Source organism: Spermophilus citellus (genome assembly GCF_964194105.1).
Source record: "Spermophilus citellus genome assembly, chromosome: 13".
NCBI lineage: Eukaryota > Metazoa > Chordata > Mammalia > Rodentia > Sciuridae > Spermophilus > Spermophilus citellus.
In genome coordinates this window covers 14366969-14508436 of record NC_138193.1, presented here as the reverse complement: position 1 = coordinate 14508436, position 141468 = coordinate 14366969, and the positions used below count along the sequence as shown (strand labels likewise).

General features: G+C 53.2%; 2 long non-coding RNA genes across 2 annotated transcripts; one reads left to right on the top strand and one right to left on the bottom strand.

The window, feature by feature from the left end:
• Positions 1 to 40415: 40415 nt before the first annotated feature.
• LOC308632337 lies at positions 40416 to 51445 on the bottom strand. Its single transcript, XR_014018520.1, has 3 exons — positions 50878 to 51445; positions 50655 to 50731; positions 40416 to 40529 (listed from the first exon to the last, which is right to left on the bottom strand). It is a non-coding gene; the product is annotated as an uncharacterized lncRNA (long non-coding RNA).
• A 40695-nt stretch (positions 51446 to 92140) lies between these two features.
• LOC308632317 lies at positions 92141 to 140859 on the top strand. The gene is made up of 2 exons (XR_014018510.1): positions 92141 to 92552; positions 140559 to 140859. It is a non-coding gene; the product is annotated as an uncharacterized lncRNA (long non-coding RNA).
• Positions 140860 to 141468: the final 609 nt, after the last annotated feature.

Sequence of the window (141468 nt, the reverse complement as noted above, 5' to 3'; positions counted from 1 at the left end):
GGACCACCCCTAGGCAGGGATGCAGACAGCTAAGGTCTCTCCTTTCCTTCCTCCTCCTTCAGCCTCTCCCTGTGCCTTCTGCTCTCCTGTGCTAGGACTAAGCCGGCCATAGCTCTGGGTCCCTCTCCCCTGGTCTTTGCAGGCCCTAAGAACCTTTGTATGGCTGGCATCTGCATGACGAGGGCCTGGAGCAGCATGTCTGTGTGCTCCTTGGGACCCAGTGGCCTTTCCCACAGCACTCTTCCTCGGTGTGGGAGAACCCTTGGGACCAAACTCTTCTTAAAGTGACCTTTATTGCAGCAAGGGCCTGGCGTTCTTTGCCAGATGACAGGTATGTTCAGTCACTTGTTGTACATTTGTTGAGTGTCGTAAGTGCAGGTACTGTGGGGGCTGGGAAAGCTGGGCATACAAAGATGATTTTCAGAGTTACTGCCCTACAGTACCTTTTCCTCCATTGTGAGAGACCTTCATATAGGAATTGTAGTGCTTACAAAATAGAATATGAAGTGTTGCTTCTGCTTGCCTGTGTGGGGAGAGGGATGGAGAGGTTTTACAGAGGAGATGAGTCTCACCGAGTCTTGAAAAGGTGAATGGGCATTTTTCATGCAATGTCAAAGGAAAAGAGACTGAGGAAAATGAGACTTTTGGGGAGATGATGAGTACAGACCTCCATGCCAGGCAGTGAGGCAGTGAGTTCTGAGGCATGGAGAAGTGACTCTCATTTTGGGGAGTTTCAGAAGATCTGTATGATAGGTGTATTAGTCAGCTTTCCCTTACTATAACAAAAAACCTGAAGCTGCATATTTATATAAAGAAAAAAAGTTTTATTTAACTCACAGTTCTAGAGGTTCAAAGGCTTAGCATTGGTCAGTTCAGCTGACAGCAAGGTGGAAGGGAAGCCACTCCACCACCTGACATCCAGGGTTAATGAACGAGTGCATTGGAGGAGATGCTGGGTCATCTAAATGACTGTTTTCGTTGAGCTTCAGAGCAAGACAGAAGCAAGAAGACAACAGGTGCTCTGTTTCGTCCTTCCTCACGTGTGTACATTTTTAATCAAGATTGGCAGAGGCCATTAGGAAATCAGAAATTTGGTTGCTTCAGGGACTCATTTGGATTCCAAGCAAGTGAGTTTAGAGGTATTTGAGTCATTTATTATTTCTGGTTAAGTGGCACACGTCTATTTACCAGTGAGATCTAACCCCAGGGCCAGGGTGTGGCCTTCTAGACTTGCTTCTCAGTGAGGGAGGGTCCCTGGCACTGGGCCTCATAGTTAAGATCCGAGTCTAGGACAGGGTGCTCCACATTTTGGAAATGCATTATCCAGTACACAGTTATTGTGAATTACTACCGGATTTAATATCCAACAAGGCTCCACGGACACACCCCTTGGCCTCCACATCTCTTGTAGCAGAGCTGTAATTAAGTTAACTTTGCATCGTCAGATTTCATTTGGGGTTGAAATGTCTCATGCTCGATTTTGGCACAGGAACAATTTCTTTTGGAAAGAGTTGTAAAATATCCTTTCAGTTACTTTCTTATACTAGAAGAGTAGAAAAGCGTATTTTCACTTTTGTTTATTCTACCTCAAAATGATTTGCGTCTGTTTCATGAGCTTAAAACTGTTAGCTTTTTTTTTTTTTTAAGGGATGTCTACAAAGTAAATACAAAAATGCTTCATTTATTCAGAGGCCATTTAAAACAAAAACAGCCTCAATGATCTGGGACATAGCCAACATCAGGAATATAATTTTTAAAAAGTCATCTAACTATCAAAATATTGTCAAAACTCCAAGTACCCCAGTTCTGGCCCCCCCAATCCCTGATTTCTTAGGTGTCCCTTCGCAGCTGATTTATTCTTAATTTAGGTACCAGACAGTAATCCTGGGTACAGGGTTTCCTCTGCCCTTGGCCAGTGAGAAGTGAGGATTGAGATGACAGCACCCTGCCATCAGAGGTGTGGCTGGTGGGATGACAGTAGGCTGGGGGACAGAGACCCAAAGGTCAGGTGAAGAGAGACCCACTCACTGGGCTGGACCAGGGCAGGAGATGGAAGCTCAGCCCGGGACAAAGCCATCAGGAGGAGTTCAGATCTTGATGGATTCAGCAGCTATGCGACACACAGAGAAAGCTTTTCATTCTATAATTGACATAGAAACAACTTTCAACTTTGGGTTGAAGAAATACTCACTGTTGTGGAATTTCCCTCAAAGGCTGCTGCTGAGAAGCCGGTGGCCTCACAGCAGAGGGAAGCCGTCACACTGAGGGTCTCAAGTGTTGCTTTGGATGTGCCTGGGCACGGAGGGCAGTGCCCTGCGCAGTAGCTTTTCCAGAGCAGGCTGGCCTACATTCAATTTCCTCCCTGTAAAAATAACCAGATACCCTGGAAATTATTCAACAGACAAGTCTGGGAGGATCCTGACAACTGCACAGAGGTCTAGGTGGGGCTCTCAGGGCCGGAGGAACGGCCATGCAGAGAGTCTTTGGGGTTTTTGTTTCTAGCTCTCAGGTTGAGTGCAGGAGAGGCCTTCTCCCCAGGACGGGTACATGCATAGATTAGCACAAAGAAGCAAACTCAGAAAATCCTGCTCTCCCGGGCCAGAGGGCCAGGAAAGGGAAGCCCAGCAGAGCCCGGGTGGGAAACCCAGCCTCAGCCTGGGGACCAGGCTCTCTGCACTGTTTGCAGCAGGAGAGGTGAAGCCCTGGCCATTCCAGGCCCGGCCCGTAAGGACATCAGTGTGCGCTTCTGTCTGCCCAGAGTGGCAGCAACAGTGGCACCCTGTGTTGGCGTGGGACTGAAGAGGGTGCTGAAGACTCCCCAAGTTTCACAAAGACATAGGTGTTCAGATTCCTAAAGTCAAGAAAACCCCAAATAGGATCAACCTAAGAAACCTGCACCAAGACACGTCATGGCCAAGCCTGTGCAGAGTACGGATGAGGACATCTTAAAAACAGCCCAAGAGAGGTGACATATGACTTGTAACAGAACATCTGAAACCCTGCAGGTCAGAAGGAAGTGGCGCGGCACATTCCCAGTGCTGAAGGAGAAGGACTGACCAACCCAGGTGGTATATCCAGTGACACCGTCCTTCAGGGTCAGCAGAGAAAGGAAAGCGCTCGTGGGTGAGATGCTATGGCAAGCCAGTGCTACCGTGCATCTGGAATGTCCCACAAAGGCCTTGTTAAAGGCTGTCGCCAGCTCGGTGCTCCTGGGGGCGGTGGGACCTTAAGAGGTGGCCTGGCGGGAGATCTTCAGGTCACTGAGGGTTGCCTCCAAGGCAACTGTGGGGCCCCTGTCTCCCCCTCTTCCTGCTTTTCCAGGCAGGAGGTGCATGTTCCTGTCCCTCATGTCCTCCACCGTGATGCGCAGGCCCCCACAGGCCCCAGAGCAAGGGGCTGCCTGACCATGCATGGATTGACATCTCCAATATGGCCCCAGTAAATCTTCTCTTTATAACGTGATGATCCCAGGCATTTTCATAGCCAGGAAAGCTGACTACAACACCAGCCTTAAAAACGCCTAAGAAACCTCCAGACAGAAAGAAAACCATGGCAGAAAAAGGCCGGAACTTCCACAGTGGAATGGACAGAAAGAAACACAGTGGCCTCTTCCTTCACCACCTGTAGGTCTCTTTAATTCTGTTCTGTAGTTTTGTGGTGGAAACCAGAATGATAACACCATGTGAGGTCACTCTGTATGGACCTGGAGGGTACCTGGAGGATGATTATTTAGTAAGTGGAGATGAGAAAGGCATCTAGGAAAGGAAGATCTCTACGCTTCACCTGCAGCGGCCCAAGGTCAGTGTAAGTTGGTGACCATCAGTTGGTGTGTGTGAGGCTAACCAGAGGAAGCACTAACCAGAGGAAGCACAATCCTTAAACACAAACTAGTTCAAGTCACCCACAGGGAGAAAGAAGCAGGGGACAAGAAACAGAGGAACAGACAGAGATCAGTGAGATCGACAGGGCAACATGCGTCTCAGCTACTCGGCAGATCGTCCTTATCTGCTGCTCAGTGTGCCCTTTACTTCAGTCTTGAAGATTCACACCGGCGGGAACTCCCAGTGCTGTGCCCAGTGCGGCTGGGGCAGACAGTCCTGTCGTGTCCTGGGTGCCGGCTTCTGGAAGCCAGCTTGCCATCCTTAGGTATAAAGACAGCTGTGGATGCGGATCCTTTTGGGGACACTCTCTATCCCTAAAATATTTTAAGGAAGGCCACATTTATTTCTTTTCTTTTCTTTTTCTTTCTTCCCTCCCTCCCTCCCTCCCTCCCTCCCTCCCTCCCTCCCTTCCTTCCTTCCTTCCTTCCTTCCTTCTTTCTTTCTTTTGAGAGAATTTTAATATTTATTTTTTAGTTTTCAGCAGACACAACATCTTTGTTTGTACGTGGTGCTGAGGATCGAACCCGGGCCACACGCATGCCATGCGAGCACGCTACCGCTTGAACCACATCCCCAGCCCCACATTTATTTCTAATTGTGTTTTTATTATGATCGAGTGTTTCAACTTTATCAAATGCTTTTCCTGACTGTGTTGATAGGGTTATTTCATTTTTCACTGCTGACAGGGTAGACCTATGTTGATAAATTAAAAAATATTTAACAAGACTGAATTCTTGGAGTGAATCCTACAGAGTCATGGTGTTTGATTCCTTTTACATATTGATGAATTCTATTTGCAAAAGTTTTGTGAAGGACTTTTGCATTTATATTTGTGAGTAATATTGGTTTGTAATGCTTTTTTTTTTTTTTAAAGAGAGAGTGAGAGAGAGAGAGAGAGAGAGAGAGAATTTTTAATATTTATTTTTTAGTTATCGGCGGACACAACACCTTTGTTTGTATGTGGTGCTGAGGATCGAACCCGGGCCGCACGCATGCCAGGCGAGCGCGCTACCGCTTGAGCCACATCCCCAGCCCCGGTTTGTAGTGCTTTTAATACTGCATTTGTCTGGGTTTGGTGTTAGGGTAATGCTAGCTTCATAAATAGAAGTGTTCCTTTCTATTTTCTGGATGAACTTTATGTAAAATTTCTATGAAAACTTCCTTTAATAAGTTTTCTCTCCAGTGAACCATCTAGGCTTGGAGATTTCTTTCTTTCAGGGGAGAAAGGGAGCTTTTAAATTACTCATTCAGTTTCCTAAGCAGTTGCTCTGTGTCATCTGAGTTGCTAAATGTCTACAGGGGTTGTTGGTTTTAATCTTTTGGCCTTTTGATGTCAGTGCAATCTAATAGTGATGACCCTTATTTAATTCTGGATCCTAGAGATTTGTGTCTTATATATTTTTTCCTTATCAGAATTTCTAGAAGTTTGTCAGTTTTACTGATCTTTTAGAGAATCCTCCCTTCGTTTCATTAATTTTATCTTTTGCTTTTTTGTTTTAATTTCATTTATTTCTGCTCCATTTGTTTTGTGTATATTTTGCTCTTTTTCTCCCAGGCTTTTGGGAGAGAAGCTTAGATTGATTTGAGATTTTTCTTTCTTCTATCGATGCATTTATTGCTACCATTTTCCCTCAGTTTATTGCTTTGACTTCATCTCCCAGCTGTTGATATGTTGTATTACAATTTTCATTCAGTTGGATGTATTTTTTGAAAAATCCCTTGTGTCTTCCTCTTTGACTTATTAGAAGTGTGTTCTTTAGTTTCTGAGCATTTTGGGATTTTCATCATGGGTTTCTAGTTAGATTCCACTTGAGCTGGAGGCCACTCTCTGTGACTTCGATCCTTTTAGGTTTGGTGCAGTTGTTTCATGGCTTGGGATGTGGTCTGTCCTGGGGCAGGTATGTAGGCAGTTGAGTGGAGAGGACTATGAACGCTGTGTTGGTTGATGGTGTTCAGTTCTTCTACTTTCTTGTTTATTTTCTAGTTGTTCTAGAGGATTAGGAAGTAGAGTGTTTTCAGCTGTACTCAGGATAGTTGCATCGTGCTAAGCAGAACGAATCTCTAGAAACCCTTTAAAGTATTACCTTGGCTGTTTCTAGAGTAAAAAAGCATGTGAGTTTGAGGGGACGAGGTGGGGAAGATCTACCCTCCGGGTGGGCAGGAACCGCCCAATGGCTCAGGACCCCAGAGGGAAGAATACAGAAGGGGAGTTGGTCTCTCTCAGAGCTGGGCCCATTTTCTTCTACTGCATAGACATCAGAACTCCAGGTCACTGGTCTTTGGACTCTAGGACTTACACCTATTGTCCCTGAGTCCTCAGGCTTTTGGCCTCTGAGAGTTGCACCATAGCATCCCTGGCTCAGACTTTGGGACTTGGCCTGAGGTGTCCCAGGGTCTCCAGCTTCCAGATAACCCCAGTCGTCAAGCTGGTGCCCACAGTTGCCACCGGGAGTGACATCTGTTTCTACCCTCCGCAGTTTGGCCTGTTTCCTTATGAATATGATCCATTGCTCTCAACTGTTACACCTGTAACTGCCATGAGTATACCTGAGTGCTTAGGCTTACAAAAACCTGCTGTTTATTTTATTATGTAAAGTAACATATGTGTTCTGTTGTGCTTTTATGTTTTTTTGAATTTCCTTTAAAAATGTAAACAAATATCTTTTAAAGGATAAATTTTTTTCCCCCCAAATTTCTTTTTTTCTTTTAAAGTAGGACTTTGGTGTTTTGGGATTTCAGCATCTAGGACGATGGCATTCTGGATTGTGTCTTTCAGAATTGTGGCCCAATCCTCTTTCAAAATCATCTTTCTTTGCTGAGACTCTTTTTTTTTTTTTTCATTCTGATGCTGGGATTCGAACCCTGTACCTCACACACCCCCAGCGAGGGCTGTTATTCTGAGCTGCATCCCTTTGCTGGGAGTTTTTCATTGGCTTCTACTGTGTTTGCAATTGTTTGTTAAAGTATTTTTATGGTGGCCGTTTTAGAATCTTTGTCAGACAATTCCAGGCTCTGTCATATTAGTGTTGGCATCTGCTGTCTCCCTGGCTGAGAGGGTGAATAGTGACTCATTATCCTCCCTGTGTGGCCTCAACTGACACCGCTGGTAGGGAGTGGCCTCCTTGCTGCAGGGTTGTGGTGAGAGTCTTAACTCCACTCTTCTTTGAGGCTCCCTGAGCAGAGTCGGGGAGGCCGTGTTACTGTGGATTGGGGTGGAGGCCCAGGCTCCACAGGTCTGCAGTGGCGCCCTTCAGGGAATGGGGAGCATCAAACCGCTTGTGGGGATGAAGTCCCAGCCCCCACACCACCTTCTCTGACTGCACCTGAGGGGGGCTGAGCCCCCTTGCAGCCTGGGAGGGGAAATCCAGGCTGGTGTGGGTGGTGACTGGGCCACAGTGTCGTCTGTGGCATTGGGCTGGAGTGGGGTGGTTATTGTCTGAAAGTTCTGTCTTGCTAGACTGTCTTTTCCTGGCCCTTTGACTGTGGAGGGTGGACTTTTGTTGAGGCTGATTTTGTCGGTGCCCTTTGGTGTTTCCAGCCTGTGAGCTTGTTGAACTCCAAACCTGGGACATACGGAGCAAAAAGTCACCTCCTCATCATTTTGTGACTTGGGTCCTGAAGTCCCTGACTTGTCTACAGCCTTCTCACCACCTCAGAATCTTCTTATATCTGAATTAATTTTATCCATAATGTCCAGGGTTTTTTGTTCTTAGTAGAAGGAATGGGGGGACGTGCCTCTCCTTCCTCTTTCCCTCTGTGCAACTTCTTTTTTTTTTTTTTTTTTTTTAGAGTTTCAGCTGCTTTTATTTTATTTTATTTTTTTAGTTCTTTTTTTTATTGGTTGTTCACAACACTACAAAGCTCTTGACATATATTTCATACATTAGATTGAAGTGGGTTATGAACTCCCAATTTTACCCCAAATGCAGATTGCAGAATCACGTCGGTTACACATCCACAATTTTACATAATGCCCTATTAGTAATTGTTGTATTCTGCTACCTTTCCTATCCCCTACTATCCCCCTCCCCTCCCCTCCCATCTTCCCTCTCTACCCCATCTACTGTAATTCATTTCTCTCCTTGTTTATTTTCCCATTCCCCTCACAACCTCTTATATGTAATTTTGTATAGCAATGAGGGTCTCCCTTCATTTCCATGCAATTTCCCTTTTCTCTCCCTTTCCCTCCCATCTCATGTCTCTGTTTAATGTTAATCTTTTCTTCCTGCTCTTCCTCCCTGCTCTGTTCATAGTTGCTCTCATTATATCAAAGAAGACATTTGGTATTTGTTTTTTAGGGATTGGCTAGCTTCATTAAGCATAATCTGCTCTAGTGCCATCCATTTCCCTGCAAATTCTATGATTTTGTCATTTTTTATTGCTGCATAGTACTCCATTGTGTATAGATGCCACATTTTTTTTATCCATTCATCTATTGAAGGGCATCTGGGTTGGTTCCACAGTCTAGCTATTGTGAATTGTGCTGCTATGAACATCGATGTGGCAGTATCCCTGTAGCATGCTCTTTTAAGGTCTTCAGGGAATAGTCCGAGAAGGGCAATAGCAGGGTCAAATGGTGGTTCCATTCCCATCTTTCCCAGGAATCTCCAAAATGCTTTCCAAATTGGCCGCACCAATTTGCAGTCCCACCAGCAATGTACAAGTGTACCCTTTTCTCCACATCCTCGCCAGCACTTGTTGTTGTTTGAATTCATAGTGGCTGCCAATCTTACTGGAGTGAGATGGTATCTTAGGGTGGTTTTGATTTGCATTTCTCTGACTGCTAGAGATGGTGAGCATTTTTTCATGTACTTGTTGATTGATTGTATGTCCTCCTCTGAGAAGTGTCTGTTCAGGTCCTTGGCCCATTTGTTGATTGGGTTATTTGTTATCTTATTGTCTAATTTTTTGAGTTCTTTGTATACTCTGGATATTAGGGCTCTATCTGAAGTGTGAGGAGTAAAAAATTGTTCCCAGGATGTAGGCTCCCTATTTACCTCTCTTATTGTTTCTCTTGCTGAGAAAAAACTTTTTAGTTTAAGTAAGTCCCATTTGTTGATTCTTGTTATTAACTCTTGTGCTATGGGTGTCCTATTAAGGAATTTGGAGCCCGACCCCACAATATGTAGATCGGAGCCAACTTTTTCTTCTATCAGACGCAGAGTCTCTGATTTGATATCAAGCTCCTTGATCCATTTTGAGTTAACTTTTGTGCATGGCGAGAGAAAGGGATTCAGTTTCATTTTGTTGCATATGGATTTCCAGTTTTCCCAACACCATTTGTTGAAGATGCTATCCTTCCTCCATTGCATGCTTTTAGCCCCTTTATCAAATATAAGATAGTTGTAACTTTGTGGATTAGTCTCTGTGTCCTCTATTCTATACCATTGGTCCACCCGCCTGTTTTGGTACCAGTACCATGCTGTTTTTGTCACTATTGCTCTGTAATATAGTTTGAAATCTGGTATTGCTATACCGCCTGATTCACACTTCCTGTTTAGAATTGCTTTTGCTATTCTGGGTCTTTTATTTTTCCATATGAATTTCATGATTGCTTTATCTATTTCTACAAGAAATGCCGTTGGGATTTTGATTGGCATTGCATTAAACCTATAGAGAACTTTTGGTAATATCGCCATTTTGATGGTGTTAGTTCTGCCTATCCATGAACAGGGTATATTTTTCCATCTTCTAAGATCTTCTTCTACTTCTCTCTTTAGGGTTCTGTAGTTTTCATTGTATAAATCTTTCACCTCTTTTGTTAGGTTGATTCCCAAGTATTTTATTTTTTTTGAGGATATTGTGAATGGAGTGTTTTTCCTCATTTCTGTTTCAGAAGTTTTGTCGCTGATATACAGAAATGCCTTTGATTTATGCGTGTTGATTTTATATCCTGCCACTTTGCTGAATTCACTTATTAGTTCTAGTAGTTTCTTTGTAGACCCTTTTGGGTCTTCTACATATAGAATCATGTCATCTGCAAATAGTGATAATTTAAGTTCTTCTTTTCCTATTTTTATGCCTTTAATTTCTTTCGTCTGTCTAATTGCTCTGGCCAGTGTTTCGAGAACTATATTGAATAGAAGTGGTGATAGAGGGCATCCCTTTCTTGTTCCAGATTTTAGAGGGAATGCCTTCAACTTTTGTCCATTCAGAATGATGCTAGCCTGAGGCTTAGCATAGATAGCTTTTACAATGTCAAGGTAAGTTCCTGTTATCCCTAGTTTTTCTAATGTTTTGAACATAAAGGGATGCTGTACTTTGTCGAATGCTTTCTCTGCGTCTATCGAGATGATCATATGGTCCTTATCTTTAAGTCTATTGATGTGGTGAATAACATTTATTGATTTCCGTATATTGAACCATCCTTGCATCCCAGGGATGAATCCTACTTGATCATGGTGCACAATTTTTTTGATGTGTTTTTGTATTCGATTCACCAGAATTTTATTGAGGATTTTTGCATCTAGGTTCATTAGAGATATTGGTCTGTAGTTTTCTTTCTTTGAGGTGTCTTTGTCTGGTTTCGGAATCAGGGTGATGTTGGCCTCATAGAATGAATTTGGAAGAGCTCCCTCCTTTTCTATTTCCTGAAATAACTTGAAAAGTATTGGTATTAATTCTTCTTTAAAGGTTTTGTAAAACTCCGCTGTATACCCATCTGGTCCTGGGCTTTTCTTGGTTGGTAGTCTTTTGATGGCTTCTTCAATTTCATCCATTGATATTGGTCTGTTCAAATTGTGTGTATCCTCCTGACTCAGTCTGGGCAAATCATATGACTTAAGAAATTTATCGATGTCTTCACTATCTTCTATTTTATTGGAATATAGGTTTTCAAAATAATTTCTAATTGTCTTCTGTATTTCTGTAGCATCTGTTGTGATATTGCCTTTTTCATCCCGTATGTTAGTAATTTGAGTTCTCTCTCTTCTTCTCTTCGTTAGCATGGCTAAAGGTCTGTCGATCTTATTTATTTTTTCGAAGAACCAACTTTTAGTTTTGTTAATTTTTTCAATAGTTTCTTTTGTTTCAATTTCATTGATTTCTGCTCTGATTTTAATTATTTTTTGCCTTCTGCTACATTTGCTGTTGTTTTGCTCTTCCTTTTCTAGGGCTTTGAGATGAAGTGTGAGCTCATTTATTTGTTGTTTTTTTCTTTTTTTGAGGAATGACCACCAGGCGATGAATTTTCCTCTTAAAACTGCTTTCATTGTGTCCCATAGATTCCGATATGTTGTGTCTGTATTTTCATTTATCTCTAAGAATTTTTTGATTTCCTCCTTTATGTCTTCTGTAACCCATTGATCATTCAGTAACATATTGTTCATTTTCCATGTGATGTAGGATTTTTCCTTCCTTCTTTTATCATTGATTTCCAGTTTCATTCCATTATGATCAGATAAAATGCAAGGTATTATCTCCACCCATTTATATTTACTGAGGGTTGCCCTATGGCATAATATATGGTCTATTTTTGAGAAGGATCCATGTGCTGCTGAGAAAAAAGTATATCCATTTGATGATGGTTGATATATTCTATATATGTCAGTTAAGTCTAGGTTATTGATTGTGATATTGAGTTCTATAGTTTCTTTATTCAACTTTTGTTTGGAGGATCTGTCCAATGGTGAGAGAGGTGTGTTGAAGTCACCCATAATTATTGTGTTGTGGTCTATTTGATTCTTGAACTTGAGGAGAATTTGTTTTATGAATGTCGCAGCACCATTATTTGGTGCATAAATATTGATAATTGTTATGTCTTGTTGGTGAATGGTTCCTTTTAACAGTATATAATGTCCTTCTTTATCCCTTTTGATTAACTTAGTCTTGAAGTCGATTTTATTCGATACGAGGATGGCCACCCCTGCTTGCTTACGAGGACCGTGTGCATGGTATATTTTTTCCCATCCTTTCACCTTCAGCCTGTGTATGTCTTTTCCAATCAGATGTGTCTCCTGGAGGCAGCATATTGTTGGATTTGTTTTTTTAATCCATGATACCAGCCTATGTCGCTTTATTGGAGAGTTTAAGCCATTAACATTCAGAGTTACTATTGATATATGGTTTGTACTTTCATCCATGTTTGATTATTTATCCTTTTTTAAAAAAAATTAGTTTGTTTCTCCATGATTATCTTTCCCCTCGCCCTCTGTCTTTACCGAGGCACTTCCTACTGATGGTTTTGGTTATTGTTTTTCATTTCTTCCTCGTGTAGTGTTTTGCTCAAAATGCTTTGCAATGCTGGTTTTCTGGCTGCAAATTCTTTTAACTTTTGTTTATCATGAAAGATTTTTATTTCGTTGTCATACCTGAAGCTTAATTTTGCTGGATACAGAATTCTTGGTTGGCATCCATTGTCTTTCAGTGTTTGAAATACATTGTTCCATGACCTTCTTGCTTTCAGTGTCTGTGATGAAAAATCCATTGTTAACCTTATTGGTTTACCCCTGAATGTAATCTGTCTCCTTTCTCTTGTAGCTTTTAATATTTTCTCTTTGTTCTGTATATTGGATATCTTCATAACAATGTGTCTTGGCATTGGTCTACTGTGATTTTGTGTGCTCGGTGTCCTGTATGCATCTTCAATTTGTATATCTGTTTCCTTTTTTATTTCTGGAAAGTTTTCTGTAATTAGTTCATTCAGCAGGTTACTCATTCCCTTGGTTTGAATCTCTGTACCTTCTTCTATCCCGATGACTCGTAAGTTTGGTTTTTTTATGTTATCCCATAACTCTTGGATGTTTTTCTCATGATTTTTTACCAGCCTTTCTGAGTTGGCTAGACTCTTTTCAAGATGATATATTTTGTCTTCATTATCTGACGTTCTGGCTTCTACTTGCTCCACTCTGTTAGTGATACTCTCAATTGAGTTTTTAATTTGGTTTATCGTTTCCTTCATTTCTAGAATTATTGTTTGATTATTTTTTATAATCTCTATCTCCTGATAGAGATGCTTAACTTCTTCTTTTATCTGTTTATGTAATTCATTCTCAATGTGTTCTTTTGCTGCTTGAATTTGCTGTCTTGTATCCTCTTTAAGGTTCCATTCCATCTGTCTAAGGTGTTCCTTGAGTTCTTTATATGACCATTTTTCTGATGACTCTTGGTCCTCCTGAATATTTAGGCTGTCCTGCATTGTTTGTACTCCTTTTCTTCCTTGCTTTTTGAAGCTGCTCATGTTACTTCTTGTTCTGTTTGACTGATGAATTACTGTTTACTCCTATAAATTTATTAGATGCTTGGGAGGAAAGGTATTAGAAGGGAAGGGAAGAAGTTACTAAAGAGAATGAGAGTAAGCAGGTAGAATTCAAGGAAGGGGGATAAGATAATTGAAAAGAAATGAAAAGACAAAAGAAGAAAAAAATAGGAAATAAAAAAAGAAAAAAAATTTAAAAAAAATAATTAAAAAAATTAAAATTAAAATTAGAAGAAAAAAAATTAAAAAAAATTGTAAAAAAATCTAAAAAAACAACAAGAAAGAAAAATGAAAATGAAAGAAAAACCCAAATCAAAAAAAAAAAGAGAAAAGAAAAAAAGAAAAAAAAAACTAATAAATGCAGTCTTAGAGTTTGATTAACTTCTCTTCCAGTAGGTGGCGCTGTGCCCACCAGGCCAAGTTTCTCCTGTCAATAGGCGGGAACCAATCACTGTGCAGCAGCTCCTCCTCCCAGACTGGGCGAGTCTCCAATCCTGAGTGCTTAGGGCCTCCTCTTGTGTCTAGTCACTTCCCACTTTTCCTCTAGCCATGCCCCTCTCACGGGTGCCGCTCACCACAATACTGGCTACACGCCAGGTCTGCTGCTTCCGGGAGTCCTGTTTTCATGGACAATTGGGCACACTTTCCCAGTTTGCCTTTCCCTCAGACCCTAAGTTTGTAGAGCTTGGGGCTGAGAATCCTCAGCGAATTTTACTTGCCCTCCGGTAGCCACGCCCCCGGTAGCTAGTGCAAGAGACCTCAGCTGTCAGCCCTGGTGGGAGCGGTAGTTCCGCGCCGCGGGTCCCGCGCCACGTCTGATTCCCTCGGTCTGGCTATCGTGCTCATGGGAGAGCTGGGAGGGGCCCTTAAGGTTTCCCCTATGTGTGGAGAGGGAAGGCTAGGGAATTACACACCTGTAGCCGCAGGTTTCAATGAAGTTATCTCCTCTGCCGCAGTGTGATGACGTCAGTTCTCTGCCATGTTGGTGTCTCTTGGAAATGGCGACAGTTCGTTTCCCTTTGCTGGGTGACCAATGCAACGGGTGGGTCCTTACTGTCTCTCCCAAGCCCCGTTTCAAACCTGTGGCCACTACCTATGAAGGCTCGGTAGGCATTTACCTCCATAGGATCAGAAGGGCTGACCAGTTGTTTCAGCCGGATGGATTAGTGCTGAGTCACAGCTGTTTGTCTGTAGGAAGCAGGCGAACGGGAGCTTGAATTCAGCCGATCTGGGCTCAGTGTGTGTTCTGAGAGGCCCAGACTGTTCGCCCCAGATCCACGTCAGCTCAGCATTGCCTAGTGATCCTGAGCAAACAGATTTAGGTTGTTTATGACTCCCTATGCCTGCACAGCTGAAGAGGTCAGAGACTTGATCTCTCTGCGCCCACCGCCACGTTGGAATCTCTCTGTGCAACTTCTGATATCACATTTCCATGAGAGACTTGCTCCTCTTAACAAACTCGCAACACATCCCAATCTATTGTATTATTAATTTTGCAAACATGATCAGGATCCAAAGACAATAAAAGCATCCCTGAAGGGGCGGTGTTCTGAACACGGCATGCGAGCGCACTGAGCTTGCAACCGACTTGCTCCTGGCTGGTCACTGGAATATATCTGCCCCGCCCCCACTTTCTTCTTAGAGATCCACACTGGGGGACGTGCTACTTCCCCGGGCTTCAGTGAGATTAGCATCTGAACATGTTGCTGAACAGAGCTACTATTTCTACACCAACTGATTTATATCAGGAAACCTACCCTTGACAGTTCTTAAAGGAGCACAGCCAGCCGATTCATGCACACACAACCTGGCAGCCTTGAGTTACTGGAGAGGCAAGTCATCCTGTAAAAAAGGTTACTGTGATAGGTGTGGGGACACGGAGGTGCTGGAAGATGGAAAAGAAGTGTCTCCACCTAAGGATTCAGTGTCTAGCCAGAGGGAGAGGATGCAAGGGCTGGTTGCAGGGCAGTGGGAAAGGAGGAAAGAAAGACCCAGAGGTGCCCGAGGGAGATGCCAGCTGGCAGTGCAGGATGAAGGGGACAGACGGGCGCTGGCAAGGTGTTATGGAGAGGTGAGGAGCACCGGGGCTGCAGTGTGGGAGCCTTGATGGGGCGAGGGACCAGCAGGTGCAGGAGCTGTGGAGGAGGGTCCCTGACCCAAGGAGGAGGGAGTGCCTGTGGGCGGAGGCAACAGACGTGGCTGGAAGGTCGGTGGATTTTGCCAACTTTGAGGGTAATTGTTCTTTGGGCTTTGTTTTGTAGCTTTTAAATAGTAATAAACATGCAAAGGCAGGTGTTCGTCAGTTTTCCTGCTGCTGTGACTAAAAGACCCAACCAGAACAACGTAGAGAAGTTTACTTGAGGGGTCACAGTTATAGGGGTCTCAGCCCATTGGCTCCTTTCCCCAGGCTCCAGGGGAGGCAGAACAGTAAGGCAGGAGAGTGTGGCCAAGGAAAGCCGCTCACATGATCAGGAAGCAGAGAGACTCCACTGGCCAGATACAAATGTACACCCCCAAGGCACGTCCCCAATGCCACCTCCCCAGCTACACCCCACCCAGTTAATCCTGTCAGGGAACAATTCACTGATTGGATCAGGACTCTCACGGCCCAGTCATTTTTCCTCTGAACCTCTTGCATTGTCTCACACATGAGCTTTTGGGGGACACTTCACATCCAAACCATAGTAGCAAGGCTAGGAAGATGAGCCGGAGGGGAAACCTGTGATCCACAGAAGGTGGTGAACCTCCAGAGGCACTGCCAAGCCCGAGCATGGGAGCTTTGAGGGTGGAAGGTGTCTGCCCACCGGAGAAGTGTCCCACCCAAGATGTCCTGGCATAAATCCAGGCTCAGTGCAGAGTCACAGTCGGTCTGATATTCCTAACTGTGGTACAGTAGCCACAGAGCTGTGACCAGGCACCGTGGCAGCCTCCTGAAGGATGGGCTCTCTCTTGTGGAAGGGTAGGGCATGTTGGCTGGACACCCACTGGGCTAGTCAGGTTGTTTGAGGATCTGAGCATTCAGTTGGTGATTGGTGGAGATGGTCTCCTAGGTCCCTTTTAGTCCCAAGAATCTATGATTCATATTTACTAATAGACCAGTGTTGGCATCAGACACTGGTCTCTCCTGGCCGGCCCTGAGGGACGTGGAAATGGCAGTTTTTATTATTATTTTCACTGCGTGTCTTTTCCAGTGCAGGGTGCTTCTATAAGCCCTGCCAGGAATCTTCAGCCTCTCCAAGACTGTGGTCCTCCCTTCAGCAGTGACCTGGAGACCTGCTGGGGCTCAGCGGGGTATATGGGCCTTCCCCAGGAACCCAGGAGGGGCCACGTGCCGCCATGCACCCCACGCACGTCCAGGTGGACCCTGGGCCATTCTCTCCTACTGCAGACTCACTCAGGGACTTCAGAGCAGGTAGGCGTTCAGGCCTCCAGGGGAGAGGACAGAGGCAGGTGCCCACCAGGCCGAACCCAAGGGCTCCCTGGCTATTTTCTTAAATATGCCTTCTCTCTCCTCTCCCGCCCTCCTCTGGGGCTGAGTGAAAGTGATAACAGTAATAAACAGCAGCCGATATGTTGGGGTTTGGGAGTATTTCAGATGATGTGGTGCAGGCGCCAGGCAGGTTTCCTGGTCTGTGTGTAACCGGGAAAGCTCAGCGCAGAGTGATAGATGCTTGCCCTGTGCAGAGTGGACGGAGCCTCTGTGCTCCTCCAGGGCCTCGCTCCAAGCCACCTCTGTCTCTTCTCAAGGTGCAAGCCACCATGCCTTTTGGTTTTTTCCCCTCAAAAGTGAGGAGAAGGTCCCTATTTTCCTTCCTCATGGAGCTGTGTCTGCAACACATGTCCATCATAAATATGGAGCTAGTGAGCTCTCACACTGGACTTGCCCAGGTCATGAGTACCAAGATCAAGACCAGGACACAGCAGGCTCCCTGTCCCATCGCCCAGCCCCCCACCTCCTCCCATCCCCAGGGTTGGCTTTGCTTGCTCTTGAGCTCCCTAGGGAGGGCCAGGCCATGCCTTCTGGGTGACTCACTCCGAGATCCATCCCCTGGGGTGCTGGCCAAATGGCTCTCAGCAGCCACCAAAACAAAGCCTCCTTTTCCAACATTGACCAACGCCTGCCATGGCTGATTTCCAGCCACCAGTGATTGAAGAACCAGCTCACAGACTGCCAGCCTGTTTCCCCATCCGCTCTCGTGAGTTGCACGCCTGGGTTAATTCAGCCTGAGCCAAGCCCTGCTGTCTTCCCCTGGGACATCTGGTGACCAGACGTGGAGGTAAGTGGGTTCTTTTCATTGTGGCCCTTTGGCTAGTCACTGGTTTTTAGAAATAGCCTCTTTGGGGGTTTTATTTTTGAAGCTCACTGATGCCAGAGCAGGGGCTTGAGTTCTAGTCCTGGAATCTCTACTTCGGGTCCTGTCCCCCCACCTCTTGACTCCCACTCTCCACCTGTCTGTGCAGAGGGGAAGCACCACACCTGCCTCTCAGGCTGGGAGCACCCATAGGTGCCTGACCAAAGGTGCCTCCAAGCTGTTTTTCCCCTGTCTCCCGCCCGGGGGCTGGAGGGTAGCTGTACCTTGGGTGGATCTGGGGAGGCAGGGATCCGTGTCCCTGTACAGGCCTCTGGGTATTTGGCTCTGCGCAGAGCACCTGCAGGATTCCTCAGCTTCATCACGGTTTGGTTTCTGTAAAGAAGACGAGGAGAATAAAGAAGGGAAGGAAGGATGGAGGAAGAGAGAGGGGAGAGAGAGAGAGAGAATGGAAGTAAGGAGAGAGGAGGGATGGCAGGCGGGTCTGTCAGCTCTGTCCCTGTGGCCTGGCTTGGCAGGAGACTGCTGGTGGCTCACACATGAAGACGCTCGTGTTGTCCCAGAGCCACCAGCCTGCCTCTGGGAGACCACCTGGCGACGGCCTTTTCTGGGGGAATGTGGAAGGAAACCTGGAGGAGAGTGATGGAAGGTGAGGTGGTCCATGCAGACCTGTCTTCGGGGCCGAAGGGCAAGTGGGGGACCTGCCGAGTGCAGCAGCGACTCCAGCTCTGAGCTGGCAGGCTGCGTCCTCTCCCGTGCTCACTTCTCCCGGAGTTGCACAGGGCCTTTCCTCTCTGTCACAGGCTGGAGTCGTCTCTGCATCCTCCATTGTGAGCAGACTGATGGCTGCCAAGGAAAACACCCCCTGGCCTGGCCTGCGAGCTGCGTCTGTGTCCCTCAACAGCCAGCCATGCTGGGGATCGGCGTCTCCTCCCATCCCATGCCTGTTTTCTTTGGATCTCCCTCAGAACCCCAGTTCCAGGCCTTGGGCCTCCCCTCGAAAGCCCCTAATTTCCATGGCCTCTTGGATGGACCTCTTGTGTCCCAAGACACATTCAGCAAAGACCACATTCAGCTTCTTGGCCGCCTGTCTGTGGTCCATGCCATGGCCGCCTCGTGGGGCGCCATTAGGACAGTCTAGGAAGAGGCAGCTGGTGTGGAGGGAGCAGAGGGTACAATTTTGGAATTGGCAGGACCTAATTTCAAACCCTGGCTCTATGTTACACTGGGGGTGACCTTGGGCAAAGGCTGGCTCCCAGATGTCAGGCTCAGCGCAATTCCCGGGGGACCCCTGCAGGCGCAGACTCACCCCTGCTGTCCAGGGGCCCAGATGAAGCACTGCTGAGGTGCCGCCGGAGCAGGACCAAGTTGGGGCTTGAACCTGCTGGCCGTGCCTGGTCCCTGCTCCAGGCTGGAAGCGCTGGGGAGCTGGAGCCCCAGCCCCTGCAGCCCCGCGCATGGTGTTGGAGAGGTAGGTCTCTTCCTGCCCCGTATGTGTGAGGGGTGAGTGCTGTGTGTGGCGTGGCCCGGACAGGTGGTCACTGCTTGTTAGTTAGACACTGAGTGCAGGGAGGGTGTGCGTTGGTTTTGTGTGAATACCACGCCATTTTATGTGCAGGACCCGAGCGAGCATTCCTGAGTTTTGGTATCTGTGGGGGGGTTTTGGAACCAATCCTGTCAATGCCAAGGGACAACTCACATAGTTCTTGATGGTTTTCGGTTGGCTTTTTAATGCTTAGATAGCCTCCCGTGTTGAATATTTGTGACCCAAATTATTTGGCCGAGAATCTAGAGCTGCAGCCAAGCAGGAAGCAGAGAGCTGGCATCTTTGGAAAGCCTGCTCCTCTTGTTGGACATCCCCTCCTGCCAAGGACCTGCCCTGCTGACAGCCCGCTGGCTCTTGTCCAGAACATGGCCTCTGCCTGGCTTCTGCTTCTCCCTGGGTTCATGCGTGGGGCTCCTCTTACTTTTCCATGTCTTGTCACAGTGTCACTTGCAGCCCTGGTTCTGTTGGGGATGCCCTCACTGACCAGGAGTGAGGAGTCGATGCTGAGGTCCCCTGGAGATGTGTTTCCCAGTAAAGTAGAAAAGCTCAGAACTGGGGGATACAGGCCACTGTGAAGAACCCACAGCCCAAAGGGCCACTCACGGGCTGGTGTGCCCTACCTGTGCCATGTGGGGTTTGCCTTCGACGCTCAGATGTGTGTTGAACATCAGTCTTGGGACTCTGCAGGACTCACGCAGTGCTCCAGACGCCTTCTGTGTGACCTTCTCATGTGATGTGCCGGTCAACTGTTCCACCCACGGCCCAGTCCTTCCTGGGTGGTCTGAGTGTGTTTGGGGTCTCTTGTGACCCAGCCCCATCTGGTCATCGACATTCCCTAGAGATGCGATAACGGAGATGGTTTCTGAAACCAGGAAACATTGATGTCTCACCCCCTTGCATGGCCACGCTCTGGTTAGAGACAGGGCTTTCCTCTGTAGGAATGAGATTTCCCACCAAGCAGCTAGAGTTTGCTTAGGCTGCAAATAACCGAAAATTCAAATTGTAGAGGTTTAAAAGGAATGGGGTTTGCCTCCTCCATCTGTGGGAGGTCTGAACCAGAGGCCCTGGGGCGGGTCAGAGGTCAGGAATGCCAGGGCCGAGGCCGGGCGCTTTCTTTGGCCTTTTCCCTAGAGTCACCCAGAGGAGGCTGGGGGAGGATGGGGCTTGGGGGAGCAGTGGGCTGTGAGGCCAGCGTCCCCTCCTGCTGGCCTGGAGTTAGTTCCAAGGGGCACTTTTCCACACTGGTTGCCCATGCCAAGAAGCCAGACTGGAGCTCCCAGTAGGGAGGGTAAGTCCCAAGGCAGGGGCCTGGGTGGGACTCACACACCCTGTCCTCCGTGAGTTCCTGTCACTTAGTTTTAAAAGTCTGGCATTGCCCTGGAGACTTCGTCACCATCTGGTCAACACCCATCTGTGCCGAGAGCTGAGCCCTGGACCCCGTGCAGCTCACTGTCTTGCAAACCGCACAGCTTTTGAGATGGTGCACAGGAGGACACAGAGTCCCCAGCAGGCGGGAGCCAGCTACGGGAAGATGGTGGACAGTCCCAGACCCTGGCTTCCCTGCTTCCCTGGTTTCTTTGTCTTCCTTGGTGAGGCCAGGCTGGGTTACCTGTCTCTGGGCACCCCAGGCACCCCTCTACCTGGGCGCCTAAGGAGAACCCACAGTTCCACAGGGCAGGCAAGCACTCGGACCTGGACGCCAGGCAGGCCAGACCTGCACCTCGGCTTTCCCTTGATATCACCTGATTCCTCAGTTCCTGCGGTCACTGGGGCTGTGTCCATGCTGGACTGGGCCGGCCCTGCCACTCAGGTGCTTCAGTTGCCGCCACCCTCTCTTGTTCTTGTGGTTCCCTAGTTGTGCTCAGGACTCCTGGGTCCAGGCCGCGCCCCCCACTTGGAGTCCCAGGAAGCTCTCAGGAGTGCCCACCATCCTGGGAAGAAACCATCTGGCTCGTGGATTTGGATATCTGGTCTGTCTGCTTCTCCAGGGTCCCAAGGGTTTTGACCCACCGGGGCTTGGCCTCGGGGTCTGAAGGTGTCCCTTCCTGAGTCTTCGTGAAGTGGGTGGGGCAGCTTTGGGGCCCTGGCTTTTCTCAGGACCCTGCAGTCTCTGCACACCCTCTGTCCCACTCATCCTCTCTGCAGCTGGGGCCCGAGACTTGGCTTTGCGAGGCTGCACGTGCCCCTGGAGCTGGCCTTACCTGGGGCCTCAGCTTGGCACTCGGAGGTGAAGGTGGTGAAGGTGAGGATGTGTGTTCATCGGTGCCTCGACTAAGTCACCCCGGCTGGGACAGGACTAGGGGATGAAGGAGCCATCACAACCTGGAATCGACCTTCAGGGATAGAGAGGCAACATCTCAAGCCACCCACTGTCTGCTTAAGAGGAAAGAAGAGAGAGGAGGCGGAAGACAAGTGTTTTTTTTTTCCTTTCAATATAATGCTGATTAAATTTCAGGTTAGTGTTTTTTTAAAGTTGGGTCCATTAGTGCCAGAAAGTTCCCAAATACATTAGTAGGGATAAACTTGCTTTTCAACGCTCTTGGGGTTCCTTTGAAATAACCAGCCTTAAGAAAAGGAGTTATGTTATTTTACTTATCTTTTCTTACCCTTTAAAGTGACCTGCTAGCCCAGGGAGGAGTTTTCACACTCTGACCTGGAACCTGAGATCCCCGTTTGGAAACCTGCGTTCCCACTTCCACTTCCCTCAGTCCCTGCTCGGGGACAAGAAGCTGCCACAAGGTGCGAAGTCGAGGTTCAGGGAGACATGCCTGGGGCCTCTTGTCCCCAAGTGTCCCTGGCTGCTCTTTCTGTCTGGGAGTGTCCCATCCTGCAACCCTGTCACATAGCTGCCCCTTTTGGGGACAGCCCAGTGCAGGTCCACTTTCTCTGGCTGCTTTCTTCCTCCTGGGGCAGGAGCAGCTGTCTCACCTGTGGCCGGCCTGCTTCCGCCTCCTGCACCGGGGTGGGACCTGGTCACCCGAGGCTTCTTCCTCCTGTGCTGCTGGAGTCTGGTTCTCAGGTCGCCTACCCCAGAGGCACAGGCAGGTCCTGTGGGCCCCAGGCATCTGCACCTGAACTGGTCTCGTGACTGTGGTGACTAGGGTAACAGGTGGATGAGTGGTGATGGTCCCCCTGGGTGGTGAGCGGCTTCATTCCTGGCACCATATTTTAGTGATTTCTTTATCCCCAGGGCTGGTGCTTGACACACAGTGTCAGGGTTGAACTGTGTGCCCCCAAGTCCTTATGTTGAAGTTTTAGCCCCCAAGTACCCTAGAATGAGACATTACTGGGAGACAAGGTCTTTACAGAGGAAACCAGTTGAAAAGGAGGTCTCGAGTGGGGTGTGGTGGTGCTCATCTGGAATCCTAGCTGCTTGGGGGGCTGAGGCCCTTGGTGTCCAGAAGGAATTGGTTCCAGAACTCTCCACAGTTCTTATATAAAATGGTATAGCTTTGCATGAAACCTACACACATCCTCCAGATCACCTGTGAAACCTAGTAAAATGTAAATCACATGTAAATAACGGTCATACTGTGCTGTTTTGGGGAATAACGGTGAGGAAAACATCTGAACACGTTCAGTACAGATGCATTTTTTTAATGCTTTGCAACTGCAGATGCAGAGGCGGGATGGAGGGCCAAGTGTATTTGTTTTAAATAGTATCTTTTCTTTTATGATTTCCTTCCCTTCTCTTCTGGCCTCCCTGGAATGTCCCTCATTCTCTCTATCGAGCAGACAGCTTGCTCTTCAGGATGACAAGAAGCGTGTAAGGTTTTGGGATGCTAAAGAATTATGTGAAGCACCATGAGGCTGAGCCTCCAGCTTGGGCTATGGAGCCTGGAGCAGGTGAAGTGGGGCCTGCGAACCTGTGCTGATCTGCAGGAATCCAGGGGAGGGCTGCCTCCTCCAGGGAGGCTGAGGGTCCTCTAGATCTTGGCAGGTGGATGCTTTAGCAAGGCTGGGGACATTCTGGCTGTGAGGATGTTACAAGCCAAGTCTGAGGGCAGCTGTGTGTCTGGGCTCCTGCTGGGGATGATGGGGTGATGGTGGGAGACACAGAGACAGAGACGAGGTACCCCGAGGGTCACCACACAGGCGGTGAGAAACAATCAGGTGTCAGCCTGGAGGTGATGCCGGGAACCCTCTAGAAGGTGGACTGGGTGGTAGTGTCCACTGGGTCAAGAGGCAGGAGAAAGAAGGTAGAGATGCACAAAAGAGGGACCCAGACCCCAGGAGCTGGCTAGACACACAGGCCTGAAGGAGGGGAAGGGCAAAGGGACCCTACCAGGCCCCCAGCATTCCATCTGTTTGCTTGGTACTGGGGACCAAACCCAGGGGCGCTTTACCACTAAGCTATAGCCCCAGCCTTTTTTGTGTTTTTGTTTTGAGGCAGGGTCTCACTAAATGCTGAGGCTGGCCTGGAACTTGAGAGCCTCCTACCTCTGCCTCTGGAGTCCCTGGGATTACAGCTGCGCACCACCGCACCTGGCTAAGGCCCTGCACTCTTGACCAAGCCTGACGTGGACTGCACGTCGACTCACAAGAGTTTGAGGCCCGTAGGCACTAGTGACGGCATTTTAAAAGCCACCTCCTGGTTTTATAATGAACAGAGGCGATGTTCCATGCACAGTGACGACTATTTTGGTAAGCCACATTAAAGAACATTTTAAAAAAATACAATTTCCATTTCCATTTACTAGCAATGTCTATTTCTCTAGCAAATGAGAAACAGTTGAATACTGTTTTCTTAAACCTCTCTGACGGAGCTGGGAAGATGTGGAGGAGCATGCACACTTACTGCTCTTTGGCAAAGGAATCTTCTCTTCTCCCATGTGGAAAGACATAAATTTGGGGACCCCTGCCCCTTCCCTAGGTTTCTGTGGCCCACGGTTAGCAAACTCCTCAAATGAATTTCAAAGTCACTTTCCAATCAGCTGCAAAACTACTTAAGCCGCTTATTTGTTCTGGTCCTGAAGTCAGAGCAACCCTGTAAACTCCCCAAGCGTCCCGACCATGAGAAGTCTGAGGTAAAATGACATGTTTGGAAGTCGCTGCGAACGCTGGCAGCTGGACGTGACGATAAATCTGAGCCATTTCACATGGTCACTTGGGTCAGTAATAAAAAACATGAACTTAAAATATATTTCCTCTTGCCTTTCATGGCTATAAAGATCAATAAATTTTATAAAGTTTCAAGATAAACTGTGAGACATTTTGAATTTTATACGAGGGACTTGCACAGTTCAGGAACTAAATCCTGGCCCTGGAGTGGAGGTGATTTACCGTTGATGGTTTCTTGGCGTACTATATGCATATTCGGGGGGTAATATTTTAAAATCAGCCAGCACATGGTCTCTGATAAGATGCATAATTCAGGTACTTTTTATAGGAAGAAAGATGTCTGCCCCCTGTGCAGTTACGATTTGGGCACGTTCCTCCTCTTGGTCCTCTCCCGGGAATCACCAGGGATGGAAACCTGGCCCCTGATGGGAAGGATAAAGCATGCCCGTGAGAAATGCATCCTGGGCCTGCGCTCAGGGCCCGAGTGCTCCAGAATCCAGGGATCTCCCAGGACTCTGTCCACATTCGTTTCCATCGCAGCCAGGGACTGCTGGTACTGCTGGGTAGCCAGAGAAGGGTGGGCTGCCTTCTGGAAACAGGGCTCTGTGGGATGTGACTTTCCCTGGGGCCAGGGGCTCCTTTCCTCTCCTGGACTCTAGCCAAGCTCCAAGACTCCCTGTGGTGCTGGGTGCAAAAGCTACCTGGTCCTGGTACAGGGGCTGGGGGAGCCTGGAAACCGCCTGCAGTGCACAGTGGGGAGAATGGCCTCATGACATCTGCACCTTCCACTCACAAATGGCCAGCTCTACTCGCAGGCCAGGCGGGGAGCCAGGACCCAGAGCGCAAGCCTCTGCTCAGGAACTGCCTCCTGATGGAGAAACAACCGTCCCCTTAGCCATTCAGACCACCATTTAATCTCAATGGCAAAGGTAGACAGAGGGAGCTTTGAACGTTAGCAACAAGGAGATTCTTGATGTCCTCAGATGGTGGGGTGGATGACAGTCAGGAACCTGGCATGTGAGACCCAGAGGGTGCTGCGGGAGTGTAGGAGTTCCAGGCAGAGCTGATGGTGCCCAAGATGGCTCTGAGGAAGGAAGAGAGCTGGGTGGGCAGGGATGGGCATGGGGTGAGAGGGCGGAGGACATGGGACAAGTGTGCTAGGGAAGGCTGGGCCAGGCTCAGGAGCACTGAGTGTCCAGCAGGGACACAGCACAATCAGGCCTGTGTTTTAAATAGATCACTTTGTACAGAAGATTCTTAGGGTAATGAAAGTACCCCTTCTGACAGGTTATGGTGTTTGGCTGCAGCCACGGGTCTTTTTATCTCAACAGCTTAGCTGACCAATCCCTGGCTACAGCGTTCTGTCCAACAGGGGGCGCTCTGCTCCCTGCAGCCTGGGCTCAGGGCAGTCCGGCTCCCTAGGCTGTGTAGGACAATTGGCTTCCTTGGCTTCTTTGGTGGGGAAGGGAGGCTGCAGAGTCCCCCGGGAGCTCCTCTGTCTGGAGTCACTGTCAATGTGCTTCTCTGGTCAGAGCTCATCAAGGTGACCTTGACTGAGTGCCAGGAAGCCAGGTAGTGCAGGAGAGCCCCAGGGGCATGGTGGTGGAGTGGAATGCTGGGTGAGGGATTCCATCTCGGCCACAGCCCAAAGGCAGGTACCCAGAGAGCCACAGTGAAGAGGTCTCACGGCTGATGGCACAGGAAGGCTGCTCTCACACAGAGGTGCCCGCTCCCGCAGCTGGAGGGAGACACCTCGGGCTCCAGAGGAGACCGTTGCCCCTCTTCTTCCTGCTCCCCTATTTGGTCAGCTCCCCGTGTTTGGCAATAGCTGAGTTTACTTAAGACAGTGTATAAATTCCCCCTGGGTCAGTCCCATGCCCTGTGAGTGGCAACAGGCCTCTGGGCCCAGGGTCTCCCGTGCTCCCAGCCTCCCTTTCCAATCCTGGGGAGGCCTGGCTCTGCACCGTGCTCTCCATCCCACTGCCGTGGTGCCCTCCAAAGGCACAGTGGTCCTTGTCTTCCAGGCTGATGCGTGTGGCTCAGATCACTGAAGGGCAGTGTGCCGAGTGACTCAGAGGAGACGCTACCTCTTTGACCATGTTTCTCATGGACAATCTGCTGGGAGGGGAGCAGCTGCCATCTCTTGAGGACACTCCAGCTGCCCGCGTGGAGAGGTCCACCTGTGAAGAACTGGAGCCCCTGCCCACAGTCAGGACGAGCCAGGCTGGAGGGGTTTCTCCTGGCCCAGCCAGCCTTCAGGGGATTGCTGTGACCCCAGGAGACACCTGGGTCTAGAAACACCCAGCAAAGTCCCTCCCGCAGTCCTAACTCCGTGAGACAAACCTTTATTGTTGTTGAGGCTTCCTAGCTTTGGAGTAATCTGATACAGCAATGGACAGAAAATACTCCCCGCCGTCTCCTTATGCCACTCCTCCTTGGTGCGTGCCAGGATTCCCGTGACTGTGGTCTTCTCCTGAGGTCCCTTCACTGACTTGTATGAGGCTGTTTCTTCTCTTGTCAGTCTCTTTTGGGTAAGGATGAGCTCCTGAGGCCAACGTCGTCTGGCTTGTCCTTGGGACCCTCCTGTTTATTCAGGGGCGTGGTTGATAGTAGCAGCCAGCACTGACGTGGTTCCGGCCCAGGCCAGGCATGTTCTCAGACTTTACACACTTCTTCCCACACATCTGTGAGGTGGGCCCTGTCATCTAGGAAACTGAGGCACAGAGAAGTTCAATCACGTGTCTCAGGACACACAGTGAGCAAGGAGTAGGGCTGGTGACCTCCAACAGCTGGGCTCTGGAGTACCTGCTGTGGTCACCCTCTGCTGACTGATCCTATTTCTTGTTAAGGGAATAAAAGATGCCAGGCAGGTGAGGGGCTCAAGAGCTAAGAAAAAAGATTTATCAGAAGAAAAAAAGTAAGGGAAGGGACACATGGACAAGCTGGACACACGGACAAGCTGCAGTCTCAGAGAAATAGGGGCTTCATCCTGCCTAGAAGAATAATTTCAGCATCAGCTTTATCTTACTGTAACAAAAACCTGAGGCAACCAACTTATCAAGAAAAAAGGTTTATTTTGGGCTTATGGTTTTGGAGGCTTTAGTCCATGAATGGCTGGTCCTGAGGCTTTGGGCCTGCGGTGGTACCTCAAGGCAGAGCAAAACCATTCACCTCACAGTGGGAAGCAAAAAAAAGGAAGTCCCCTTCAAAGGCACACCCTCAATGACCTGAAGACCTCTCTCTAGGTCCTGCCTCTTAAAGGCTCCACCTCCTCCCAACAGTGCCTCTCTGGGGAAAAGACTTTAGCACGTGGGCCCTTATAGAACCTTCCAGATCCAAATAATAGCATTTTCCAAATCAGTTGGGATTTTATCTCTAGGAAATACAGATAAGGTAGATCTTTGGATTGGGAAGTCAGGAAAGTATGAGATAAAATAGAAATGGCCTGAAGGAAATCTTTCTGTCCACCTAAGTCTGGCCACAAAGCTGTTGGTGGGTCAGCCTGCCCAGCACTCCCTTACGGGGCTTTCACCTCTGTGTGTCCATCAACTTGGAGATGGCCAAGTGTGTGTGTGTGTGTGTGTGTGTGTGTGTGTGTGTGTGTGTGTCTCAGGGCGCCCCCTGGTGCTCGCTGAGGACATCTCAGGACGACGTTCTGCCGTGGTCCTGGTAATGGGCAGCAGGGGCGGCGCCCAGGGCACAGGGTGAACCTCAGATCTGCAGTGTCAGCAGAGGAGGTCACCAGGAGGACAGAAGAGCCACCGCGGGCTCAGTAAGGTCAGAGACAGCCAGCTGTTTGCAGAGTCTGACTTCTTCTGGGATTTGGTGGCTTTATAGTTACCTCTTAGAACGTTTGGGAGGGGCATCTGAGTAAAGAGACGCCTCACCACTGTGGCAGGCACCGTCCATCTGAGGAGGCCCAAACAGGACAGAGGACAGAGGGGGAGCAAACGCTCCCTCTGCTTCAGCTGTGACAGTGGCCTTTTACCCAAAGGCCTCGGGGCTTGACCCGAGTCACATCACCAGCCTTCCTGGTCTCAGCTCGCAGACTACAGCTGGTGACATCTCTGTCCCCATAACCGTGTGGGCCAGTTCCCATAATAAATCCCTTCTGGTCCATGGAGTCTGTTGACTGTTTCCAGGGGAGCCTGATGTACGGGTGTGAGGGGCTGGCTGTCCTCCAGTAGCACCTCCCTCCAGGTGTTCTGCAGCCTCGACCCCTCCCCAGGGAGACCTTCCCCTGCCCTTCCACCTGCGAGCCTCGAAGACACCTCTGCCTCACCCACAGAACCAGCGCTGGCTTCCTGACGGAGTAGGCAGCTCTGTTGTGGGCCAGCCTTGCCCCTGAGCCCTGTCCTCCACAGTTTCTCTGGGAGAGGCCACTGTGAGACAGGTGCCTTTGCCACTGGAGAAGGGGAGGCGGGTGGCTCCAGGAGCCTGGGTGCACCTGGTGGGCAGGACCAGGGCAAGCGCTTGGAGGGGGAGGGCCCAGCCTGCACCACCACCAAGAGGCACCTGGGCAGGGCAGGGGCTGACCACAAGGAGCAGGACACCAGGAGGGCAGGTGGGGACACAGGAAGGAGACCACGAGTGGGTTGAAAGCCCCAGAGGAGGTGGGAAGGAGGGCCCTGCCATGGGCCCTGTGGCCCTGGAAAGGCCGAGCGCTCTTCCCCCTGACACACTGAGTCCCCAGGGAGCACGTGGACAGAGGGTTTCAGGATGCAGGTTTGGTATGCAAAGGCCCAAGTGGACGGGGCTTGCAGTGCAAGAGTGTTGAATCCCTCGTCACTTCAGTTTTGTGGGGTGGGAAGGACATGGACTCAGACTCCAGAGGGTGGGGTGTTGTGGCTCTGGACCTTGGGGAGGAGCTGGACTTTGTCAACCTGTCCTTCCCCAGGTCTATCACCTGCAGGCTAAGGAGGCCAGGGGGCGGCTACAGCAGGAAAGGAAGGTCTGGAAGTTCAAAGCCAAGCCAGGGCTGTGTGGAAACCCGGATGGAGGCTTTTCCCCAAGTAGCTCCCAAGGTGGGAACCAATCCAGACTTCATGGAAACATTCCCTTCACGTTTAAGCCGCCAAATTGACAGCAAGACATTGAGATACCACCTTTAATTTGACCAACTGACCTCGGGAGGGAAAGGGAAACTGGCCTCGTGGGCCCTGGTATCGCTACGGAGAAGTTAAATCATCAACAGGGGTTCTGATGGTGCCAGTGGGGGGCTCCATGTGCTGGGATGCTATGGCTTTGAAAGCCCTGGTCATACCACCGTGTGAGAAGGAATAAGTTCTCATTACTTATTGCAATGAGTTTTGACTTTAACTATGAGGCACAGGCTGTGACATCCAGATGTCCCGGGGGTCTCACTGCCAACCCTGCCAGTGTGACCCTGGGCAGCCCCGTGTCTCTCTAGCAGTCTCTGAGGTCCTGCCGGCAGAGTGCATGTAATTGCTTCAAGAACTAAGCTCACATGGAAGCATTCAGATTAGTAGAATATCTCTTCTTAGTTTTATTTTTGGTTGATTCTGTCTCATCTAAATTGCCCAGGCCCAAATTTTGCTTGGCTAATGGAAAAAAGGAGACACAGTCCCCAGCTCTACTTTGCATACGGATCTGTTCCTCCTCATTTGGCTGTGGCCAGTCTGGGCACTGAGGACGGGGAGATGAGATTTAGGCTGGAGGGGACTGGGAGGGGCACGCTGGGCGGGCGCCAGGGCTGCAAGAGGGCCCGCGGGACTGGTGCCACTTCATTCCCAGTTGCCCTTGCAGCTGGCGCCATGGTGAGGGTGAGGGTGAGGAGAGGTGGGTGGGGTTCTGAAGATGTGGCTTAGCAGGGTGATGGGTCCCCTTAGCCTCCCTCCTTCCCTCTGCGAGGAATGTGGTTGTGATGGTGGGACACAGAACTTGAACGAGGTCACGTGCTGAGGATGGCGGAGTCAGAAGATGATGGGTCTCAGTCCCTGTGACCATGGTGGAGGCGGCTTTCTGTCTTATGTGTGAGGGCGTGAACCTCCTCTCCTGCGAGTTGCCTGGAGTTTTGCTTTGGATCCGTGTACTGTGGGCTGAACTGATTTCCTAAGGAACGTCTCTGCCCTGGCTCACGGGGAGACAGCCCTGTCCCCACCCTCTGCGAGCCCCACCCTGTCTGAGGTGTTGTGCTGCTTCTCTGCTGTTATAGGGAGATGCTACCTGGTCCTCTGTGGCCAAAGTCCCACGAGCACCTTTGTGCCAACTGGGAAAGGGACCCCTTTCCTGAGGTGCCTCGTCTGCCAGATGCCGTTGACCGTGTGTGATGTCCTTCAGAAGTGGCCCCTGGAGCATTCTATGATGTCCCCTTGGGTCAGTGGGTGCTGTGACCCCTTGGGGCTCTGCTCAGGCCACCCCTGACCTCGAGCTTCTTAGGCCTTCCCTCTCTACCCAGAACTGGCTTAGAGCAGCCCGGATGGGAAGCGGGAAGGGGACATGTGAGACTGTGAGAGGGGATGGGGGGCAGCCCACAGCCAGTTGCTGGCTACTAATTCCTTTTTATTTGAGTGATTCATTTCTGTCCCAGTTGTGTGGACTAGTACACTGGCCAGGGCCCTGTCTGTACTCACAGTGTGGCCCTCTCTGCAAGGCCACCTGGCAGCTGTGCAGGGGGGTGCTGACCCTGCCTGTGGCCCTCTCTCCAGAGCTGTCTGGGGGACGTAGGGTCCCCTGTGACCTGTATCGCTTTTGTGTCGATGAGGTGGGGGGGGGGTCACAGGCAAAGGTGGCTCATGTCAGATGTCATGTCCTGACAGGAAGGGTCACTCAGGCCTTGGTTCCGTACTCCTCACACTGCCTTCAGGCCAGCTTGCAGCACAGGCTGGAGCGTGGGTCCCGGCCGTGGTTAGCAGTCCGCCCACACCTGCCCGATGCCCAAGCCCTGAGGGATGGTGTCAGAGCTAGACATGGCTGCCCTGGGCTTTGTAAGGTGCCAGCACTGGTCTCGAGAAGCAAGACCTGACACAGAGGCTCCTGGGACTTTGGAAATCGCCACATTTGTTGTGAGAGGATCACTTGCTCTAAAAAGAAATGAGGCTCCTAGTCTAAGTTTTGTTCTAGTTTTCTTCTCTCTCTTTTTTTTCCCCTGGAGCTTTAACTTGTCCTGCCAACACAGCCTGTGACAGGAAGCCACCTGCTCCTTGAAATGGCGTCAGTGTTGGTAGCAAGTGGCTCCTTGGAAGGCCGCTGCATGTGCCTGTCTGAGCTTCATGGGACTGTCCCCTGGTGGCTGTGTTCAGATCAGTCCTCTTGCACCAGTTCCATTGTGCTGGTGGCTTATTTGAAAGCTGTAGCTTCTCAGTAGGAAGTTTTTAAAAAAGGCAGCAGCCTGCAGGCCAAAGCCCATCTTCATTACCATGGGATGCACCGGAGATATTATTACGCAGCAAGGAGATTGAGCACATTAGAATGCATCACCGATCCCAATGCTGTTATCTTCAAAGTCGCCCCTGGGACGTGCAGACTTGTTGTGACCAAGTTCCCACTGCTGGGCCCAGCACAGATCTGGAACTTTCTTCCTACGTTCTCTAGGAGTCTAGGCCCTCGCTAAATGCCTGCAAGAACCCAGGGTGTCTGAGGCCAGAGACACACCTTATTTCTCGTGCCCTTGGGGTTCCCCATTGGACTTAAAAGGCTATTTCCAGAAAGCTACCCTTGGAGAATGACATGCCGCCGTCCAGGGTGCCCGTGAGCAGGGCCACGGTTGAGATCTCTCTGAAGTGCAGTTCAGATGTCGCATGCGCAGTGGAGTCGTCGTGTGACTGAGCACAGAGCCCAGCTGGGAGGCCAATCCGGATCCAGATGTGCTTTCAAAGGCAGCTTCAAAGTGTGTCCATCAGAGCGTAAGCGTGGTCTGCACTTGGCTCCAACTTGGGGAGCGGCACTGGCTGGCCCTCATCACAGCCTGAGGCGGTGAGACAGGAAGGCCTGTTCCCAGAGTTCCTCCTGGATGGAGCTTGTCTCTTTGGCCGAGGACCCCAGGCTGCTGTCAGTGTAAAGCCTCCTTATGAAGCAGGTGCTTGGCAAACCTTTTGACTGGTGGAGGGAAGCTGAAGCCCAGATGGGAGGACTGCATTTTCATTAAAATGCATGTGTGCAAAATTAAAGAAGGCCAGCGGGGGAGGAAGCGTTCAGCCCAAGACTCTGTGTTTGATTGAATCAAAATGCAGGGTTGGTTGGAGGCGTTTCTGGCCATCGGTTTGGGCTGTGATGGCTCAGCCTATGCTGGATCCCTGGTTTAGGGTTCTGATATTTGTCAGAGTCAACAAAGGCAAGACCTTGGGAATCAGGAGAACCGTGGACCTCCAGAGACCGAAGTGGGCAGGATGGTGCCCTGGCAGGTCCCCATACCCACCATCCTCCTGTCTGGCGATCAGACACGGGCACAGCCTCGTGGGTGTGGAGGCCTTGGGGAGCGGCTTGGTCCAGTGCCCCGGCTCACTGTCCTGTTATTCTTGATAGGTTTTGAACGAGGAGCCCCACTTTCCATCTGCCCTGGGACCCACTAATTATGTAGCCGAGCCTGATTGTCAGTCACCCCCAAAACATCAACATGGGTGTCTGCTTGGTCTGAAAGAGATCCTGGGGCCTCCAGGAAAGACTGGATTTATTCTGAGACAGTCCTTACTCTCAAAGGAAAAATCAAACGGAACAAAAGAACACAGAGCAGAGAACAAAAGGAAGGGCTCCCCTCCTGTCGTGGCTCGAGATCAAAGTGCTGGCGACAGCAGGTTCTCCGCCACAGGCTCCTCTGGAGATGAGCCTGGGAGATGGGTGTTAGGACATTGGTGAATGTGAGGCCACTCTGGGCCACCCTGAGGTGACAGTGAGTAGGAGGGGGATGCAAAGAGGGACGTTCTTTTTATCAAAGGAGCTCATTGCAAGACTGGAAGCCACCAGGCCTCAGGTAGTGACTCCAGACCTGGTCTAATCTGAAAGTCGGCAAGCCTCCCTCACCCCAGGGGCCCGTCAGTGATCCTGAGATGTCCCTGAGCCAACATCTGGGTCCAGAGCAGCCCTGTGTGGTGGCTCTGGCCATGCGCAGGCTGCTTTGTGGGGTCAGCACTGAGGCTATGGGTTGTACCCCTGCCTTTGAAAAAGTAGGGTGTGCCACTCCAGGTGACAGGGATGCCTTGCTCAGGTGCAGCACTAGCCACAGTTGAAGGCAGGTGAGGTTACACAAGGGCTGGACCTGGAAGGCTGAGCTCCAGGGAGATCCCTTCCGACTTCCTCCTCACTGCACCTCAGCTTCCTGGGGCCACCCAGGCCTGCCCACTGACTGCGACGGTGACCAGCACAGCCCAGGCTTTCCCGGGTATCTCTCATTCATTTAGACTCTGTAGGCCCATCCTCCACCCCCCAGCCCACCATTCTGCAAATATTTATGGAAGACCCACTCACTATGTGCACAGAAGTCACGGAGCCATAGGGAGAGGGATTTAGGGACAGAGGCGGATGAAAAGACCAACAGAACCAGCTCTCAAACTGTGGCGTGTGCAAGTGGTGATTTCCAGAGTCGCCCAGAACGTGTTGCTCAAGGAAAGTATTCTAGAGCTAACATGAAACCTTGGTTTCCACAAACTTAAACCAATTACACTGCTTTATCTGCATGACTTCTCAAAGCTTTTAATATGCTAATGTGTCACATAAATCCCCACAAGGAGAAGTGTTACATGTGGACCGCCAGGACTTATTCCATTCTGATTATTTTCCCTTCATTGAATCCAGATGGAATTAGCCCAGAAGAATAGAAATGAGTTCTTTTGTTTTATTAGAATCAAAACATAAAAATGGTATGTATTCATGGTGTGCAGCATGACATTTTAAAACCTGTGTGTGGGTAAGGACTGAATGGAGTTCACACCGTGGCAGCACCTCATGCACCCCTTTGTCTCTGGCATTGGGAGTTGAGCTCAGGTGCTTACCACTGAGCCACGACCCCAGCCCTCCTTATTTTTTACTCTGAGACAGAATCTTGCCCAGTTCCCTATCTGGCCTCAAGCTCCCTCCTCCTGCCTTGGTTCCTGCGTGGCGGGGGCTCTAGGTGGGTGCCGCTGCACCAGGTCCATGCACTCTGTGTGCCTGGGGAGGGCACTTAATCTTGAGCCACCCTCCAGCAGTTTTCAAAATGGAGACGTTGTGATTCAGCCACCTGCTGCTCCGTGGGCCTCTCCTTTTTCTAACTGAAGTTTCACAGCCTCTGACCAGTGCTGTTCCCACCCCTGCCCCAGCCCTCTGGCCTCTGGGGACCTCCCCTCTGCTCTCTGTCTTTACACCTCAGGGTGGTCACATGGAGGTCCCCTTTCTGTGTCTGGCTTACCTCACTGGGCATGGTGTCTGCTAGGGGCTGCCCCTCTTTCTGCCTCTATGGTGGCCCCAGGTGGGGATCCCTGCTTACTCTTCCTGGATAGAGAGTGGGTGGAGTCAGAGGTCCACCTGATGGTCCTCATTCCAGGCCTCACTATTGACCACTGTCCTTGGTTCTCCAAGGGGAAATGAGGCCTCAGTCTCTGCAGCAGCCCAAATAGTTAGCTCTGGGCCCAGCATTGGGCCTTGATACCCAGCAGCTGGAGCCAAGAGGCCGCTGGGTGGACCTGCATGCCTGCTGCCTGGCCACGCCCAGCCAGAGCTTGCATAGACTCCTGTGGAGTGAGGAGGTGAGGTCTGGGTCCTTTGCAGCAGTCTGCAGTGGGCAGAGGGCAGCAGAGGGTGAGGCTCTGGGCTTGGCATTGACAGAATACGTAACTAGATAATGATAATACTCTCAACTTCCGGGCTTATGAAGAAATAGATTTTTGAAGAAACCTGATTTTGCTGTTTCCCAATTTATATGCCAACTGTTCTTTCAGGCTTTTTGTTGCTGTGGTCAATGATGACTACTAATGACAAAGGGTGTTTGCTGGGTGCTGACAGAGCTCTAGGCGCGGGCCAGGTACTCTGCACGTGTTTTCTCATTGGACCATCTCTGGACCTTTGTGGTCAGTAGATCAATGCATTATGTATTAAAGTACTAAAATAATCCAAATTTCACTTAGTAGATATCAGTCCAACTATGTTCTGAATGATGAACCCCAGACCATGTCCCAAGCACAACATAATTGTGTGGAGGTACACGCCCTGACCTGTGTGAGCTGGACCGTCTGCGCCCCATCCCCACTGGACCTTGGAGGAGATGAGCTCATTGCCAGGCTGCCCCTGGCTCCAGGCCCCTGGCCCCGGAGGCTCAGCAACCTGTGTCCCACCACTTAGGTGAGTATATTAGTGATTCCATTAACAGAGGCTGTTGACGCAGGTGATTTCTCAGGTGTAGCTCTCTCAAGAAGGGGATATTTTTTCCAAAAACTATTTATGTGTTTACAAAAATGTCTCCTAATTGGAGGGAGTTTCAATCAAGAGCTTGTATTTCCTGTGCTGAAGGCCTCCGCACACTTCCCAGGCAGGCTCCAGGCTGGGCTGCACTGTGCCTGGGCCAGCCCCACATCCCTCCCCCTGCACCCTCACCCTCTCCCTGAAGGGCTGGCCTGGCCGCCCCACAGTGTCGCCTGGTTCAACAGCTGCGCCTGCTTAGCTGCAGGCTGAAGAAAATGGGGTGGCCCAGATTCACCCCAACTCACCTGGCTTGTCACCTGGGGAGCTTCTGTCCAGGCCTGAGAACCTGCTCTCAGCATAGGGAGGAGGTGGAGAAGGTGCTCCCCTTACACCCTTGGTCTACTGTGTCCCTGGGGCTGGAGCACCCCCCCCACCGCCCCCTCCACCGTCCTCAGGGCACCAGGACCCCTGCTCCTGCCCCACGGTACCGGACCGGAGGCTGCCTTTGCATTTCTGATTTATGATAGGAGGTGGCCGCTCACTTCTGCTTTCTCTGCCTGCACTAGTCTTCCCGATTCTGATTCTGCCCTTGTCCTCCAGTTCCCCAGTCCTGGGGCCACCTGCAGTGGAGGCAGCCTTGGGTCCCGTGAGAGAGACAATGGGCTGCCTACTCGTGTCTGGGTTCCAGTCTCGACTGTGTAAGTGGGACTCTGTAGCAGAGCTCTGGTGCTTGGTGGCCTGAGTGCTGCGTGACATTTAAAAATATGCCCACGGGGCTAGGGATGTGGCTCAAGCAGTAGCGTGCTCGCCTGGCATGCATGCAGCCCGAGTTCGATCCTCAGCACCACATATAAACAAAGATGTTGTGTCCGCCGAGAACTAAAAAATAAATATTAAAAAAATTCTCTCTCTCTCTCTCTTTAAAAGAAAATAAAAAATAAAAATATGCCCACAAGGGAAAAAGGTGCATTCATGCATCACGGATGGGGCTGCAAATGGGGACAACCTCTCTGAAACGCAGGATGGAGATATCTCAGAAAACTAGGAAGGGAGTCACCATCTGACCTGGCTGCCCCACTCCTTAGTGTTTATCCAAAAGACACAGTCACATCAGTGTTCACAGCAGTGAAATTCACAATAGCCAGCCCACATGCCCATCAACAGATGAATTAATAAAGAAAATGTGTGTATAAACACGATGGAGTATTACCCAGCCATAAAAAGAATGAAATTATGGCATTTGCTGGTAAATGGATGGAAATGGAGAATATCGTGCTGGGTGAAATAAGGCAGACTCAGAAAGACAATGGTTGAATGTTTTTCTCTCAAAAGTGAAAGCTAGCAAAAGAAGGGATAGAAGCCGGGTGCAGTGGTGCACACCTGTAATTTCAGCAGCTCAGGAGGCTGAACCAGGAGGATTCCAAGTTCAAAGCCAGCCTCAGCAAGGTATCGAGGTCCTAAGCAACTCAGCGAGACTCTGTCTCTAAATAAAATACACAAAAGGGGCTGGGGCTGGGGCTGAGTGGTTGAGTGCCCCTGGGTTCAATCCCCAATACTAAAATGGAAACAAAAACAAAGTACAAATTAAGCAACTAAGAGAAAACTTTATAATATGCCTGTTTGTGTCAGAGTCTATTCTTTCCAGATGAGGGTAGAATAGTAAAGAAAATCAGGTCAAAATTCTTGCCCTGCTGGTGGCTATGGACAAGATAGATGATGAACAAAGTGAACCAGTGTAGAATATTCTAGAAGATGAAAAATGCCATGGAGAAAGATACAACAGGGAAGAAGCAGGGAGCACTGTTGCAGGAATACTTGAAAGAGTAAGTGAGCTGACTGAAAAAAGGTTCACAAGAAAGTGACATTTGAGGACAGACTTGAAGGAAACAAGAGCATGGCCTTTGCGTGGGGGTGAATATTGAAGGTGATGGAATGTCTCTGGAAAGGCCCTGTGGCCACAGTGTGCCTCACCTAAGAAACTCAGAGAGGGCAGGGTGACCTGAGTGAGCCAGTGAGGGGGAGTTATTGGAGCTGAGGTCAGAGGGGGCCTCGTAGGCCATGGTGAGTGAGATGGGAAATCAGGGAGGGTTTGGAACAGGGGAGCCACATTGTCTGGATTGTGTTTTAACAGGGTCCTTCTGGATTCCTGAAGGACCACAGATAATGGACAAGGACAGAAGCAGGAAAACGCAAGGGACTTTGCCACAATCAGAGTGTGATTTAGGTGGTGACGTGGACCATAGTGACGGCACTCCCCACGGTGGGAAGTGGTCCTGCTGAGGTTCGGATCTGAAAGTGGAACCAGAGTATTCGTTTGGGGGTCAGATGCGGGGTGTGCAGAAGAGGCCACCCTGACCTCAAGGACAGAGAAGTTGCTATTTGCTGGAGCAAGGAAGGGGACGGGGGACTGTGGTGTCGGGGGAGGGCCAGAAGCTCAGTGTGAGATGCTTTACTCTGAGAAATGCCCAATGAGGGCACCCGCAGGCCACTGGTCATCCGGGTGCGGGCTCAGAGGGAGTGTCGGCCTGGAGACACGGTCCTTAGTTCGCAGGGTACCCAGCGATGGGGGGCAAGCCCAGGCGTGCTGCAGGCAGGACTGGGCTGTCATGGCTGCTCCTGGGTCAGGGGATGCAGGGACTCAGCAATGTGGAGAAGGTCACCTGAGTGCCCGAGCAGGGAGGACTCCAGGAGAACTGGAGACAGTGACCATGGACAACTGGGCATGGCAGGGAGAGGGAGGTGGTCAGGAGGGGTCTTGTCTTAATTCTCTCAAATTTCCAACATTTGCGGATGTAGAAGGTACAAGCTGTGTCCCCGTCACCCAGCATCAGCACAGAACATGACACAGTCATGCCGGCGGGTCACAGCTCTCTGGCTCCCGAGTTGATATCTGCTGGAGGAAGGCGCTGTTTCTCTGTGGGGGCCAGATTCCGCCGTCTTTCCTGGCTGGGAGTCTGGGGACAGTCAAGTTGGGACCTGGTGGGTCATTTCCAGTCCTCCCTGTGTGTTGTGGCGAGGACAGGGTGGCATTTAGTGCAGGGCTAATGCAGCCCTGGGGCTGAGCTAGGGCCTGTCTCTCTGGGGACACTTCTCCGTGCCTGTGTAGCCTGGGCTGCTGGGCCTGGGGGCACACCGACCACCTCTCTCAGCTTTGAGGACAGTCAGCTGCACGTGACTTGGTGGCTCTGTCCCTGGCCTCGCAGACTTCTTTTTAATGAGTGCATCATATTACATGTAACAGCCAGGTTCATTTTGACAAAACCACACATACATGGAATCTGACCTTGCCCTGGGTCCCCAGGGACCTTCCCCCCATTCTCCTTCCTCTGCTGTCCCCGTCACTCATTTATTTACTCATCTTGGGGGTGCCCGTGGGTGTGCATACGCTGGTGCTCCCTGTGGCCTACTCATATGTGCACATGGCAAGGACTGGTCAGATCCAGACCTCCTCCCCTCCCTCCCCGCCCTGCCCCCTCAGTCTCCTACTCCACCTCCCTGTGTCATGGTAGTTGACCCCCCACCCCCTTTTCCTTCTTGTTTCCCCCCCGGCTTCTACATATAAGGGAAAACACTTGGCTCTTAATTTTCTGAGTCGGGCTTAATTCACTCAGTGGATTTTGCCCATTTCTCTCAATTTTCCAGCCAATACCTTCATTTCCTTCTTCTTTTTGCTGAGTAAATGTCCACTGTGTGTGTGTGCACCGCCTTTTCTACGTCCATTCACCTACTGCCCAGCGTCTTGGTGGTTCCTTACTTGGCTCTTGTGAGTCGAGGTGCTGTGAACGTTGACGGGCTGTGTCAGGGGAGGTGCTGAGCTCAGATCTTTGGACACATGCCACGGAGTGGGGTAGCTGAATCACACTGGGGTTCCATTTCAGGTCTTTGGAGGAATTTCATACGCTTTCCAGAGCGGTTGTACGAACGTGCAGTCCCACCAGCGATATACTAGTGTACTTTCCCCACATCCTCACCAACCTTTTTTATTATTATTTGTATTCTTGATTAATTGCCATTCTGACTGGAGAGAAGTGAAATCCTGGGGTTTTGATTTGCACTTCCCTGGTTGCTAGAGATGCTGGACATTTTTTCATGTATATGTGGGCCACTTGCATTTCTTCTTTGAAGAAATGTCTGTTTCGTTCTTTTGCCCATTTATTGATGGGGCTATAGTGTTTTCTGTGTTCAGTTTTTTGAGTTCTTTGTATGTTCTGGATTTTAGTCCCCTGTCGAGGAGCAGCTGGCAGGGCTGTCCTCCTACTCCTGGGCTCTGTCTTCCTGCTCCTGTCTTTGTTCTGCAGAAGCTTTTAATTTGTGGCCATCCCACTTAGTGATTCTTGCTTTTACTCCTTGAGCTTTCGGGGTCTCGTTGAGGAAGCTGGGTCTGCACCATGTGGTGGAGGGCCGACCCTCTGTTTTCTTCTAGCATTGCAAGGTCGCTGGTCTAATTCTTAATCCTTGATCATTTGGGGTTGACATTGGTGCAGGGCGACGTTGGGGGTCTAATTTCCTTCTTCTGTATAGGGGTATCCAGTTTTCTCAGCACCATTTGTTAACAAGGCTGCATTTTCTCCAACCTATATTTTTGGCATCTTTGTCAGTATTGGATGGCTCTAGGTGTGTGGGTTTGTCTCTGTGTCCTCTGTTCCATTGCTCTTCGTGTCTGTCTTGATGCAATTTCGTGCATTTATTACTGTGACCCTGTAGCATATTTGAGATGAGGCATGGGGACGCCCCCTGCATTATTCCTATGGATCAGGATTCCTTGGCTATTCCCGTCTCTCATAGTTCCAAGCAGAATTTTATCTCAAGTACGTAAGCATCAGAGTTCAGCCAAAGCTTTAGGTCAACTGCCTGCAGATCTCAGGGCCTGGATTTCTATATACGAACCTCCTGTCTTTTATCCTTCCCGATAAGTTCCAGATGCCCTGGACCCTAATCTCTTCCCTTATCGAAGGATGACCCCTGGGCTCAGGGGGTGCTTCTCCCCAGTTGGCAAGCTGGGTGGACTGCGGGACTCTGCAGGCATGTGTCTCTTCTCTCGGGATCACAGACCTGACCCATGGGTTGGCCAGTGTCAGAAATTACTGGTGTCTCATGTTTTGTGCAAGTTGTTTAAACTGGGAGCAGGGAGCAGTTCTGGTAGCTGTTGAGAGTACTGAGTTCTTCATGATTGAGAGAAGTCTCATGCTATAAACAAAAATCAACTGTAAAAGAATTAAAGACTTAAATATGCAAAAAAATCCAGAAATTTTCTAAAACAGCATTGGTTATAAAAGAAAAGGTTAAATTCAGCTATATTAAACGTAAAAGCTTTTGCTTATCTACAGATGCCTTTAAGAAAGTAAAGACCAGTTATGGTTGAAGGAAAATGTTTTCACCTAACAAGAGTCTTTGCATATATCAAGAATATGTAGAAAACGGCAGATTCATAGGAAAAGCACAAAACAAGTCCATAGAAAACTGTGCAAAGGAAATGAATAAACTTTTCATAGGGGAGGAGATACACATGTCCAATATGAGCAGAAAATCGCCACCGTTGGTTGATCAGGAACATGCAAATCAGGACCGCGGTGAAACACCATTTTACTAAAAAACAATAACAAAGAAAGAAATGCCACTTTATGTCCATTTGATTGTCAAAATTAAGCAGTTTGGAAATACTAAGAACACACTGAAGTCATAGGTGGGAGTTTCTTTGGAAAAAGGACTCTTCTCACCTCCTAAGGTTACATGCTCACCTATTCAACACTAAGGGCTCCTTTCCTGGCCCCCGTAGGAGCAGACACGTGCAGGGATGTTCCTGCCACACTGCTGCTAAAGTGAAGCTCTGGACCAACTCCAGTGTTCATGGTAGATGATAGAATCCGTGGCGTCCTCACGTGACAGTAATACAAAGCGCAAACCAAACACATGTGCCTTTAAAGACAAGGGGCAGATACATCAGAGCCAGGAGCAAAGGCCATGAGTGAAATAAACGCCAGGAGGCCACGCAGAGCGCTGCCAGTGTGTGTCGTGGGTCCAGAGGTTCCCCCACCCTCAGGAGGACTTTCTAGAGGAGCAAGCGTAGGAGGTGAGGCAGTGGCTGTAGAGGAGGAGCTTCCCGCCTCAGCTGTGTAGAGTGGCAGCCAGTGTCCCCACCCAGGCCACAGCACGGGGGCAGGGAGGGTGGCCTGCTGGAGTGAGGAGCAGCCCAGGGCTGACCCTCTGTGACTGCCAGTCCCTGGGTTCCTCCTCCTTCCCCTTCAGGAAAGAGACGAAGTAATTCCACCCATGAGCCCAGATATTATTGAGACAGTTGATGAAATTTAAATTCAAACTATATATTAAAGCATGCAATGTATACATGTTAAATTTCCTGAATTCAATCATCATTATAGTCCTCTAGTGTGCTGCTAAGGAAGCAGGATTGGCGTTTCACGTGGGAAACCCACAAGTCCCGCAGAGACAGGCAACGGCTGAAGGCAGCCTGTTGCACTTCATGTGAAGGGAGTACACCCAGAGGCCGTGGCACACTTACCAAGCCCTGGACCACGAGCTCTGGGAGGCCACCCACCTCATCTCTCCGGCTTCCTACATGGGAGTTTCTTCACTGACATTTGACTCTGGGGCGTCTCCATCAGCCCCCAGGGCCCAAGGCTCCAAGTACAGTCCTAGTGTGGTTTGTGCTCAAGAAACAGAGTTGGACTGGAACGCAGTCTGGAGATTCCTCAGAAAAGCAGGCATGGAACCACCATTTGACCCAGCTACCCTCTCCTCCGTGGCCGGTGGAGTCGCTGGGACTGGTCTGGTCCCTGGGACTGGAAGGCCTCATTCCCCCCAACATCTGCATGAGGAAAACTTGTGGTGAGTATACCCAGACTTAAATATATCCAAAGGACTTAAAATCAGCATACGATAGTGACTCAGCCACATCAATGTTTATAGCAGCTCAACTTTCAATAGTCAAACTGTGGAACCAACCTAGGTGCCCTTCAGCAGATGAATGGATAAAGAAATGGGGTACATATACACAATGGAATAGTACTCAACCATAGAAAAAGAATGAAAGGATAGCATTTGCCAGTAAATGGATGGAACTGGAGAGCACCGTGCTAAGTGAAAACAAGCCAATCCCTAAAAGCCAAGGGCCGAATGTTCTCTCTGATATGTGAACGTTGACTCACAGTAAGCGGGGAGGGAAGAACAGAAGTTCAGTGGATTAGTCAAAGGTGATGAGGGAAGAGAGGGGGATGGGAACAGGAAAGACAGTAATAGATGGGACATCAATTTCCTGTGTTCATGTATGAATGCACCACCAGTGTGACTCCAGGTCATGTACAACCACGAGGATGACAAGTCCCACTCCATGTATGTATAACATGTCAAAACGCACCTCTACTGCATGTACATCTGGAAAGAACAACTGAAAACATAAAATAAAACAGAGTTGAAACACCAGCTTCAAAGCTGTGGACAGGTTTCACTTGCCCTCCCCTGTGTGAACTCCTGCTCAGTACCACAGAGTTCCAGGGTCACCTGAGAAGCTGCACATAGGGTCCGTGTGATGTGGCCTTGGAGTGCATCCTGTGGAAGTCTACTGCAGGGTGGCCGAGCGTCAGCCCAGTGTCACACGTAGCCACAGAGGCGGGGACTATTCGTGCCAGGCCTGTGCTCACATGAGGTTGCCCTGGGACTGGGAGGTCTCATTCTCCCAACATCTGCATTAGGAAAACCTGTGGTGAGTATAGCAGTGGCCACAAATAGAGGCTGGTAGGTCCCAGGGCGTGTCCACCGGCCAGATATTGACCAAGCTCTGTGTTCCCGCCTCACTCAACCCTGCTTGATGATTTTATCGTTACCGTCCTCTCACGGAGAAGGAAACTGAGGCCAGGGAGGTGGCCGGCTAGCCCGCACTGGACAGGGCAGTGGTGGAGCAGGTGGAGGCGGAGGTCCGTCTGCAGCCTGCTTCCTGGTGCTCACAGCGGGACACCACAGACTGGTGGGTCATGGGGAAAAGAGCTCCGTGTGGGCACTGGGTTCTGAGGTCAAGGGAGCCTCTGGTGGTGGCCTGATGCTGGCAGCACCACAGTCCCCTCTGTGTACCTCAGGGAGGGAACTCCAGCATGTGTTTCAGAGGGGACGAGCCTCAGAGTGTGTAATGACCCCAGGTCCCTGGTCTGGACTCTTTTGACACCTGGTGGTTTGCAGTCCTGGGACAGGGTCCTCACTGGACTGGAGGCCACAGTCCTCTGTGTGTAGGCCAGGCCCTGCAATGACTAGGGGAGCTGCTCTCCCGCCATGGCTGTCCCTGCTCCCTCCCTGTCACTTTGAGGGAGACAATCAGAGCCGCCTCTGCAGAGGAGGGAGAGGGGTTTGTTTTGCACTTTTGCACCATGATTCATTTTATTTGGGGAGGCATTGTTGCCTTGAGAAAGGATTGTTAGATGCTGGGAGAAATAAATGGACCTCCGAGTGAGCTGGCTGCTCCGGACTTCCCCAGTGTGACCACTGGCTTCCTGGCCAGCCGCTGGCGGGCCCTGGGCTTGGGGACAGATGCTGGCTGGAGGCCAGTGTCTGAGCTGAATGGTGAGGGCGGATGGTGCTGTCCCCAGCCAGCGCAGCTGTGTGACCACTCTGGAGCAGGCAACGGTTTGGGAAAACACGCCGGGCATCAGACCCTGGCCTTGGCAGCTGAGGCCCAGGCTCCGCTGCACACCTTCTGGAAGGACTGGCTTGGCTGTTAGCTGCCGGACGTTCTCAGGAGGACCGGCCCAGCTTAGGAAATTTCTCCTGCCCAAGAGGAAACCCGATGTTTCACAGCTGACATAATAGGAGACTGATTAAAGCAAACCCATGTGGAGTGAAGGCCGGGAGAGGACCCAAAGAGCTCCCTTTTCCATTAAAATGCCCTCTTCCTGCTCCTCTCCATTAGGAAGGCCTTGCATGACATCCAAAGAAAAAAGTAGATCAAACGCGCTCGCAATCCTCCCGCCAAGAAAGTGAACGGGCCTGTTTTTGAAGACCATCCAGCCCGTCATTTTCTTTGGTGAGTCACACCTGAGCACGTGGACGGCTGGTGACCCTGATTCAGGTGGCTGCACCGTGGGCAGTGTTCTCTCAGGTGTCTCTGTGTTGTTTTTGATAACGAGCGTTTCCAGGCAGGGTTTTGGTAACTCACCGAGGTTCCCCCTCCAGGTACATCTCCCATGCCGAGCCGCCTCTGCCCACCTCTCGGGGCTTCGGGGGTGGGCTTTACCACCTGGTGGTCTCCTTGCCCTTGGGATCTCAGGGCCGACTGCCCGTTGAGCTCTTTCTGCGAGGGGGTGGCCAGGGTTAGGAGAGACACCTGTCCACACCCCTCACCTATCTCTGGGACTTTAGCAAAGTCACCCCCCAATCACACACACATGGGTGTAGGGCCAGCCATCCTCGAGGGGCTCTGGAAGAGGGGAGTCCGCTGCAGCCTCCAGGAACCACTGTGGTCAGGAGTGAGTCTGGCCATCTGCACCAGCACCGCTGGGCCAAGGGGATCCACTTGTGCCCTAACGATCTGGAAGGGGCAGCATGCCCTCACACTGTTGAAACACTTCTTGTTGCATTCGCCTTTCTCTGGTGGCTCTTGTCACTGGGCCCCTCCTCTGCCACAGTCTTGGCTGGGCACAAGATCACGAGCCACTCACAGCTTTGTAGATTCAAACAGCAATTCTTTATTCCCGAACTCACACTGGCCTCTACACACACGTTCTGGGGAAATCCAAGTTCTGCCGCACAATTCACCTACTCCACGAGGCTTTTTTCCAAATACTTTTTGAATCTCATGAGAACGCAACGGGAGCTCAGGCAGCAGGAACGCCCTATTCCCAGCAGCAATAATCTTCAACCTCCAACTTCCCTAAAACCCATATTGTCTTAAACTGGGAACGCCTTAAACTTGTCTTAAACCGGAACGCCCTAAACCCAAGGAGAGGGATACTTCCTCAAACCTGCAGGATACACCCTAATCCTGGATCCACCCTCGTCCTTGAGCAGGGTCACCTTTCTCAAACACACATGCAATGTCAACAGCGAAATTCCAAGGCAAGTCCATTTAACATGGGGTACGCTGGCAAGGAAATTTCGATGCGTCATTCCTACTTGGCAATGGCCCTCAGCACTTCTCGACTGTCTTTTTGAGACACTCTTTTCAGACCAGGACTTGGGACGCTCACACCCCAGACCTCTCCAGGGGGATCCAGAGGTGTGCAGAGGGGAAGGGGGGCCCTGCCCTTCCTCCCCGCTCCATGCCTGGCCAGCTTGTCTGCGACCTCCAGTGCCTCTCTGTCCAGTCTGGAGTTTGCAGGGAGGACCGTCCAAGCACGATGGCTCCCGTGCCTTATCTAGGGAAGGTCTTGTCTGGATGCCAAGAGCTGCGTGATAAAAGTTAGTGTGTGGACTATTTTGGATGCTCATTTGAGATTGGAGAGCAAGAAAATGGTTCCAGGTCACAGGATCACCACAAATGAGTGGTTTTAAGAACAAGATAAAACCTACCGAAGCAAAAACAAACAAAATAACCCTTTTCAATTGGGATCAGTATTTTTGCAGCACTCATCTGGGGTTTCGAATCTCAGACACTGGTGTGAGGTGGCAGGGGCTCAGCTTTGTCCCCCCTTGTGCCCTCCTGTCCCCATCTTCCTACGGGTGCTGTCCTCACAGGAAACGAGTCCAGACTTGGCACAGTCAGGAGGTCCAGGCTGGGCACAGAGGCAGGGCCATGTGGGAGGCCCCCTGAGGACCTGTGGGCTCTAAGCTTCCAGAGGGAACCCCTGAGCTTGGCCCCCACGACCACGTACAGCTTTGTGACCTCGGAAAAGTCAACCAGCTGTCGAAACACCCCCCCCCCCGTGCCAAAGGGGTGAGGAGAGGCTCTCCGTGCCTTCAGGTTCTCGTGATGGGTTCCATGAGACCAGGTACGGGGGGACACGCCACCACAGCAACTGGAAATCGGTGACCATTCTTATTCATACCTCCATCACCACCAGGGGCATCGGCTGGCTCCTCTGGGGCCAAGAGTCACCTCGCACTTGGGCAAGCCACCCACCCATCTGGATGCTGGCGTCCTGGTCTGCTCCCGACTGCTGCTGGCCTGTACTTCTGGCCCTGCTCTGACTTCCCTGTACCTTCCTTCCGAGGTTGCCTGCTGACCCACCGGTAGCACTCTTGGCTGCCTGCCCAGTGCCCCTGCACGGCATGATCTCTGGGGACCCCAGGTGCTTGCTTCTGCTTCTGCTGGGAAGGTCTTAGAGGCAGGAGCACCATGCCCCACCATTCTCTGCCTCCTGGAAGGCGGCTGGTGGCTGGTCAGTGCTGGTCAGCCAAGGGCACGAGCACCACAGTGTGTATGGAAGGGACGAGACTCCCTTTGCTGAGTCCAGCTTTAGCAGGACACTGAGCACCTGGCCAGGAAACGTGTAGGATAAGTTCATTTGGATAAGAACAACTGCTGTGACCACAAAAGAGCCAGCGGAATAATGGGCTTTGCCTGATGGGTGTGCGTGTGCACGTCCGTATGTGTCTGGCAGGGGCTGCGGCCTGAGGGTGGTGGACAGCTGCCCTGTGGAGAGTTGAGGAAGAGCTTCCTAGTAGACACAGGTAAGTGGCAAAGGCCCTGGGGTGGTGGCAGAGTCCCTGTATTTCAGGGGCAGAAAGGAGGCCAAGGTGCCCGAGCAGCGGCGTCTCCAGGGCATGGTGCGGGGCATCCTCTCTGCACCAGCAGGAGCCCTGACAGCTGCCCTGACTCTGGGAGCCATTAGCACCCACAGAAGAGGGCATTTCTTGAGGTGTCTTAGAGCACTGCTCCAAAAAAAGCCACCACCTCTGAAATGTGTGGAACGAGCAGAAAACACAGAAACTAGCACTCAGGGGAGGCAGGGCTCCTCTCTGGCTCCGGTCACTATATCTGAAAACCCCCAAAGGACTGGAAAGCTCTGGAGGGAGAGTTGAAAACTTCTTAGATAAGACAGTTATCTGATGTCAAGCCAAAGGGAAGAAAAAGTGGCACAAACCTGGGGCCAAATTTCTCCTGTGCCAAGTCCAGAATTGGCTGTGACGCCCTGTACCTCCCGCCCTGTACCTCATCCCAGGTGCACCCGGTGCTCCTGATGTTTGGGGCTTCACAGGTGCAACATAGGGACCTGTTTCTGAGAAGTCCCCAGGCAGAGGGTCAGACGCTACCTTGAACAACGACGGTGACAACTACGAGGGCCAGGTGTACTGAAGCCAGGCCCTTGTGGGGAACCGTGAGTTGGACACTCAGACACCTTTGGGGGAGGGACGCTGGGTAGCTTATCCACACCGTAAAAGCATGGTGCCCCAGCGTCCAAAGCAAGCTCATCTTCCACCAAGAAATCCAACAATGGTAATCAAGATGGCAGAATCCCATCCAACCCCATTGAAAGAAATGAACAAAAGGGATTGCTGGTGTTGCCCACAGAGCAGGCAGGTTTTAAACTGTTCTTCCAATCTGGCAACACCAGGAGCTGGCTGTCACAGATGGCCACCTCACTTTGTGGACTAAGAAGGATCGTATCTGGCCAGGCGCGGTGGTGCACCCCTGTAATCCCAGCAGCTGAGGCTGAAGGCAGGAGGATGGAGAGTGACTCTGTCTCTAAGTAAAATACAAAATAGGGCTGGGCATGTGGCTCAGTGGTACCAAAAAAAAAAAAAAAAAAAAAAAAGATCATATCTGAACAAACAGAATAAAATCCGGTGTTGGATCTTTTCTGCATGTTACTGGGAAAGAGTGTCTCAGAGGAACTCAAGGAGATGGAGCCAGACCTTCAGCCTCTGGAAGCAATGAGGAGCCAAGCAAAAGTACCAGCAAGCCCACGGCCTCCGGTGGGTACTGCACCTGCCTCCAATTGAAACATGGCGTAGGCAAAATCTGCCCCAAGCCTGCCCTTGCTCACTCCTCTTGCGCGCACAGGAGCATTCCTGATAGTTCTGATATGAAGTCATCGTCAGTGAAAACACAGAAAACTGCAGATACTGATGCAAGTTTCTAATTTAAACCTAACATTAAACAAAAAGCAAGTATCATGCTTTCTCCAGAAAAGAAACCACAGATAAATGGCCTTGATTCCAACTCTCTGCAGTTCTGTCCTATTAGCAAAACCAAGAATCCAAGCAAATACCTTGCCTAGTGCCATGGAGTGTGTCCCATAAAGGTTTATGGGCTGGAAACCTGGTCTCTCAATTCATAAGTTAATGGCCTGGGAGTGGGGTGTTCTGGAGGTCACCAGGGTCACATGAGGCCGAGAGGGTGGGACTCCCATGCTGGGAGTGGCCTTGTAAGAAGAGATCTGAGCTGGCGTGCCTGCTCTGACCCACCACGTGCTGCTCTCTGCCATGTTACCATTCAGCACGAGGCCCTCCGCAGGGGCAGAGCAGGTGCCCGTGCCATGCCGTGCGCTGTTCTGTCTCCAGAACTGTGAGCTGAATAACCTTGATTGCTTTATAAATTACCTGGCCTTAGGTATTTTGTTAGAGCAACAGAAAGTAGACCAAGAAGCCAGTATTCCCCCTGAGGTGCCCAGTGAAAGTGACTCCAAGAGGGTGGACGGTGTGCTTCCCCTGAGCTTGCAGTAAGGGTAAAGCAGCAGGTGAAGAGGACATCTCCGGTGGGCTGAGTGTGGGCACTGGAAATAATCAGCACACTTACGTTTAAGAAGGAGGGCGAGGAAAGAGCCCAATGACAGGAAGTGTTTCAGTCAGTTTTTTCCCTGCTGTGACTAATGACCAGAACAATGTAGAGGAGGAACAACTTATTTGGGGCTCGAAGTTTCAGAGGTTTCAGTCCATGGACGGCTGGCTGCACTCCTCAAGGCTCCAGGTGAGGCAAAACATCATGGCAGAAGATGTACAGAGGAAGGCAGCTTGCGTGACGATCAGAGGGCGCAGAGACTCCACTCGCCTTGAGGCGCCAGTTAATCCCACCAGGAGATTGACTTACTGGTTGGGAACACCTCATATCCAAAGCCGAACAGCAAGTTCGGAGGACAGAAGTGCTGACACAGTTGGCCATGAGACACTGGGTGTGGTGGATCGTGGAGCAGCAACCAATGAAAACCATGCAGAGATGTGCTAACAACAGCCGCATGTGTACACAAGTGCACATACACAGATGTCCTTGCTCGGTCACCTGGGAGGGCCAGAGATAGTGACACCTCACAGCAACAAGCACACATAGCACACAGATGATGGCCTCTGACACCACCCTCAGAAGAACACATGAGCACCTCTTGGAGAGATGGCTGACTCCAGAGCTGGGGCAGGAGACAGGCTGGGTGAGCTGAGCATCTGTGTGCCGGGATGTTAAGGAGTGTGCGTGTGTGCGCGTGCGCAGCCAATGAGAAGAGCACTCATGCCCTAAGCTAGAATAAGTTCTGGAAGAAAATAAAGTAGTATCGGATTATGACCCAAAGTACCCTGGGGGCTCAAAACAGGATACCTTACACTGTGGCACCTTGGTATACTGGCTATGTTACTGTCACTGGGAGACAGCAGACCCTTCCCTGAGGTTGCCCTGTCTGTTCAAAGGCCAGGTCCACAAAAGGGGAACACTATGGCCTTCCGTCTTCCTATGGACTGTCATTAACTGAGGAAGAGGAGACACCCCATCACGGAAGACAGAAAATCCTACCACACATGGGCCAGGAAGTGTGCTGCAGGCACTGTCTGTCCTTCAGGCCATTCACCACCCTCTTCCTCTAAAACTGCCTACAGCCTCCGTCCCTCTCCCCTCGGAGAAGGGGCGGAAAAGCTTCCCAATCTCACTGGTGCTCCGAATCTTGGTACTCCGCCTCCTGCCAGGCCCCTGGGACCAGGCCTGGTGCTTTCCTCTCCTCCATCTCGTGGCTTAATTTCAGCAGACAGAGGTGCAAACTTCAGAGAGGGAAGTGAGGAACTCTTTACCCCTACAGTATAAAGTAAATATCCAGATAAATCATCGGGTAAATAAATAAGTGGGGCAAAGAGACAAATCTCCCTGATGAAGAATTCCACGTGGTTTATACATATACAGTTACCGCACCTTCAAGGCAAGAGTGCAGATCCCCAGTAGCCCTGCAGCGGAGACGTAGTGAATGTCCACACCACTGTGTATGTAGTATGTACATAGTGAACAAATATAGGCTTTTGCTAAGAATAGTGTATCAATATTGGCTCATTAATTACTATAATTGTACTATATTAACATAGAATGTTAACAATGGGGGCACTAGTGGGAAGGTATATAGGAATTTGATATAAGACAAACAATGAATAATGATTTTTAGTATAAATACAGCCTGCCTTGGTTCAGTGGTACATACCTGTAATCCCAGCAGTTTGAGAGGCTGAGGCAGGAGGATTGCAAGTTGAGGCCAGCCTGGGCAACTTAGGTGAGATTCTGTCAAAATAAAAAGGGTTGGGGATAAAGCTCAGTGGTAAAGCACCTTGGGGTTAATCCCCAGTACTAAATAAAAACATCCCATGTAATATTGGGGACATGTTTGTACTATGCATTATTGTTGTTTATCAAGAACTCAAACTCACCTGGGTACCCCGTGCTTCTCCTGGTGGCCCTCCTGGGTCTCAGTGCTATCATATACTGTCCCAGCCTCTGCTGTCACCTTCTCTGCTGACTGTGGCTAGGTGAGGGTGTGAGGTGTTCAGAGATAACCTATGCCCTCCGGTGTCCATGAGTCTCCCTGGGGGCCACAGGCAAGGCCCGGCAGGTCCGGCAGGCCAGAGTCCACCCTGGTCCTGCTCAGACCCTCTTTCCCAGACCCTGACAACTCTGTCCCTTCTGGTTGTCACTGCCCCAGATCTGCACAGATCAAAAGCTGGGCTTGTGCAAAGAAGAGGAGAGAAGCTGGCTCTTACACAGATGAGGACTTGGGGTCTCCCGGGCGCCACTCAGTGTCCCGCCTCATAGGCCTGTTAGGGACACCTACAGCTATGCCGTGGGGAGCGGGAGCCCTCTTCCCTTGCCCTCCAGCCGCAACTCAGCTCTTTCTGCCCCAGAGGTCACAGTCATTCCCCTGCTGGGCTGGGAACGCAGGGGGCGCCCTCTGGCCCTCCAGGCGGTCTGGCTGCTCCCTCTCCTGCGTTTCCCACACCCAGATTCTCTCAGGGCCTCCTGTAGCAGCACCCCCAGGTCCCATGGGTCCCTCCGGCCAGCGCTTCCTTTCCTCAAGCGCACGTGGGAACGGGAGCAGGCTGCTGGGAGCCGCCGTACACAGCATTTCCCAGACGCTCCGCTCTGCTCCCGCTTCCTGTCGGGAGCTCTGAGCAAGCGGCGTCCACGTGCTGCTGTGGGCGTGGCCGCCGTGCCTAAGTTGTGGGCGTGGCCACGGTGTTAGGGCTGTGGGCGTGGCCGCCGTGCCTGCTTGTGGGCGTGGCCGTAGTCCTGAGCGGGGGCGGGGCCTCCTCCCTCCTGCGGACACCCCAGTGCAGAGGGACTATGACGGCCAGCACTGGCCTGTCAGACATGACTCTAAGATCTCTAGGAATTTTTGCAAACTCCTTGTTAAACACAGCCATTATTTAAAATGACAGAACCTTCTGGTAGACAAATAAAAAACGAAGGTAAAGGACACTCAACACGCATCATTTCCTATTTTAGCACATTTTACTACTTCCTGTGCCGGTGTCTGTGGGGTCCATGAGATGCATGCCCCCCCACCCCGAATCCCTTCAGGAGCTAGGCCAGTGGGAGGTTTACCCAGGAAAACAGCCAGCGCTCTGAAGGACTGGTTAGGACCTGGAGAGCCGGCTGTTACGTTTCCTAGCACAGCACTGCCCAGGCGGTCCTTCTGAACTAGAGACAAACCCCGGGCCACCTTGTCCTAGCGGGGCACATGATGCCAGCCCAGCACCTCCCCCTCGCGGTCCTCCACTGCTGTGGGCACCGGCACCTCCACTCAGCTGGGCAAGTCTGTCCTTCTCCCTGTCACTGCCCCCCAGTGCTCATCTGCCACCTCCTGCGCCCTCACCTAAGCGCCTCAGCTTTTCTCACCACTGCTGGTGCCCCACAGAGTTCCCTCCCATTGTCCTGATTCCTCACCCCCAAATTCCTCGGCCACGTTTTTTTTTTTTTTTTTTTTTTTTGAGAGAGTGAGAGAGGAGAGAGAGAGAGAAGAGAATTTTTAATATTTATTTTTTAGTTCTCCGCGGACACAACATCTTTGTTGGTATGTGGTGCTGAGGATCGAACCCGGGCCGCACGCATGCCAGGCGAGCGCGCTACCGCTTGAGCCACATCCCCAGCCCTTGGCCACGTTTTAAATAAGCTCATCCGAACTTTCCAGGAGGAGCTCACAGCACCGCTACCAAAACCGCCCCTGGAGACGGTGCCATGTCTCCGCGCAGGGCACCTGTGCCCTCTGCATGCGCCTGCACCACTCTGGAACCCCACCCCTCCCTATATAAGTCACCCCCACCCCTCCCTGTGCAGGTACCCCTTCCTCTCTGTGCAGGTCCCGGCGGAGTCCTGATACCCCCACGAGAAACCAGCACAAGGGACAGGGGTGCATTTTAGGGATGGGAGAGAACTCTCCAGATGACCTCAAGCCACCTGTGAGACCTTGAGGATTTTGTGGCTGTGCCTTGGGACTCTGAGTAGGGTCGGGGAAGAAAGGACTTCACCCCAACATGGGTTTCCAAGGAATTGAGTGTCCTCTAAGGGTCGATTGGCTGAAGTTTACCACTGGGAGGTTGTGAGAGGATGGAGATTGATCCAAATCTAGGTTCAGAGGTGGGGCCTTTGGGAGGGACAGGGTGAGATGACATTGTTAGTATGGCCTTAAGCACTGTAGTGAGACCCTGTCTCTAACTACAGAGGGCTGGGAGGTGGCTCAGTGGTTAAGTGCCCCTGGGTTCAGTCCCTGGTACCAAAAAAAAAAAAAAAAAATAGAAGCGCTGTCTGGTTCAGAGGCTGCCCTGAGTTCCTCTCCACGCCTCCTGCAATGACCTTGAATACCCAAATGGAGGCCTTGAGGACGTGCTGAGGTCATAGACAAAAATCTCCCCAGCACAGTGACCGACCCAAGGCAGGTGGTGAACCCATGTCAGCTCCTGGTGCCTCTTAAACGTGCTGAACCATGTCAGCTCCTAGTACCTCTTAAACGCATCTCTCACTGTGCACCAGAACAGCTGGGAGCAGGAGGGAGACAGGGTTATGTGTCCCCGTCCATGTCTTCGTCTTTCTCGAGCTTTGCCTGCTGTGCGGCAGGAGGTGGGGTGGGGGTGCTGAGTGGAGCTGCCACTGGAAAGTCAGGGTGCAGGGGGCACATGGGGATGGGGAAGAGAGGCCAGAGTGGCCAACAGGTATCTTGAAGGAAGAGTAGTGGCACCTCGTGCGGGTCTCTGTGCAGCTCTGGGGGCACCCTGCCTACCCTGCCGCACCCCCAGAATCCTTAAGCAGAGCTACATCGCCCCTTAAGAGCTGGGCCTGAGTCCCACTCAGCCTCTTCCTGGCTGCAGGAGTCTCTGGGCTGTGTGGGGTGTAGCATGGGGCAAAGGTCACCCAGGACACAGGGGCTTGGGGGTCAGATGAGCACTAGGGTGGGGTGATGGCGCTGGTCCCCAGCGCTGCCTTGGTTTCCATGACGATGGCGATGTTGGTGGCAATTCCTAACACCTGCTGTGCGGGGCGTCCATCTGTGTGAGTGTGCGGGCTCTGTCCTCATGGAACTTAGATTCTATAGGGGACAGGGACAATCAATGAGCAATCACGATGGTGTATAAGGTGGCAATAGGAATATAAGAGCAATCGCACCTGAGCCAGGGCTGGGGGCTGCAGTGGTGGGGCCCGGCATCTCTGAGGAGCCCCTCTCTTTGGGTCTTCCCCACTGCCGGCCACCTGGAGGGGACTGGAGACTGGCTGCCGTGGGCAGATCCCTTGCCATTGTTCTCCCTCCTCTGAAGCTTCTCCCTCACTACTCCCTTAGCCCCCTCTTTCCCTGGCCAGCCCCTGTCCATTTTCTCCTGGCCTAGGAGTATTTTATTCTGTTCTGCTCAGGGTACTTTCCCAGGCAGGAAGTTGAATGTCCTTGGGAGGTGCCAGCCCCCAGGCCCTGGTCAGTTCTTCCTTTTATGTGGGTCCCTCCAGCTGCACACCACAGGCTGGGGGTGTTTCCTGGGGGGGGTGCCGGGTTTCTGTTCTCACGACTAAAAGGCTCAGGGGTCACTCCAGTTAAACTGGGCTAAATGGGCTGCACGAAATAACCACACAAGAGACACAAATACCTTTTTCTTTGGGGTCACTGTGACAGCTCCTCTGACCTTAAGGGTCCACAGAAAGAGAGAGAGCGAGAGCACTTGCTGACCCCTTTTATTGAGGAGAAGTTATTTAAATGAGGCAAGGGGTCAGGTTTCAGGGGGCTGAGTCTATCTTCTTGATGTCCACTGTCAGCAGGTTGACTGACACCTGGGTAGGCCACACCCAAGGGCACAGTAAGAGAAGGGGACACACACAAGGCACTTCCATGGAAGATTCTTTTCTAAACAGGGCAAGGGGTTATATTACAAAGGAACGGTTCAGCGTAGCTTCACTCATGGAACTGTAGCAAGACACACCCATGCACCAGATACCGACCCTCGAACCCAAGAAGGGTGGGGAAAGCTCTGCCACATTTCTGTGACTGAGCGTCTCAGCACCCAGCCGGGGAGTGTGACTCAGTCACGTGCAAGGTTGGTCTCCCACAAGGGTGTTTCTCCCTGGGATCAGGATGATCCAGTCCTTCTGAATGATGTGATCATCTGCAACTACATCTTTAAGGTCCCGTAACATTGCTTTTAAAGGAGGTGCTGATTTATGGCATTTCTTGCCACACATTCATCAGAGCTGAACGATCTGTGTGATACTGTGAAATATAATATGGCAGAGAACAGGGTAGGTCTTGCAAGTCAGGGAGTGGGTGGTGATATGTTTTCCTGTACCACATTAGCCATGCTGCCTCCCCCACCCCACCATGCTGACACCATGGTGAGAGCCACTTCTGTCCAAATCATTACAACACGGCATGTTCGGGCTGCTGGGGTCTAAGTTCGAACAGCCAGGGTGACAGGTCCTGCTGGCTCTGCTTTCTTGCCTGCCTCCAGGGTTGAATGGCAGGATGTGCATAGCTTTTCCAAGGCTCAGAGCAGCTGTGCAGTGGCTGGTGCCCAGTGTCCGTCTTACCAGCTGATCCCTGGACACACTGCAGGCTCCAGTTCCCAAGTGCTTTCTTTGGAAACCCCCTACCCCTGGACTTGGGTTTCTGCCTGTACATTCCTTCCTCCTCCCTACCCCCAGCTGCTCCTCCCTGCCCACCCCCACTGAATGCCCCACCTCCCGCCTGCCCTCACCCCTCCACCTGACTCCAGGCTCCTGCATTCCAAACCACTTTGCCAGTTCTTCCAGCTGTCTGCCCACCTGGAGTTGTCAACTCTCAGCTCAGGGTTTCGTGAAGTTCCAGAGCCCCACACAGGATGGAGCCCCGAGGGCTGCTGCTAGGTGCTCAAGTGTCCTGCGGCTCTCAGTCCCAGTGAGTCTGGCTTGGTGAAGCATGGAGGGCCACCTCCTGAATGGCAGGTGCCATTTGCACCACAGAATTTCTAATGGTTTAACTGCAGTGATTTGCAGAGAGCTTTAGTGGTAAGATGCAAAGGAAGACGAGAAAATAAAACAAGGAGACAAAATTCAGCCCCCTCCAGTGGAGGTTCCCATTTCAAGGGACTCAAATTGGAGGATGTTGTTGGAGAGTCCAGGGTGGGGGTGCTGCAGGCAGGGCCAGCCTCAAGCTATTGTCCGGCAGGTAAAGACTGGATCTGGGGACAGCTAGGACAACTGTGGGACCTGGGGCAGAGGAAGGAGGAAGGCGGTCTCTACACTAACTGACCCTGGCGCCCACAGCTAAGTCAGGCTGGTGCATGAGCAATCAGGAGGCGGCAGGCACCTGACACACTGGACAGACAGGGAAGGTGTGTCGGGCCTTCAGATTCACAGGGTTTTGCAACTGCAGACAGGAAGCGCTCAGAGCTGACATGCTCAGGAGCAGTCCCTCACCATCTGATGGTGACCTTGGCCACAGGAGAGAGGCTGCCCTCCCACCCAATGAGGGCAGGTGGATTTTACATGAATCAGAATAATGGGGGTTTGAAACTTGACATAATGCAAAAATTTCTTAGTAGAAAACCACCTCCAACAAAAATGCATAAAATTTCAAAGCTGTGTAAGGGGGTGAGGTAGGGGGCCTGTAGCGTGTCTCATTTCAGAGAGTGAGCAAGTGACAGAAGTGTCACTGTCCTTTGTCCAGCTGGAGTGACCTGCTGTTGATGTGCTTCCTGAGTCAGGTTTTTGGCGATCGTCCTGTGATCATTTGAACCCTCATGCTGAGTTGTAATCTTCCAAACAAGCAGAGCATCCGGCTGCCACTCGGGTGCTTGCTCAGAGGCGAAGAGCACACCAGCATTGGCAGCTTTGGCGTGACAGTTGGGGGAGGTGGACTGTCATGAAGGTCTGAAGACTCGGGACCTGCCAGCCTGCTGGTTGTAGGACAAGCACTCCTAAGAAATATCGGTGATGCTGCTGAGAAAGGCTTAGTGTTAACGATCCAAAAGTGGCCAGACCCCCTTTCTTTTCAGTTGACCCCAGGGAGAATCAGCCTTGACCTGAGGGCTTCTGCAGTGACGGTCTCATCTAGAACGTTCTACCCTGCATCCTCAGAGTAGGAGCTCCCAGGGTGGAGCTTCCCCGGCAGCAGAGGCTGGATCAATACCATGTAGGACGTCACCCCCAAGATGCACCACATCAGCTCTGTCAGGAGAGGGGTGGGGAGTCTGGACAGACCCACTCCTGTGCCTCTGGCTTCAACTGCATCCATGAATGTGCATGGAGCAGGACCTGGAGGTGACATCCTCACTTGCAGACTGTGGGTGCTTCTAGGCCCCAACTGTTTTTCCAGAACGTCTCTGTTCTGAAAACTGGGCTTTATTTAGAAAGCAAGAAAGAGGTGCCCAGGCACACCATCCTGGGGGACAGGGACTAGGGAACAGGTCCTCAGTCCCTGTTCCAGCTGTCCTGGTGCAGTGTGGCAGTGACCATCGAAGGGGGCACAGAACCCCCTTCTGTTTTCCTGCCCTGAGCTCACAGCACCTCCGGGGGGGGGTCTGTAAATGGGGGGCTTAGTCAACAGACGCCTGTTTCTCACGGTTTGGAGGCTGAGGTCTAAGATGGGGTGCTGGCAGAGGTGGTGTCTGGGGAGGACCCTCTTCCACACCTCCTGATGGCCACCTTCTCTTGTGTCTGCAGATGGCAGAGATAGGAGAACTGGTCTCTTCCTTTGTGTGTGTGTGTGTGTGTGTGTGTGTGTGTGTGTGTGTGTGGTGCTGGGGATTGAACCCAGGGGAGTGACCTGCTGTTGATGTGCTTCCTGAGTCAGGTGGGAGGCGAGCACTCTACCGCTGAGCCACAACCCCAGCCCCTCTCTGCCACTTCTTACAAGGGCACTACCCCATCCCAAGAGCCCCACCCTGTAACCTCTTGTAAACACAGTTATCTCCCAAAGTTGGCCAGGGCTCCCACTGGGGCTCGGGACTGCAACATACTAATATCGGGGAGACCCAAACACTCAGTCCATCCCAGCACAGCAGGGCTCAGGACCTTCCAATGTGGTAAAGGCCCTTTAGGTAAATCCCTCTGCAGGAGGCTGCTCTGGACTCTGTGTGCTCCCCACGTCACTGCCACTGCCACAGCTGCCACCCCATTGTGGCTCCAGAAGTAGCTCAGGCGGAAAGGACAGCCAGGGTCTAAAGGAGGAAGGCAAAGGGTGGGGTTGGGCCTTCCTGCTCCATTCTGAGGAAACTCCCCCGAGAGAGCTCGGGACCAGCCTGGCCACTGGGCCACAGACTGGGAGGTGGCTGTCAGCTGGGAGTCGGACCTGTGCCCTGGATCCAGGGGCCCAAGAGAGAGGTGGATGCTGAGGTTATTGCAATGTGGCTTGGCCGGGAGGGTCCGTCCTCAACCAGAAAAGGTGACCGCAGCCACTTGCTGGACATGACCCAGTGAAGAGCCAGTGGAGTGCAGACCCTGCCCCATCATTGCCAGAAGCCCAGGCACGCTATCTTGGGGGACAGGGACTGGGGTACATGTCCCAAGGCCCAGGGAGCGCTTGCTTGGATGGGGAGGGGAGAGAGTTAGCCCAAGGCCAGCACAGCTACCCCAGCCTGTCCCCGGAAGCTCTGTACTGTCCCATGCCATGGGCTCGGCTCTGCTGGGTGCTGCCCTCTAGATGCCATGTTTCCTCAGTGACAGTGACAAGACCATGTGTTCTCTGGGGACAGAGAACACTTCCCCACTCAGTGGGATACATACAGTCGGTCATCAGACCAATGCTTGTGCCGAATCTCGGAAGTGATCTTGAACGTGGAAGTGAGCATCTCAGAGCTGTGCAAAGCACCAGGGCCTCAGTTTGGACTTGCCAGCCTCCTCCGTCCCCCACCCCCTCCAGCACCTCCTCTGCACGAGCTTTCCCAGGACAGATGTGATCCTGGGAAACCAGCCATCTGTATAAGGGGTCCACACATTTCCACTTATCTGTCAGCAGTCATTTATTTAAGAGCTGCACGTTTAAAAAAAAAAAAAAAGATTGTTCATTCCCTTTTTTTTTTTTTTTTTTTTTGCAAAAGATATCGCAAAACAGAACTCACCCTGAAACCGAGAGGAGTGATTTTGCGTTACCATGCTCTGGAAGGTTTTAGCTCCCATCCGGGAGCAGTTTGCAAACCACCCCCCACACCCCCCCCCCTTGCACCCCCGCCTTCATTTATAAAGAAACCTCCTACATGGTGCTATTAAAATAAAAACTTACTCATCTGCTTAGTCAATGCTGAGCAGAATTTCTTTCATAGGTTTCCTATGAATGAGTTCTGAACTCACAGGTCTAGAAAATGAAACTGCTCAAAAAGAATATGAAAATGATTTGAAAAGGTGCCAGAAAATACTCTGTGCATGTGTGATATGGGTGGGGAGAGGACCGGCTCGTGGGAGGGGAGTGTCCCAAGGCTTCAGGTGACGATGATTAGAGGATAAACCCCGGAGTTGCCGTGGGAAGATGCCGTCTAGGCTACGACATCCCCACTCCAGACCTCTGGGCTGCTCAGTGCATGGCCTCTGCTTCCCCGCTGTGTCTGAGGTCTTGGTGTGGGGTCTCGGCTGTCCTCAGTGCTGGCTGCGTGTTGGGCTAGTTGCTGGACCAGCCTCAGCCCCATCTCTTTCCTGGACTTTGGGTATCAACTACACTCCATGGGATGTGGGCTGACCTCGTCCCTGATTCCTCTGAGTTCAGGATTCAGAGTAATCCCAATCCCTGGTCATAACAGGTTTATGAGTGGCTCTCTGGGTCAGTTTTTGGTGATGTAATCGGTTACTTCCAATAATATAATAAGCACCCAGGAATTCACCTTCCAAAACCAAAGCTAGGTCTGGAGCCACAGCCTCCATCTCACCGTGGAGGCCCCAGAGTCAGCATTGAGGGCCTGGGCGTGTACCACCACCCTGGGTCCTGTGTTCTGACATCCTGGCTTCTTCTTGTCTGTCTTGACACTTCTGTAGGGTTCCTAGAAAGTGTGTGTAGTTTTATCCTGATGGTTTTGAACGTTATAAAAATGGCACACTGTATGCAACTTTGGGGGGTTTCCTGTGTCCTATCAATGCTAGGCACTAGGGCCATCCACTGCACTATGTCCCTGTGGTGGGTGATGGTGTCTGAGTGCATTGAGGTGTGGTCTCTGTCCAGGCTGCAACCCAAGGTCCCTGAAAGGGAGGAAGGAACTTGCTAGTTAGTCCAGTGCTGTAAGAATCCTCCTTGTGCTCATCCCGTGGAAGCCTAAGTGGGCATGGACCTCAAAGGAGATCATGTCAGAGAACACGGGAAAGTTCAACTTGAGAAGCTTCATCCAATGTGCTGTTTCCTTAAGAGACTGCACAGATCTGCAGCCCCCGGGCTTCGTCCCACACCTCTTGCCCACTGAATGGGGGGACCGTGCTATTTCCCTGTGATCTTGATTTGCAGGTTTTTTTTTTTTTTTGTACCAGGGATTAAACCCAGGGGTGCTTGACCACTGAGCCATATCCCAGCCCTTTTTTATTTTTTATTTAAAGACGGAGTCTTGCTAAGTTGCTGAGGCTGGCTTTGAACTTGAGATCCTCCTGCCTCAGCCTCCCAAGCTGCTGGGAGTACAGGCATGGGCCACTGTGCCTGGCAGTTCTATGCACACTTTTAAAACTAAACCTCTGAGGCTGACATTATGAACATCCTGTTCTAGGTTCCCCTTTATCCACTCTCTTTTCAGAGACATGACCAGGTGGATGGCAGTTCTTGGTTTTGATACAAGTTAAATGTATCATTTTATAGTCAACAATTTTTGTGCTTAAGAAAGTCTATAGCGATCCTAACCTTTTTATCCTATGGAAGATTGGCTACTATGAATACATGGTATTATCTACTATAGATTTTAAGTTTGCTTTTGTCAAATTTTGCCTTAATTTCTTTGGCACTGCTTTTCAGACACTCTTGGGAGAGGCCTCCATTTCTTTTCCTCACAGGGTGACCATTTTCTTCAGTTCCATTTATTGGTCCTTGAACACATGGTATTTCCAGGCTTGTTTATTCTCTGTCATATACTAAACTTCATTCTATGCATGACCTTTTTTCTGGGATCTCATTCGTATTCCATGGTCATTTTTTCTGCCCACGGACCAGTTCTGTAGGATTTTAATTACTCCAGCATCATAGAAGTCCCACTAGCTAGTAAAGCAAGTTGCTGATCACTTCTTCTTCAGAAATATCCTGGCTGTTATTTGCCCTTTACTTTTTCAGATAAATGGGGCTGGAGGTGTAGCTTGGTGGCAGAGTGCTTGCCCAGCATGCAAGTACCCCCAGCAATCCCCAGGCCTGCACACATACACACGTGCATGCATACACACACATACACACACACACACACACACACACACAAGAATTTGGTAGGAATTGCCCTGAATGTGTGGATCAAATTATAATATTTAGTCATTTTGTCCTTGAGCATGATATCTCTCTCCATTTGTTTAGGCCGTCTTTAATATCTGTTAGTAAAGTCTTATGCTCTCTTTTTAGAAGCTTTGGACATCTATTATCAGATTTATTCTCAGGAAGTTGGCATTTTTCTAGCATTTTCTTTCTTTTTTTTTTTTAAAGAGAGAGTGAGAGAGGAGAGAGAGAGAGAGAGAATTTTTAATATTTATTTTCTAGTTCTCGGCAGACACAACATCTTCGTGTGTATGTGGTGCTGACGATCGAGCCCGGGCGGCACGCATGCCAGGCGAGCGCGCTACCGCTTGAGCCACATCCCCAGCCCTTTCTAGCATTTTCTAGTGCTGTTGCAAATAGTATCAGGTCTTCAATTGAACTTCCTAGCTATTGGATGCATGCAAATCTGTATTACCTTTCTGCTACTGTAACAGATGTCTGGATAATCAACTTATACAGCAAAAAGGTTTGTTTGGTCTCACAGTTGTGGAGGTGCCAGCTCTGTTGCTTTGGGCCTGTGGTGAGGCAGTGCCTCATGGCAGGAGCGTGTGGTGGAGCAGACACTTACTTATGGCTGGTGTGTGAAAAGGAGGAAGAGGAAGAGACCAGAGTCCCACAATCCTCTTCGAGGGCATGCCCCCAGTGACCTCCCATGAGGCCTGACCTCATCTCCTGATGGTGCCACGCTGGAGACCCGCCTTTAACACGGGGCCTCCTGGGAGACATTCCAGGTCCAAATTATAGCACATTTTTATATCTTCATCCAATTTTACTATTTCACTAGACATTTGTAGATTTGGGGGAGTTTTCTATATGAGCAATTATGTCTCATGCAGACCATAACAGTTTTACTTCCTTTGTAAGATTATTTTAAGGATGAACTAGGGTTATGCAAACAGAGAAGCTGCATCGGTTGGCAGCTGGTTCACGCCGTGGCTGCCGGGCCCATCCCTCCTCAGTGAAACAAGACTTCTAGAAATTGCTGCAACCAATTGCCTCATGTTAAAGAAGCGGGAGCTCAGATCCATCTCACGATTGCCCCGGGGGTCCCACGGAGGCTCAGTGCCCGGGCTAGACCTGGAAAACTTGGGTTCCTGGGCTGGAAGATGAGCGTCCTTCCTCCCAATCCCCGGTCCTGCTCTGTGTGACATAAACATCTGCCAAGGGTGTCTTCCTGTGAGCAGAGGTCTCTGGTGCCCGAGACCAGCAGCCTGAGCACCCGTCCTGCTGAGTCCCAGGATTCCCACCTGCACACGCTTCCAACAGAGGAAAAAGCTACGCACTGCCACTCAGAGGTGCAGAAAATAGTCATGCCTCTCATTTAAAAATTCTTGACACTGATCACATCGTTTCCTGTAGGAGGGAGGGGAGGAAGACAAGCCTTCAAATTACCCACAGAAAGCAGCGTGGACTCTCTGGGTCTAATTCACTTTCTTTTGGGTAAATACACAACTTAAAATTCAGATTTACCTCTCAAAGGGTGCCTTTTCACCCTCCTCTGTCCCTGGTTGGCAGCTGGAGGAGGGAGAGGCCCCAGGCTCTCATGATGTGTGTGGAGGCCTCTGAGCAGGACTGGTGGGCTGGGGGTGGGGCCTGGGCTGGACTTCAGCCATAAGCCTCCAGCCTCCAGCTCTGGGCCCCTGGCTCTGGCTGGCCCTGGGACCTCAGGGTCTCCACTGCTCAGACCTTCCTGCTCCTGCAGACTCTCTAACCCCCAGCTGTGCCTGTATTCCGTGCCCAGGCTTTGAAGTGGTGACCTGCCGACAGGCTGACACACACGCTCTGGGAGCACACAGGACACCAGGGCCCTTTTCAGGCCTCCATGAGATGGATGGAGAGGCAGGCCAGGCTTCCGTCCCTGGGGTGGACGTTCTTGGACAGTGGCTCGGTGTCCACTTCTCTCAACTCCTCTTCTCTCTGAACACCTGTCGGCCACCTGCTTACCCTCCCTGTGGGCGGGGCTTCCCTGACCTTATTCCTCTGCTTTCTCTTGATTCCTAGGCTGGCCAGGCCCAGCTCTTTGTCAGCGAAGGGGGTTTTGAGACCTGGAATATTGTATGTCCTTTCTCAGCAAAGCCTGACTTTCAGGGCCTGTTTCTCCAGGGACCCTTAAAAGGTCACTTTTGATATGCAAATGTCCTCCACATGTTGTCCCTGTTCCCCACGGGAGTGGTTGGCTTCTGGGTTATGACTAAGACTGCAGAGGGACAGAACATGTCCTCCTGCCCACTCTCTGCTCAGTGGGGGGCAGCTGTGTGGGAGGGTACAAGCATCCCCTTCTCCTCCTCCCTTAGAGGACAGGAACGAATGGAGGCTGCATCTGTCCTCAGCAGCCGTCCCTGCTTAGCCACTGCACAGTTCGCTGCTCAGAGATCAGCCTCCAGTTCCACCCTGCAGACCCCTGTGAGATCCTTCACTGGAGAAGTTACCTGAACCAATTCCCTGGTGTTCAAGAAGGAATGGAAACAGATCAGCCATGCTTCATGGGAGCCTTCAGCTGCTCGGGTCTTGGGCTGCTGAGATACGTGCCCTTGCCTTATCCCCCGCTCTGTGTGCCCTCCTGTCTGGCACAGATGTCCAGTAATGTGACTGTTACCAGGAGCAGAGCATTCTGGCACCTCCATGACCAATATTCATTAAGTGAGCCCCGTGAATTAAGCTGCTCAGAGTTGCAGAGCGGATATGAGGCCAAGGCAGGACTTGGACCCAACAGGGTGGCCCCCGGGTCTGTTTCCTGACCTCTCACCTTTGTTGAGGCTGCAAGAAGTGGACAGGTGTCATGGCGCACTTCATATCACGCCTCTTTCTACCCGATTTCCCTGGAGTCCAGGACAATTAGCGAGGGGGCATTCCAGTGATCTCTCCTTGGAGTTCTAAAGAGAGGGACTATTTCTGGGGGGTTTTGTGGGTCCTCCTGGCCAGCCGGCCTTGCCTGCTACCTGCTCTCAAGGGGGGTCCTTTACCTCCGGCAGCCGGGGATCCACAGGAAGCCCTCACAGAAGCCTCGTCGGGTGTGTGTGTGTGAGGGGGTGCAGGGCAGCTCTGCAGGGGGGTCATCTTCAAGGCAATGTCTTTGCTGCTCTGCCTCAGCATGCCGGGTGCCAGCCAGGCCAGACAGGAGTTGGGACATGGCAGCTGGAGATGTGCAGTCCCCATGTGCACCTGTGTGTCCCAGGAGGATCCTGGGCTGGCAGGGTCCTGGGCTGCTTACCCTCTCCCTGTCCTACCACCATGAAAGCCACGTGCACCAGGCATTCACAGAACCACAGGGGGAAGGGTGCATGCCAACCCTATCCTGGGGTCCCCTCAAACAGTTCCAGTTTCCATGCAACCTGTCCGCTCACCAGAACCCCCAACCCACCAGTGTCTAAGTGACAACCCGTAGCCTACGAGAGGAGGACACCAGGCAACTCGGCTTGTGCTGGTGTGGGCCTGTGCTGATGTGGCCCTGTGCTGGTGTGGCCCTGTGCTGGTGTGGGCCTGTGCTGGCGTGGCCCTGTGCTGGTGTGGCCCTGTGCTGGTGTGGCCCTGTGCTGGTGTGGCCCTGTGCTGGTGTGGCCCTGTGCTGGTGTGGGCCTGTGCTGGTGTGGGCCTGTGCTGGTGTGGCCCTGTGCTGGTGTGGGCCTGTGCTGGCGTGGCCCTGTGCTGGCGTGGCCCTGTGCTGGCGTGGCCCTGTGCTGGCGTGGGCCTGTGCTGGCGTGGCCCTGTGCTGGCGTGGCCCTGTGCTGGCGTGGGCCTGTGCTGGCGTGGCCCTGTGCTGGCGTGGGCCTGTGCTGGCGTGGGCCTGTGCTGGCGTGGGCCTGTGCTGGCGTGGCCCTGTGCTGGCGTGGGCCTGTGCTGGCGTGGCCCTGTGCTGGCGTGGGCCTGTGCTGGCGTGGCCCTGTGCTGGCGTGGGCCTGTGCTGGCGTGGCCCTGTGCTGGCGTGGGCCTGTGCTGGCGTGGCCCTGTGCTGGCGTGGGCCTGTGCTGGCGTGGGCCTGTGCTGGCGTGGCCCTGTGCTGGTGTGGGCCTGTGCTGGTGTGGGCCTGTGCTGGTGTGGGCCTGTGCTGGTGTGGCCCTGTGCTGGTGTGGGCCTGTGCTGGTGTGGCCCTGTGCTGGTGTGGGCCTGTGCTGGTGTGGGCCTGTGCTGGTGTGGGCCTGTGCTGGTGTGGCCCTGTGCTGGTGTGGGCCTGTGCTGGTGTGGCCCTGTGCTGGTGTGGCCCTGTGCTGGCGTGGCCCTGTGCTGGTGTGGGCCTGCTGCTCCCAGAGGAATGGGCATTGCCCCTCTCCTGGGCACGGATACCCTTATGTGGCATGGCCTGGGTCAGGTAAGCAGAAAACCCAGAGTGACCGGTTCTCTCTCTGGATCCAGTCAGGAGAGGCCTCGGCTTCCACAGCTTTCTGGAAATGGAAGGGAAGGACGCTAGGGAAAAGCCTTTGGTCCCAGACTGGCGTGACATCCCACCATGTTGTGCCTCCTGCCAGCTCTGAAGGAGCTCTGGGCAAGGTGGCTGTATCAAGCTGGCGGTGAGGCCTCCTCAGTGAGCAGCCCGTGAGCCATGCATGCACCCTGAGTCACATGTGCACTGGTCACACCTACAGCGTGAGCCACGTGGGCACCACTGGTCAGCTGGTGAGCCTGGGCAGCTGTTTCCAGGGCCTCTGCTTAATTCACATGCTCCAGAGGACTTTCAGGCAGGACTTGGCCATGCTGGGGACTGAGGGGCCTGGTGGCTTCAGAGCAGGGCTCTCCCAGAGCAGGGCTCTCCCAGAGCAGGGGACATGCAGCAACCCCATGTCAGTGCTATTGGTTGCTACTTTGTGAGGCAGCTGGTGACACTGGGCAGGGGAAGGACACAGGCCCTTGAATGGAAGTGGCCACAGTGTCAGCCTGACAAAGCCTGAAAGGGCATGTACACCACATCCCTCAAATGTCACCGTCACCAGAACCAACCCTTCTGAGACACTCTGGTTGACCCTCTGAGGCAGGTGTGGTGGGCACTGCCTGCCACCCTCCCTGTGTCAGGTGTGGGGAAGTGAAAGGTGAAGAAGTCAGGTAGCTGGCTGAGACCCTGCAGGGGACTCTGGGGGTCCCGAGGGCACTCCTAGACGTCCCCACACTCATTCCACCAGATGTTCAGATCTCCCAGGTCTCCTAACCTCCTCAGACGCCAGCAGCGGGAACCACGCAGCTGTGTGGAGAGTACACGCTGGATGCGGCTGCAGGCCTGGAGCGTGGACCCTGGCCACCCCTGCTTCCACGCCACTGGTCTCACCCTTGGCCCTCTTTCCCAGCCAACCACCCTTCCCTCCTGTCACTCAGGGGCAGCCAGAGTCCCCCTCTAGTCTCTTCCTTCAAGACTGCTCCAATGGGGACAAGCAACCTTGTCACATCACGCACGTCCTTGTCTCCGGCAGGTGGGGACTTCTTTCTGCAGACTGATCATCTGGGAATGCTGTCGGTGGTGGCTTCATGAATCACTTAAGGGTGCCTTGCAGCTGGGCCTGTTTCTCTCAGGGAGCTGCCCTGGCCTCTGGGAAGGACTGAAGGACCCTGGAACAAAGAGTCCCCCTGAGAACCCCCAAAGCTCAGTGGGCTGCACTGCGTGCTCAGACCCTGTGGTCCTGTGGGGACGGGGGCGCAGAGACACCCAAATCCTGTGGGCCTCTCAGTAGCACCCTGTTTCTTTCCTCCTCATTCAAGAAACTGAGTAAAAGATTTCTCAAAAGTGAAGGTTGGCCAGTGTCCCTCTAAAGGGTCTCTTCAGAGCCAGGTCCTGCTCCTCTTGAGGCAATGTGACCTCAGACCCCCTGAGCAGCCCGTGCTGAGTGGCGGGGGTGAGGGGGCTGGATGGTGAGTCTAGGGCCTGTCGCTTGGACTCCTTGGGTGGAAAGCAAAACACAGAAGGTAAGAAGGTGGTCTGGGTTGAAGGCCGTGGTTTCCCTTCTGCAAGACAAAACCCATACGATTGAGGTCTATGCAAAGGAATCTTTAGAGTTAAAAGGAAACTGAATTTCAAAATTAGGAGATACCCCGAGAAAGATGTTCATATGTTTTTATCATATTTAATTAAACCTTGTTGTCGAAGAACCTCTCAGATATATGCTGACACAGAACATGACCATGAGCTCTGCCGTCTCTGCCCCTGGGCTTCAGCAATGACCTGCTCGGGAACAACCACCTCGCTGTGGTCTGCAAGGTTTTCAAAAGCAGAGCCTAAGCCTCATATGGTTTCGTCTGTAAATATTTCAGTATGTATCTGTAAAATATAAGAACTCTATTTTTCTTAGGTGTAAGGAGAACCAAATCTGATTCATGAGGTTAAGCACGATCCCCTCCATCACACCCTTCTTGTCACTCTTGGTTTTCAATGACTCTTCATGATGTTCGAAAGCTGCCTTGCAGTCCACTTCTGACCCTTCCAGAAGTAGCTCCTAGATGTGTTCGAGGTGCCCCTGGAGGTGAGCCATCTAGACCGGAGCCTCTGGCTCTGGAAGAGGTGAGCCTGCCCGCTATCGAGAGCGCCTGAGTGTGGCTGTGAGTGCACCCGCCCTCTGGCTTCAGACACGGGCACTGTCCCCTGCTTGGCTGCAGAAGATCCTCAAGGGCAGTGAAGGCGGGACTGAGAACAGAGCCACCGTCCAAGACAGCAGCCAGTCCAAGGACAAGTGTCTGCTGACAGGGTCTCTTTCAAAGAGAAATAAAGAGCTGTCAAAGCACCAGGCACCCCAGACATCCAGACTGTACGGGGACGGCTGCTTCCCAGATGGCTCTTGGCTGGCCACAGAGACACCCCGGGTAGTTGACACAAATCACAGACACACCCTGACCCTGACTCAGTGAGTGTGTAAGAGAAGCCAGGTAGCCCTCTACTGGGCACACCTGGCTCCACAGCTAGTTGGGTTTTTGTGGGTGATGGAATGTGGGATGACTGTATGCTGTTCCTGGGGCCACAGAGGCCACCGTGAGTGCCATCATCAGTGGGCCTGTGATGGAGGCCAAGGGAGGCCCATGGGGTCAGGTATCTCTGAGCAGCTTCTGTCTGGAGGCTCAAGGTCAGATTCAGAGGTGACTGTTTGAGAGGCTCAGAAAGGTCCCCTGTAGTAGTCTCCCCCAGAGTCGTGCCCCTGCTTGATGTCCACTAAAGCCGAAGTCTGCAGCGGGACAGGACCCACTGGCTGTCACCCCCGGGAGTGTTTTGCTCAGGTTCAGAAGCCTGACCGAGTGGTTCTCCTCCTGAGGGAGCGCCGTGGGTTTCGCGCCCTGTATTTCATTAGCATTCTTCTAGCAAAACACGGTTCTGAGTCATTTCTGAAATACCTGCTCTGTCTGCAGGTTGTTTCTGTTTTGACAAAAGTTGCCTTTTCTACTTACTGGCAGAAGGGTTTACTGCCACAGGAGCCTAAAATGGGCCTGCTGAGAAAAACACAGAGAGCTGCCCGACGGCCCTTGGCCCCGGCCCAGTCCCTTTGCACAGGGCCGGCCGCGAGGGTGAGCACCGTGGGAAACGCCCCGTGGGGATGTGGCCACCTCGGCCTTCTCAGGTCTGAGCCGGACTGAGCGGTCAGAGGAGGTTGAATGAAGGGAAAAGGAAAATGGGGACTAATGTGTAAAGGGTGGTTGGTGAGTCATGGTCAGAGAGCAGTGCTGGTCCGGCCTGGCCTTTGTCCCTGGCGGGGGCCACTTTGTCCAGGAAGGGTGAGAAAAGGTGTTCCCTCCTCCGAGTGAGTTATTAGTGTGGTTCTTCCAACCAGAGGAGTCGGAGGCTCCCACGCCATCTGGGTGTTGTAGGACTTGCCCGGTTTGCCCTTCAGGGCCAGCTGCATGGATCCCACGGGTGCCATCCATGGGTGGTGCCGCCCACCCTTGCTGCTGGCCTCCACAGCAGAGAAGTGGTGCTGGCCTCTGAAAAGGCCGTCTGAGTTGTTTCAATCTCTTGCTTTTCAAGGACACCAGGGACAGACCCTGGTCCATGACCTCTGCCCTCACTCCATGGGGTCCTTCACACCCTCTGAGGCCCTGCTGCGTGCCTTTGGGACAGGCTCTCTGGGCTTCACTCCACCTCTGTAGGTGGGGCCTTGACATGCAGATCAGTCCACACCCACAAAAGACCCCCAAGAACTTCCAGAATCTCTGGCTCATGGAGGTCCCTGGAGCACATGAAGGAGCTGCTCTGTCCCTGACGGGAGGCCCGGTCTTCGAGGCCGAGCCCGGGGCAGGACCAGGACCATCTCCAATTCCTTCCTGGACTATAGAGAGAAGCCGTGGGTGTGGCCGCTTACAGGCACCTGGGCCGCTCTCCTGGCTCCTGGCCACTCACGCCTGTGGGAACTCACAGGGACCCCAAGGCCTGCAGAGCTGAGCAGAGAGCCCTGCTCTGTCACTCTGCGGGACACAGAATGAGCTGGAAGCTCAAAGGTGTGATGCTGGGATGCTGTCTTAGGTGAGGCCCAGAAGCCCCAAGACAGCTCTGCCCAGGAAGTGGACCCAGGCCCTTGCCCTCTGTGGTGGCCAGGGCCTCACCTGAGGAGGGACGGCTCTGTGGGGAGGGCCACCGGCCACTCACAGACACATTTAGGGGAAATGACCTGGGCTCCCTGAGTGGAGCCTGGGATGCACCAGTCAGCACCAGGTGAGGGCCACAGCCCAGGGCCAGCAGCATGGCAGGGACCAGCCAGGCTCCAGGACCAGGAGCAGATGGCCGCGGGCAGAGGTGGCTGGAGCAGCACTTGCTTCTGGAAAAGATACATCTGGGGTCACTTAGGCACCTGGCTCCCAGGTCTCCTTCCCGGACCCAGGTCCTCCCCTGGCCGTGGTGCACCACGAGGAGGCAACAGCCCCTGGTCCTGAGTCTGTGGAATGTCAAACAGTCCACCATCAGCACAGCCCAGTGACACCTGGCGGGGGGGGGGGGCATTTATTGTTGTGAAGCTGTATGCAGAATGCTGTGGGGGACACGATATGACAAATGACACCCTCCCTCCCCCACAGGATATGATGGTCCAGAGGGAGAGGCGGGCCCCGTCTGACCAGGGCTAAGTCATTTAACACGTGGGCACCTGCAGCACAGACCACTGAACTGCCTGGTGTTCTGTGCTGGCCTGGGGGGAGCAGGGACAGCCACCTGTGCAGATCAGAAGGAACCACGGGCTGTTCCTGGGGACCGTCTGATGAGCTTCACCCAGGGGACACCACAACCCAGGTGACCGGTCTCTGAAAGTTGGAATTTGTTGAGCAATTCCACAGGTGACTTCTCCTCCGGTGTTTTTGATCTCCCATTCCCAGAGCTCACAGGGACGCCCTGATGACAGCTGATGCATGGATACTTCACTAGGCACATGCAGGCTGTCCGTGTGGTGATGTCCACGATGTCCCTGGGCAGTCCTGCACATGGGAGATCGTAGGGCAGTCACCTGGGGACAGATATTGAGGGGGCCTCATTGATACCTTGCAGGCTCAGCAAATGCATCTTTCCAAGGCACGCTGTCCACTGCCCAAGCCGGGGTTTCCTGAGCAGGCCCAGCACCACGCGGCTTCCCTTCCCACATCTTTAAAGCAAACTACCCTGTCTTCGGCACGTTCGAGAAGCACTTGATTTCCCTGGCTGCCCAAGTGCCCTTACTTTCAAGTTCAAACCCCAAAGAAGCAGTGTGATTATTCTTCAAGTTGATCCAGTGCAGAGTAACCGCAAATGCCAGCCCGGGTGACGGTTTCTAATTGAATGTGACTTTCTTCGTTAACGCCTGTCCTTGCCCCCAGCAGCAAACTGACAAGCAGGGCCTGCCTTGTGAGCCAATATGATGTGGCTGATAACCAACAGCTTGTACTAATTTTTCCTGATAATCTCACGGTCCTTTTAATGAGCTCGGTGGCAAACAGGCTACTTCTGGGGCAAATTAATTTGCCCTTGCAAAACAGGGTGTCAGCAATTTTTATTTCCTTTGTGTCTGATGTGTAATGGGCTGTGTTTTCAGTGGAGGTTGATACAACCTAGTGTTTTCAGCTACACTGCAGGGAGGACAAGATTTTGCCAAGAGCAATAAAATCAGCACAACCAGAATTAAAGCAGATGATTGACATTTGGAAGATGGCTTGCTGATGGGTCTCCCATTCTTTTCCACATCAAAGTGCGCTGTAACTGAGAAAGGTCCCAAAGATTGAGTGAGGCAGTCAGAGGCTCGGCCTCTGTGTGACCTGGCCATGGAGAAGCTTAGTGGACAGGGAATGAGACCCCTGCCCCTTTCATGTGCACCTGCCCTCTGTGGTCAGTGACCAGGCTCTTACCTCATGGGCAGGTGTGATGCTGGGGACCTGCCTCAGGCCATTTGCATTGCTGAAGTGATGAGGTGAAGTTCTGGAACACGCGTTGGAAGGAAATATTCTGACTCTTCCATTCTCTTGTTTCCAAAGTATTGTTCCTTCCCAGCCATCAAAGAAATCAAATCCACATTGCCACCAGGTTTGGAAGGGTTTGACCACAGTCTCAGTCATGGCAGATTTCGTCTTTTTTGCTAAACTTTTTTTACTTGCCTTTCTTTAATCAAAGCATGGGATGGAGTTTGGAGCTGGGGGATTCATGGAACCATACTCACAATGGACCCAGCTGGGTGGAAAGGAATTTGTATGGGAAATCACTAGGTTTCAAAGTGTAGCATCCCTAGAATTTTAACTAGGAAATCGCCTGCTTTTAAGTGTTTGGTGAGAGAAGATACAGGATGGCAATGGGTTTCATGAGCAGCAGGTGCTTAGAAGGACCTGGAGGTGCAGCCTGCCATCTCAGTGACATGGGAGGCTGGGGCAGGAGGAGACCATGATTCAAATAAAAAAAATGAAAAGGGCTGGGGGTGGGTGTGGCTCATAGGAGAGTGCCCGGCCCCGCGCTCAATCCCAGGGTTATAAAAGGAAAATAAAAAGACTGACTTTCGTGGTAGAAGGAGGTCTTTCCGCAGACACCAGCAGAAAGCGCAGGTGGGGTTCTACCTGCTGTTTAATTTCATCGGAACCAGTTGAGGACGGGGAGCTTCCTCCGCAGCCGCTCTGTGCTGTGCTGGGTGAACCCCTCTGGCGTGGCTGGCGGTGTCTGGACCATGGCTTCTACAGGGCAGCAGGGAAGGGTGGCCTGGGAGCTGAAGGGCCACGTGTCAGGGGCGTGGGCCAACTCTTTTTGGCTCATGATTGGCAACTTGGGGCACCCAGCGTTGGACAACTTGCACAGGAAGTGCCTGTCCTGTCTGAGCCAAAGTCGGCTTCATTGCTCTTAGCTTGGATTTAAAAGCAGCAAACCACATAGGTACCGTACTCTCAGGCAGAGAGGCTTGGGATTCCTTATAATTAAGGGAAAGCTGGGTTTTTAGTAGATGTTTTCAAAATCAGCCTAGACAGTAGGATAAATGTTGCTTTTTGGCCCCAATGACGCAGACTGTTCCAGGGACACGCAGCCTGCACGCCCCATTCTGTTGGGAGGTGGAATTCCAGCTCTCCAGGTCACCCCATTCAAGGCCAGCATGTGGGCCAGCCCTCTGGGTCCTGAGTCTTCCCCAGGGGCTTTGGTCAAAGGGATTTTGAGAAAAATATGGCCCCTCTCAGCTGCCCTCGGGGTGTGTGGATGTGGTGTTCAGTCTTTATGTGGGCAAGAATAAAGCAGTCTTTGAACATTTTCAGAGTGTCCCCAGCTCTGCCTGTCTCAAGAACCCGGGGCCAGAGTTCAGGCTCAACAGGAAACAGAGGTCAGGTTCCTTGTGCTGTCTCTCGGCTCTGCTGTTCCTCAGAACACAGGGACCTAATTCCCGCTTGGATGACTGTGACGATGCCCAGATCCTCTTGAGAGCAGCATCCCCAGGTTGGGATAAACAGCAGTTTGTGATGCTATAAATAGAACAAGATGAAACTTTTGATCTAAGGTTTTCAGGTCGCTTCACAATGTCATTTACCTACCCTTGCCTTTCTCTCGCTATCATTTTTTGGAAGGATGGATATAAATAAACTGCTCTCTTTGCTTCGTGGCTTGGTCACCTGAAAACCCAGAATCTGAAGTCAATTCCCAGCAAGAGAAATTGTGCCTTGCCACATACAGTAGGTCTAGAATGAGTCTCTGTGTTCCGGTCTGACTCAGGATGTGGCCGTGGCTGCGCGGTGCCTGCCAGGGTCTCTCACTCAACTGAGACGAGCATCTCTTCTGGTGCACATGAGTCGCGCCTGTGCCCTAAAGACACTGCTGTAAAATAAGGACGGGGCTCAGAGACAAGGGATGAAGGTGGATGATTGTCACACACCAAAGGGTGGCCTCGATGCGTCTCCTCTGTGGCTTTGCTGAGCAATGCAGCAATCTCCCTGGTTTCACACGACTTCACGACACACAGTGATCAGTGTGTGTCACACCAGGAGTGTTAACGAGCACCCAGATGTGCACAGATAAATAAGGTAACTAAGTGTGCCTTTGTATTTTGTGGACATATATTTATAAATTTATAACACAAATGTCAATATGATGTTGGTGAATGAATGCATCTTTCTTTTTCTCTTTCCTGGTGCTGGGGATGGAGCCCAGAGCCTTGCACACATCTTTGGACGGCCCAATGTCTTCAATGGCCTTTTGACTGGCCACCTAGCACAAGCACTCTCCATGTCTACAGTGACATACAGTGATGTAGAATGACTACCATTGACAAGTGGATTTTCACTTAGCCTCGTGAAATGAGAAATGATTTTCTGGCATTTTGACCATTCTCAGGTTAAAGCAGAACAATGTTATAATTTTAGGGCATATGTATTTTTTTTTTCCAAAAAGTAAACCCCCAATTAGTACTTTCAAAATTTCTGGTTTCTCATTGAAAAACAAGAAAGACAAAAAAAAAAAATCAGGGCAAATACTACTGAATTAATATTTGCTTTTGTTAGCTTCTTTTTGCTGCTGTCACCAAAAGACCTGGCAAGAACAATTAGAGAGGGAAAAGTTTATTTGGGGGGCTCACAGATTCAGAGGTCCCTGTCCATAGGTGGCCGGCTCCATTCCTTGGGCTCCAAAGACATGGCTGAAGCGTGTGACTCAGGAAAGCAGCTATGGCCCTGGCACCAGGAAGCAGAGAGCTCAGCTAAACCAAGACAAAGTGAACCCCAAAGGCAAGCCCCCCGGGAACTCCCTCCCTCTGGCCACACCTGCCTGCTTACAGTTTTAATCCCTATCAGGGCATTAACACACCCTCAGGTGAAGACTCATAACCCAGCCATTTCGCCTCTAAGCTCTCTTGCATTGTCCCACACATGAGCTTTTGCGGGGACACCTCACATCTAAACCAGGGCAATAATTTTTTCCATGTTTTTCATAGGTGCATTATGGTCGTGCATGGCGGTGGGGTTTGTTGTCACATATTTGTAGGTGCACACGATATGACGCTATAATGTGGCCAATATCCCTCTCCAGCACTTCCCGCCAATCAAAATCTAAATAATGTTTAAATACCAGATTAATTTTTAAAAGAATGTTGCCAAAGAAGTTCCTTGCAGATGAGTGGCAGGCTTCAATGGGAAAGGTTTTTTTAATTTTTTTTTTAGTTTTTTATTTTTTATTTTTTTTAGAAGAAAACATTGGATAACTTCATGATCCCGGCAGTAATTTGGACCCAGAAAAACACCATAAAACTAAGTAACAGGAAAGAAGCCACTGAACTAAGATTTGGTCCATGTTTATTCCTCCATCCGAGTGAAAAACCAGAACAGAAACCAACAGGATGGCATGTTTCCCCGTGTTGGAGGGACGGGCCTCAGAGGCCAGGTCATTGCCAGCTTGCTCCCGGAGGTAGGGAGTCCGTGGTCCCTGCCAGGGCTCCCCCTTCACCCACTGTCCCCTAGGGAGGGGTCGCCATGTGGGACTCTTGCCCCCGGAACACCGCATTCCATCTAGACAGGACCCAGAAGTAGATACAAGGAATCCGAGGCCAAGTGTGGTCCGGTGATTTGCCCCAAACCAGGCCCCCGTCCAATGGTGGGGGGCGTGAGCCCTGTGGACCCTGCAGGGGCCCAGTTGTGCTCTGGATGCAGGCCTCAGGCCACGCCCCGACCACGCCCTTGACCATGCCCTTGACCACGCCCCGCCTGAGTTCCTGTGGGCCCCTTCCCTGCCTTTCCTGGGTGAGGGCTCCCGAGTGGCCACGTGATCTGTTTTGTTGAATTCGGAGCCTGCACCCACCGATTGAACACAGTTCTGAACAAAACCCACCCCATTCGTTTGTTTTCCTCCCTGCAAACCATCTTCCCAGTGGGTTCCATTCGGTTTGAAGAGCCTTGATTCAACTGGAGGACGGAGGAGAACAGAGCCCCCTCTTCAAGTTCAAGGTCAATCAGGGTGTCAGTTCCCTGTTGAGCCATCAGAGAAAGGCGTCCTGGGACCGGGCTGCAACCCAATATCCTCGACATCCCCCTCCTCCAGTGCCTCGGACGTTCTTGTCGCCTCCAGTCAGCAGCTGTCAGATGTGTGAAGAATGACAGAATCGCACTCATTTTGGGGTCTCAGGCTAGGAGCACTTGAGCATGTTAATATCAATTAAAAAATCCAACACCCATCTGCTGAGGTGACATTCAAAGAGTCAGGTGTAAATGCTTGCTTGGTTATCTGGATGTATTTTAGACACTTGCTTTGAAAAGTTACCCCTGTGACTGGGACTCAAAAAGAAACTTCCAGAATGAATGTATCACCCATGTGATGTAGGCTATGGAGAAAAATCTGTAGCACGATTTTTAAAACTGGCTCATAATAATTGCACGGGTATTTATGGGGTAGAGTGTGATATTTCAATACCTGTATACAATGTGTAATGATCAGATCGGGGTAATCAGCATATCTGTCACCTCAAATATGTATCATTTCTTTGAGTTGTGGCAACATTCAAAGTCCTCTCCACTAGCTCTTTTGAATTATGCAATGAATTGTTGTTAACCAGAGTTACCCTACTGTGCTTCAGAATATTAGAAGGTATTCCTCCTGCCAGGCACAGCGGCACATGCCTGTAATCCCAGCAGTTTGGGAGGCTGAGGCAGGAAGATCGCAAGTTCAAAGCCAGCCTCAGCTACTTAGTGAGGCCCTAAGAAATTTAGTGAGAGCCTGTCTCAAAGAATAAAAAAGAGCTTGAGGTGTGGCTCAGTGGTTAAGTACCCCAGGATTTAATCCCTTGTACAAAAAAAAAAAAAAAAAGAAGAAGACCTTATTCCTCCTGGCCACCTGCATCCCCATACCTGTTAAGCATCCTCCCTGTCCCCTCCCCTCCCCCACCCTCCTTGGCATTTGGTAACTACTGCTCTACTCTCTGCTTCCGTGAGATTGACTTTTCCAGCTTCCACATGTGAGTGGGGTCTTATTTGTCTTTCTGAGCGGTATAAGTTCTGAGTAATTCCCCTCACGTACGTGAGCTCACCTGTGTGTGTTCAAACCTTGACAGTCTCAGGTGTGTGAGCAAAGTCCTGTGGATGCAGCATGGCTGTGCTGACCCCAGCCTCCGATCAGAGGCTGTGCCTCCAATACCTGTAGCTCCCCTAGCCCCTGAATCCATTGCTCTCGAGGCCTGCTCCTCCACGTGTGGTCCTTGGGCCAGCAACAGGGCATCCCCAGGAAGTGTGTTGAAGATGCTGAATCCCAGGCTGGACCCAGGCCTACCACGGAACCTGCATTTGTCAGAGAGGCTGGGGATCTGGCTGTCCATGGGTACTCAGGAGCCTCATGCTGCTTTGGGGCCTGGGCAGGGATAATGTCCTCTCCCATTCCCTGGGCAGCACCTGTCTATGGCTCCCCACATCACTCGGGTGACTTAGTGATGAACATGGCCAGGGCTGAGTACTTTAAGACTTCTTGGACTTCCTGAGGTTAGTTAGCATGGTCTCTGTGCTATCTTTTTGCTTTCTTTCTTTCTTCAGTACCTGGGCCCATGCATACTGGGCAGTCACTCTTCCACCGAGCCACACCCTGGACCTTGGGTGCTGCTTCTATGGTATGGCATCCTTGGTTGGTGGCCTTACCACTTTGTTTACTAAGATCTTCTTTGGAAAGAAGGAAAATTTCAGATGGATCGGGTTTCAGCAGCTGAGAAGCAGGGAAGCTTTCCTGATCCAGCCCTATGTGAGGCAGAGTCCGTAGGCCTCTGAGGATTCTCTCTGGGCACAAGATGGCCCTGTCCAGTCTGTCCTCATCCCTAACAGGGAATTTTAGCAGAATATTTGGAACTGAACTATAATTGTACCTTCAATTCCAGCGGTAGCAAGCTTGCAAACATATTCTGTGTGATAAGACAAGCAAATTTCCCCCAAGAAAATCTGGATGAAAAATATTTTAAAAACATGTCAGAATTTGGTTGATTTCTCTGATTTAAGGATGCTGATCCATAGTATCTTGTGTGGGGTGGGGATGGGAGGATTAAATGAACTCTAGATAGGGCAGAGGGGAAAGGGGGAGGGGGAGGAGGGGTCATGGGGGCAGGAAAGACGGTGGAATGCGATGGTCATCATTACCCTAAATACATGTAAGAAGACACCAAGGATGTGACTCTACTTTGTGTACAACCAGAGATGTGGAAAATTGTGCTCTGGGTGTGCAATAGGAATTGTAATACATTCTGTTGTCACATAAAACAAATCAAAATTAAAACGATAAATAAAATCATGTCAGGATGAGGAGAGCATGGAGGGGCGGAGATGAGGAAAGAAGGATTTATTATAAAAGAAATTATAAAAGAACAGGCCAAAACTCCCCCGTGGAATTGCCAGCTCCAGCCCTTCTCTTGGAGAAGTCCACCTCAACATGTCCTTCTCTTTTGAAATAAACCTGCTGCTTGCTACTGCTCCTTCTACGCTCTGTTCTTCAATTCTTTTTTTTTTTTTTAATTGGTTGTTCAAAACATTACAAAGCTCATGACATATCATCTTCCATACATTTGATTCAAGTGGGTTATGAACTCCCCTTTTTTACCCCAAATACAAGTTGCAGAATCACATCGGTTACACATCCACATTTTTACATAATACCATATTAATGACTGTTGTATTCTGCTACTTGCTGAACGAGGAGACAGTGAAGCCAGCCCCCCTAGGCTGTAACAAGGTCACCTTGACTTTTTATCTCCCTGACTAATGGATTTAGAGGCCAGGTGGGTTTTAGGATCCATTGTGCTCTTGGATTTACCTCCTGCTCTCAGCTGGATCCCCTGGGGTTTTCTTAAAGCCTGCTCTTGGCAGCTTAGTGTGGGTTCACAGCCACTCAGACCTTTCCTCTTCCCACCTGCCCAGCGGCCAGCCGCCTGGCCCTCTCCTGTCCCCTCTCACAGGCTCTCTGCTTCCTCTCAGTTTTGAGTCCAGACTCTCCATCTATCAATGGTGGATGGAGCCTCGTGACTGGGAATCTGTTCATCCGCATCGGCTCGAAGCAGGAGTAGAGAGAATAGGGAAGTTTCAGGAAAATCAACCTTGCACTGCTAGTTAAAATGGTTAGTGGGGGTGGGTGCCCACGTGGACCAAGGCTAACTGAGGAGAGGCCACGCCCCCATGGAGACAGATCCCTTGGGCCCAGATGCTCTTCTTGGCCCTCCCTCTCCTGTCCTGGAAGAAAAATCCTGGAAAAAAAAAATCCTCAACTCCACTGTTACCACCCCAAAACCTGAGCCCACTACAGCCCAAATCTAGGCTCTGCAGATTTTATGTGCTGCTGGTAAGAGCGTCCAGCAGTAGAGAGCCCCAGAGGGGAACTCGCAGGGGCTGCAGAGCTGCAGGTCATACTGTGTTGCAGGACATGAGTCCCCAGGGAGGAAAGCTGCTCAGCCTTTTCCACTGGGAGGCAGGGGGACAGAGGGACTCCAGGAATTCCGGCGTGATCCTGAGCCCACCCTGTCCCTTGTGTGGACCAGCAAACACACTCGTGGGCAGCATGTCTCAAGCTGTGTAGAAGTCACCTTTTTGCATGTGGAACAAGTTTTCTATTGCAGAGAGGTTCTCTAAGTGAACAGCTCGTGCAATGAGGGACCCCCCAAATGCAGCTAACTGAGCCAACGTCTGCATTTGGCTCTCAGAAGCAATGCACGCGCCCTACGTAGATGTCAGTGCATTTTTACACTAAAAGATCCATGGGACAGAGTGACACCAGCAGCTGTGCAGATACGGCCCAGCATGCAGGTGACTTATTGCTCCCTGACAACCCAGCAGGGTCCCCTTGCTTCTGGGAGGCCTGGTGCCTTCTGTCTTGTGGCTCCCCTCGGTTCCCTGGGACATGGGACACCTCTGCACCCAGCCAGCAGACAGGCGAAGAATGGAGAAACCTGTGTCTCTGTGTCTCTGGTCCAGGTGTGGCTCACGTCACTTCCCTCACTGCCCACCGGGACACTAGGCCCAGGGCAGCAGCCCTCCGTGGGGAGCCGGTGGCAGAGAGTGGCTTCAACTCCACCATGAGAAGACAGTGCACTGCATTTTGGTCACGGAGGCCATTTCCATCACGCCATAGGTGCTTCTGCGCCGGCTGATAGCGGACTCCTCAGAGGTGTCAAACTCTGAAGCGTGACTGACTGGGTCTTCATGGAGGGTGAATTAGTCCTTGCATTGGGGCAGGCTCGGGAGCAGGACCAAAGACCCCGGGACGGGCTTTGTTCTGCAAAGCCTGCCTCCAGTGTCACTATGGTCTCAAAGGCAAGTTTTAAGAGGGCAAAAGTCAGCCCGGACTGAGCTGCCCAGGAGCAGCTTTGTGGCCTGGTGTCTGGAGACAGGATTGGACCTGGAGTCCTGGCCTCAGCCTGAGCACCCACCAGGCTCTATCTTGGGTCCAGGTCTGACCTCTGTGGGTTCCAGAGCTTCTGACTGTGTACTGCTGGGACGTCCCTGGATTTCATCACTACAATGGAACCTGGAGACAGTCCTGTTCTGCAGCCTCAAAGCACAGATGTACCGAGCTCGTGAGAAGACCCAACCCCATCTCCTTTCTTCTGAGTGCAGGTGCTCAGTGACTTGGGGGCACACAGCTTCTGCCCGGAGACACAGGCGCCTACAAGTAAAAGCCCGACCTTAGGGTCCCACAACCTGGGATTTGCCCAGCTCTGCCTCCCCCAAGAGCATCTGGGCTCGGGCCTCAGTTGCTCATCTGTAAATGGGCAGAATCCCCTGCTTTACAGAGCTGCCTGGGCTGGAGATGCGGGGGCTCCCCACATGGCTGACCTCTCCCCCAGGCGTCCCTTTCTGCTCTCCCACTCCTGTTTGGTCTGTCTTGACTTCTTGGGTGCCTGGGGACGCTTGGTGTGCCTGTTTGAGCTTCTCTTTCTGAGTCTGATGGCCTCCTTTCTGCTGCCCTGCTCCTGCCCCCAGTGTCCTCTGTGGCTCCTGGCCCCTCCACACCAAGCCCAGAGGTCCTTTCTTACAATGGCCCTTCCTTCTCTCTTGGCAAGGGTCTTGCTAAGGACCCCAGCTCCAAGTGTCTTGAAATAAATCCTCTGCCCCATCCTCAGGATCCTGCGGTTGCCTCCCACCCCCAGCTCTGGTCCCTGGATTGCCCACTGCAGGGGTCTGCGTGTCTGGCTGTCCCCTCAGCCTGCTCCCTGGGACTCTTGTGACCCTCCACAGCCCCACCACCCCATCTTCACCCCCCCGTGTGAATCCTGGAGCCTCTCCTCTGCACACGGCTTCCGCGGAGACAGCGGAGACATCGGGCTCTTTCCGTGGTTTTCTTTTTAGACAGTCCCCATCTCTGGGAGGTGGCTAGGACATGGACGGGGTTCCACGTCTCTCCTGGACTCTGCCCTGGACTCTGCCCCTCCCCGTCTGGCCTGTTCGTGGTGCTGCCTGCCACACCTCATCTGTCTTGGAATTGCAGTGGGTTCTGTGACCCACACCCCTGGTCCCTGTCCCAACACATGCTAATCTAGCTGGCTGTTGTCCTGTGAGGGCAGCCAGGTGTGAGGAGTGGCCATCTGGGGACCACACAGAGCATTGAAGGAGAGGAATCTGTGTGCACATGGGTGGGCTTGGCACTCCTAGTCTAGCCACTCAGGTAAGCCAGTGAGTCTGCTCTGTCCCACGTCCCCAAGGTGGCTTTTAGCTGTAGAGACACCAATATATCTTCCCTAATGAGCGACTCTAAAACCTTAGGAAGCCCTCTGGATTCTGGTTCCTGGGGTTAACAGCCATCCTTCCCTGTCCTGAGAAGGAGTCCACTTGTCCCCTCAGGGCAGCCCGGGGAGGCGGTGACAATTATGTGAGATGCTGTGATCGGGTATGCCGGGTAGTGTTGGGTGACAAAAGTGGGAAACTCAACATGTTCTATCTGTTAGGCTCTTTGGTAGCAAGAAAGAGAAAACTTGAGGTTGCATAAGAGAATTTATGGAGAGACCTGAGACCAGCTCAAAGAACTAAGGGAGGCTTGGGAGGTGAACTCTGGGAAGGAGGGGAGGGGGTCAGCTCCCCGCCAGCCCTGGTCCTAGGGGGAGAGTCCAGCAGAAGCCCATAGATGGGGACATGGCCCATGGATGGCGACGGTGGTGGGCACCCTGTTGTATAGATCCGCAGCACCCTCTGTCCCCAGGCCATGAACGCAAGTGGAGGTGGCCTCAGGAGCGCTGGGCTGGGGGCTTCAAGGGAGCGCGCCTCTCTCGGGAGTCCCCAGTGGGTCAGGAGGAGGAAATGGGAGTGGCTGGTATTTGGAAGGACAGAAAGAGGCCTGTGGGCATGCGGGGTCCCCCTGACCCTTTGAAGCAGGAGACCCAGCCCCTGCCTGGAGGGTGGCCTCCCTGGACACCAGTGAGGGGCTGGTGACTTCCAGTGACAAAACTCACAATCCTGTGCTTTTTTTTCTCTTTATTAAACAGGATCAGGATCTGTTTCCGACTTATGTTGGGACCACAGTGTCCTAAGCTAGTGGCTGCCATGTTCCCACAGAGGTTGAGGGAGACACGATTCATGCGTTTTGTGCGTAGCTCTGGATATCAATTTGGTAGCTGGAGACGTCCTGTTTCCTTCCAAGCCCCTTCGTCCAGTGCCTTCGATCCCACGGATCCAGGAAGGATCTGGCCTGGTGATTGATGTTCAGACACTGCAGGTTTTTTTTTTTTTTTTTTTTTTTTTTTGTGGAGGTTCCTGGGGATTGAACCCAGGAGCACTTGACCCCCGAGCCACATCCCCAGCCCTATTTTGTATTTTATTTAGAGACAGGGTCTCACGGAGTTGCTTAGGGCCTTGCTGTTGCTGAGGCTGGGTTTGAACTTGTGATCCTCCTGCCTCAGCCTCTGGAGCTGCTGGGATGACAGGCCTGGGTGACAATGCCCAGCCACACTGCAGTGTTTAAGAGCCTAAATGCTCTTCTCCCTCAGGTACCAGGACCCAGCCAGAGCTCCGTCCTCCACTCCACCAAAAAGTTCTAACAAATGAAATAAACTTCCCATGTGGGGCCAACCATGGAAACTGTTTGGGCTGACATTCTCCTTTGAAGACTGAGGAGGTCACCTGATTATTATTATTATTATTTCCTGGGTGTTCTCCCACAGGCATTGCACAGCCTCCCTGATGGAGTGACCTGGCTGTCCCCAGGCCCAGCGTCTTGGCCTGGGAGCTGTGAGAACCCATGAGCCCCTTCTGAAGGGGTGCTGGGCTTCCAGGAGCAGCACCTGGGTGCGTGGGGCGTGGGCCAGGCTTCCCTGGTGCCGGCTCACGTAACGCGACCTGAAGACTGGGGGAAGGACGCTCCTTCTGGTGGACAGGACCCAAAGAAACAGAGATGGAACTGGACCACAGTGAGACTCTGCCCAACATCGGCTATTTCCTCAAGTAGTTTGGGGAACTGTCCTGTCCTTTGGGGCCATTAGTAGAGTCCAGTGACATTTCAGGAAGTTGCTACCACTGTTTCTTTCTAAGGAATACAGGAGATGCCACCTTTGGGAGGACTTGGGTGCCTGCTCTGCAGACTGTCAGGGTGTGTCCTGGGGCAGAGGCTGCAGGCTCGATGGCAATGAGGGGCCCTGGGGGACAATGAGGGGCCCTGGGGGACGGAGGGAATGGAAGGGCTGGGAAAGTAAAAACCGGGGAATGCTCCTGGGCTCCTGGGTGGGTAGAATGTTCCCTGAGCTCTCTATAAGACGCAGGACCAACCATTCATCTGCCAAATGCATCGGAGTGAATTGTGCAGGTTTTACCTTGAATTTAAAACTGGAGTTAGAGAGAAGATATTTTAAAATATTTTTCCTCATCATGGGGATGACGTCATGCAGACCTGGGTGTATGCAAATGCCCAGACATTGAGAGTGTCCTTCTGTGGTCCCCCCCCCCACCGGGGGTGGGGAGGCAGGTAGTCTGGGCCGGCCAGGCATGGTCACCTCCCCACTCTCCTTCTTCCTGTACCTCCTCCTCCCCATGGTCACCCCTCCAGCCAATACTTCCTATCTCTGTTTTGCAAAATCCTGTCCCCTCCAACACAGAACTCGGATTTGGCAAAGGTGGCTTATGGGCCAAGGCTTTGAAACAGACCTGCTTTGGATCAGGGCACCATGTGGGTCTTAGGATCAGCTGGCCTGGGGCTACCACCTAAACGTCTCAGATAAGGAAAAGCTGCATGGGTTGGAATGAGAGTCCTGTCTGTGTGACAGGAAGGAGTGACCCTTGTCGCCTCCCAAATAGGGCACCCTTGTTCCCAGACCCTTGGAGCCGATTCGGAAATCGGGCCTGACTCGCGGCTTCTGGCCTTCGCAGTCCACCTTGGTGTGCTATGACACCAGAGGTCAACGTGGGGTGCTCGGGAAGCCTCTTTATTTTGGGTACTGGGGATTGAACCCAGGGGCGCTTGCCCACAGAGCCACATATTGTATTTAGAGACAGGGTCTCACTGAGTTGCTTATGATCCTCCTGCCTCAGCTCCCTGAGCCGCTGGGATTACAGGCGTGTCCACTGCGCGCGTCTGGAACCCTTTTAACTTAACAGGGCCTCCACAGAGGGATTTGCCTTGACCACATCACGGAACCAGGACAGAAGTGCCAACCTCAGTAAATTGAGGATGATCTAGTCACAATTGGCTGGTGAGATGCACTTTGGTGTCCCCTGGGCTTTACCCACGAGCTCCCTTCAGCGCTGGTGCTGTGGGTGGTGAACGACCCAGGATATGGGTGTGAGGTGGCCCCCAGAAGCTCAGGTGAGAGACAAGAAGGTTCAGAGGAGAAATGGCAGGGGTCAGTGATCAGCCCTGGCTGGGGTGAGCTGATGGCAGCTGAGGTGGTGGGTGTGGCTGGGCAGGTGGGCATGGGGCTGGCTCTGGGGTGTGTACTTGCATCGGGCAGCGGGGTCTCTCTCTGCTTCTGGATCACCACGTGAGCTGCTTCCCTCCAGCACACACTCTGCCATGACGTTCAGCCTCACCTTGAGCCCCAAGAAATGAAGCCAGCCTTCCATGGACTAGGACCTCTGAACCCTGAGCTCTTAAATAACTTTCCCTCCTTTAGGGCTGTTCTGGTTAAGGCCTTGGAAGTGCACACAGGTCCACCCGGATCCGAATGTCCTCACGGCTTGCAGCGCCTCTGCCCTACATGGCTGAAGACACCTCAGTGCCCCTCTCTGCCCCATGCATGTCCCCACGGCCTCAAGTCAAGGACGCCTTGGCTAACTGTCACCCAAGTCTGAGCTGGAAATCAGGGCCACCCGCCTGGGCCGGCCTGGCGGGGCTGGGATGTTCCTGGTGCACGCCCTGCAGAAGGCTGGGCTGCTCCACCCAGCAGCTGTCTTCCAGTGTCTCAGTGTGTGGCCCTGCCTGGGGACATGGTGGGGAGTAAGTGACAGCATCCAGGCAGCCCTCAGAGGCCCAATCCTGCCCTGCTTTGCTGTCGGTGGCTTGGGACAAAGTCGCTCTCCATTAGAGACCTGGGGTCTCATCTGCTTACCTCCATCTTCCTACCATGGCTAGTGATCAGAGGTCCAGTCCCAGAGAGATGGTCTGAGTGTGGGTCACTGCTCGCCACTGCTGTGTCTCCTTGGGTGAACTGCTGAACCTCTCTGGGCCTCGCTGCCTTATGGAGCAGACAAAATTCTTCTGTGCTGCAGGACTCCTCGGCCCTGTCTTCCAGGGCAGGGAGGTGGCAGGACAACTCTCTCCTGGTGCAGAGGCCCCTGCGGTTCTGTCTGCCCCTCAGGGCATGTCCCCCAGGTTCCTCTGCCCTTCTTTCTCTGAAGCCAAGTCTGCCTTACCCTGGGGAGTGGGACAGTGAGGGGGCAGAGCCGGCCTCCCCTCCCCCTGGAAGAGCCGCTGCTGAGCCTCCGTGACAGTCCCGGCCCAGGACGCTCACCTGTCACTCCTGCTACTTCAGTGTGGCCCCAAGAGACACTCATCCAGGACAGGGCTGCTGCCCACCGTGGGTCTGATCCTTTCCTGGGCTAGAGATGCGGTCATTTCTGGAGAGGCCGGCAGCAGGGCCGCTGCCCACCATGGTCTGATCCTTTTCTGGGTGGACCAAGTGTCGCGGCCCCTCCTGGGCACTGCGATGCCGAGCAGGTTTGGGACGTCACCTGTTGTGAAGCGCTTGTGCAGTTTCCTGGTGGATTTCCTGGGACGCGGCCCACCAGGCACTGAAGAGCACCTTTGGAGCCTGGTGATCGGCTCTGCGGCACCGGAATGTTCTCGTGAGCTGGGACTGAGTTGGGTTTTCCATGCGTAAGGGGCCTGGTGAAGAGTCCCTGTCTGTCCAGGATTCTGCATGCTGCAATGTGCATCAGGCACGGTCCAGATGTTGAGGAGTAAGCAAGTGAGCGGGGCTCTGCCCTGTGTCACTGTCTCTGCAGAAAAGACAGTTTTTTTTTTTTTAAGAGACCAAATGGGACACCAGGAGCCTGGTCCGGTCCATTCTGAGTCCACGTCCAGGGCTGCTCAGACTGCCAGGCCTGCCCTCCTTGTCCTGGGCCCCCAGGTGACTTCAAACGTGCACACCGGGCCTGGGTGGGCCGACTGCTTGCTGTTCCAAGGTGAAGCCAGCAGCCCTGAGCTGTCCCTGCCTGTCACTCCCCTGGCCTCCCTCCCCTTCCATATTGGGGTGTCCCCTGCTGGGGCCTACCTCCTGGGTGCAAAACTGACCTGTGCTTTTGCAGGAAAGTGCTTCTGGGCTGGCCGGGTTCCTGGCAGGTGGGAACTGGGCCCTGAGCAGAGCAGGCAGCTGGGGGGTCGCCGCGTCCTTCCCTCCACGGCCTGGGTTCTGCTGCCTGCTCCGCAGACGGGGACTTTGGAGGGATGTCCGGAGGCCCTTCTAACTTGCCTTTGCCTATGAAGCCTGGGCGTGAGACCCCACGGAGCATCGTCTGAAGCCCATCAGGAAACCAGACCTCCTGTCAGGCCCCGGAGGTTTTAGAAATGTTTATAAGTGAAATAAAGCAGGGACCATCATGTGCACAGAGTGGACACAGGAGTGGGAAAGGAGGGAGAGAGACAGGAAGGGAGGAGGGAAGGAGGAGGAGCACATGGAGGAGGAGGAGCACGTGGAGGAGGAGGAGGAGCACGTGGAGGAGGAGGAGCACGTGGAGGAGTAGGAGCACGTGGAGGAGGAGTAGCACAGGGAGGAGGAGGAGCATGTGGAGGAGGAGGAGCATGTGGAGAAGGAGGAGCAGGTGGAGGAGGAGACTAGGTAAATGTTAAGCAGAAGCCGGTGGCAGCCGTGCCCCTGGGCCATCTATGGATGACCTCGCCTGCAAAATGAGAAAATCAAAAATGACCTGAGAACAGACTAGAAGTTTCAGGACTACATCACAGAAGGACTTCCTCCTTGGAATGTGCTAAACGTATCCTGGGTGAAATGAGGGTGCTCTGCGGTCGTCCTCCAGGCACATAGTGGACGGGGGGATGGAGGGCAAGGCCATTTCCCTCACGACCCTGTAAGTCCGCCCAGAGGCTGCACAGGCCAGGAGGGGTGGCCTGCAGGCTCAGGGCGATCCTTCCCCTGGCACTCGGCAAATTTTTCTGCGAGAACACATGGGATTTTCTGCTAGAGACGATTCATGTCCTGATCAATCCTGAGAGATCTAAGAGGACAAGGACATCCACCCAACCCCAGACCGCATGGTGGCTTCTCAGTCTGGGACCTGGGGTTGACTAGGAAGGAGTCACTATACCAGTGACCTCCAGGGCTGATTACATTGAACAGAAACCCATGACCACGAAGTCCAGGCCAAGACTTTTAACCCTCCCAGGTGCAGGGAACTAGAGGCAGGGGACAGGCTAGCGGGCAGCGGCCAGCGCTCCCTCAGCCGGTTCCTTCTGCTCACATGTCGCTTCACCGGTGGGTGGCCATGTCCAGCTGTGAGGAGTCAGCAGGGGAATTGCTCTAGGAAGGCTTATTTTGTCTGGCTCCCAAACCAGGGGCTCGATTATTAGGGACAAAGGGGACCAGAGATGTGGGGTTAGGCAGCCAGCCTTCTGTGGGGTGCTCTGGTCTTCGTGGGGCCCGGGGCAGTCTCAGCAGGGTCCTGTGTGGCCTTCTTGGACCTGGAGGCCCATCAGCAGGTAGCAGAGCAGGACGCATTGGCTTCTGCACAGCCAAGACCCTGCTGCTGGGCAGGGACTGGCGGTGACACAGTCCCTCCCAGAGGGGAAGCTGGGACCCTCAGGCCTGGTCCAGCAGGGAGCCCCAGACGTCCCAGGCCTTGGCTGGTGCCTGCGGAGACCCCCTGGTGATAACACCAGGGCCGCTGTCTGTCGGTGACGTGGGGTTGGCACAGGCCCTCCTGGGGGCTGCGAGCTCCGCCGGGCGGGAAGGCTGGGGGTGGGCGCCCACCGCTAAACCATCCCATGTCTTTAAAGACCGAGGTGGAGTCCATGCGGCAGGCACTTGGCCACGTGGAAATGAGCAATTCCACACATTTATGTGACCACGGCGTAAAACCTCTGTGTGGCTCCAAGACCTTCCATTGCCCCAAAGGAAACATGCGTCCATCAGGAGGGGCTCCCTCTGGCCTCCACCAGCACGGGCAACCTGGCTGCTGTCCCTCCACCCTGACCGGCCCCTCTGGAGGAGCACATGGAGGAGGAGGGTGGTCAAGCCCAGCAGTCCTCCAGGTCCGCTGCTCTCCCTGGGCCCAGCTCCAGGGCCCAGCTCCGCCCAGCGGGGATTAAGGCTGCGCCCCTTCTGGTCTGGATCAAATCCCGCCTTTCTGAGCTCATGGCCTCTGACACCCGGTTCAACCCGCAGCTTCCCATCGCCCCACGCGCTGCCCTGCTCAGGCCTGCTCGGCCCCACCACTGTGGCCCTTGACTCGCTCCCTGGGACTGCACGGTGACCACTCGATCCCTGCTGGAACACAGCACGGGCCTGGCCTCCCTGTGGGTCTCTGTCTGAGCCACTCGGACGCCCCTTGCTGTTCGGGATTCACATGCGGCCACTTTTCTGGCTTCATGAGGCCCTGAATTTCAGAACCAATTACAAGTCCGTTGACTTCCAAGTAGCACTGGTCACAGAACAGTACCACCAAGAAAAACCACACCCACCCAACACGCCACACCACACAGGCCAGGAGCTGGCAGGGACGTGCCTCTCAGGGTCACTGCGCAGAGGAAAACCGTCCAGCCTGAGTGGCCAGCGCTGGTCGTGAGGTCTTGCTGTGTGTCCATCATGGCGGCTGATACCCTGAGAGCACCTCTAGCCTCTCTCCTTCTCTTGGGGGCGGTGCAGGTGGAGGGGGTTCAGAAGACACCTGTTTGGATGACGTTTGGCACACACCAAAGCTCCGGCTGCTGGTTGTTGGTTCTTCCATCCAGGGACAAACGTGAAAGGTCACATGTGGGAGGGTATGTGGGTGGGAGGGGATTTTCCCCCCAGGTCCTTTCAGTCTGGTGGGAGGGGTGATGGATTGCAGAGGGATGGCAAGGAGCTCACACAGCACAGGGGGAGGGGGGATGAGGAAGGCCCCCAAGAGGTGACAGGGTACCAGGCGTGGGCACGGGGACACGACCAGTGTTTTCCGTCTGAGACCATGCAAGGGTCAGCCTGGACGGAGGGGTTGCGGGGGCTCTGTGAGGAGGCAGGATCCACCAGAGGGGTCCCCGATGTCACCCGTGGACTGGTAATGACAGAACCTGGCCATCCATCACTACAGACTGTGGTCTCCGTGGCAGTCAGAACCCCCCCCCCCCACACACACCCCACAGCCTCAGGGGACCGAGGGTGCCCGGTTCCCCTGGTGACAACACCTCCCTCCTGGAGGGAGCGTTGTCCCTCTGCTGGCTCTGTCTGCCCTGCGTGCTGATTGTGGAGGGCGGTGTCCCTCCACCTGTGCCCACAAGGAATGGGGGGGCCTTCTCTTTCCCAGTGTCCAATCCCATGGAAGATCACAGGTGGCCAGGCCTGGCCGTCGGGCCCTGAGGAGCTGCCTGTTCTGCCTGGTATCCCGCCTCCCCTTTCTTAACTGAGAACCCTGTCGTCTGGCAGGTGGCCACGTGCACTGTTCCTGGACCAGAGACAAGATGACCACAGTGTCAGGTGTGGCCTGCGGGCCCAGCCACCTCCCCAGCTTATCCACCCCCCACCTGTGCTGTGCTGGGGACCCCCATGACCAGGCCTCCTCTACCTCTGCCTGGGAGGCTGAGGCTCAGGCACTTCCTCAAGGCCACTGGGCTGGGAGCCAGGTTCCAGCCAGGTGACAGCTGCAGTGGGTCATCAGATCCAAGGCTGTGTGTCCTCACCCAAGTGGGGGGCCACTCAGCTGGTGGCCGAGCTGGGGAGGGGGGCGGGCGGGGGTGGGCACATCCTTTGAGGAACGCAGAGGAGGTGGCCTCACTGGGGAGGCTGGGTGGGCAGGGGGGGGACCGTGCAGGGCTGAGCCCCAGCCTGGGGACTTCCTCTCAGGCCCTTGGCCAGAGGCTTCTGTTACACACTGAACCCGCGGTTCCCATGAAGGGTCGCTAGAGATGAATGTAGTCAGTCTGTCAGGCTCCCGCCTGAGGGGATCCCACAGCCCGTCTGTGGCCACAGCAGGAGTGAATTCCTTTCAATGCTGTTAGAGTCTTGAATCTTGGGCACTTAACCACTGAGCCACATCCCATCCCTTTTTATATTTTTATTTAGAGGCAGGGTCTCCCTGAGTTGCTTAGAACCTCATTAAGTTGCTGAGGCTGGCCTTGAACTCAAGATCCTCCTGCCTCAGCCTCTCTCACTGCTGGGATGACAGATGTGTGCCACTGTGACCAGCCAAGTGTGTGTTCTTCTCATGCTGTGTGACAGAGTGACTTAGACAGCCTTCATCTGTAGGCTCTCAGTTCCATCAGTCAGAAACCAGGCTGTCGGTTCAGGGTCTCGCAGACCAAAGTGGAGGTATGGAGGCCGGGGCTCGCTCCTGGAGGTTTTGGAGGAAAACCCACCTGCAAGCTCCCTTGTCAAAGCCAACTGCTCCCCTCAAGCCATCCGGCCTCACCCCTTCCTCCTCACCACCAAATTCCCTCTGGGAGAAAGCCTGGGCCTGAGGCTGAGGCCCTGCCCTGGAACCTTCCAGAAGTCCCACGGTAACACATGGCTGTGGAGGGAACCACTCCAGAGCAGCAAAGGGGGCATGGCCGTGTTTCTAAATGAGTTTGGTTTCTTGCATTCCTTCCTGCTGTTGCTTTTCATATTTATTTGTTTGTTTATTTCTGAGTTGGCCAAGGAGCGACTTCATGCACAAGGTCAAGGCTGGCCTTCCCCACACAGGACAGACAGGATGGCATGAAGATTTCTGGGGGTCACTGCACTTCTGCCGCCTGAGATCTGTCCCCATGGAGGACAGAGGTGAGACGCTGCCTCTGGCCCCAAACAATACACACGGCAGCCGGGCACCGTGGTGCACACCTGTCATCCCAGCAGCTCTGGAGCCTGAGGCAGGAGGATCTCAAGTTCAGAGCCAGCCTCAGCAACTTCGTGAGGCCCTAAGAAACTTAGGGAGACCCTGTCTCAAAATAAAAAATAAAAAACCTGGGGTTGCCGGTCAGCGGTTAAGCCACCTGGGTTCAGTCCCAGAACCATGACAAACAATTAAAAAAAAAAAATCCAAAACACACTGCAGACAAAGATGTTCCTAAACTCCAGCAAAGCAGCAGGCTTTGCGCCTTCCTGGGAAAAAAATAACCCCAAAACGAAACTGCAAGGGACTCAGGTTTGACCAAGTGGCTGACTTTGATAGGGAAAGCAAACACTTGGTATCTGCCCAGCAGGAAGATGCCCTGATTTTGCTGGTTCCGCTCTCGGTGGGGTGGGGGTGGGGCCCTCCAGGCCCAGCTGGCCACACAGACGTGGCTCTGCCCTGGGAGGCTCCACAGATCTGCTGGGTGACACATGGAGTCTGCTCTCCCCTCTGCTTTTCATAATTCAAAAAATGCCCAGTGGGGAGACTGCCCCGCCCTCCGCATCATTCAAAAGAAAACTGGAGGCAGGCGGCCACCGCGCCTGCACAGAAACACGTGTCAACCCTTTCAGAAGCCCCAGTGCCAAGCCAGAGCGTCTCACCCCGGGGGACTGGGCTGAGCTAGTCCAGCTCAGTCTTGAAATCTGTCGGATGCAGACAAGAGACAGGTCTCCAGAGCCGAGGACCAGCACAGCAGCCCTGGTCAGCAGCTCTGCAGAGGTGCTGGTGTCGGACGCTGGGACTTGTGATATCAGGGGACGGGGAGGAAGAAAGCAGCCCGGAAATGGGTGTTCGCAGGGCACAGCAAACCCCAGCGCCTTAAAGAGTAACGAGCCCATTTCTCATTCTTTTCCCTTCCCCGGAACTTTCACAGCGCCCTGCACAATTTCAGCATGTACTTGACATTCAAATGCACGTACCATCATGCATCTCATTTCTCGGTGGTTCCCAAGTCGCCTAAATAAAGCATTTCCCAGGGTAGGGATCCCGGGGGTTAGGACCTGGGAGCAGCCCTGGGACCTCTCTGCCTGGGTCAGGAAGGCTGCTCTTTCCGGAAGGGCGGCAGAGGCCCTGGGAACTGGACCAGCCCAGCTCACAAGTATGAAGAGAATGCAGGGGGAGGAAGTGGCGGCTGAGAGTCAGCATGAGTCATCGTCCCAATGAGAATGAGGGCCGAGGTGTGCGCCTTTTTTTTTTTTTTTTTTTTGGTCTTGATTGCGTGGACATCACTGGGAATGGAGGGAGCCGGTGGTGACTGTACCGCTCGGTGGTCAGTTTTAAAGCAGCGCTCCGTGCGGGCAGGCTGGGCCTGAGCATGACTTTGTTCCCCGGGAAGGAATAGCCCTCAGCTTCTCCCTGGTGAGTATGTGCCTGTCATTTATCCTCATTGCTCATGGTGCGTCCTGGAGTGGACGTGGGTTTTGGGAGACGTTGAGGGTCTGTGCGTCTGGAGAAGTGGCTCTCTGCCCCCCAGCCCGGGGCTGCTGGGTTTGGGCTGGGCTCTTGGAGGAGGTGTTTGGTGGCTCACTGTGATAGCATCTTGCTGTCTTGGAGGGAGACTGGAGAGGAGGTGCTTGGCTGGACAGGAGCGGTCAGGCTGCTCCCAGGGCACAGAGGTTCCGAGGTGGAGGTGTCTGGATTTTGTGCAAGCCCCGGAGCTGGGCCGTTGGCTTCCGCTTCTCTAAGGCTTGGAGGAAGGAGCCCTGGAGCAAATTGTGGCCTCTGGTCCCCGCAGCCCAGGCAGAGCTGCCCGGCTTCGGTGCAGTGTCCACAGGAAGAGGGTGGAGGCTGTTCTTCCTTCCCTGGACCCGATGAATGAGTCCAGGGGCTTATTTTATGTCCTTTCCTTCCCTTGGATGCTGAGAGTCACAAAGTGGTAAAATCAGGAAGGAAAGAAGCTGTGGGGCCAGGGCCAGGGGTGGACGAGGGTCCAGGAGGGCTGGGGGCTGAGTGGCCTGACAGCGAGCAGCCCCTATTTGGCTGGCTTTACTGCCAAGTGACACCAGGAAGCCTTCTTTTAATGTCACCCTGTTACTGTAACTGGGACAGTGGAAATGTCATAAATACCTTGTGATAAACACTTTTCGAATTTGCCTAAGAGGCAGCCCCAGGCCAGCAAGCATGACAGGCAGCTTTTTCAGAGCCACCTCTGGCTCTGAGTGGCAGCTTCCTGGGTTGACAGTGACTCAGCAGCGACTTTCTGAACCTGGGGGTGCTTCTAGGGCTCAGCTGCTGGGTCCTGGTTGACACTGCTGCCACCGCTGCTGGGGGCCTGGGGCCCCCGCTGCAAGGCGCCAGCTCAGGGTCTGGTGGTGGAGGTGGGGACGTCGCCTCCCGTGGCCGGAGCTGGTGACTTCTAGGCCCCCCTTGAGGATGTGGCTGAGCAACAGTGATGAACGAGCCCTCAGGCTGCGCCCGCGTCCTGGCCACCGGCTGTCTGCGGGTCACACGTATTGAGGGGTCGGGCAGGAGGGTCAGCGAGGCCGGAACCTCGAAGCTGGACAGGTGACACGTGGGTGGGAGGTGAGGTGGGCCTCAAGTCAGAGGGCCGCGGTCCAGGAGGGAGGCTTCCCTGGTGTGGGCTGGGCTTTGCCTGGGCAGTCCTGGGGCACAGCAGCCCTGGGACACGCAGCCCTGGGTCACGCTCAGCCCTGGGACATGACAACCCTGGGACACGCAGCCCTAGGGCACACAGCCCTGGGACACAGCAGCCCGGGGTTCTGTTTGGTGGCCCTGGTGGTTTTCTGAGGGCAGATAAGGCTGGGTGGGGTCCCAGCTCGGGTCACAGGCCCTGCCACACCCTGAGGCTGTCGCTTGGCAAGAGCCCTGGAGGGCAGCTCTGAGGCTGATGGTCCAACCCTGCTGCCCTGGCTGAGCTGGCCTCGGGCCCTGGGCTGGCCTGAGCTCCCAGCCGTGGAAAAGAATGGCCCTGCGGTGCCCAGGCCGGCAGGGCCCATCCAAGGCTGAGGACTGGGCCAGCAGGGAGGCCCTGTCTGTCGGTCTGAACTGGTGATTGGTCCACCCTGGACCTGAGGCGCTTCCAGGGAAGGTGCGGTGGGCGCAGGCAAGCCCCGGGAGGCAGCTGCCCCAGGCCATTGCGCGTCCGTCCTGCGCTCTGACTCCGTGCATCTCTGAGTCCCCCGTGCGTCTCTGAGTCCCCCTTGCGTCTCCGAGCCCTGTGAGTGGGGCTGGGCCAGGGCTCCAGGTGGCTGGCAGTGATGGGGACTATGCAGGTGGGCCACCTCTGACCCAGCAGGATCCAGCCCGGGGTGACCGACATTCCCACTCCTGTGAGCAGGCAGCGCCACTTGCTATGCCGTGGACACAGGGCACACGGGGTGCTCACGAGGTGGCATGGGGCTCGGGAGGGATCCAGCTACCAAAGTCACTCCAAGTGTGGCTGCAGGCAGGACAAAGAGGGGAAGAAGTGGAGCCTGTGTTTTAGAAGGACATTTCTCAAAAAGGAAATGCCCACCACAGTTCAGTGCCAATGGGAAGGGCCTGGGGGTGGGCACAGAGCCCTCTACCTGCCCCTGCCAGCGGTTCTCCACAGGGGCCTGGGCTCTTTGTGCCTCCAGCCCAGGGGCTTCTGCTGTCCCACCCCATGTCCCACCTGGTGCTTGGAGTCCCCGTCCTCATAGTGGCATGAGTGTGAAGATGGCCCCAGGCTCCTGCGCTCCTGTGAAGGGGCCAGAGGGCTCCATGACCCTTAGAGCCACGTCCACTCACTCAGAGAAGCATCCAGACACCGGGGTTACCTGGGCACGCCTACCTGTGGGCATCCACCAAGGAGAGATTCTGGGCTGAGACTCTCTGGTGGCCTCCTTGCTAGGCGTGACCGCTGCTCTCAGGGCAAATATCTATACATTTTTTTTAAGGTGGGGGAGCAGGGATTGGACAGGGCATTTAACACTGACCCCTCCCCCAGCCTGTCTGTCTATCTATATTATTTAGAGACAGGGTTTCTCTGAGCTGCTTAGGGCCTCGTTAGTTGCTGAGGCTGGCCCTGAATCTGGTCCTCCTGCCTCAGCCTCCCCAGCCGCTGTTACAGGTGTGCGCCACAAGGCCTGGCTGGGAATGGATATTTTTAGGTAAGTGGGAAATGCTCCTGGTCCTCGCCAGGGCAGCCTGGGTCCCCGATGTCATCGTGGCCTGGGGATTGTCATTGTCACTGTGGTCAACATCAGAGTCCAAAGAACAACTCCCCGTTCATCCAGCTCAACCCCAGGCTGGTGCCTGTGGAAGGGAATACAGGAGGAACAGGAGACGGAGGAGGGACGCATCCTGGGCAGCGAGGCTCTATTCAGCACCACGGGGCACCTTGCGGGGCACATCCGGGGGGCCTTGGTGAGGGTCTGGGTTTCATGGGGTTTGGCGGAGCCAGGTCATGGGGGAATTAGTTTGGGGGGCAGGGCCAGGTCATGGGGGAGTCCAGAGTGGGCCAGAGGACGGGTGGGCAGCCATACCCTGCACTCCCACCTTGGAGGCCAGCAAGGAGGCCAGCTGACTGGCCTGGGCCAGGGCCACAGCTCCTTGGAGATGCTCTGGGGCGGGGTTCCCTGGCACCCTCTCCGTGCAGGGCTCCAGGGTGACCAGTGCAGACTGAATGGCTGGCCTGGGGCCTGCCTGAGGGCAGGGCAGGGCAGGACTGTGCTCCGTGTCCCCAGCAGCACCCGCTTGGCTTGGCCATCCGTTCTGGTTACTGGTCACGGGGAGACAGACTGAAAGGTGTGAAGAAGACAAACCAAGTCAGGGGCACGGCTGTGGCCTTCCTCGTCCACCCCACCCTCGGGACCACTCAGGGGCCAGAAGCCAGATCCTCACACCTGGCCCGCCGGGCTCCGCGAGAGGTAGCTCAGGCCCTTCCAGAAGCTTCTGTGCATGTCCCCTCGGAGAGCTGGGGCTTCCAGGTGGCCTGAGGGCGGGGTGCAGGGGTTGCTGATGGTGGGTGTGGTGGGGGTCCCTGCAAGAGGTGCTGGAGCCAGCAGGGACTCCCCTGCCTGTGGGCGGGGCAGGCAGTCAGTCTAGGGTGGGACAGGGGCAGGGACAGGGCCCTGCAGGCCCCGACCACAGATCAGAAGGAAGTTGGGCCCCAGGAAGCAGGAGTGGGTGGGGTGCTGGTGGCCGAGGATTCCTTCTGACTCAGAAAACATAGCTGTTACTGCCGCGCGTGATGGCCCAGCCGAGGATGGGATCGCCCAGCGGGGACGCCCGTCTGCTCCACGCGGTTCTCTGCTGCTCTTTGGCTTTCAGGATGGATGACCCTGTAAAGCCAGCCTTTGGCCCCTCTCCACCCTGCGCTTTTAAAACTTCACAGGAATTTTAAAACTATGGCAGAGAACATATCATTTCGGCTCTTCTCCTTGCACAGACGATGGTTCACAGAGCATGCGAAGGACGCACAGGTTTCTATCCATTCAGCTGGACACAAGAAAACTTTATGAAACAGCAGTGGCCCCCAGAGGACTCTGACTTATTATCTCCCATACTGAAAAAGGATTCTGTCCCCATCACGTGCTGTTCTCAGACAGGCAGGGAGACGCTTAGGGCAGGGTCAACAGGCAGTCCATACACCCCCTGCTCTGTCAGCCTTCCTCCAGCTTGTCTGAGAATTCCAAGAAGGTTGCTGGAGCTCCAGCCATCACCTCTGGATTAAATAGGAGGCAGGAAGGAAGTGGTGGACAAAAGGTTGAGACTCCTGTGTCAGCCTCCTTAAAGGGCTTTCTAGGACCCCCTCTAGAGGGGCTGCAGGAGTGAAGCAGACCTTTCTAAACACTCCAAACAGGAGCCATGGGCTCTGTGGGAAGCAGCCTGGGCTTGGAGCTGGGTCTGAGGTCCTCTCTGCTGCCCTTGGGGATGCGGAGCATGGTCCCAACAGAGAGAGCCGGCCGGAGGCGTGGGGCACCCAGCCGAGATTCCTGGCTCTCACTCGAGGGCTGTGACGCTTCCTGCCCCGGCAGGGCCCAGCTAGGGGAGGTGACCCTCTTTGTCAGTCACCTGGACAGCCACAGCAACCTCCCTGGTGGCTTCTCTCCAGGGAGGTCCAGGGTCCTGGCCAGGCTGTCCACCGAGCCCGGCCTCTGTGAGTGACGGTGCTGCCCGGGGCCTCGTGCCTCCCTCCTGTGTGGACCAGGGACAGAGAGGGGCCCCTGTTCAGAGGACCCAGACACAGGGTGCGAGGATTGTCCCTGTGCCTTCAGGGACAGCATGAGGCTGCTGAGGGCGTGGTGGCGAGAGCCGTGGTGGCCTTGCAGGCATCAGCGAGCAGCGTCTGCAGTCTGACCGCCACGGCCAGCGGCTCAAGGCCCCCGACGCCTCGTCTCTGAGGCCCCTCCTGCAGCTTCTGGAGGGAGCAAGTCGCAGAGGAGTGGAGCCATTGCCCAGCGTCCACTCCCAGGGCGGGGATGGCGTAAAGACAGAGCCGTTCTCTTCTGCTCCCTGTGGGGCCACAACTGGCAGGTTGTCGGGGCGACAATGTTTCCAACTTAAAAACTGCATTTCTCAGACCCTTTCCAGATAGAGTGGCCAGTGACAGGTGTAGACCCAAAAGCTTCACCGGGGATTCTGGGAAGACACTTTAAAGGAGCCTGCATCTAACCTTTTGTCTACCACTTCCCTTCTGTCTCCTGTCTGGAGTGCAGAGGTGATGGCTAGAGCTCTAGCAGCCTTGTTGGCCACTTCCTCATTAAAAACACACACACACACACACACACACACACACACACACATTATGACTTCCTTGGCTTAAAGATCGCTAGCATCCAGGCTGGGTGTATTACTCTAAATCTATTTCTGTTAGATTCATTTTTCCCTTTGACTTCAAAATACATTAAAACATTTTTTTGTGGGCTCCTGAAAGTAGCATGACCCTGTGTACTGGACCTTTATGCCCAGTGGAGAAGTAGGCCCTAGAGGGCAGAGAAGGGCCAGGGAAGGGCCTTGCTGGAGAGCTAGGAGGCTGGGCTCCCGAGGGGCAGCTCCTGAGGGGCAGAGGGTGGACAGCAGCACCGGAGAGTGGGGGCCTCCCTCGCCCGAGCTCGGCAGACAGTTTTGATTGCTGGTTCACTGGCCTGGTGTGGACGTGGGGTGCTGGCTCTTCTGTCCTCTGCCTGTTTTTATTCCATCGTCCCTCATCCTCTCCTGTGGAATCTCCTCTACTTGCCCAACTGAGTCTTCAGTGTGTATGAATTTCAGTCTCCAACAGAAGGTACCAGAAAGTGATGGCCCTCGTGGCTGGGGATATGGCTCAAGTGGTAGTGCGCTCACCTGGCATGCGTGTGGCCCGGGTTCAATCCTCAGCACCACATACAAACAAAGATGTTGTGTCCACCATAAACTAAAAAATGAATATTAAAATTCTCTCTCTCTCTCTCTCTCTCTCTCTCTCTCGTACCACTGTGTCCTCATCTGTCCTCATCTTGGCCTACGTGATGCTAGAAATCAGGGGCAGGGCCTGTGGGGGCCGGCAGCCACCAGGGCGCTTTGGCACCTGGGGACTTGGTGTGCCTGGCTGCAGGACCTGCACGGTGGCCTGGTCCCTGACCACAGGTGACGAGTACAGTGATAGCAGAGGAGCAGAAAGGGATAGCTTTCAGGGGCCCGGGGGTCACAAGGTACCTTCCACGCCCTCTCAACAGCACCATCCAGCAGCAGCTTCCGCAGTGACGGGGATGGTCTTTCTTCACGGCCCGCAGTGACCACCAGCCCCACGTGGCTCCTGAGCTATGGGAAGGTGGCCAGTGTGATTAGAACTGACCTGGAAGTTTTATTTAATGTCAGTGGATTTATGCCCACAGCCACCTGTGGTAGCCACTGCAGGTTGGCAGGTGAACTTTCCTGTCTGAGGTCGGACATCCTTGCAATAGTCCCCACCCCACCCTGCCATTGTCCACAGCTTTCCTTTCCTAGTTCCAGTTACCGGTGATCAAGTAAGGTCCACAAAGCATTAAATCCCAGAAATAATCGATTTGGGAGTTTTGAATTGCTTGCTGAGCTGCATGATAGAATCCCTTACTGTCCTGCTCCATCCTGCGGGGGACGCGAATCAGCCCTTGGTGCAGTGTATCCACGCTGTATCTGCTACCTTCCCGTTCATCACAGAGAAGCCACAGTGATGCCGGCAGTTTTATCATAGATATTGTTACAGTTGTTCTATTCTATGGTTAGTTACAATTGTTGATCTCTCGTGTGCCTAACTTGCAAACTTTACCCTAGGTGAGAATGTAAAAGAAAAAAATAAACTATGCAGGATTTGGTGCCATCTAAGGTTTCAGGCATCCTCAGGGGTCTTGGATCGTCTCCTCTGTGGAGCAGGGGAGGCTACTGTACTCTCCTGTGTGTCACCTCAGGGACTACTTAGATTAGCATAAGCAAACCTCAGATCAGGGTCCTACCAAGTACCCGAAGCTAGCTTTGGTGGCTTTTTAAGAGAGAAGCATGAAACCTGGTGCAGACACAATGGGCTGAGACCTGGGCTGTCCTTCCCCTGAGCCACCCATCAAGTTCCAAGAGGTTGCAAACAGCTTGTCCACCACACACAGTGCCTCAGCTCTAGCTTTGTGGACTGTCCTTCCCTGGGGAGGCCGTGAAGCACCCTGGTCATGCCCCTGCCTGGGCCAAACGCCAGCTCAGCCAGTCACCTGCTGCATGCACAGCCCGTACTCTGCACCCAGCCTCAGTTTCCTGATCTGCAGAATGAGCGCTCAGGGGCAGCCACCAAGGGCACAATCCTCTGGAAGGCGCTGCGCCTGGCAGGTGCTCCGTGGTGACGGCTCCATGGTGACGTCTGTACGCAGGGGAGTTTTTGTCTTTTTGCTGTTTGTTCCTGACCATGGTGCCTTTCTCTGGACACTCACCCACCAGCTTGGGGCCACTTTCATTACCAAGACTCTGGGTTCACTGGGTGCCAGGGCAGTTCCGGCCATAGCAGCCCCTCTGGGAGTCCCCGCAGAGTGCCGGCTAAGTCACCCAGGAGCCCGTCCCCTTCCCCAGGCATCCCTGTGCATGCTGTGTTTGTTCCTGGCTCTGTACCCTGGAGCCACTCGATGGCCCTGTGATTCTAAAGAGGGTCAGGTCACTGCTCCCGGGCCCTGGCTTGCCAGGCACCGCTGCACCAGAAAGGACTCCACGTCCACTCTCCCTCTTCTCCTGGGAAGTCCCCAGGGACAGCAACCGGGTCCTGCTGCCCTCCTGGGCGTATGGCCAGCACTGTCCCTCCTCCCCTGAGCACAGGGACCTCCCTGCCCTGGACTCAGGCTGAGGCTGTTGGCACCTACGTGCATCTATTGGACCCGCAGGGTCCTCACAGCTGCTGACGCGGGGATGCGCCACCGGCCACTCCTCTCTGTTCTGTGTCTGAGTTGGCCATTTTCTTGTTTTTGATTTTTTTTTAAACTTCAGTCGGACTTGACGTCGTCCTGATGCAGCCCCAATGAGGCTCGCGCTCTTTAGCGGGAGGTAGGAGCCAGGGGCCACTCTTCCGCACCCTCGGGAGACCGTGGGTCAGTGGGGACCGAGAGCTCTGCCCCAGGCTGGCTCCAGGTGGCCAGTGTCCCAGCAGGCATCTCCCGGGTGCAGGCTGCCCTTCTTGCTGCACAGGATGGCCCCAGGGCCCTGGGAACATGTCACAGGTGGAGCGGGCGGAGCTGGGCCCTCAGCCTTCTCTGCAGGGCTCTGTCCCAGTCCTGAGGCTCAGGTGTCCTGGCTTTAGCCGCTTCTGTGTGGCCGCCCTGGGATCTGTGGGCTGGAGGCGACTGATCTGCCTTTGAAGCTGGTGCCCATGAGCCCAGCTTGACAGGTGCTGGCTGCCCGTCTCCGTGCAGTGGTCTCTTTGAAGTCCCCAGAAGCACCTCTCATAGTCCCGCTCGCAGAGGGGAGCCGGGGACACGGGGTGGGTGGAGACTGCCACCCAGCAGCTCAAGAGGTGACTGCAAGGCAGGAGGTTCTGCAGAGGAAATGAGACCCGGTCTCACCTACCCCTGTGACCACGGGCCTCTGCCATCACAGGCTGAGCCTATCGTGGGGCGCCTGGACACCACAGGACCTGTCACTCGGGGGTGGACAATGGCCGCCTGTCCAGCCATAAAGGAATGCAGCCCTCGGGGCTGGACAAGTGGCCACGTCTGTGTGACTCATCCCCAGCAGTTGTTCCAGGGCCCAGTGAGTCCTGAGCAGCACCCGGGCTGGCGCTTACCTGGACAGGGCTCCGGCTGGTGGGCTGACCTTCTGTGGAAGCTTCCAGCAGCTCTTGAGAAGAGCAGATGGGATGTCTCCTGCCACCTGCGAAGGAGGCCAAGGAAGGACGCGGTTGTCCAGCTTTAATTCGTTTTATAAAGGAGCTAAAAGTGGAACTGCATAAACGTCCTCAGCAACGGGACCTTTATCTTCTTATTTCTCACAAAAACTATCACATCTCTCTGTCTCAAAAACTCTCTCTCTCTCTCTCTCTCTCTCTCTCTTTTTGTTCTCTGGTGCTAGAGCTGAACCCAGGGCTTCGCTCACGCTGGGCAAGTGCTGAGCCTCCGAGCTGTCCCAACCCACAGCGCTCTAGCCCCCAGCGCCCCCCACCCAGTGTCCCCCGGCCCCCAGCCGCCCTTTCATAGTCAGCACCCGAGACGGAGCTCTGTGTCCTGAGCTCCACTGGCCACCTCTGGTGCAGGATGGGCAGCTTCCCTTGTGAGTCCCTGGGGTCCTGGGCTCTTCCCGGTGTCCCCTGGGGAGGTTGGGACTTACGAACAGGAGGCCCTTGCAGAGGGGAGCCACCCCGGATGGTCTCTGTCCCCAGTGAAGCCCCAAGGGCTGGAGTGGTAAGTTGCCGTCAGTAGGATCGGTGGTGGTTTTGAGGTGTGCTCTCAGGGGACTGGGACTTCACTCCCCAGGTGCCAGTCCTCAGCGAGAGCCGAGACTTGGACACCACGTGCTTCAGGAGGGTCCCCAGAGTCACCCTGACACCAAATTGTATTTGCAAAGCAGAAGGGCTAGGAAGCAGGTCTTGGAAGGAGGTTGGAGTGTGGGCACCAAACCTCTCCTGGGGACAGCTGGGTGGGGGGCTGAAGGCACCAGCCTGGGTGGGTTTTCACGGCCCCCCCTCTGGACCTGAGCTGTTCTAAGGGGTCACACACTTTGGCCCCCATAGTGATCGTCAGAGATTATCCCTGTTTCCTAGGGAGGAGGCAGAGCTGAGGTCACTCAGCGAACAGGTCGGGGAGCCAGAGGAAGGCCACTGGCTCCCCACCTGTCCCAGCAGCTCCTGTGCACACAGCCACAGTCCTGAGAGCAGGGGACGCTGTCCTCGTAGCAGCAGCCTCAGGGTGCCCATGACGTTAGAGCCAGCAGGTGGCATGAGAGACAGGAGGCTGGGGTTCGGGGGTGCGGCCCCGTCTGGCCAGCCTCGTTCCTTGCAGAGGCCAGGCCTCAGTGGGGGCCCCGGGGAGCACCTCTAACAGGGGCAGGACTTTGAGCTGCCCTGAGCTCCTGGCCTTCAGTCCCCGTGATCGACACCTTAGCAGAGACTGGAGAAGAGAGCAGATGCTTACCGGAGGCCTTCGGGGCGCGAACTCGGGGGAGGATGGCCCAGGGAACCACAGGAGGGGGACGGGCCGACGCTGGCGTCTCTGCTCAGGGCCTGTGTGTGGGGTTGACCGGAGCTTCCAGGTCCAGTGTTCCCCGCAGCTCAGAACCTGACCTTGTTTGGCAACAGAGTCCTGGAGCAGGGTGGGCCCCTAGTCCAGTGTGACTGGTCTCCTTACAAGAAGAGGACATGTAGCAGCCGACATACACATGGAGACTGTCATGGGACTCTGGAGTCACCGAGTAGCAAACCAGGAACAGCAGAAGCTCAGAGAGAGGCCTGGAATGGACCCTCCCTTCAGAGGGGCGCAGCTGACCTCTGATCTCTGACCAGGCCTTCAGCATGTGAGCAACAGACGTCCTCTGTGAGAGCCACTTGCTTGGTGGTAGGTCGATGGCAGCCTTCACAAATGGATATGGAGTGGATGCAGGGTACAGCGCGTCCTTCCAGGTGGCTCCTCCGAGCAGGCCCCGGAGCCCCAGGTCTGTGGCTACTCCAGGTCTGTGGCTACTCCAGGGCTGTCTGTCTGCGGGATGTGCACCGGTGACCCCGGAGCAGGAGATTGGGATGTTTTCTTACTGACGTGCACCGATGTTCCTGCTGTCTTTGAACTTTCCGCTTTCCGCGGGCGGCAGAGAATCAGAGGTTCAGACGTGGAATTTTGTCTTTCCATTTGCTAAGACAAAGGCAAGACGTGTTTCGTCCTTACCAGTGACGTGACCCACACTCCGATGGGCTGCGGATGTGTCCCATGCAGGGACCACGGGGTCCCCCAGACTGGTGGCTCCCAGCTCAGGTGAACCGCACACCCAGAGTCTCGGCCGCAGCGGAGACTTTCACCCGAACTGTAGTTTTCCTTTTCCTATGCCTTTCTCTGGTGCTCACCAGCATCACCTCAAGTGACAAGTGACAGAGAGGGGACAGAGGCCAAATGTCACTTCTAATGTGGGGGCCTCTTGGCCTCATTTCCTAGTTATGGAACAAGGGTGCTGGGTGAGCCTGGCAGAAACAGGGTGCTACCAAAAGTTCAGAAAAACAAGAACCCTCAGTTCATGAGAACCTGAAGAGAAAAATAGTTTAAAGAACCGAGAATGTGCCACATTATAGTGAAAGAGTGTCAGGTTTTGGAAATGACAAAAAACGAGCCATTGCCACCCTGAGAAGCCCGCAGATCAGTCACAGGAGAGCTAACCGCACACAAACACAGGCATTTCTTATAAAACCCCGGGCTTTACAGTCAAGTCGCCGCTCCGGGTTGTTCATGGAAAGTTATTCTCGCCGCGGGGTTACCTTCAGCTATGAGTGTGTGTCAGGAGGGCGAAACCGTGACTTCAAAGTTGGGCGGTGACTGAGACCCAGAACTGGAGTGTCCAGACGGTGCCCAGGCAGCCTCCGCTGGGCCCGGAGGTCCTGCCATCCCTGCCCACTTGGCAAGCATGGCCAGGCTGCTCTAAGGTGACAGCTGAGAAGCACCAGGGGACAGACACCCATGGGCACAGGGACCCCAAGTATCACGGCCCAGTACGGAGAAGGGGCCGTGCTGTCTCCTGCCAGCTCAGGGTTTAGGAGAAACCCCTTCAGATCTTTCTAGCACCAGGGACAAGCGGTGCTGCCAGCCAGGCCCCCAGTCCTCTGCCTCTGTGCGCGTTTGACAGCGGTGTCACCATCTCCCATGCCGTTAACCCCCTGGCAATTTATAACCACACAGTCGAAGTCCTGCCTTGGCCTCCATGTCCATGGCCACCTGACTCAGCAGTCACACAGGTGGTCCTGTCTGAACACGGGCTCTGCATCTGGGGCTGCGTTTAGAACACCCCACCGGCCCCCCCTCCCGCCTGCTGAAGTTCACGGCACAAGTTTTTTTTTTTTTTAAAGAGAGAGAGAGAGAGAGAGAGAAAATTTTTTTAAATATTTATTTTTCTATAGATTTTGGCGGACACAACATCTTTGTTTGTATGTGGTGCTGAGGATCGAACCGGGGCCGCACGCATGCCAGGCGAGCACGCTACCGCTTGAGCCACATCCCCAGCCCCCACGGCACAAGTTTAACAATGCTGTAGCTATGCATTGAGAAGGATGTGCCGGAGCACACGCAGCCTCCAGAGAGAGTGATCCTAAAATCAAGGATCCTAGGCAGGTGCCGTAGCACAGGCCTGTAATCCCAGCAGCTCCGGAGTCTAAGGCAGGAGGATAAGTCTGAGGTCAGCCTCAGCAACTTAGCAAGGCCCTAAGCAACTCAGTGAGACCCTGTCTCTAAATAACAACCTCTAAATAAATAAAAAAGCTGGACAACAAAAAGAAGGCCCTATTAATTGATCTTTTATAAATAACCTGCCTATAGCTCTGCCCATTTATTCCCTTCTCTCACTCTCTCTCCTCTCTCTCTGGGTTTCCCACTGTTCATATAGATGCTGCCCACTCCTCCCTCCCGGCCGGTCTTGGCTACTGTGCTGTTCACTGTGCAGACAGATTCCTTCTAAAGCGGCTGTTATTTTTTGAGGTTCAGGCTTCATCTGGCTTAGAAAGTCTGTTCCCACCCCTTGCTTACAAAATATTCTCCCTCTTTTTCTTCTGATACTTCATCATCTCATTTTCAAAGTTTTAAAACTAGGAAATCCAGTTTGAGGTCTGTCTGTGGCTGCAGCAGGGGTCTGACTTTCCCCTTAGGAGGGAGCTACTGTCCCGAAGCACTTCCTGAGTGGCCCCTCTTTCCCCGAGGAAAGGACGACTTTGAAGTTCCTAGGTCTTCGTGGGGGAGATTCTGCCCTCGGTGAAGAGCCTCCAGCCCGGGGGGGGGGGGGGGGGGGGGGGCTGTGCTCTGTGCTCTTCGAGGACCTGCAGAGTGGGAGGTGCCACCAGCCCTGGACACTGGCTGCAAGACACCTCTGCCCCATGGAGACCCTCTGCGGTTGGGAGCTGAGCCGGGGGGTCCCCACGTCATCCGCCAGCTGCGGGATGCCCTGGGGTCTACCAGGTTCCCTGTTCCCGATCCTCCTGCCGCCATCCTGTCCTCGTGCCCCTCGATGTCCTCCCCATACAGGGGCGTCCATTAGCCTGGCCTCGACATTCAGGGACAGAGGGCACAGGTGAGAGGTGCAATGGCCTTGTCACTCAGGAGACAGCTATGCAAATGAGCCCCCAGCGGGAGGGGGACGCTGTGGCGGTTAGGAGGAAAGCAGTCCCCCCAGGCTCTTCTGGATGGTGGGGTGCAGGCCCCCGCCACGGGGAGGTTGCCAGGCCAGAGCTGCTGGACACTGTTCCTCTCTGCCCTTTGCAGGCTCAGGCCACCTGGGGACGGTCGTTCCCAGCATGGGGTGGCTCTAAGACAGCCCTGGAGGTCGGGGTGCCGTGACTGAGAGCACCCGAGCCGCTGAAGGATCTGGAAAACCGGGGTTGAGCCAAGAGAAATGTTTTTATTTTTCCTGCACGACTTCCAGAGCTTCCGCCATGAACTGGAAAGAGCCACACGCCTGCTTTAAAGGTCCCAGAATGGCCCCAGGCAGCAGCCGGGGCTAATTTGACATGACCTGCAGCCTCCATGGGACGGCACACTGTGGAAGACTGGAAGGAGCCGGGCGAGGTGGCCATGAGTGGCTCATGAGTTCAAAGCCGGCCTCAGCAACTCAGCAAGGCTAAGCCACTCAGTGAGACGCTGCCTCTAAACCATCCAACCAACAAACAAAAACCCAACAACAACAACAGAAAACAATCAAAAACGGCTGGGGTGCGGCTCAGTGGATGAGTGACCCCCAGGTTCAATTCCTGGTACCAAAAAACATTTGAAAACAGTTCAGAAGGAACAAATTCCTGTGGGCTGAGGGACGTGCTGACATGTGGTAAAGTTTCACAAGTGGGACAAGGATTTCGAGTGCCTCTGTCCAAGGCAGAGCGCGGTGGTGAGGGGCGGGCACTCCTAGGGCTTCCCGGCTCCTCCCTGGGGGGCAGATCCCAGCGTGGGGTCTTGTACACTTGGTGGGGCAGCTGGAGGGCGCTGGCAAAGGTTTATGGCCGAGGATGGAACAAGCAGCACATGGCTTGGATGAACAGCTCGTGGGCAGGACTGAAGACCCTGGAGTCCTGCAGCCTGGTAGAGGCCACTTTCAGCTTGGACACATGGTGTGGCCAGCAAGGAGCAGGCCTGGACCCCAGACACGGAGGAAGGGCCCAGGAGAGCCACAGTCCAGGCAGAAGTGCAGCGTGGAGAGTGGCCTGGCCGTGAATGTCACAGTGACCTTTCCAGAGCTCAGGGTGGACGGGCACAGTGGGCCTCTGTCTAACGTGTGAGGGGTGGCCGACGTTCCTCTCACCCAGCATTAAGGGGCTGATGGGTGGCACTGTGATGGAGTCGGTGAAGCATCTCTAGGGGACTCCCCTATACCCCACGTGCATGTTGGCTGAGCAGCCATCAACTGGTGGAGACACCTGCGTGCCAGGTGCCACCCCTGCTCTCTTTAGCAAGGCCAGCTCCTTTCTGGGCTGTCCCTAGGGACACTATGCGTGTGACTGGGCTCGTGACTCTGGCTACTGGGAACCAACCCCAGGCCTGGGCAGGCTATGCTGCTTGGCTGGGTGGCTTACCCTTGCTGGCCAGCAGCCATGGTGCCACACAGGGTGACATCACACCTAGCTGAGACCTCTTGGTGTGGGGACCAGTGCAGTTCCCTGCTCATTGCATGGACTTGCGCACCCTGAATCCCACAGGTTTGCGAGTCGAAGTTGCTCATAAGGATTGAGCGGCTCATTTGGAAGTGCCCTGTGGCCTGGGGGTCACAGGTTCCGCGTCTCCGACCAGGAACATCTCTTCCTCCACCAAAGCTTGGTGTTTGGAGCAAATTGGCTCCTCCTGACCATCCCCAAAGAGGCCATCAGCCTCTGCTCACCCCTCCTGCCCACCCCACCCCTCGTGGGGGTTGCTGGTCCGCGCACACCTGTGGACACATGCTGGGGGCTCTGCCCTGCATGCCACTAACTCCTGTTCGCTCTGCCACCAGGGTGGACCCCAGGAGGGCGGACGCTCAGGAGGCCGCCCAGTGGTGGCTGGATAACATGAGGAAAAGGAGAAGTCCGTGTGTTTGGAATGGGCTCTCTGCTCTGGCTCTGCACGGGAGTCCGGGTGGAAAACAATCAGCACACATACAACTAGCACCCTAGGGTGGTCCTGATGAAGACACAGGGGGTCAGAGAGGGCCCACAGCAGTGACCGATGGCCTGGGCTACAGGAGGGGGCAGTGCTGCAGGGGCTGCCGGGGGCGAGCCTGGAGATGGAGGGACGGTGACCCGCCCTGGGTTCTGTGGCATGTGGACTAGACCGAGGCGCAGGTGGCCTGGGGGAGCAGGGTCCACCTGGCGATGGGTGGGTGGAGGCCTGGGGCTCGGAAGGGGAACGGTGCGCTGTGTGGTGGCCGATGTGCACAGAGGCAGAGGACCCTGGCTCTCCCTGGGTCTCCAGCTCCAGCGGGAAGGAGACTTCAGCAAACACGAAATGGGCCCCGCAGCCCCTCGGGACCACCCATCTTTCCACTGAAGTGGACATGCTGGACAGTGGCTGGAAGTCCTTTGGGGGCCACTCTGGAGCCCGTCTGGAGCCATGGTGAAAGGAGCCCTGACTGCTTTGGCCTTGACCCAGCCAGCTCCCAGGCCACCAGCTCCCTGGGCCTGATAGAATGTGTCACTGCACCTGGCAGCCGTGACACGGCTGTGGGCCCGCTAAGCCATTCCAGAAAGAGCTCGAGAGCCCTCCGGGCCCAGCCAACGTGATTCCAGACACAGGGCTGGTGGGAAGGGTCAACGCGGCCTTCACTGACACCTTCCACGTGAAAATCTGTGTGACTCCAGACGGCACCGGGGTGGGCCGGGGGGTTTCCCCTGGTTCCCAGCACAGAGACGATTCCCTCCTTCTAACGAGCGAGGTCCATCTGGAACATTCTGCCTCCGCCTCTCAGCTGGGCCTTCCCAGGACTCCCCAGGGCTCCTGGGGCCTCCTGACCCCTCCCCGTGGCGGCTGGCCAGAGCTCCATGAGGCCTCAGCTGCGTCTCCATCACTGACTCGCGCTCTGTGTGTCCAGTGCTCCTGTGTGGTTGACAGTGACGTCCTGGCTCTCCCAGGGCCCCTTGTGGTATTTGAGTCACGGGGGGACATTGTGGCATACCCTGAAGGCAAACCCCACCGGCTGTCTGGACGGTGTGGCCTCCTCTGAGCAGGTGCTGATGGCAGCCTCCATGGTGGTCAAGGAAGGGTGTGACCCTGGGCTCCGAGCTGGGCACAGCGTCCCTGGGCAGCAAACCCCAGCTCTGCTGTTAGCTTCTCTGCACTTGCTGTAGCATTTTGCAAAGGGATTTTTCCTTTCTGACACTCACCCAAGGCTGGAGAGGACCAGCCACCATGGTGTCCAGCCCTGCGAGTCCTCTTGGGCTCTGCCAGGGCGGGAGGTCCTCTGTAATGACCGGCAGCCCCGGCCATCTCCTGGTGGCTGGAGGTCTCTGGCTTTCATTGAACTGGCCTGTGTGGGGGGCACTGCCAGCCTCTGGTCCACATCCTACCTCTTGGTGCGGGATGCTGCAGCCTGTCTGCTGTGGGTGAGCCCCGCCAAGCGCCCGCGACCGGAGTCCCTGGACCGCCTCACTCACAAGTCTTCTTAGATGGCTAACAAGTCCCCTTAGGTCTGATCCCCTCCCCTGCATCTTCTCAGCTGCCTCCCTCCTTCTGGAATTGTGGATCTTAGACGGAAATAAGAAGTTTCCAGTGAGGGTTGACCACCCAGAGCAGAAACAGGCCACTGTCCCCTGCAGGGCCACCAGCACATCTCAGGGCTCTGCTCAGCCCGTGGCCACGCTCCATTGCTATCAATGATGGAATCTCGACAGATTCTCTCCCCTTTAGTTTCTGTGACCCAGATGAGCCTCCACTGTTTTAAACTTGTGCAGTTGGGGTCTTTTTTTGTCCTCCTAGCCAGTGCCGTACTCAGGTCTGGAGAGCTCCCTGACTTACCAGTCTTGAGACCCCACGAGAACATGGGGTCAGCTGGCGGAGACCCGTCCTGCCCACCCTTCCTCTCGGAAGGTCGTCTGAGGCTTGCTCCTGGCGATCTACTTTAGAACCTCGTCAAGGAGGATCTGCGTCTCGGGAATCATGGAACCACCTTCCAGCTCTTTCTGGATACCAGAACTGCCCAGTCCCTTGAGCATTGAGACGCTTACTGTGCTGGCTCTGACCTGATGGGCTGCAGGTCACCAGGATGGAGACAGAGCTCTGTCTATCCATGTCCAGGTGTCCTGCACAATTTCCACCCCCGGCCTGGGCTTCACGGGTCTGTGGGTCTTGCATCTCTGCAGTTCTGGGCTTGTAAGTTCCCACCCGCGGCTTTGAGTACGATCCTGCTAAGGCCTGCTAGTGCATGGACTCCATTTTCTTTGAGTGCTGAGTTTTCTTTGGCGACAGTGAGCTTTACAAACACACCTTGAAAATGAAACTGGGGACAAGTGAGGACCAAGGAAGGGTGTCTTTGAGGGAAAGAGGAATTACTCTCTCAGCCAGGCACAGTGACGCACGCCTGTCATCCCAGCAGCTCGGGAGGCTGAGGCAGGAGGATCACAAGTTCAGAGTCAGCCTCAGCAAAAGCGAGGCACTAAGCAGCTCAGTGAGACCCTGTCTTCAAATAAAATACAAAACAGGACTGGGGATGGGGCTCAGTGGGTGAGTGCCCCGGAGTTCAGTGCCCCTGGTACCTAAGAAAGAAAAATAAAAAGAGAAATTACTTTCCCCAAAATGCCTCTTCCTTTGTATCTGCTGATTGAAACTGTGACATATTTTAGGCAAAAATGCAAAATCATTCTGAATTTCATAAATAGTCATGATTGCAGATTCACAGAATCATTCTGGTCTAAGACTCATGTGATGAAATCCCTGGGTAAGTTGTTTAACAGGACAGTGTGGGAGGACCTGCCTGTGTCCCCCCCCCCACCAGGGACAGTGTGGGACAGTGCGCCTGTGTCCCGCCCCACCAGGGACAGTGTGGAGGGCCTGCCTGTGTCCCCACCCCACCAGGGACAGTGTGGGACAGTGCGCCTGTGTCCCCGCCCCACCAGGGACAGTGTGGGACAGTGCGCCTGTGTCCCCGCCCCACCAGGGACAGTGTGGAGGGCCTGCCTGTGTCTCGCCCCACCAGGGACAGTGTGGGACAGTGCGCCTGTGTCCCGCCCCACCAGGGACAGTGTGGAGGGCCTGCCTGTGTCCCTGCCCCACCAGGGACAGTGTGGGACAGTGCGCCTGTGTCCCCGCCCCACCAGGGACAGTGTGGGACAGTGCGCCTGTGTCCCCGCCCCACCAGGGACAGTGTGGGACAGTGCGCCTGTGTCCCCGCCCCACCAGGGACAGTGTGGGACAGTGCGCCTGTGTCCCCGCCCCATCCATTTTCCACACTGTGGACCTGGAATTTCTTAGGTGAGTGGATGTCCCCAAGCCACTTGCATTCACTGCGAATATGAGTGACACGAAACGCAGGTGCAGTGACGCACACCTCAGGTTCTAGAACGTGCCTTGAGTGTGAGCCAGACATTTGTTAAACCCCAGGGACACCCAGGAGTCTGGACGTGGCTGTGGTCGTGGGCCGAGGCTGTCTGTCTACCCTCGGGGCCTGACTGCCCTTGGACTGGTGGAAGAGCAGGAGGGGACCCCGGGCGGCTCTCCCTCCTTGCTGGTGTCCCTCTGGGCTCCACTCCTGACCTTCCGGGGATTCTCTGGCTGACACCTGTCCTTGCACGGGGGCTTTTAAAGCAGCTGCGGTCAGAGACCTCACTGTCCCCTGGCCGTGGACTTGGGATGAGGGATGAGGCGGGAGGCCCCGGGGGGCGCAGGGAGGCGTGTGCAGGATGGAAGTCGTCATCGTCATCCTCGGGGGAAACTGAAACCTGCCGTGGGTGGGGCCTCATTTCCTGACATCAGCGCGGCTGCCCACGAACGTCCCCACCAACGCAGGCGCCCTCCAGCCACCCACAGGAGCGGCTGCCCACGAACGTCCCCACCAACGCAGGCGCCCTCCAGCCACCCACAGGAGCTGGGATGGCGAGGCCGGGGGTGGGGGCGCCGCCTGTGAAACCAGAGGCCACACCTGGTGCCCAGGCTGGCTGCAGGCTCCCGCTGTCACAGAGATGCTCCCTGGGGACCAGGGTGTGGATCTGCCGCTGGGTCCCGTGGGTGACATGAGACCCGAAAGCAGGGGTAAATCATTTCCAAAGAACTGCCCCTGCTCATTGTCTGCGTCCCCTGAGAGTTGTTTTCTGAGTCAGAGCATCCCAAGCTCGGTGCCTGAGGGTCAGAGGAGGCCAGGGTCCATGTGTGCCGGGGACGCCTGTCCTCCTGGATCTGTGCTCCTGAAATCTATTTATTTTTAATTTTTATTATTATTATTTTTCTACTAGGGATTGAACCCGGGGTGCTTTACCACTGATCACATCCCCAGACCTTTTTTATTTTGAGACAGGGTCTCGCAAAATTTCTTAGGGCCTAAGTTGCTGAGGCTGGCCTCAAACTTTTGATCCTCCTGCCTTAGCCTCCTGAGTCGCTGGGGTAACACCCAGTTGCTTTTGTGCCTTTTGCTGTCCTCGGCAGCTGTCGGCCTGAGTGCTTGTTGGGCAGAGGGGGGTCCTCCTCCCAGAAAAGCTCCAGCCACTCCTGAGGGCCTCTGTTCCCTGGACCCCCTCGGTGGCTCTGAAATGGACCTCTGGGCAGCCCTGGGAGTACTTGCCAACCAGTGGCTCGAGCAAGAGTGGCCTGTCACATGCGTGGCTCGTCACATGAGTGGCCCGACACAGAGGCCCTGTGGCCATCATCAAGACAAATGCCTCTGCGTGCAGAGATCCACCTGCGCCTTCCTTGGTGACACGCAGTGAGGCGTGATGTGCCCTGGGCTGTGTGGGGGGCCGTGGCCTGGGCTGCAGGGGAGCATCCAGCCTGGTGGCTTGGTGCTGGCTGGAGGTGTGCCCACACTGGGGTCCTCTGGAGGTCTTCATGGTCATCTGGTCCCTGTGCCTTGGGCCTCAGGAGGACCAATGGCTCTGCTTACGTCCCAGACACCACTGAGCCCTAAGGGAGCAGAACAGGAGGCTGTGGCTTGGCAAGTTCACAGTGTGAAAGACAAGGTGAGCTCCACATCGGCGTTTCCCAGGGGCCAGGTATGTGCTAGGCGCTGGACCTGGCTGTGGTGCAAATTGTTTTACTTCATCTTCACATGATCCGGGAGACAGGTGCCAGCAGGAGCCCTATGTGACAGAGGAGGAAAAGGAGGCACAGAGAGGTTCAGTGACTAGTTCAAGGCCACACAGCAGGCAGGTGGCAGGACCTAGATTTGAAGCCAGGTGATTGGATCCCATCCCAAAATGCAAGGTCTTAATTGCCACGTCACTAGACCACACTCTGAACACAGTCTGCTGAGGGCACAGAGGACGCTGAGGTCAGCTGCCTGTGGAGTCTAAGGTGTGTTCAAAGAGCCAATGTCTGGCTCTACCCGGGAGGGCCGGTGCCTGGTCGGATGGACACATAAGATGGCTCTGCTTCTAGTGGCAGGAGAGGGAAAGTGTAAAGCCGAGCCATCTGTCTACACCCAAAGCTGAGCTCAGGTTCAAGGGCCCTGGCCGTTTCTTGCTCCCGTGCCCAGGTCGGGCACTGCTCATACCAAGACGCTGGGCAGACAGTGAGAACAGGAGACTTGGAAGAGGAGTCACAAGAAACGCTGGCCGGGGCCTCTCCTGCTGGTGGCCGAGAGCACCCCATGCACAGTGTGAGGAGAGGAAGGCCTGGGACACGCCCCAAGACCCTCAGCAGCTTTGACTGGTCAGAGGCCAAGAGGAGTCTGCATCTTCTCCCACGAGGACAGGAGGCTGGCTGGGCACTTCCCGCTACCAGCCTGGCCCTGGACCCTGGGCTCTGTCCCCAGCAGGTCCCGGTGACTAAGCAGGGTGAGGCAGAGGGCTCGGCAGTGGGAAGGAGGGTGGCCTGGTCAGCTTCTTTGCCACTCTGACCAAAAGACCGGGCAAGAACAACGCAGAGGAGGAAAAGTGAACTTGTGGCTCATAGTTTCAAGGTCTCAGTCCATGGATGGCCTGCTCCTTGGCTCTGGGCCTGAGGTGAGGCAGGACTTCATGGCAGAGGGGCAGCTTAGGAGGAGAGCAGCTCAGGACGTGGCACCAGGAGGCAGACAGAGCTCTGCTCACCAGGGACAGATACATACCCTAAAGGCTCGGCCCAGGGACCACCTCCTCCTGCCACAGCCCACTTGCTTGCCATCCGCTCAGTAAATCCCGTCGGTGGTCACTTTGCTGAGTGGTTAAGGCTCTCAGAACCTGGTCACCTGTCCCCTGGACCTCCTTGCATGGTCTCACATGGGAGATTTTGGGGGACACCTCACATCCAAACCACCACACAAGGCCAACAGTCAGGGGCCTGGAGGGGACGGACGTGGGGACACCTGAAAAACTGCGACGAAGAGGGACAGGCGGTGTTGGGCCAGGGCGAGCGAGGAGCGAGCGCTGTCCTTGGTGAAGGTGGGTCCCCTGCTCAGAGCGGAGGCCAGGCCAGCCGTCCCCGCTCCCCGCACCGTGGCAACTTGCTGGTGCTGGCTGTGGGTGGAGTGTGTCCCCCCAGATTCACAAGGTGGGGCCTGACCCCAGTTCCCAGGCGGGGACTGCGTTTGGACATGAGGTCTGGGAAAGGGAGATTCATATAAAGCAAAGACACGTGGGTGACTCTGCCACCTGTGTCCTCCTAGGAGGACATCACGGGGCCAGAGAGGACACAGCAAGTGGGGGTCACCCACAGCCAAGGACAGAGGCCCAGGGTGAAGCCGCCTGCCCCAGCCTGACCTCAGACCTCCCTCCACGCCCGAGATCCCTGCCCCTGGCCGCTGTGGGCTGCCTGGCCAAGGTGCGCTCTCTGCTTCTGAGGAAGGAGCAGCCCCAAGGTGGGAACCCAGCCACAGACGTCTCTAGGAAATTGGAATTCTCCTGGGGAGTAAGCCCACCAAGGTCCTCTCTCACTGGACAGAGACCAGTGCCCACCCATGTAAAACGAGACCTGCGGAGCCCCCGCTCAGAAGTCAGAGTCCACACCCATGGATTTCCACGGGGCAGCATGATTTTAGGGGGACCAGGTATGTCCCTGAATCAGATGGAGACTTTCAGCAAGAAGCTGTGACCAGCTAGAGATCTCCTAGGGACACGAGGAGAGGTTGAGTGTGATCTTCCCCAGTCAGCTCCACCCGGGGACCTAGATGGCCACCAGGCAGCGGTGGGCTTGCTGGGCGCCATCTCATCTCCACTGGAAATGGGGGGCTGAGGGCCCCTGCTGGTCCTGGGCTGGGGGCCCCTCCTGGTCCTGGGCTGGGTGGACCCAGTTTCACATTCTAAGCTCAGTGACGCGGGCTTTTTGGTTTGGCTCAATTGCTGCGCAGAGTGAGTGAGGGCCAGGTCAGCCCAGGTCAGACATCGAATTCCGCCCGGGCCTTCCACGCTCTGCACAGCAGATGGGAGTTTTCTGGTGTCGAGGACGCATTTTTAAAGAGGCGTGCTCTGATTGGAGTTGGATTCCTATTTCCTTTTCCTCTGAGTCTTTCTGTGTGAGCATCTTGCTGAAGTCCCTGTCGTGCTGAGCTGTTCTGAGTCTGTGAGAAACCAGAATAGGGGACTATGGCAGGCTCCCCCACGTGTGCCCTGCTTGGTCAGATTCCACAGTCAGGAAGGCCGGCCTCGTCCCAGCCCTCTCTATACCTTATTTAGCATCAGGGTCTGGCTGAGCTGCTCAGGGCCTTACTAAGTTGCTGAGGCTGGCTTTGAACTCACCATCCTCCTGCCTCAGCCTCCTGGGTCGCTGGGATGGCAGGCATGCGCTATGCACCTGGCTTGTCTTTTAAAGGACTGTTTAATCTGGCTTTCACTTTTATCTGGATGCTTTAGCTTCTATTTTAACTGCCTTTATAATTGCGGGCATGGGTCCCGATCTTTGGTAAGGTTGGCCGGCCGGCCAAGGGACTCTTTGAAGGAAGAGGAGCCGGGCTGGCCATCCTCTCCTGTGGCTGTGGGTGGCATCTGACTGCAGAGGCATGTCTGATTTAATCAGGAGTCTTTATGCTACAAGTGTCACCCTCCCCCAAGTGGCTTAAGCAAAGCCCAGACTTTGCCATCTCCTGTAAGTGAACAATCTAGGAACAGGGGACACAGAGACAGCCCACGTGACACGGGTAGCCTCAGCTTCCCCCTGGGCTTGTCCTGGCTTGGTGTCTAGATGTGACCTGTTCTTCAGCAGACTCACTTCTCATGGTCTCAAGGTGGCTGCCATTGTAATCTCATGTCCAAATCCAGCAGAAAAGGACGTTGGTCTTTGCCTTGCCGAAGTGCTGAGGTTCAGTCCAGCTGGGCCAGCTGAGGTCGGGTGCCCCTCCTGGGGCCTATAGCAGGGTGGGGAGGGCCATAGTGGCCTGACTGATTTTCCTGACTTCTGTCCTCTCCTGGGGGTGGCTGACAGGATGCCAGGGAGGTGAGCTGTAGGTGTCCACTAGGTCGTACTCAAGGACATAAGTGACCCACTAAATTCAAGCTCACGGACGTGCACAGGAGCCCTCTCTTGGCTGGCAAGTAGCCACCTGCTGTTCACCTGGCACACAGGGCCTTTGGAAGCTGTCTGGAAGAGGGGCCTTGGTCCCCTTTCCACTGACCACCCTTATTCCCCCACCCAGCAGGTGGGAGGGCAAGGCAGCTCCCATTCCAAGACCACCTGACCTGATGACTCGTCCCCCAGCCCCCAGGTCCCAGTTCCCAATGCCTCACTCCCTCTTGGATGTGTGGGGCCATCCTCTGTGTCTGAGGAAGACTCTCGCGCTCCAGGCCTCCACCCTGACCTCCCGTGAAGCCCACCTTGGAGGCTTGTCTTTCTGGATTATTCTATTGGAGCCGATGAGCTTCAGAAACGCCTTCTAGGTGCTACTGTGCTGTCAACTCTGTGGCCAAAGAGCTGAGGCAGGAGAGGATAGCTCTGGTGCACCTCTGCTCGCCGGTCAAGCATGGCACAGGGCTGTCCTCATCACGAGGGTCCCCTTCCTAGGCTTGGGTACTGACAGGTGGGCCAAGAAGACTGGGAGAAAACAAGCCACTCCACATTTCTTGGTCTCCCAAGTTCAAGGCACACCCAGCGAGTTCTCCATGACTGCAACAGATGAAGGATGCGGTGTCACTTGGCGACCTTCAGTGTTGGGATGGTTCAGGTCACTTTTAGTCCCTTAGTACTTTCAGTTATTAAAAAAAGGTGCAATTTGCCATCTGGTCTCTATAAATCCACATTTCAGTTCCGATGTATGCCTTTGCTCTCTGAAGTGCCATCTTGCTCTTGTGGACACCGGGTGGCCTCTCGTTTATTCCTTCCCTTGTCTTGTGAACAGGGAGCTGGGCTCAGGAGCAGCTAGGCAAGCCAGGGAGACCTTGTATGGGGCAGGAAATTGGAATTCTCCTTGGGAGTAAGCCCACCAAGGTCCTCTCCCACTGTCACTCACCAAGGTCACTCTTACACGTGCACTGACATCATTGGAGACACGGAGAGGCCATGGTCAACTCCTGATTCCTGGGGACCTCGGAAAGGTCTTGGCAGTCTCCCGAGCTGATAACCTCTGATTTCTAATATCTTTCTTGAATTGTGAAAACATGATGTTCATAAATAAAGGGGACCTGGTGGTGTTTAGAATGAGGGACATAAAAGAGAAAGGACCCCATGGAACGTGGAAATGTCCCAGGACTTTGATCACACATTCCAGGCTGTTTTCAGGATCGTCTGTGGCTTCCCAGGCCAGGGATCCCATGGCCATCAACTCCCGTTGGATGTCATCAGGGAGGAGCCCAGAGGACAAGGTGGCAGGCAGCTAAGGAAGAAGGGCAGAAGTCCCCGCAGTCCCCTTCGGCCTCTCAGCCTCTTGTCTCACCTGGAAGGACCCAGCAGGGGCTCTGCTCCTGGGAGAGAAAAAGCAGGCGTCTAGGGTCCTTTGTCCCCCTCGGAGCCCAGGAAGCTCAAAGGACACCTTGGCCTGGCCAGCGCTCCTCATCCTCCTCTGGCCCAGCCACACCCATTAGCAGCCCTCCGAGGACATTTCCTTGGGCTGTGTTCAGGGGGATTTCTAGTAAATTGTTCTTTCTTGCTGATGGAATGTGGCCTTCTGCAGCGTAGAAATGGAAATGATCCGACAGTTGTGGGGAGAACAAGCCCCTTTCTTTTTTTCCAAAAATTTAGAATTAATATGTGATTTTCATAAGTTTGTGAATTCCTCCCGTTTCTCTCCTCCTCACCTCTATCTTCAGTCGTGTTCAGAGGCCAGGTGAAGGGTGTTGTCACGGGCAGTGTGTGCATGGACATTCATTTGGCACCCACCCCCCCATTTAGGCAGACTTTTGTTCTGCTCTCAGATAAAACACTAATAAACAGGAAGTTGAAAAAAACTTGGGGCAATTGTTCCAACCTTGTTTTTCTTACAAGGCTCCCTGGGCCTCGCCGCCCGGGCTGTTCACGGCAGCCCCTGTAGGTGGCGCTGTGAATAAAGAAACCAAGTCCCTGGCCGCCTGTGCGCTGTGCAGGCCACAGCCTCCAGGGGACTGTAGGCAGCTGCTTGGGCTTTTCAGCCCTGTCCTCTTTATTTGTCCTGAACTAGGTTGTAGAATTTCAAGGAGGTGAAAAACCAAAGCCATCCTATAGAAAATATCTTTTGCTTCTTTACTCCTCATGTGGAGTACCTAAGAATATTGTGTTTCCCCTGAAAGTGTGTGTGTGTGTGTGTGTGTGTGTGTGTGTATGTGTGTGTGTGTTTAAGAGAGAGAACCAGGAACAATTTAATAGGAATATGTGACCTTTTGTCTATCTTTAGGGCACTTAATTAGCCATTTAATTTGTCATTTGAACAAATTAAGAAAATCTGGGGTGTTATTTTTTTTAAGTGACTTTTTATAACCATAGTGATACTGATTCGGTTTCATGATCTACTACAAGCTTATGGGTAAGGACAGAAACTCTTGCAAAGAGCCCTGTGCCCCTGTCCGTAGCAACCCAGCACACCTGGCATGGCCAGCCAGTGTGATCTGCAGGCTTAGAGACTGGCCTCCAGGAACTGCCTCTAGAGGCCAAGAATGGGCCCTGGGAGAGCTGAGCTCCCGAGTCCCCGGGAAGGTCGCACTGGCTCCCCCCTCTGCAGAACCAGGCCTGAATCTCAGACCCTAGCCTTTTGCCTGTCCTTGGGCTTCCTGTGGTGACTGCCAGGCAGGCTGCTGGGAGGGATCTCAGAGCACCCTGGAGCTGCTGGGAGGTTCTGTCACGGCTCCTCCCATCACTGCTGCCAGGCCTCTAGCTCCAGGATCTCTGCTCCTTAGACAGGGCCTACTTTGGGCACCTGGACAGGCTGAGCCGATGTCCAGGCCTGACCTGCTGTCCCTTTACTTTCTGTGAGTGCTAAGGAAAGCCCATTGTTAAAACTGGGAAAGGCCGGAGACAGGGTGGCGGACAGGTGAGGGGGTAAGAGGAAGATTCCAGAGACGGTGCATGGGTCCTGGTCCCCAGATCAGAAGACAGAGCTCACCAGGAGGCTCAGCTCTGTTAATGTCAAAAAGCAGAGAGAGAGGAGACACTCCCCTGTGACCCTGCTCCTGGAGGAGGGCAGACCCACTCGTCTCAGTGGCCACTGCTTACACAGCCCAGGGATCTGTTCTGGGTTCAGGTCTTTGGGGGAAGAATGGGACCAGGTGTGAGTGTGGCCACATTTGCCCTGTCTCTGGGGAAGGTTCCAGAACGGGGAGGACTTCCAGGGGCTTTAGGTTTAAGGGGCCTTTTGTGGCACGGCTGGGAAGAAGCCAGAGTCCCCCGGTGTTGTCAGCTCCTGAGGGATCTGGCACCGTGGCCCTGGTTCTTGAAGTCACCAGAGTGTCTCCTGAGCTCAGGGCACATCCTGGGGTCAGCTGTGCAGATGGGCAGCACTCTCAGGACTATTTTTGACATTTCACTTTCTGTTCAGGGTCAGGAGCTTTACCCACCTAAGTCAGTCCCCAGCACTAAGTAGACTGTCCCAGCAATCCAAGGGTCTCAGTGCTTCCTAGACCAGCTCCCTGCCATGTCTGGGCACCCCAGATATTTAGATGGAACCCCAAAGTCAAGTCAGGCTTCAATATTCTGCAAGGACCCTGGGCCACTTCTTGAATTCGAGCCAAGTTTTTGTGTATCATTGAAGACTCTTAGATGGCCGGGCCCCGTGGTTACACAGCAGATAGGTGACTTTTCTCTTTAAAGCTGAGCCTTTTCACTGATCTCAGTCTTACTCATTAGCAAAGGCTACGCTCACCCACAGATGCCCAGGGACCTAGAACACCCACTCTGGTTTCCCCGTAGACCTTTCAGACCACTGCCCTTCCCTGCTGTGGCTTTAGGGAACTCAGATGTGAGCTGGGCCAGCAGGAAGCCGTGAGTGGTGGTTCTGGAACGTGCCCACCCCACCCAGCTAGGATACTTGGTGCCTGGAAGGGGTGTGAGATAAAACCCGCACCCCAGAGTCCTGTGAAAGTCACCCCCTGGCCCTGCCATTGGGACCTGAAAGTTTGGATGTTATTACTAAAGATGTGACTGAGCAGGAAGGCACCGGGCCCTGGGCGTCCTCTCGAGAATTGCAGGGGTTCCCACGGCAGGGGCTGTGCCAGTCATTTTAAAACTTCAGTGCTCTCAGGCCAATCAGCATCTTTGCAATTTTGACATTTTGTATTTTAGAAGGATCATCACAGGTTTGGTCTGTCTGAAACGTCACTCGAGGTCATTCTGCCAGCCTTTACACCCATGTTGATGGTGTTTTCTCTCTGGGGAATGATCACTCCCTGCTCGGTACCCAGTTGATGATGCGTGCATTTCACCGTCCCGAGATTCGGGGGTTCTGGAGCGGGCTGCAGGCTTGCCCATCGCCGTCTCACCTTTGCTTCAAAGGCACAGGAGCCGGTTTGCTTTGGTCCAACATAGAGGGACAGTAGTGGTGGTGTAGTTTTAGTGTTTCTTGTTGGCTTGTCAGCTCAGAGTCATTCTCTTCAGTAAACTGTACAAAATATGGTCGCCTTCCAAATTCTGCGTCCAAGTAATAAAGAGAACCTACAACTAATCAGGCCAAGTCAAGACTTTGCTTTTCTCTGCGATGTTTCCTCTCTGTTTCTTAAGAAGCCTCTTAATGAATCTTGGTGGTTATCATGTTTTACATTTTTATATGTCTCTATATATTGTTTATTTAATTAGGCACATATAAGCAAATCATCCAAGGCTTTTTCAAGCAGAAGTAGTTATTAGTTGATTAACCTCAGTTTCTGTTTGATGTCAAGTGGGTAATAACCCCCAAAGAGAAGGTTCAGGAATGAAAGTGAGTGGACATCGCCCAGCTCTGAAGGAAAATGAAGCATCTGCCTTTCTTGTGATTTCTTTGAGAAGGTTGAGTTTCTGTGGATGGATCTTTCTCAGATCTTAGATAGACAGGACTTAGAAGTACATTTCAAGTTAGAAATGTTGCTTCTCTACTTCTGTATGACATAGCAAGCCATGCTCTTAAACTAACAATTCATTTTCTGAACCAGTGATTTTTTTTATCTCTGTATTCATCCATATTGTCTGATATCCACAGCTCACACGGGCTGGCTCTTATATCGGCCTGGTAGAGAAGCTCACTTAGGAGATCTGCACGCCCCATCGGCCTGCCCGTGACGTGGACTTTTCTGGTGATGTCGCACCTCATCTTGTAGCGTCCAGATTGAAAAGATCAGCAAGGTCCTTACTGTACAAACCAAGTGACAGATGCTGTCCTTATCAACGGTGTTTGATGTCTACAGAGGGGTTTTAAGACTAGAGCTTGGCCCTCTGTCAACAAGGAAAGCTTCTTCCCCCCAGTTTTGTGGGTTCCATTAGGGGTCTTAAATCCCTGGGAGGACTTCGGTGGCCCTCTCTTCGGGAGGATTCGTCCCTGTGTTGTCTGCTGGCAGTCCCCGGGCTGATGCGGGCTTCCCCGGGCACTTCCTATTGTTCCCGCAGTTCTGTGGCGGTGAGAGGGGGGTGGCGTGCGGAGAGCCACAGGGGCCAGGAGCTAGCAGCTTAGCCTGTTTTACTTCTGAAATGACTTTCAAAATATCAGTTTTAAAAGTGTGTCATTTACTGAACCAAAATAGCTTTTGCGTCCCGGCAGTTCTCGCCGGGTGACAGCCTTCACGTTTGCTTTATATGAATGAGATGTTCGGGGCCCCACTTCCATTTTTCATATCTGAAAGCTTTTCACTGGTGCCAATGACTTTGGAGAGAGCAAATAAACTATGCCCCTGCCAGGTGCCTAGGATGTTGGAGGTATTTATGAAAGTTAAAAAAAATTTTATATTTCATTAGGGAGGCCCTAAGCTACTCAGTGAGACTCAGTCTCAAAAGAAAAAAAAATTTAAAAATAAAAATAAAAAAAAACAAGCTGGGAGTGTGGCTCAGTGGTTAAGCGTCACTGGCTTCAATACCTGGTACCCAAACCAATTTTCATGCTAGTGCTTAGATGAGGTGCCTGGAATACTTGAATCCACAGTAGAAGAAATTAAGCTGGAGGTGTCAGGGGTGGGGGAGACGGGAGCTGGTGTCTGATGGGCACAGAGCTTCTGGGTGGGGTGATGATAGCACTATGAGGTATACCTCCTGCCCCTAAAGTGCACTCTGAAAAATGGTTAACATGTTAAACTTTTTATGCATATTTTAGCATAGAAAATGCATGGGAATTGGGCATTCAAACCATGGTGTTTCATGAAGTTAGAGAAGCTAGATGGGATAGCAAGAAATTATAGAGGAGCAAAAAAAAATCTCAAGAGCACCTTTCACAACATTTGCAGGTGGGGAATCTGGGCCAGAGAGAGCCCCTGCTTCCTGAGTGACAGGAGCCCCCAGGGCAGGAGCTCAGCCTAGATTTCTGTCCTTGCCCTGTGCTGCACCCCGCCCTGCAAAGTGGCCATTTATTCTCTGAGTAAACGCGCCACTGATTAGATTAGATTAGCTTCGTGATAGAGACCGCAGCAGGGACCTCCGAATCCTTTAATCTGGAGGGTTCCTGAGTTACTGTGTGTCTCCAGGGAAGACTCCTTTCGGGAGCTGGTGACACAGGGCCCCGTGGCCCTCAGATGCATGAGGGGGGAGCCCTGCCTTCCACAGGGAATTCAGTGTGCAGCCCACTGGCTCTTCGGGTAGACAGCCAGCCTTTCCAGGGTGGGGTGACAGCATCGCTTTTTGGGAGCTTTGAACCGGGCAGGGCCTAACCCACGCTTTCACAATGTACATTCAAAACCCCTTTTTATCTAGCATCATCTGAAGAGCATCATTTTGCTCTGTGAAAATGATCCATATGATTTTCATAAGTGGCTTCTCTCAGCTCTGGAGCTAAAACCTCCTGCAACCACTTTTGATAAGCACTCCGTCAACTTGGAGCACCACTTCCTAGGCCTTTTCTAAGGTGTGCCTTTATTTTTGACTGTACTATGCATCAAGCAAGGTTATGAGCCACATTTGACCTTTTTTGGAAACCCCACCTCGGTGGAAGGAACACTGATTCTGTTTAATTCCCCTTAGCTGTTGTCCCCATGCACCGACTTCCTGGCAGCAAACACCACGTACCCGTGTGAGGTTTTGTCGTAACACATTTGTGCCTGGTAGCAGCAATGATGGCTTTGCAAGAAGGTGGAGTGAAATGAAGAAATCACTTGCGTGGGGGACCACAAGGGACCTGCTGGGTGAAGACGGGCTGCTCTGTGAACAAGAGGCACGGCATACTTTTCCTTTCCAAATGAGGCAGCGTCAGAACTCAAGGGCCCGCTCACCTTTCACTTTCTACAGAGCAACTTGCTGGGAAAACCAGAGGCTCCGTCCCGCCCACAGCCCGGTGGTACCCGACAGAAAAATGCACAGTTACGACAGTGCCCCTGGATCAGAGATAACTGGAGATGGCACAGCAGGGCTCTGTGCCCCTTTCAGATCACCATCCTCTGGGCCGTACCTGCGGTTGGTTTTGTTACTCGGCTGATTGGAAATTTCAGGCTGAAGTGTGTTTCCCCTAATCTGAGACATATTTTCCTGATTCTCAGCTCCTTCTGAAATGGACCACACACGTTGAGTGGCGAATGCTGAACTAGAAGTCACCGGGAGCAGTTTGGTGGCTAGAAGGCTCCCAAGAATCAAATAAGTAGAGCAACTTAGGCAGGAGAAAGATCCTAACTCCTCAGTGGGGAGGTTGCTGATACCTGGGGCATTTGGCATGAAGGAGGGCGGCCAGACAGACCCGCCAAACCAGGGAGGAGGCTGTGGAATGTGGGGTTAAAAATAAACCTCCTACTGGGCGCTGCGGCACATGCCTGTCATCCCAGCAGCTCAGGAGGCTGAGGTAGGAGGATCACAAGCACAAAACCAGCCTCAGCAACTTAGTGAAGTCCTGAGCAATTTGGCAAGACCCTGTCTCTAAGTAAAAAGGGCTGGGGATGTTGCTCAGTGGTGAGACGCCCCTGGGTTCAATCCTGGCTACAGAAAGAAAAAGAAATAAACTTCTGAATGGGAGTGTCCATCAGAGTGTGAAATGGGCTTATCAGAAAGAAAAAAAAATCCTGAATGCCAGTTCCACGGATGTTGGAAAGGAGGTCCCATGGAAAGCTCAGGGACAGGGAGAATGTTTGTCAGAGACAGAGCACTTGGCCGGGTCGGGGCTGCTGGCCCGAGGGGCAGGGGTGGGTTTTTAAAGTATTTTCCATGTGCCGACTCATCAGGGAGTCTGAATCCCCAACACTGGCAGACCTAAGCTGGGTCAAGAGCTGCTGGACACTCAAGTGTTCCTTGACCATTTCTGTGCCCGAATTTGGGCATTGGTCATCTTAGGACCATGGATTCCCAAAGGTGACAGTCTGTGTTCCCACAAAAACCTCTTTATTACTGTGAGATATTGTTTATGGAATCACAGCGAAGAATTCATACAGAAAATTATTTTTAAAAACCATCTTTTGACTTTCCAAATTACAAAATTGTCACTCATCTTGATACACTTTCCATTAAAACTGTATTTGTTAAAAGGGCCCCACAAGATGCCCCCTGCCACCTCCCCCCTTTGGACTGGTCCTTCCCCTGTGGGCAGAGATGGTTTCCTTAGCAGAGGACTCCAGTGTTTCTCCTGGTCTTGGGTTGGTCTTCCTGTCTCTGCAGAGTGATCTGCCTTAGAACCCTCACCCAGGGACAGGTCCAGTGAATCTTCCGCTCCTAGACCTGGGGCTGTTGGTACCAGTGCTGTGATACTGTGAGGAAATGTGCCTGTTGGGTGGTCGTCACTGGTGTGTGTGTGTGTGTGTGTGTGTGTGTGTGTGTGTATCACATGTAACAAAGTAAAGACGATTCCCAACCAGAAAGGATGGTTCTCTGTAGAAGACTCAGTCTGGGGGTCTTGTGATTTCTGCAGATGCTTTTTAAACACTCCACAGAATAAATATTTGAATGAAAAAGGAGGCCGTGACTTCTTCCCGGCTCTGTCTGAATGGAGCGCCTGTCTGTGCTGGGTCCTCCTTCTCTTCCCCCCACCCACACTCTCCCCGCTTCTCTTCCTCTTTCCCCTCCTTTTCACTCTGGCTCCCCACCTGTCCTTTATTCTGCAACTTATTTTTATTTTTTACAATATACACGAATTGCTTTAAAATGTGTTTCAAAAAAGGATTTTGCTATTTGTTCTTTAAAAAATAAAAAGACATACGGTGGCGCACGCCTGTCATCCCCGTGCCTCGGGAGGCTGAGGCAAGAGGATCAAAGCCAGCTTCAGCAACTTAGTGAGGCTCTAAGCAACTTAAAATACAAAAATAAAATCTTAAAATAAAATATAAAAAGGTCTGGGGATGTGGCTCAGTGGTTAAGCACTTCTGGGTTCAATCCCCAGTACCCCCCCCAAAAAAAAAAACCCAAAAGACCTGAAGTTTAACAATTAATGCACCCTGAATAAATCAGTCTATATGAAGAAAATCAGAATGAGGTAAGAAGCAAACAGTACAGCGTTGGTTTTGCAGCTGTGGAGAGACTCCGGGGATTCTGTCCCCTCCTCAGCCATGAGCTCCCTGATGGCCTCTGAGATCTCTGACTTGGCAAAAAAACTGCAAAGCCCTGGGTGGTCCCCCGACCCTCTTGGTGATCCTGGCTGCCCCTGCCCTGCAGGCCAAGCAGGAGAACAGGGAGGGGACAGTCTGCCAGGTCCCCTGGGGGAACACTTATCAGCCGCCACTAATGAGCTCGGCCTGTCTCCAAACATGCCCTGCCCTGCCCTCAGCCTGGCCTGAGGAGGTCTGCAGTTCTGCTCTTAGAGTCACAGGCACACACATGCTGCGCTGGGCCCTGTCAACCTCTGGGTCGGGAGGCTGTGTGCAGCCCCGCCCCGTGTCTCCAGGCCACGGTGGGTTTGGAGGACAGGGGGACGGTGACAGGGTGGTGGAAGGGAAAGGTGGTGCTGTGTGGTTCTGGGAGATGGAGCAGGCATGGGGAGGGGGTCCATGGGACACTCCTGGCCGTGTCCTGTCGGAGCCAGAGGGACCCGGCAGCCTGCGGGTGACCTTGCCCAGGAAAGGGAGGGCAAGGTCTGCCCCTGCACTCCTTCTTTCTCTGCTGCCTGAGCGCAGTTCCCAGCGCCCAGTCTGGGCTGGCCTGTCAATGCTGAGATACTGCGGAGGGGATGCACCCAGACCCTGATCATAGGGTGTGTGTTCTTAAATACGTATCACATAATTCCTCTTGCCAATCATTTCTGCATCTGTGTGGCGGGCGACTGGTGCTACTGGGTGTGTTTTAAAGTCCCTGGGCCTCTGGGCATGGGGGATGGGTGCACTGGTGCGCACCTCTGCGGTGACTACGGCCTGTGGCCGTGGGCAGAAACCAGGTTCAGCCACAGATCTGACGGTGGCCAGCGCCAGCTCCTTGTCCTTGAACCCAATTCCCCACCCACCTCCCTTTGGGCCCTCAAGCCTCTGTTTTACCAGGCAAGACCCTTCTAGAATAGCCCAGCTGTGTCCTCGGCCGGATGTCACGGTTCCTTCCCACGCACCTGGCGCCATCTTGGTGAGGGTGCCTCACGTTTCTCTTGGTCTCTGCCTGTGAGGCTTCTCAGTAGAGGGCTGGGTTAGGTGCGCCAGACTTGCTGTGACTGTGAAGGTGAAGAGGTCACACACGCGAGCCTCCAAAGATAAATGTTATTTAATCGGATGGACAATCTTTGCAACGTGTTGCTTCTCTGCTTTCTTCCAAGGCAATGGGCTGAAGGAGCCATTTTTGAAAAGATTTCCACTCGAGTCAGTGTTGGCATGAAAGGCTTCCCTGCGGGGCACGTGGCTGCTCGGAATGGCAATGGTGTGGATGGAGGAGAGAGGGTTGGCATATGGTAGTGCACAGGTGGGTCTGAGAAGGCCCAGCCCCGGCACAACCATGGTCTCACTGAGGAGCTTCTCTGGGCCCAGAGGTTTCCTACCCTTAGCAGAAGCTGAGTCCCGGATCCTGAAGGCAGCCTCCTCCTTTCCTGAGGAGGCCTCGGGGTGGGAGGCAGGAACACAGAGAGAGACTTCTTGAAAATCGAGAGTCGTAGAATGTTTGCAGAGGAGGCCCAGGGTGCACCAGGCAGGGAGCAGGAGGCCCAGGGTGCACCAGGCAGGGAACAGGAGGCCCAGGGTGCTCCGGGCAGGGAGCTTGGTGCTGGAGAGTCAGGGTGGGCTGAGCATCTGTCAGGGGAGGTCACCAAAGCCCAAGGGAGGACTCTGTGGGCTGGTGGGGGTGGTGGCCGTGACTCGAATAGCAGGTGTCTGTGATCCTTCCCTGAGCTGCGACCACCCACCTGGCCACCCTGTTATTGGCTCCTTCTCTTGGAGGAGGAGGAGGGGCATATTTGCATCTGAGGGTTGTCACATGGTGGGCCCAGGATGGCACCTTGGTTTGTGGGGTCATTGTTCACCTCCTGGGTCCCGTGGTGGCTGTGCTGGTTGGTGTGGAATCCCATGTGCGGGGTCAGTTCCTGCTCCCAGCCACTGGTGAGCCCGTTCAGCGGGTCCTCAGCAGAGCCGGCCCCAAGCGGAGCTCGTGCTGAGCAGGGTGCCAGCCCCAGCCCTGGCCTCCCCAGCCCTGGCCTCCCCGACCTGGTGGCCCTGACCCCGCCAGTGGAAACTGACGCTGAGGCCTGTGCTGCCCGTGCTGAGGCCCACACTGTCAGCAGGAGGGCGAGGACGTGCCTTTCATGCCACAGAGTGGAACAGGACTTCTGCTTAGTGTGGATGGCAGGGGCCTGCCACCTCTGCCAGCTTTCTTGTCACTGTCACCAGCCTTGGCCAGAGGCCACACACCCCCATGAAAGGCACAGGCAGGGTTTGGGATGCCACATTCCCCAAGATCCAGGTGACTCAAGTTTGAGGACGTCTCTGCCCTGGGCTTCCAGAAGCTGGACTCCAATCTGGAGCCCCTGGGGGGACACAAATGGAGAAGAGCCAGGGTGTCCGGGGTGCTTGTGGGGACACGGCACCTGCTCAGAGCCGGGAGACCCGTTCCTTTGGTTTGTGTTTTTAAACACTTTGACGATGTGGTTTTCTTTCCTTTTTTCCCTCTGAGGAAAAAAAAAAAGTAAATAAAGGCTGACAACCGAGTGAAGCCCACGACCCAGCAATTCTAGGGGCCGCGGTTTCTCGGGACACCCGGCTGGTGACCGAGGGCAGAAATTCAGTGTGGAAACTGAAGACAGTGTGTTCAGTTTCGTGGCGGGGCACACGTGGCTGTCCCGATGAAGGTCCCTCCAGGATGATTTCTGCTTTTGTCACCAAACTGAGATGTTTGCGCTCTTTCACTGAGGAGTGGCCCCCGCTGCCCTGGTTCTCCTCAGGAGGCCAGCAGGGTTCGTCCCCTAGCAACGAGTCGCAGAGCAAAGAAAGCCTAGCTGGCTAAACACAGTGGGGACGGTGCCAACCACAAAGCAGCCGAGGAGGGACCCCGGGCGGAGTGCCGGGGCTTCTGAGGAGGCAGTGGGGAGCAGGCCCCTCCGGCTGTCGGAAGGGAGGACTTGGTGTGTGTCACAGGCCAGTCTTGCCACTCGGGGTCCTTCTGTCAGAACTGTTGAGGTGCTGTGTTGTCCCTCTGTCCTTCTCAGAGCCAATCCCCAAAGCAAATTGGCTGATCAGCTGTCCCCGGGGCTTCTCTGCCCTGGCGCAGAACTTCCGTCTGGCAGAATGGGGCTTCTGAGCCTGGAGAAGCTGGCCACAGACCTCTGCTGGCCACAGACCTCTGCTGCCCAGGGGGCCAGCCTCCTGCCCGTCATGCACTGGCCTCAGTGATTTCTCCAATGAGCCCCGGCGCCCGGGCCTGAGGGAGAGAGAGCTCTTGATAAAGGAAGGCTGGTGCCTGTGAGATGAGAAATAAATCAAGGTCGCTATTTCCTGTTGGAGGACAGGTGCAGAACAGGTCCCAGGTCCCCGGTCATTATTGTCCCTAAAAGGTCCCCTGTCTTGCTTTCTTTTCTGGCTACTCTGCAGGGCCCGATGGGGACTTCCTCTGGGTGCGTTCTCCTGGGCTTCAGCTGCAACCCACACAGACAGACTTTAAGCCACAGTTTACAACTTTATTGAGATGGAATTGGCACACCACCCGCTTCACCCTTTTTTTACACATTTATTTTTTAACTGATAAATACAAACATAAAAGGTGTCTTTTTTTTTTTTTTTTTGGTGTGTGGAGTGCCATGTGGTGTTTGGGTGCCTGTCTACCCTGTGTAATGTTTGAATCAGATTAATACCTCTCTCTCCTTAAATAGTCACCTTTTCTTTCTTCGGTGAAAACATTCAAATTCCTTTCTTCTAGCTTTCTGAACTACATGGTGATTTGCTATAGTCACCCTACTGTGTAATAAGACCACAATTTTTCTTTTCTTAAACAAGATGATCAATAGTGAAAGAGGTGAGCTTGGGGGAAAGACCTTTTTAAAACAAACTACGAACAATGATGAACGGGGGTAGAGCTTCGGCAGTGTCTTCTCCCTGTGATCCTTTAAGAACGCTGTTGCGGGCAGCCTGCGACTCCCGGGTCCCCCCGACCTCTGGGTTGTAAGTGCAGGCAGAGGGGTCCTAAGGCGCAGAGTTCCTATCCTTGTGTGCAGCTCTGTCTGGTGACACCAGCCTTCCCTTTCTATTTGCAAGACCTGTGCCACCCCAGGGTGAGGTGCTGAGGTTTGGGGGCACCACTAGGAGACTTCACCAGGGTCGGCTCTGGGACATGTGTTTCCCAGCCGTAGGCAAGACAGGAAGGGACATCTGGAAAAGAGCACGATTTCTGTGACAGCGCAAGGGTGGTGACTCACGTCTCCATCTTTTGACAAAACAAAGGGGTCGTTCTTGGCTGCTAAAGGATGGACAGGGACCTGAAGACAGATATTCATCCAGGGACTTTCCCGCTCCTTTGATGGGACGTCTGTAAAGAGGGAGGTGAAGTCTTCGGCGTGTCTCTGGGTTTTCCTCATCGTCATCAATTTTTTCAGCGTGCACTGAAGGAAAGCCCACCATGTCAGGGCAGGAGTGGGCTGGGAGGGGGGGGGCCCTCCTCCACCCCAGGAAACACCTCGCTGTCCCTGAGACTGTCCCCATGGCCTGTGGCCCGTCGTCATCCCTGGGACGGCGTGTGTAAGTGGGCCTCTGGTCTACATGTCACCCCCACTTTCTTTGGAGAGGATGTCAGGGTGAGAAGCGAGAGGGTCTGGGAGGTGGGCAGGAGGTAAACAGAGTGGAATCTTCAGACTTCTAGGCTGGAAGTCAGCAAAACAAGACGTGATGGTAGGAGGGTGACATCTCAACCAAGTAGAGACTGCAGATCAATCTGACAACCTCTGACATCTCTAAATGTCAAACCCGCGGCACATCAGAGATGACATCGTGCCCGGTCGGACTCCCTGTCAAACAGGCTTCATGTAAATACATTTTCGTGAAACCACAAGTTGCTCCTCTCAGTTTTGTTTTCAGCTGTCTTTGATAAAGAGATTGATTGGCATCTCCGGCGATTCAGCAGGCTTCAGGCCAACATGGACGGGGGCCCAGGTGACTGTCCCAGGCACACTCTTATCTGCACGGTCTGGGTGTATCCATGGGCCTTTGACCTGTGCTAATGGTCCCTTCCAGAGAGAATCACAGAGCTCTGCTCTGGGCTTATGGCCCAAGTCACCCTGTTCTTGGTGGGACAGACCCAGCCTGCTGCAGCAGGGGAACCACGGGTGGAGTCCAGTTGTAGAAGCATGGTGTGCCTTCCTGAGCTCACTCAGGTCAATTAGTGTTAAATAAACTGCAAACTTCTTACGCTTGCTGTGTCTTTAATTTTATAACCAGAAATCCATTTTATTTTTTCCTCTGTAAAAAAAAGAGAAAATGAAATGTGAGAGACTCACATGTCCAAGGCAGGAATTCTGAGTTTCTGGGCTTCTCTGTTTGATTTAAAAAAAAAAAAATTAAAATTTCCCCTCAGTTGAAGTTATTTCTAGATTCTAGAAAATTATTCCTGACAAAAAAAAAAAAATACTTGGTATTGTGATTTCATAGTGGAGCCAGCCCTAAGCCCTAAAGTCAGATTACTTTAACAAAATTGTTGCCTTCTTTTCAAACATGATAGATTGGCTTCAAATAAAAAAAAATTAAATGGTGGGGAAGCTACATTTTACTTACACTTTCTGCCTCTAAATAGAACAGAGGTTTTAAAAATCTTGGTGATAACAAATGCATTTTGTGGAGAAGAGAAAGAATAAAACAACTAGTTTGCATGCGAAGTAATTGTGCTGCAAGGACTGATTTTTAATATAGGAGGTTTTACATTTTGATTCATACACAAATGGGATTTTTAAAAAAGCTTTTGTTTATTGAGTGAAAGCTTTAGTGCTGCACTACCCTGCTCTTAAGAAATTCCCGGGTGGTCAGAGACCATCGAGGGTGAACTTGAACTTGTTCGGTGAGCACGGCCTTTGTGTTGTGGTAAAGCAAAGTTCAGATGACAACGGTTCTGAAGAAAGCACTTGAAGTCTGTGTCCTGTTTCACTCTTTCCAGATGACTAAAGTCACCCTCATCTCCCAAGCCTCACATCGGGGGACGGGGATCTGTGTGGTTTTTATAAGAGTGACATCTGTTAGCTCAGGACAGGCTTTTTCTGAATGTGAAGTTCAGTTTTGCTGGACCAGCCCGAGAATGGCATTGGAGGGTACAATCCACTTAACAGAAAATGTCAGACAGGAGCAGAGGAAGGGGACCCCCGCGTCCTCTTCTGGGTGTCATCTTTGGTTGACCCTGTTCTCTCAGGGTTCCCTGTGTTTTTAAATGCTGCTGTCTCGCCTGAGCCAGGCTGCTCGCTTCAAAGCATCAGAACGGCCTCGTGATGTCGAGAGCTATAGAAAGGAGAAAGATAAAGTGTCAATTCTGAATCCCGTGTGGGTGAAGCAGCCTCATGCTCTGCCTCTGGCTGCCCAGATGCTCCCTCGATGGGAATTCACCAGCAACACCACCGACCTTTCTCGGAGGCTCTTTGAAGCTGACCACGAATGTCTCTCCCTTTCTTAATGATCTGAAATTCCTCAGGCTCAGTTTTCTGACAATTCATAGGTATTTTTACAGTGATCTTCCTAAACTTTGTTATTATTTGTTTTTTTTTTTTTTTTTTGGTCCTTTTGGCCATTTATTTGCTGGTGACACAAGTTTAGGAAGAAATCTACTTTCAGAAGAAACGATCATTTCTTGTTCTCTGTGGGTGTTTCCTTTCTTTACTACTTAAAAAGTGCTCCATTAGGACTAGATCAGAAAGGGCCACGCGGGCAGAGGACCTCAGGAGCAAGAGGCAACTAAGTTTTGAATGGTTTGAAGTCAGACAGCTACTGTGCTGACTTGACTGGTGTTTTTTTCAAAGTGTTCCTCAATTTAATTAGCCTAGCACCGAGCAGGAGTGTTTTTAAAATAGATGTGGAAGACAGTTCAACTTTTCTAAATGGAAACAGCCGGGGCAAATGCTCCAAGGTCTGCCTGAAAAAAAATCTAGAAGGGTCCGCAGGCTGCTGTGAACAGTCCTGTCTCTTTATGGAGAGTTGTTTGGGCTTTTTAGAAACTCATTAATTTGATTGTAAGTGCCTCGGTGTTATCAGGAAAAGAAGCTTTAGAAAATGGTTTCAGAATGTGTCATTTTCTCCTTGGTTTAATCTGAGACGGTGTGTGGGCATGCTGGTATTTTAAAAGGCTAAAAATGTTGTACTTCTTGCTGTACCTTCCAGTGGGAGGGAAGGCTACAGCCGGGGGTTTTCTTCAGCCTCTGCCTGAAATTCTGCTTTGCCTCTGAGGAGTTGTTCTTGAAGTTTTAGGAGAGAATCTCTCATTTTTTTTCCCCATTTTTAATTTGTTATTGTAATCAAGCAAGACAGATTTTTCAAAAAGCCACACTGGCTCTCCATCATTTTGATCTTCCTATTTTAACGCTTTATAAAATAAAACGCCGAATTTTCATCTTAACTAAGTTTCATTATTATTATTATTTTTTTTTTTTAAGAAATGATTTGCGGTGTAAGACTCCTATTTGGTTTCAATATTAACATATAGCATGAACTACGTGGGTGTCATTATTTTCAGTAGTAAATGACTGCTTCACCGATGAGTTTAGTTTAATTCAGTCGACTCCTGTGGGATCTTGATCTTCAAACGTTATTTGGCGTGTGCGATTTTTTTTGTCAATTAACAGTGATGTAGAGTTTCACGGTGCCATGGTGGTGACAATCAGGGAGGATCATGTAGTTGGTTTCAAAACCAATTGTTAGGTTAATTATTAATTATTCTTTTTCCAGGAGTGATTAGTTAGGTTGCTGAAGAATTTGAATTTATTAGAATTCTGTTTTTCTATATTTGTACAATATTTATAATAATAATAATATTTTATTATTATTTGCATTTTAACCTTAAAAGGGGTTAATCTGTTGAGAAGAGGCACCTTCTCTGTATGCCTGTGGCTTGTTCATTTTCTCATAAACTGTATTTGGTAGCTCAAATGTTGAAAGCAGTTTTTGGGAACAAAATGTCTGCTTACACCATGACAAAACTGGCCACAATTTGCCGATTGGGTTGATAACAAAAGCCAGCCACACAAAATAGGTAGAAAAACAGTTTGCTCGGTGATGTGAGACCACTGGAGTTCTTTTTTTTTTTTTTTTCATGTTATTTTTTTTGCATTCTGGTATTGATGTTGTGATGGAAATACATGAAGAGGCGTCTGTACTCGCCGGGAGGCTCATTAACCATTTCATCTTTGGATGGCTTTTAAGACTTCAGAAAGCAGCCTGCCCACCTGGCCTCTGAGGCACTCGGGAACTAAAAGCCACCTTGGCACCTGAAGCCCAGGTTTCTTCCCGGCTTCACCTGTCTATCAAAACTCTCCTCACTTGATCTTTGAAAGCAGAATTTAAATTCCCTCTTCCTCTCCAAGCCTCCCCCCCTGAATTAATGGCTGTTGGTACACTTCTCCAAGTGTAAAGCAAAAATTTCAGTTTGAGGTTTTTTTTTTTTTTTTTTAATTAAAAAAAAACCCTCGTCTGGGAATACAGTTGACGAAAATTTCAACAACTAAAATTAGACATCGACTTTCATATCTGGACAGACTGTAAACAAATGTGAATGTTCCACACGAGACTTTGCATCATGTTAAAATGATGGGGGTTCAAGGCAGACTCGGGTCTTGTTTTTGCCTTCTCATGCTTTGTGTGTGTACGTGTGTGTGTGTGTGTGTGTGTGTGTGTGTGTGTGAGGGTCTTATTTTGTTCGTCTTCAAAATCAGATACTCCAGGACAAAACTTAGGATGGGGCTGATGTTTCTACTTATCTAATCTTTGTTTTCACAAATAAATACAAATAACTCAAACTGAAACTTGATGGCTTTGGTGATAATAAATTAGCAGCCACGGGGAAATTTTCTTCATTTTAATGTTTCTTTCACAACCCACATTTAGTTTCAGTAGGAAAATTATTAACCTTTTCGACAGAGGCTGAAACACGGGTGCAGGACTGGCTGTAGAAGGGTTGGCAGGTTGGGTTCTGTTTTGAGAGGCTGCTGTACACAGCTTTTTTTCTCTTTCTGTCTCTTGCTTCTCTTTTCTTTCTTGAGTAATTGCTTTCTTGGACAGCGATGGCCATGACTGAAAAAATTCCTCATCTGCTCTCTGTTTCAACGTGGGCATATTTGATGGCGTTTGTCTTTTGGTTTTTTAATGTGGGGACCGAGGATTTCTATTTCCTATTCTCTTAACTGTTTGGATTTGCGAAAGAGGAAGTGTCCTTTCGTGTCCCTATTTTTTTCTGCATTCCAGTCCAGGCTGTGAGTCCCCCACCCCCAGCTGCGTTTCACGGAGGGCGGAGGGCTCTGTCAGCAGCAGCCCCGAGCTCCTGGCTGCCCTGGGTTGGTCGCATGTCAGGGTCCGTCAGACTCAAGCAGGTCTGCCGGTTTAGGCTTGTCCTGAAGGGCCCATGGCCCCAGGCTTGCGTGGAAGGCTTTGGGGTAGGGAGTGGTGCTCCCCTGTCCCAGGGCTGTCCCGTTCTGGAGGGGGTGCGAGGGAGGGGGGTCACGATCATGCCAGTCCTGAAGCACACACAGGGACAGAGCCTGGGCAGGAGGGAGGGGCAGGAGGGGCTGGAGGTCCAGGAAGGCAGTTTCTGTTTTAGATGTCCACCCGGCTGGGCAGCCACACCTGCAGGCCCGGCCGGGGTGCCTCCCTGGGTCAGGCAAGCCTGTGCTCCGTGCACTCGGTCCCCTGCCTGTGGGGCTGTTCCTGCCTTTGCCAAGGTGAGCGTGGAAACTGAGGAAGGCTCATGTCATCCGTGACAGGAGGGTGCCCTGCCAGTGTGTCGCGGGTGGTTTTTTTTTTTTTTTCTCTTCTTCTTTCTTCTTTTTCTCATACTTCCTGTATGAGGTTAGCTTTTTAAAATGATAAACAAACTATGTTTTTTTCAACTTTTTTTTTTGGCCCAGTTGCTGCCTGTGCTCTTAGGAGCATTTTGTGGGTGTCCTCCCTCTGCATACGGGTGCTGTGTGTGCAGAGCTCAGGGTGTTGTGTGGGCTTTGCACCCCACTCCCCCGAGGCAGCAAGGTCCTACCCCCACATGATGCCAGTGGACATCATCGGGGCTCAGGTGTTCTCATGGCCTCACGAGCTGACGGGGGGAAGCAGTCTGGGGCTGGGTGAGCCTTGTGAGGTTGGAGGGAGCTTTGATCTGGGGGGGGGGCACTAGGGAGCAGGTTTGCCACCCCCTGGGGCTCAGTATCCAGAAAGGAGGTTATCACCCTAGACCACCCCAAGACTCATTCAAAGTCCTGGAGGCTTCAAGCTGCTGCTGGATCTCCCCTCCCACTCTGGGGACTCTGGAGAGAGTCCAGTTAAGTTTTGCTTACCAGGAACATAAGCAGGTGCAGTCACTGTGGTCAGTAGGGACTGAGCCTAGGGACAGTGGCTACAATGGTGACCTCCCACTCATAGTGCTTGCCTCCGTCTGACTCATCTGGGGAAGTGGAAACATGCACCTTTGGACCCCATCCCCTCCATTTCCAATGAGAAGACTCAGGGAAGCCTGAGAATTTGCACTACTCACACATGCAGGTACCTGTGTGCTGGGTGGCATTGAGCCCCGGGTGATGGGGAGGCCCCACGGAGTCTGTGTGTCATCCGCATTCTCCCCAAGGGTTGGATCCCTCCTGTGTCCTCACACAACCTTGGGGGTAAGGCCAGCCTTCCCAGAGACCTTTGCATTTCTTTCTTACTAACTGTTCAGCAAGGTCATCTGTAATTTTGGCCTTTTGCTATGTCAACCACACGATATCTCTGCTGAAATGTCTATGACATTTAACTCTTTGAAAAATGGGTTTTATGGAGCCGATACAGTGGCCAAGGTGAGGGTCCTCTTCAGGACTAGACCAGAAAATAACCTAGTGAGGGGGGCCCTTGGGTTGTGACCTTCATCCATTTCCACCTTGGGTATAAACTGAGGGGGCTGTTAGAGTATCTCTCTGTACCAAGGTCTTCTGCACGGTCCTCGGGGGGCCAGCTGTGGCATCCTCTGTGAGCTCTTGATCACCCCAGGTGGCTGCAAGGCTTGGTGACCAGGATGCTGGATTGCAAGGTGCATGTCACCCTTGACCTACTGGCTGTGGGACTCCTTGTGCCTCAGGATAATCCTGACAGCACGCCCCCCCCCTCCACCCCAGAGAAGACTCTCGGGTGGGAGGTGCTCAGTCTGTGGTGGCCAAGGGCACAGGGTGTGTCGGGGCAGCCCTGGGTTGAAGCACACTCTGCTGCCAGGGGCTTGGAAGTCCCTCCACAAGGACACAGTCTGTTTCGGAGCAATGCGTAGGTATGTCATGATGGGGGACACTTTTGTAGAAATTGCTTCTCAGGTCAGATCCCTCCAAATGGCTCTGAGTCCGCTCGGAGCCGTGTGGATGTTGCTGTGGACACAGGAGCCCCATCAGGGATATGGGCAATGCTGGTGGCTTGCTTGCTGGCCCTGACATCTCCAGCAGCACAAAACCCTAGTCACTTGCCCAAAGAGCCATCTTGTCCCTAAAGAGAGTCCATGATGATCAATGACCTTGTTCTGAGAAATAAAAACAGGAGCCTGAGATCCATACGCCTTGGTCTCACTGAGCAGGCCCCATCCTCCCCCACGACTACTTGAAATCTCAACCAGTTGACCTGCAGCCCTGCCCCGAACAGCCCGGGAGGCCTCGCTGGCCATTTTCCTATGAGTTGCTGAGGCCCTTGGTGGCAAGGGGGTGGGACAAGCTCAGGTGTGTCCTTTGCGGGGGAAGGGGTGTCTGGGGGCTCTGGCTTGGCCTCTCACAGGTGAGGAAGTGTTTTTCACTTCCCCGGGTACTTCCTGGAAGTAGAGGCATGGAGGGGTCAACTCTAGGGACCAAGACCCTGCCCTCTGGTGTGAGGGGACGTGGGGGTGGGCGTCTGGGCTCCCATCGCTTGTCCCTCCTTGGACTTCCATGCCGGGACCTTTCCTCTGGTTGCTGACAGGAGCAGAAAGAGCACATTGAGGAGCTGGCTCGGAGCAGGCAGAGCTGGCCTGGGCTGCGTTTCTGGCCCCTGACAAGGGCTCATATTTAGCGTGGTGTGTGGCCCCCAGGCTTCCCTCAGGTCTGGGGGCAAGTGGCTTCTGCACCCGCCATGGGGAGCGCTCAGTGGGGGGCCTGAGCACCAGCGACCTGCAGGAACAGCAGCGCTGAGCCAAGCTGGGAGGGAGGGTGGCCCGCCTGAGGTATGTGCAACCAGAACCCTTGGGGCCTGTCCCAACTCTGGGAGGTGCTGGAGGTCTCCACCCACCCCAGCACACAGTGGTAGGTGGAATCCATGTGAACAATTTCCTGGGAATTGGGGCAAACCGGAAGTAGTCCCCCCTGGGTCCTGCTGGCTCCTTCAGTGACAAGTGGAGCCCTCATGGAGTCCCCGGGAATTTCATCAATTCATGTAAAATCTCCAGACAAGGGAGAGCAGGCCTCGTGTGGAGAGCTGGGTTCCAACCCTTGGCAGGTTGGGCCACTCTCCCATGTAGACTAGCTGGCAAAAGCCCAGGTGTCCCTGCCAGCATGACCTGGGAATCCGGCTCCCTAGTTTCCCACCTACAGGCCCTGCTTTCTTCACCTGTAAAACTGAGGGTCACCCGGGGGCCTTGGGGCCTGTGGCCTCTCGCTGTGACTTTAATCCATGTGCTCGTGGTGGGGTGTGCCCTCTCCAGCTGCCTGGGCTTCGGCGGTTCATGCTGATCCCAGCTGCAAGGGCTGGCTGGGAAGCCTCCCCTCTCAGTGGTGGAATGGGGGGGACCAGGGTCCCCTTCCACCCATGTGGCCACTGGGGCGTCACTTACTTCCCGTTTCTCTTTGCCCACCCAGGAAGGCGCTGCTGACAAAATCCTGGGTCCGGATGCCAGGCTGTGAGCCCCACTAGAAATGCTAGCTCACCCGGCTGGGGGTGCGGCCCCCTGAGACAGTGCTGGCCTGACATGTGTGAGGCCCTGGGCTTGATCCCCAGCACAGAGAGAGAGAGAGAGAGAGAGAGAGAGAGAGAGAGAGAGAGAGAGAGGACATGGGACAGGGGGCCGTTTCCCTGCAGAGTCATCTAGGGTATTCCTTCCAGAGGGGCCGGCTCCTCAACGGCCCCCGACTGCTCTCCCCATGGCCACTAGAGGCCATAAGTCCTGTAGGAACTGGTGCAGATCCACTGACTCATGTGTACACGACACTGGGAGACACTACGTGAAATTTCGAGAAATAAAGACTGTCACAAATAGCCGCGTGTTGCCATGACCCCTAGGAGAGCCCTTGCTCTCGGTGGCCTGCAGCTCAGGGAGAGGCTCTCCGGGGAGGGGGTGCACCCTGCCCTCTGCACCACGCAGCTCAGCCCTGCTGCCAAAGGCCTGGTGCAACGGAGGGCTTGGCCCGCCCTCCCCCAGATGTTTGGAAAGCACACAATGCGCTGATCTGAGCCGCCTCCTTTATTTCCTAACTTCTCACGTCCCTGGTACTAGGCAGCGCATTGTGAATGAATCTCTAGGGGAAGGACCGAGCTTTTCCAAAATCCCACATCCTCCCTCCCACTTTACAGAAAATGTTGTGACATTAATGGAAGGAAATGGGGGAGGGGCGGTCCCTGGGCGTTCACAGTGAACCCTCCTGGCACCTTGGGCAGGCTGTAGGGGGAAGAGACAGCTGGGGAGCCAGGGAAGCTCAGAGTGGTGCGTCTCTTCTCTGTCCATCCACAGCGCTGGCCAGAGAACATTGCTGGAGAGAGTGGGCTGGCGTGGACCTGGCCACCCTCCCAGGGGAGCCCTGTTGCCAGCCCCCTCCTGGGAAAACTTCTCTCCCGGAATGCGTCTGAGCACAGGGCTGGCCTGTGGGGCTACTGTGGGGACCCTGGGGACATGGAACTATCTGCATTTCTGAATGTGCCCTGCTTCTGTCTTTTGGAAATACCCTTTCACTTATTTGAAAGATCTGAAAATGATCTTCTGCAAACAAGGAGGCCGACTGTGCTGGCGGCCAGCGGCAGGGCGGTTATTAATAGAGCCACAGTCTTTGGGGAGCTCAGTCCTTGCAGCCTCTGCAGCCTCCTGAGGAGGAGGGTTTCCATCTTCCCTTCTCTCCTTACCAGGGCTCCTTGGCTCAAGCTCAGGTAGCTCCTGAGTGTTGGCTGAGGCTCCTGGGAGACTCCCGTCCCCTGAGGTAGGAAGAGGAGAGGTGACCACACTCAGGACACACTGAGTGAGAGTTCTATGTGACCTCTCGGGTGTCTCTGGGCCCCTGGGGAGGGGAGCTCAGTGTGTCACCCGGGGAAACTCCTGGATGTCTCTGAAGTCCTATGCTACTCTTCAGACAATCAACATCAGGACTCGGAGAGGAGCCTCAGGGTCCCCCGGGGTGAGACGCAGCTGGAGAATCAGACCTGGCCTCAGCTCTTCAGTAAGCAGACAGGATGGTCCCACGCTAAGCAGTGAGCTTCTGGGGACATTTCTGATGGCTTCTGAGTTATTTTTAGGTGGACACTGCCTGTCTCCATCACCACCTGCAGCTCTCATTGTCACTGTGTGAATAGATGCCGACCAACTCGACTCCCCGGCTCACCGTGGCATTTACAGTCTCTTCCTTTTGGTTTCCATGGAGTGACTGTCTCTCAGTGTGGTTGGCAGTGACCTGTGTTTTTCATGCATGTTTTTGTTTCAGAATAACTGGGAGACGGAACAGGAAGCTCTATGACACACTCGATCGAAAATGACACAGACTCAGAAAAACCAGGACTCAGCCCCCCAGCGCCTCTGCCTGCTGCCGGCTGGAAGGCAGGACAAGGGGTCTCCTGGGACCGGATTCTAACTGCTGTGGACGCTCAGGGTTTCCATGTTCACTGGGATGTTTCTGCAAACTTTCGGTTATGGATGGTGCACTGGTGATGTTGTCTTATTGATCTGGCCAGTATCTTGTGTCTTAATCCCTCTCCTTCATTAAAGCAAAACTCAAGAAAACCAAACTGTTTGCTTATTTGCTGTATGGAAACCCCAGCTGAAGGGGCCGACCCATGTCCACTGAGCTTCCCCAAGGCACAGGTGACGCTCGTCTCCACCACCTGTTCCTTACGATGTTGGGCTTGAACCTCTGTTACTCAGCCATGCTTGTCCTACTTCTTAAATCTCTAGAAGGTCTCTCTAGAGTCAGCATGGGCAGGTCGACCTTTGAGAAGAACCCTGGAATCCATCTGGAAATCTCTTGCCTCGCCCACCCTGATCCTGGCCTGCACCTGTGACCCCAAAATCACCAGGAGCCTTTCAGCTGGGGACCTTGGCCTTATCTGTGTCCCCCTCCCTGCCCCACATCCACCACCTCTTTGCTTATTCATTCCCTAAAGTTTTCTCTGGGGCCTACTGTGTGCCCGTTGCTGCCGACAAGGCCCAGGTTGTGGCCAGCTCTCGTCACTTCTCCGCAAGGCTGCCACGCTGAGCTGTCTGGCCTTCTGACCAGGGTTTGGTGAGCACTGCGAGTCCATCTCTGAGGCTGGTTGACGCTGTGGCCAGGACTGGCCAGTGTCAGCCAGGCTCTCTCCATGACACTGTCCAACAGGAAAGGTGGCCTGTGAATCGAT